The sequence below is a fragment of the Calliphora vicina genome, chromosome 2, assembly GCF_958450345.1.
Source record: "Calliphora vicina chromosome 2, idCalVici1.1, whole genome shotgun sequence".
In the NCBI taxonomy this organism is placed as follows: Eukaryota; Metazoa; Arthropoda; class Insecta; order Diptera; family Calliphoridae; genus Calliphora; species Calliphora vicina.
The window spans coordinates 140,058,332-140,168,713 of NC_088781.1; the positions used below are offsets into that span (position 1 = coordinate 140,058,332).

At 30.3% G+C, this 110,382-nt stretch overlaps 4 protein-coding genes across 7 annotated transcripts; 2 read left to right on the plus strand and 2 right to left on the minus strand.

Annotated features, from left to right (window-relative positions):
* Positions 1-7,034: 7,034 nt before the first annotated feature.
* Shawl (Shaw-like) lies at positions 7,035-30,238 on the minus strand. Its single transcript, XM_065500561.1, has 11 exons — positions 29,790-30,238; positions 14,590-14,739; positions 14,305-14,437; positions 14,054-14,233; positions 12,586-13,050; positions 12,225-12,521; positions 11,943-12,152; positions 8,674-8,875; positions 8,185-8,349; positions 7,797-7,901; positions 7,035-7,726 (listed from the first exon to the last, which is right to left on the minus strand). Exons 1-11 carry the CDS (start codon positions 29,831-29,833, stop codon positions 7,068-7,070), a joined length of 2,610 nt encoding a protein of 869 aa, XP_065356633.1. The 5' UTR covers positions 29,834-30,238; the 3' UTR covers positions 7,035-7,067.
* An 8,905-nt stretch (positions 30,239-39,143) lies between these two features.
* Mtpalpha (monolysocardiolipin acyltransferase Mtpalpha) lies at positions 39,144-43,371 on the plus strand. Its single transcript, XM_065502236.1, has 4 exons — positions 39,144-39,339; positions 39,690-40,393; positions 40,465-41,375; positions 42,478-43,371. The coding sequence occupies exons 1-4, from the start codon at positions 39,264-39,266 to the stop codon at positions 43,121-43,123; spliced, it is 2,337 nt and encodes a 778-aa protein (XP_065358308.1). The 5' UTR covers positions 39,144-39,263; the 3' UTR covers positions 43,124-43,371.
* Positions 43,372-44,533: 1,162 nt separating this feature from the next.
* brwl (brickwall) lies at positions 44,534-52,784 on the minus strand. Of its 3 annotated transcripts, none has more exons than XM_065502241.1 (4): positions 52,207-52,784; positions 46,059-46,360; positions 45,812-45,953; positions 44,534-45,747 (listed from the first exon to the last, which is right to left on the minus strand). In XM_065502241.1, the coding sequence occupies exons 2-4, from the start codon at positions 46,317-46,319 to the stop codon at positions 44,912-44,914; spliced, it is 1,239 nt and encodes a 412-aa protein (XP_065358313.1). In that variant the 5' UTR covers positions 46,320-46,360; positions 52,207-52,784; the 3' UTR covers positions 44,534-44,911. The 3 variants fall into 3 exon arrangements, with proteins under 3 accessions (XP_065358313.1, XP_065358312.1, XP_065358311.1); XM_065502240.1 differs by having other exon boundaries at positions 46,026-46,360; positions 52,207-52,779; XM_065502239.1 differs by having other exon boundaries at positions 45,812-46,360; positions 52,207-52,782.
* A 9,162-nt stretch (positions 52,785-61,946) lies between these two features.
* On the plus strand, positions 61,947-101,104 carry jp (junctophilin). Of its 2 annotated transcripts, XM_065502242.1 has the most exons (8): positions 61,947-62,075; positions 79,886-81,171; positions 84,487-84,701; positions 91,635-91,903; positions 91,962-92,098; positions 92,165-94,064; positions 96,646-96,846; positions 99,467-101,104. In XM_065502242.1, exons 2-8 carry the CDS (start codon positions 80,903-80,905, stop codon positions 99,551-99,553), a joined length of 3,078 nt encoding a protein of 1,025 aa, XP_065358314.1. In that variant the 5' UTR covers positions 61,947-62,075; positions 79,886-80,902; the 3' UTR covers positions 99,554-101,104. The 2 variants fall into 2 exon arrangements, with proteins under 2 accessions (XP_065358314.1, XP_065358315.1); XM_065502243.1 differs by lacking the exons at positions 61,947-62,075; positions 79,886-81,171; positions 84,487-84,701; ... (1 more) ...; positions 91,962-92,098; positions 92,165-94,064 and adding an exon at positions 94,510-95,424.
* Positions 101,105-110,382: the final 9,278 nt, after the last annotated feature.

Genomic DNA, 110,382 nt, shown 5'->3' on the forward strand with positions numbered 1-110,382 from the left:
TACCACTTTAAATATGAACTTTATTAACGTGTTTGGTTTTCATGCAAACTCCAATTTCTCATGACAATGACTGACAATTAACTCAAAGCTACCAGATGTTTTTAAGTGATAGTTAATTGCTAATTTTCCGTTAAAACAAATAAATTATGGGCGTTTTTATATTGAAGTAATTAATAAGCTTTGGAAAAACTGTTTGAATTAATTTTTTTATTAAAAATTTCAACTCGAGTAAAAAATTCATATTATCAAGTATCGAAATAAGTGGAAATAAATCTCTTTCATCTAAACTAAATTGTATAGGAGGACTTAAGAAACTGAAAATTTAGTATAATTTTAGAGTAATTGAATAAAATGCTACTGAATATTTAAATATTTTTTAAAAAATAAGATGTGTCTTTTTTATTATTTAATAAAAAATTTTAAATTTTAAAAATTCAAGTAAGTAGCTCTCTTCGGCTGTTCACTAATTTATACTTTAAAATAAAAATTTCAAATATTTTCAAAAGTTTTTTCAATTTTTTTTTTATTTTTTAAGTTTTTAGAAAAACAATGTTTTGGCAAATTTATTGCAAAATTTTGTTTTTAATTTAATTTTTTAAAAAAATTTATTTTTTAAATTTATAGAAAAAAATTTTGGGGTTAAAAAATATTTTTCCCGATTTTGACCCATTGCTAATCCGACTTATTTAATAAAAAATTTTAAAAATTCAAGTAAATAGCTCTCTTCGGCTGTTCACTAATTTATACTTAAAAATAAAGGCCCTACTATGAAAAAATGTTAAAGTTAATTTTTGTTAAAGTCGACTTTATTTTAAAACAGAAATTTTGTTTTTATTTGAAAAAAGCTTCAAAACTTTTTCCAACATATACATACGTTCAAATAATTGAAAATATTTTTCAATGAACTTAAATAAAAACAAGTAAGAAAGTATGGTCGGTCAAGCTCGACCATATAATACCCTACACCAAGTAAATGAGTAAAAATATTTTTCTTCTAAAATATCAATAATTTATATTCGTGAGTGATTTTCGGAAGTGGGCGTTATATGGGATCGGACCAATTATGGACCGATCACCATAAAATTAGGTCGTGTGATTTATGTCTATATGAAAGTTATTTATGTTGAATTTTGTGTATATACCAACATTTTTAAGTGATTTAAGCACGTTAAAGTGATTTTCGGAAGCGGTTCTATATGGGAGCTATGACTTATTATGGACCGATCGTAACAAAATTTGGTGACATGAATTTTGTATATATAAAACTTATTTGGAGCGAAACTTGTGTAGATACATATATAAATTAAACATTTATGACCGATAAAGTCCAATTTCGAGAGGACATTTGTATGGGGGCTAGGTGAAATAATGGACCGATTTCAGCCAATTTCAATAGGCTTCGTCCTTGGGCCGAAAAAAAAATTATATGTACCAAATTTTATCGAAATATCTTCAAAATTGCGACCTGTACTCTGCGCACAAGGATTACATGGACAGCCAGCCAACCAGCCAGACGGACGGACATCGTTTAATCGACTCAGAAAGTGATTCTAAGTCGATCGGTATACTTTAAGGTGGGTGTTAGACCAATATTTTTGGGCGTTACACACATCTGCACAAACGCATTATACCCTCCCCACTATGGTGGTGTAGGGTATAAAAATAAATTAAAAAAAACAAATGTACATAAAAGTTCAAAACAAAAAGCTTTTTTTTAAATAAAAAAACAACATTATACAATGAACAATTATATTTCAAATTTGTTTTATGGTACGAAATTTAAAATAATAGTCAACTTTATGGATTTAAAATCGACTTTAAGGCTTTTGTAGTTAGGCTGAAATATTTCAAATATTTTCAAAAGTTTTTTAAATTTTTTAGAAAAAAAAATGTTTTGGCAAATTTATTTCACATTTTTTTTTTATTTATTTTTTAAATTTATAGAAAAAATGTTTTGGTAAAAAATATTTTTCTCGATTTTGACCCATTGCTGGTCCGTCTTACCTTTGCTACGACTTATTATATATGTATGTCGTAGCAAAGGTCTTTGAAATATCTATCATTAGATATCCATCCTATTGTCTATATTAACAACTTAGTAATCTAGATAAAAAAAAAAAAAAAAATCGAGGTTGTCCTGTTTTTTTCCTTATATATTTTCTCGAAATTAAGCGGATATATTGATGTATGAATCCTGTTTGAATTTTTTTTGGGTGCTACGGAATCAATAACGATCCAGAATTCCTTGACTTTATGGAGTCGGAAATGGAAAAATATAGAAATTACAAACGGAATGACAAATATATTATTATCACTCTTGGTATAGTCCTGGTTCGGTAGATATTTAAAATCAAGAAACTCAGCCCACAACAGGATGAGCAATTATTCACAAAAAAAATCACGAACAAATTTTAATAAATATAGATTAGTTTGAGTATTTATTGGACTAAAATTAAAATATTTCCATTAGTTTTAATGAATTTCAAAAAGGTTTATGTTTAGCATTCATACTTACTTATCTCCTTTCCACAAAATAATTTAAAAAAAAAAATCATACAAAAAATTTCAAATATTTTTTTCATTTTTCTTAACGTTTAAAAAGCTTTTCATTCTATTCACACAACATGTTTTATAATATAAATAAATTTAATAAAAAATATTTTGAAAATAACATCAAATACACATCTGCTTCTTCATACATAAAAATTACTTCCAGATGTTGGCTGATCTGGTTATAACTTTTTTCTAAACCTTTTGGAATTTAAAATGAATTCGTGCAAAAACTAATTCAAATTACTCAAACATTAGGTGTCCAAATAAATAAGAAAATTTGTAAATTAGTTTATTTTGTTTCTTTTAAATATAATGGACTTTATATGGATAACTGAAACCATAAATAATTTATTTATTTTAACATCTAAAATATCTAAAGAATGACCTGATTTTCTTTTTCGTCAGCATTTTGTGTAATGTTAGATGAAATGCAAAACCTTTTAAAATGAAATTTTAAATTTGGAAAAAATTATAAAATTAAGAAAATGTTACACTTTTCGCCTTTTTAGCAACATTTTGCTCTTAACACTTTTACATTTTTATTAGAAAATAACCTAAAAAACTCAAATAAAGGGCAAAAAAAGGGTCTACATTTTAAAATTATTTAAAAACAACTTAAATATGTCCTTTATCCCTCATCTCACCCTACAAAAAAACATAAGTTGTTTAACCTTATGTGTCGTTTTCCACACATACGGGTTTTCTATGTATTTTACACAAGTAACATTAAATTTTTTAATGTTTATTTATTTTTCTATGTTTGTATCTGTTCGTTATCAAATTAGTTTATCTTCAACACATTTTACACAAACATTTCAGTTATGAGAACCCATACATAATAACCTTTTTGGCAGAAAAACATCACATCTAGTGCAAAATGCGTAGAAATTACATATGTATGTGTGGAAAACCACACAAGAGGTTGATTAATGCATTTTCTTTGCTAAATTGATGCAGCAGGAAATGTCAAGAAATTTCATAAATATCGCTTAACAAAGTTTTTTTTTCAAACTTTATAAAAGAGATAAATTTTGTGTGGTTTTCCACACAAGGTTATGATGAGAATTTAAGTATTGTTAACAACAAAAAATGCTGGTGCTAGTTCAAACTACACTGTAATTACATATGTGTGGAAAACCACACAAAAGGGTAAGCAACGTAACTTTTTAAATATCTCGAAATCAAAATAATAAATTATTGCGTTTTCTGTGCTAAATTGATGCGGCAGGAAAAGTCGAGAAATTTCATGAACATTCATTAACAAAGTTTTAAAAAAATGTATAAAATAGATTGATATTGTGTGGTTTTCCACACAAGGGTAAGATGAGGTTTAAGGTACAGTTAACACCAAAAAAGGCTGTTTATAGTGCAAAATGTATATAAATCACATATGTGTGGAAAACCACACAAGAGGTTAAACAGAGTAACTTTTAAAATATCTCGATATCAAAAATTATTTTTGAATAAGTTAATGCGTTTTCTGTACTAAATTGATGCGACAGGAAAGTCAAGAAATTTCATAAACATCGCTCAACATTTTTTTTAAAAACCTATAAGAAATATTAATGCAGCAGGAAATGTCAAGAATTTTCATAAATATCGCTTAAAAAAGTTTTTTTTCAAAATTTATAAAAGAGATAAATTTTGTGTGGTTTTCCACACAAGGGTAAGATGTTAACAACAAAAAATGCTGGTCCTAGTTGAAAATACACAGTAATTACATATGTGTGGAAAACCACACAAAAGGGTAAGCAACGTAACTTCTTAAATATCTCGAAATCAAAATAATAAATTATTGCGTTTTCTGTGCTAAATTGATGAACATTCATTAACAAAGTTTTAAAAAAAATTATGAAAAAGATTGATATATATTGTGTGGTTTTCCACACAAGGGTAAGATGAGGTTTAAGGTACAGTTAACACAAAAAAAGGCTGTTTATGGTGCAAAATGTATATAAATCACATATGTGTGGAAAACCACACAAGAGGTTAAGCAGAGTAACTTTTTAAATATCTCAATATCAAAAATTATTTTTGAATAAGTTAATGCGTTTTCTGTACTAAATTGATGCGGCAGGAAAAGTCAAGAAATTTCATGAACATCGCTCAACATTTTTTTTTTAAAACCTATAAAAAATATTAATGCAGCAGGAAATGTCAAGAAATTTCATAAATATCGCTTAACAAAGTTTTTTTTTCAAAATTTATAAAAGAGATAAATTTTGTGTGGTTTTCCACACAAGGGTAAGATGAGAATTTAAGTATTGTTAACAACAAAAAATGCTGGTCCTAGTTCGAAATACACTGTAATTACATATGTGTGGAAAACCACACAAAAGGGTAAGCAACGTAACTTTTTAAATATCTCGAAATCAAAATAATAAATTATTGCGTTTTCTGTGCTAAATTGATGCGTCAGGAAAAGTCGAGAAATTTCATGAACATTCATTAACAAAGTTTTAAAAAAATGTATGAAAAAGATTGATATTTATTGTGTGGTTTTCCACACAAGGGTAAGATAAGGTTTAAGGTACAGTTAACACCAAAAAAGGCTGTTTATGGTGCAAAATGTATATAAATCACATATGTGTGGAAAACCACACAAGAGGTTAAGCAGAGTAACTTTTTAAATATCTCGATATCAAAAATTATTTTTGAATAAGTTAATGCGTTTTCTGTACTAAATTGATGCGGCAGGAAAGTCAAGAAATTTCATGAACATCACTTAAAGAGGTTTTTTTTTAAATGTATAAAAAGATTAATTTTGTGTGGTTTTCCACACAAGGGTAAGATGAGGATTAAATTATAGTTAACGACAAAAAAATGCTGTTTCTAGTGCAAACTACATAGAAATTACATATGTGTGGAAAACCACACAAGAGAGTAAGCCACATAACTTTTTAAATATCTCGAAATCAAAAAATGTTTTTAAGTTCATGCGTTTTCTGTGCTAAATTGATTTATAAAAGAGATCAATTTTGTGTGGTTTTCCACACAAGGGTAAGATGAGAATTTAAGTATTGTTAACAACAAAAAATGCTGCTCTTAGTTCAAAATACACAGTAATTACATATGTGTGGAAAACCACACAAAACCACACCACGTAACTTCTTAAATATCTCGAAATCAAAATAATAAATTATTGCGTTTTCTGTGCTAAATTGATGCGGCAGAAAAAGTCAAGAAATTTCATGAACAACGCTTAAAAAGGTTTTTTTAAATGTATAAAAAGATTAATTTTGTGTGGTTTTCCACACAAGGGTAAGATGAGGATTAAATTATAGTAAACGACAAAAAAATTCTGTTTCTAGTGCAAAATGTATATAAATGACATATGTGTGGAAAACCACACAAGAGGTTAAGCAGCGTAGCTTTTTAAATATCTCGATATCGAAAATTATTTTTGAATAATTTAATTCGTTTTTTGTACTAAATTGATACGGCAGGAAAAGTCAAGAAATGTCATAAATATTGCTTAACAGTTTTTATTTAAAACCTATAAGAAGTATTAATTTTGTGTGGTTTTCCACACAAGGGTAAGATGAGGATTAAATTATAGTTAACGACAAAAAAATGCTGTTTCTAGCAAACTACATAGAAATTACATATGTGTGGAAAACCGCACAAGAGAGTAAGCCACATAACTTTTTAAATATCTCGAAATCAAAAAATGTTTTTAAGTTAATGCGTTTTCTGTGCTAAATTGATTTTTTTTAAATGTACAACAAAGATTAATTTTGTGTAGTTTTTCACACAAGCATGAGATGAGGGTTAAAGTTTAGTTAACAAAAAAAAACAGTTTCTAGTGCAAACTACATAGAAATTACATATGTGTGGAAAACCACACTAGAGAGTAAGGAAGGTAACTTTTTAAATATCTCGTAATCAAAAAATGCTTTTGAATAAGTTAATGCGTTTTTTGTACTAAATTGATGAGGCAGGAAAAGTCAAGAAATTTCACGAACATCGTTCAACATTTTTTTAAATATATAACAAATATTAATTTTGTGTGGTTTTCCACACAAGGGTAAGATGAGGATTAAAGTATAGTTAAAAACAAATATTGGTGTTCCTAGTTCAAAATACATAGAAATTACATATGTGTGGAAAACCACACAAGTGGTAAGCAACGTAACTTTTTAAAATATTTTTGATTTCGATATATTTTTTGTGCTAAATTGAAAGAAATTTCATGAACATGAACTTTTTTTTTAAATATATGTATAAAAAAATATTAATTTTTTGTGGTTTTCCACACAAGTTTGATATGAGAGTTAAAGTATAGTTAACTGATTTTGCATTTCAACCTACAATTTTGTTTATTTTTCTGTGTACACGAGTGTGTGAATGTTTATGTAAGTTCGAGTTGTTTTGTAGTTTTGTTTTTATTGTAAATATTTTAACATTTTATTTTGGTTTTTCTCTTAGTTTTTACTTAAAATTGTACTAATTTTAAAAATGTTCTAACTTTTTTTTTGGATTTATTTTATTTTTTAGTTTTTAACCATAATTAATTAATCTTCCCCAATTAAGTCCATTGAAAATGTAAATAAACTGTCTTCATTGCCATGGGCATTGTTCAGTTGATCTTCATGTAGAGCCGGTGTCGAGGCATTTGTTATAAATGCCAAATTATTTTCACTGTCCGTGTCATGATGGCTGGTTTCTTGATATGCATCGCACTCCTCACACTGATCACTGCCATCATCCAGCAGTGTTACCTTGGGCTGCAGACTCTGCAAATGATGATGTTGCTGTTGCAGCTGCTGCTGTTGTTGTTGATGATGGTAGTGATGCTGCTCCTGCTGCTGTAATTGGTCTATGTTAAGGGGCGGGTGATGTGTAGGCAGTGTTTGTGCTGGTGCAGCTGTAAATGAATTCTCTTTGCTAGAACATTTTGTTTCGTCAGTCAAATTTTCAGCATTAAGATTATTATAGTATTTGGCCTTGATTTCAGCTTCAGTTAGCATGTTATTTTCTGAGTTTGGCATTTGGGCATTTATAACACTTAGAGTAGGTGGCACATTTAGCATGGATCTGATATTAGAGCGATGACGCAGGCCATGATGCAATTGATGTAAATGCTGCTGCTGTTCGTAATTCTCCTTGTCATTGAGCGCAAGTTGGTTATCGAATTTAACCTGATCCATGGCATTAACTGAATCCTTTTGTTCTAAAATAGAAACCAAATAAATAGAAAATTACTTGTCAAATTTCAGTTGCTTAGTAAAGAAAATAATTACCTAAATTAGCCAATAGTTTGGGCTGCAATGGCATTAGAAAATCATTGCCGGTGGTGGCTGCTCGAGGCTGTAAACTTTGTACCGGGGGCACGCTTAAAAAGTCGGCTTTATAGAAAATATAATAAATAAAATTAATGTTAAATAAATATACAACTTAATTTAAATGGCTTAATTCTTATTCTTAGAAAATTTCGTTTCATTTTGCTACTTATAGTTTTAAATCAAAGCTTTTTAACTAATGGGATTATGGGTGAATTTTTGAACTAAGGACTACATTTTGGAAATCAAAGGAAACTTAAAAAGGGCTACGCAAAAATAAGAACATCCAATATTTAAGTAAAGTACACAGTTAGTTTTCTGTTTTCATTTATAGTTGGCAACTACTTACAGCTGATGACCGCAGGGCCCGTTCTCAAATTCAGAGGCGATGTCTGTATAGATGTTTCGGAAGGTCTAGTGATATTCCAACCTATGCCGGTCAGGGGTACTTGTGGTCGTTCTATAATACTAACACCATTAACATTTACACCATTCATGCTGTCTGTTTGTGTTTCTAACCATTGAAAATCCATGAAACAGAAAACACAATTAAATAAACAACGAAACGACAAACACATCTTTTGGCAAAAATCAAAAAATATACACGTTTTTTGTTTTTAAACAAAAATATAAAAAAATCAAACTTAAAAAAAAAGCTGTACAGCCTGCAACTACTAAATATATGTATAGATTTCATAATAATAATGAACATGAAAATGCATGAACTGGATGTACACAAGTATGTACGTGATGATGAACATTTACATACATACATATTTGCATCATTAATTATGTATTATCAACAACTAGTTGCAAAAAGTTATTATTTAAAATTTACCAATTTTTGCGGTGGCAAAGGGTTCCTTAAATAGCGGTGTATGATGTGAATGGGGCATGCCACCGGTCACCGAACCCTGGGTAAGAGAAGCATGTTTGAAGGCATGCGTTCTGCCCCGCGGATGAGGACCTGGTTCTCGTTTGCGTCGCGGCTGCTCTACGGGTAAAACTCGTCGTCGTTGTTTTGGCAGTTTTGAACGAGCCTGAAAGAAATAGAAAGAGATATAGTTAGTTTTATAGCAGCGAAATGCAATGAGCTCTCAAATGAGCTCTCTTGATTTTGTTTTTACATGTACGCAAGCACACACATTGTATAAAAACAGTCAGTCTCGCATGAGCATTGATAGAAGCAGGTTGTGTTACGCTTTTATGCATGTTTATTTCATTATTTCAGCTATTTGTTTTTGTTTTTGCCAGAGAATAATTCTCAACTCATACAACTACAATATCAAAAACTGTAGTGGTGTGAGTTTGCATTTCGCTGTTTTATAGTGATGTTTTTTTAAAATGCCAAAATGAATCATCTGTCTTTTGCTATTAAGGATTCTTTATACAATGTTTACTAATAACTACGATTTAAGATTAGAAATTTTAAGAAACTCGAATGTTTTTGAAAACAGATGAAACTATATGAAATATTATAGAACAGCGCATATTTTGTATTACTCAGTTCATAAAACACGGATTTTGAGTTATGACGTTGTTGCAGCAAATAGGCAATATGTTTACAAAAATTATCTCAAATACCTTTTTTGCTGTTTTTTATGTTTTTGTACATAAAATTCGTTGTTGTATTTTCAATTTAAAATGAAAATAGAAATTATTCGGTTAATCGAATAATTTTAAATTAACCGATTATTAACCGAATAAATCTAAACCTCGATTAATTATTTGCTCGATTAACCGATTAAACCAAAAACCCGATTAATTGAATACCCTAGTAGGTATAACCACATTAACATTAAAGCTGCTAAAAGCTCTAGAAATAGAACATTCTAGTTTTGTCCGTTAGAAAATAAAACTACTAGAAGATGGCACTGTGTATATAAATAGTAAGAGCGAGTTAGAGAGTAAGCCAGTTTATCATAGGCGCTGTTAGAGTTTACATCAAATTTATTACCAGTGTATTCTTGTATTAAAAAAGAGAGAGGCTATTTAAAATTGTGTAAATTTAAATAAATAAAGAGTTATTATAATTTTTAAACTACTGATCGCTTTTATTTGCAATTAAAAGACTACGGTTTATTTACGGGAAATCAACCATCGTTTTTAAAAGGTAAAAACGTTAATATATGTAGGTAGGAATAATTTTGTTCATAAGTTTTTTGGGACATTGGATAAAGTAATATAAATTTAAAAGGACTAAGGCTGTCGTCTGTTAGTTTAAATCAATCTTTCGAAGGTCCCATACAACTTATGTTTCATTTATATATCAGATAGACGTTAAAAATCCACACTATTTAATATCATAAGAATCATCCATAAATTATTGGAATAAAAACAAAATAATGCAATTGGTTTAGTTAAAAACAAACCAACTTCACCTTGTATATTCGCTGCCCTTCGAAAAAATAGACCCGGCTCGGTTGCTATTTAAAATTGGCCCACAAATGGCTGAGATATTTTTTATTTATATCTGGATTATTAAGTCATTAATATAGATAATATGGATATCTAATGATAGACTTTTAAAAAGACCTTGACAACGGCGTATACAAGTTCAGAGTAAATCGGACCTACAATGGGTCAAAATCGAGAAAAATATTTTTTAATCCGAATGTTGAAAATGTTTTTTTGTCATAAAATATTTTTCACTAATATAAAAAATTATACTGTTTAAAATTAAAAAAATATTTTGGCCATCAAATTTTTTCATTAATAAATTAGAAAAAAAATGTTTCACCCAAAAATATTTAAAATTTTTATGTTAAAGAATAATTTGGAGAATAAAATTTTCTGTTTTCGAGTTATATAGGCCTGTCACACATTTCGTTCGGAATGGTTTCAATTCCGTAGTTATTATTCCGATCGAGTTTGTTTCAGCTTTTTATACCCGTCACCTTCGTTAGAAGGGTACATATAAGTTTGTCATCCCGTTTGTAATTTCCTCAATATAATTTTCCGACCCTTTAAAGTATATATATTCTGGATCCTTATAGATAGCGTAGTCGATTAAGCCATGTCCGTATGTCTGTCTGTCTGTTGAAATCAACTTTCCTAAGCCCCCAAATAACTTACATACACGATTCATACATCAATATCTCTGGAATTCTCGGCTCTGATGCTATTTAAAACAGAGAAAATCGGTCCAAAAATCCGTGAGATATAAGGAAAAAACCTCAATTTTTGACCTATATCTGGATTACTAAGTCATTAATATAGACAATATGGATATCTAATGATAGATATTTCAAATACCATATTAAGTTGGACCTACAATGGGTCAAAATCGGAAAAATATTTTTGAAACCGAATTTTTTTTCACCAAATTTTTTTTTCGCTAAATATTAAAACAAAATTTTCGTTTTACTTTTTCTAAATAAACAAAATGTGGAATTAATTATACTTTCGATCAGAATGGAATTCTGTGCCAGGGGGGGATAATATGTTTTTCCAACTTCAATATACAGGCCTGTCACACATTTTATTTATTTTTAAAACTGAATTTTTGTTTATATAAATTTCTGTTAAATTTTAACTTGAAAATTAATTTATTCGAGTACTCAGCAATTATTGATGGAATTTTTATTCATTCGAATAAAAAAAATAATAAGGGTCTGAAAACAATAAAAAAAAATCACATTTATTTGTTGTTTTCAATATAAAATAAGAAAGAAAATGTTCGTTCGCATTTAGTGAGCCAAGCCCTAAGTATTCCTCGAATATTCGAACAATTTTTATTCGAATTCGAACATTTAAATTCTTTTCCAAATGGAAACCTTTCCTTAAAAAAAATCATAATTTTTGCATTCTCCTACAAAAGTTTAACTTAAATCACCCTGTATACAGTTTTGCAATTATCTACAACTTATGACATTTTAACCCAAATTAAATTAAATTTGTAATTAAAAAAAATAATGCTTCATATAACTTATTGTAACATGCATGTGACAAATGGCGCCACTAACTTAATAAACATGTCTACATTTGTACCAACTCTACTCTACACATGAGAATAATTGCAACATTTTCCCCAAGATAAATCGATTATTTTTTTTTTGTTATATTTAGTTTTCTCTCTACTTCATTCATTGTTCTTGTTTTGCTCACCTGGGTGTGTGAGTAGAACATGGAAAAGTTGCTAACAATTACAGGAACCGGAAGTGCTATTGTTAAGACGCCAGCCAATGCACACAAGGCTCCGACAAACATGCCAGGATATGTTTTAGGTGCCACATCGCCATAGCCCACAGTGGTCATTGTTACAATGGCCCACCAGAGACCCAATGGTATGCTTTTGAATTGATTTTCCGGGTTATCCTAAACAAATGAAACACAAACAAAATAAATAACATTTTTCAGATATTAAAGTTGAATTTTTTAAACAAGTACCTGCAGTTTTTCAGCATAATAGGCCAAACTGGCAAAGAAAACTATGCCCAGCACTAGGAAAAACACCAGCAGTGTAAGTTCTTTTGCAGAAGCCTTAAAGGTATGGATCAATATGCGCAGACCAGGCGAATGTCGGGTCAATTTAAATAAACGCATTATCCGTACAATGGAAAATGCCTCCCATAGTCCCGTATATTCACCCATCCTTTGCATAACGTCTGTATAAAAACTTAGGGTGGCCACAAAATCAATGATATTCACCGGCGACTTGACAAATTGCCACAAATTGGGGGAAACCTAAAAAAATATTATATTATATTATAAAAAATTATAATCCAAGGATTTTACCGATTATACTCACTATAAAGCGTACGATGACCTCAAAGAAAAACCACACATTACACACCAGCTCTACATAAAAGAAGGCCTCATGCGGCTGGCCAAATGACTGATGCCAACCATGAGCATGACGGGCATCTTCCGACTGCCGTCTGGTACGTTCATTTCGCCGCGATTTCTCCAAACTGAAAGTGGCTATGGGCGTGGCCAAAGCTGAACTATAATTACCACCCAGGGGACTGGTGTAATTGATGACCTTAAACAGGGGCTGTAGTAAAGGTACGTCACTACTACTGCCATTGAACTCAGGACTCGAGGACGCATTTAAAGTGGGCGGCATGTTTTGATGTTGAGGTATGATTGGTAAATTTGTTAATGTTGGCTGACTATTGGTGGGTGTAAAGTCTACACGAAAACCCGGATGGGTTTTTAGGCAGAAAGATATCACAGAAACGAATATGAAAAACACGGACATGCTGGCAACGATCTGTTTATAAAAAAGAACAAAATAAACAAATTTTGAAATTTAAAGGAGAAGCTGATCCACTCTTTGTAAAACGATAGTTTTACAAAAAAAAACGGGGTAATAAATCTGTGTATTCTAAGCCATTTAACCATTTTTGTGCCCAAAACTATAAGGAAACACTGAACAAGATGAAAATCGGTATACGGGGCTTTTCAAGGTTTCTGATTTCGAATCTGAGGTAGAATTTTTCAAATTCAAAATGGCAGATTCAATATGGCGGCGTAAAATTTAAAATGTCTTCTGATTTGCATGAAAATCGGTAGATGGGAGTATTCAAGATTGCTAATTTCGAATCTGGGGTAAAATTTTTCAAATTCAAAATGGCGGATCCAATTTTTTTTTTTTTTTGGCGGCTTAAATTTTAAAATTTCTTCTGATTTACATGAAAATTGGTATACAGGTGTATTCAAGATTGCTAATTTCGAATCTGGGGTAAAATTTTTCAAATTCAAAATGGTGGATTCAATATGGCGGCGTAAATTTTAAAATGTCTTCTGATTTGCATGAAAATCGGTAGACGGGAGTATTCAAGATTGCTTATTTCGAATCTGAGGTAAAATTTTTCAAATTCAAAATGGCGGCGTAAATTTTAAAATGTCTTCTGATTTACATGAAAATCGGTAGACGGGAGTATTCAAGATTTCTAATTTCGAATCTGGGGTAAAATTTTTCAAATTCAAAATGGTGGATCCAATATGGCGGCGTAAATTTTAAAATATCTTCTGATTTGCATGAAAATCGGTAGACGGGAGTATTCAAGATTGCTAATTTCGAATCTGGGGTAAAATTTAATTTATAAAATATAGAGCGTAAAAATACACACAATTCATTCAGTTTCTTGATGTTGTTGTGGATATTTTATTTTTTACCCAAAAGAGCACACAAATTAAATGCCTCTTTTTGCCTACCAATGGTCTAAAAGATACAGATTTATTACCACCTCACTGTGCTTCAGTAAATTTACCTTAGCTCCCGTTGAACTTGAGGGCTCATCAAATAGAGCCCATATTTTTGGTTTTAAACGCTGCCAACAATTTAATTGTCCCTTATTTATGGAATCTTCAAAACCAAATAATCTCGCCACTTGCTCCTCGGAAGGTTTTTCATTATCAATATCTAATTTATCCAAAATTGCTAAGGTATTCTGAAATCAGTATTAAAATTCAAACATTAAAACATACAATTTATTATTTTTATGGTTTTATTTAAACAAACCTGCGTATCTCTGTGTATACTATAGGTGGACCAACAACATGGCTCCACTTGATTCGAATCTAAACCCCAAAATTCTAATTCTTCTTCGAATAGCGGACCACAAACATCGGTAGGATAGTGAAGCTTACCAGTTCTAAAAAAAAATGATTTTAATTAATAATAAAAATATATATTTTTAATCATCTCAATGTCTGGTTTACGTTTAATGTAACCATGTGAAAATTTTAAAATATCGTTACAATTAAAAATAACCAGACATTGAGAAAATGGGACTTTAAGAAATACCTATAATAGTTTAGAATTTGTGTAAAAACTCCAGGATGTCGATCAAAGAAATATTCATTGAGCACTGGATCGTAGTTGGCTAAGGCCTCAGTTAAACGTGACAATCTTGTGGCGGGTATTTTCTTAAGTGTAGCTTTATATGTTTCATATCTGTAAAGAAATTTAATAAAAAAAATATAAACATTATTTTTCAGTGTTTTTGTTTGAAAATTATTGTTTATTTTAAAAATTTAATGTCTAGTCACATCACAACCATTATAATTTACCTAAAATTTTAAGATATTAACACATCTATCTATCATCTATTTTACTGTTTGTTTTTAAATCTTTCCCCAACATTCCCAAATGTCAAGCCCTCAATTCTTTCCATGCCATTTATTTAGCCAAAAAGTTTACTTTAAAAAGCCATAAAATCGAGACAATATACAATTTACTTTATTTTCTATTTATGTATGTATGTATGAATGTATGTATTTATTTTCATGTTTATGAAAGTTGTTTATTTTACAATTTGTTGTTTGATTTATAATAAATATTTTTTCTAAAAAAAAAAATCGGAAATTTTAGTTTTATGGACAAAAAAATTGTTTAGTATGTGGGCATATAAACACATCCAGATGTATCCAAAAAAATGTACTCATATATTGAAACATTTAAAAATATGGACACTGAAACACATTTGTTATATTGTTGTACAATGTGGGGTAAAATTGAGACGTTATAAATCTTGACCGACCATGGATTTGTCTCATGTGGACAACTTTTATGTTCAATTCAAAAAGACCGTGATTTTAAGAAAATTATGAACATCGATACGTTTTCTCACACAGAAGAGCATGAACAAATTTGTGCATGTACATTGTACAATGGATAATCTACAATCAGTGTTAAAGACATTTAACATAAAAATGTCATGACATTTTAGAGCTGGGCTTCGTAAGGTACGTAAAATACGAACTTTTCTCTGACTCGCAAACCTAACACTATCTTCTCATATAGTGAGAAACCATTCAGAGAATTGACTTAAGAGTCTCTGGTGACTGTTTAGCCTTTGATCTTTGAACATATTCACAGATTTCTCATGTATTTGGTCATGTCTATAGAAAAAATCGAAAATTTTGAACTCAAATGTTTTATTTCAAAAATCAAGATTTTTTCTAAAAATTAAATTTTTACTATAAAAATTCAAAATTTTTTGTAAAAATATTAGAAATTCAAAATACAGTTTTTTTTATTAAAATGTTTGATTTTCACTAAAAATCCAGATTTTCACTAGAAATTATAATTTTTGAAAAAATCTTAATTTTTAGTTATAAGTGAGATTTTCACTACAAACCCCGATTTTCACTATAAATACAGTTTTTTATTACAATTCCTGATTTCACTAAAAATCCAGATTTTACTAAAAATCCCATTTTTACAAAATATTCAATTTCTATTGAAAATATACATGACTTCAAAATGCGCGATTTTTCAAATTTTAAGCTTTTATTTTTAAACATTTGCAGAATATAAATTTACTCAAAATATTGGCCATTGTATTGCCATTGACCTTTTCCGAGCTAAAATACTTCAAAATAAAAATTTTGAATATTTTTAGGTAAAGAAACATTTTTTTTTTTTTAAAAATTGTTTCAATTTTTAAAATTTTTTTTTTAAATTTAAAAAAAAAAATTAATATTTAGCGAAAAAACCACTTTTGGTGAAAAAAAATTCGGGTTAAAAAATTTAGGAAAAAAAATTTCGAATTGTTTTTTCAAAATTTTATTTTAAAATTTTTCAATTTTTTTTTTTTAATTTTAAAATTTTTTTTTATTTTTTTTTAATATTTAGCGAAAAAAACAACTTTGGTGAAAAAATATTTTTTCCGATCTTGACCCATTGTAGGTCCAACTTACTATATATGTCGTTACAAAGGTCTTTGAAATATTTATCGTTAGATATCCATATTGTCTATATTAATGACTTAATAATCCAGATATAGGACAGAACCGAAAGAATTCCGGAGATATTGATGTATGATTCATGTACATATGTAAGTTATTTGGGGGCTTTGGAAAGTTGATTTCAACAGACAGACAGACGGACATGGCTTAATCGACTCCGCTATCTATAAGGATCCAGAATATATATACATTATAGGGTCGGAAAATAATATTGTGGAAATTACAAACGGAATGACAACCTTCTCACGAAGGTGAAGGGTATAATTACATTTGCCTGTCTTAGGAATTTCGTTATTAAATAAAGGCAAAAAGTTATCAACCCATTACACCCATACAATTTCTTTCGATCTAAATGGGTTCCAAATTTTATTGCGATATCACAAGGAAAAGGAAAAGGAGATAATTTTCTAGCATCTGGATAATTTGTAACGAGCGTCACGTAACGTGCGTCACAAAATGTTCTCGGCTTTTTATGAAAACGGCAAATGTTTTTTCATGCAAATAAGTTATGTTAGAATTCTCTTTCATTGCTTTATTATGCCAAATTCGCTAAAATTACATACGAATAAATACTTCAACTTTTAATGTTACTTCCACTTTTTGTAACGTGCGTCACAAAATTTTGCTATCAATTATTTCGCAAGAAATGGCAATTAAAAGGAAATGTCTTATGCCATTTGGAATTGCACTTAAATCTCACTATAGCGTATAGTATACGTTGGAAGTATCTTATTTGAAAAACCAAAAAATTTTCATATTTAAATATGAAAACGTGTACGAATGAAACGCAGGATTTGCCCATAGGCTAATGCTATTCTGAAAATTTATCGGAGAAATCTGTTTTTATGTTAATTTTCAAGTTTTCAATATTACTAAATATTTGTGCAACATGCTTTTATATCTATTTATCTACCCCTCAGGAGACTCACAAACTTTGGTTTTTTTAAATGTTTACAGTTGGCTACCGAATCGAAACGGTTACGAAGGGTAAAATTCATTTATGAAAAACGGTATTTGAGTTTATTTCGGTAACGGTATTCTAAAGATGACGAAAATAATGACCTGAATAACTTCGGCATTTCTCACTAAACTAAATTATGAAAAACAATATTTTGTATTTTCATTATTTAAAATTATTTACAGAATAACGGCAACGGTATTTTCTATTGTTTCTATAACGGTATTTTACCGGCAATGGTAATTGTAGGTATTTAAAACCCTATTATTCTTAAAATCAATTTTAACCTAATAAAGTTGTTTGCTTTAAAAAAAACAGTTTTGATACACACTGTACGTGTTTCCATTTAATGTTTCACATACTTATAATAAACACAAAAATTATATTATTTTTATTTTCTCTTTTGCACTTTACTTTGAAAGAAATTACACAAGTTTATAGATAAAATTAAATCATATAATGATATTTCTTTGCTTTTAAAACATTTGATTCATAATATGCAATGCAATGCATACGAGTACTTAAGTGTTTTGCAAAAAGAGAATTCTCGTTTCTTGGAAAAGCGGCAAGAAGAATTTTATAGGTTTTAATTAACACAAGTAGTCATCATTTAGAAATTAAGGAAAAGCAAACAATTTATATTTGAATTATTTCTGCTTAAAGATTACAAAACGTTTGATATTTCATTTCCTGCAAACAAAAATTAGAGCATTAAAAGCAAACAAATCTATAAATACTTCAAACATTTATTAATTACAACATATCAAGCCCTGACAATGAAAATATCTTAACCAACAATATATTAGATTTTTTTTTTAATGCAAATTTCAGAGATCTACCAAGTACTGTTACCATTTGATAGCAAAAACTATTTTAGAAAGCTTAGTCTGCAAATTTTGTTAATATACACTTAAGATATTTTTGCAGTTATGGCTCCCTATATATATACAAAATAAAATTTCCTTGTTTCAAACTTTTTCTATTTCATATTCTCTTTAAAAAGTCATTTATAACGCCTATGTTACCAAACAAGTTAAACGAAAGTTAAGCTGTCTTAAACTTCTTGCTGTAATTAAAGCTTAACTATGCTATTGTTTGACAAAGTTTAATTTAACATTGAAAAACTGCCTTTCAATTTTAATTTGCAGTTCTTTTTCTGCCTGTTTAATTACTTCTGAAAACAAACATGCTGAATTTGTAAGTTTCAAATAAAGTTTTATTTAAAACACCAAAAAAACTTTATTTGATTTTTGTATAATTTTTTGTGTACTTCTTTATTGCCCTGTATTTTTGTATTTGTATCTATTATCTCAGCTACATATGTAGACTCTATGAAAAACAACGAATGCATGCATATCACACATTTCACAAGCAAAAATAAATTTTATTTTTAAAAATATCCAAAAACTAAAAAAAAAATTGGCGTAAAAAGCAAAAATAAATTTACAATTTCCTCTTAATAAAATCTGATTTCCATATGTAAGTCATAGAGGCTATAAATCGATTTTATAATTAAAATTTCTGCAGTCGCATTTGAATGTCACGCCTGGCCTAACTATTTAATACCCCTTCCTTAATAAATAGAAAAAAAATATTTTAAAAGAAACTAAAGAAAAGTACACTCATAATAAATAATAAATAATGCAAATCATGTTTGTTGCCATGAGAAGAACAACGTGAAGCAGGAAAAACATTTCATTATTTTCTCCTACTAATTTGACGATTAACAAAAAAAAAATGAAGGAAAAAGAAACAATTTTGAAAAATTGTTAAACTGTGATTCTGTTAAGAGTTGTTTTCTAATGTTGTCAAAGACCAAACACACTCGTTCAAAAACTCATGCATATTAATGTATTTAATACACACACATACACACACACACTATCAGCCCACTTACTTACACATATGCAAACATACACACACTTACAACATGTTGTTAAATTCATACCCCCAGTACTCACTCTCATACATAAGTATCCAAAGGTTATACAATGGCGTATGGCTTCTGCCTTAGACCAAAAACACAGGGGGAGCTCTACCCCAGTTAAAGATTTAATGTGTATTTTATGCTCCCCTAGCTTGAATTCTTTTAGATACTTCAAAAAGCCAGCAACAATAAAAACCCGCTATATTTCGCCAAGTAATTGAAGTAAGAGCAAAAGTAGGAGTATTTAATCTTTGTTACACCCTGTTAATTAAGCCTATGGGATGTACTTGCTGTAGATGCTGCATATCTGTACATTATATATTTATAATATATAGTTATACTTCGTTTCCTGCGTTTATAAAATGTTTAAAAGCATTTATACTTAAATTCATCTCAAAAATACATAATCATTTATGTATGTATACACACACACCTACTTTACTGTGTGCACACACTTATCAACAGCTTTTTGTTCATTTCCATGTCATTCATTTTATGTTTCTTTATTGTTCCTAAAGTCTTTATGCATGGCGATGTCTACGTTTGTACATGTTAATATTCATACAATTGTTTTCGCAGAAAAGAGGACTAATTTATCAGTAACTCATCGTAGTCGTATCCATAGTGTAGTCCAAAGCCTAGTCATAGTCTAGTCATAGTCTAGTCATAGTCTAGTCATAGTCTAGTCATAGTCTAGTCATAGTCTAGTCATAGTCTAGTCATAGTCTAGTCATAGTCTAGTCTAGTCATAGTCTAGTCATAGTCTAGTCATAGTCTAGTCATAGTCTAGTCATAGTCTAGTCATAGTCTAGTCATAGTCTAGTCATAGTCTAGTCATAGTCTAGTCATAGTCTAGTCATAGTCTAGTCATAGTCTAGTCATAGTCTAGTCATAGTCTAGTCATAGTCTAGTCATAGTCTAGTCATAGTCTAGTCATAGTCTAGTCATAGTCTAGTCATAGTCTAGTCATAGTCTAGTCATAGTCTAGTCATAGTCTAGTCATAGTCTAGTCATAGTCTAGTCATAGTCTAGTCATAGTCTAGTCATAGTCTAGTCATAGTCTAGTCATAGTCTAGTCATAGTCTAGTCATAGTCTAGTCATAGTCTAGTCATAGTCTAGTCATAGTCTAGTCATAGTCTAGTCATAGTCTAGTCATAGTCTAGTCATAGTCTAGTCATAGTCTAGTCATAGTCTAGTCATAGTCTAGTCATAGTCTAGTCATAGTCTAGTCATAGTCTAGTCATAGTCTAGTCATAGTCTAGTCATAGTCTAGTCATAGTCTAGTCATAGTCTAGTCATAGTCTAGTCATAGTCTAGTCATAGTCTAGTCATAGTCTAGTCATAGTCTAGTCATAGTCTAGTCATAGTCTAGTCATAGTCTAGTCATAGTCTAGTCATAGTCTAGTCATAGTCTAGTCATAGTCTAGTCATAGTCTAGTCATAGTCTAGTCATAGTCTAGTCATAGTCTAGTCATAGTCTAGTCATAGTCTAGTCATAGTCTAGTCATAGTCTAGTCATAGTCTAGTCATAGTCTAGTCATAGTCTAGTCATAGTCTAGTCATAGTCTAGTCATAGTCTAGTCATAGTCTAGTCATAGTCTAGTCATAGTCTAGTCATAGTCTAGTCATAGTCTAGTCATAGTCTAGTCATAGTCTAGTCATAGTCTAGTCATAGTCTAGTCATAGTCTAGTCATAGTCTAGTCATAGTCTAGTCATAGTCTAGTCATAGTCTAGTCATAGTCTAGTCATAGTCTAGTCATAGTCTAGTCATAGTCTAGTCATAGTCTAGTCATAGTCTAGTCATAGTCTAGTCATAGTCTAGTCATAGTCTAGTCATAGTCTAGTCATAGTCTAGTCATAGTCTAGTCATAGTCTAGTCATAGTCTAGTCATAGTCTAGTCATAGTCTAGTCATAGTCTAGTCATAGTCTAGTCATAGTCTAGTCATAGTCTAGTCATAGTCTAGTCATAGTCTAGTCATAGTCTAGTCATAGTCTAGTCATAGTCTAGTCATAGTCTAGTCATAGTCTAGTCATAGTCTAGTCATAGTCTAGTCATAGTCTAGTCATAGTCTAGTCATAGTCTAGTCATAGTCTAGTCATAGTCTAGTCATAGTCTAGTCATAGTCTAGTCATAGTCTAGTCATAGTCTAGTCATAGTCTAGTCATAGTCTAGTCATAGTCTAGTCATAGTCTAGTCATAGTCTAGTCATAGTCTAGTCATAGTCTAGTCATAGTCTAGTCATAGTCTAGTCATAGTCTAGTCATAGTCTAGTCATAGTCTAGTCATAGTCTAGTCATAGTCTAGTCATAGTCTAGTCATAGTCTAGTCATAGTCTAGTCATAGTCTAGTCATAGTCTAGTCATAGTCTAGTCATAGTCTAGTCATAGTCTAGTCATAGTCTAGTCATAGTCTAGTCATAGTCTAGTCATAGTCTAGTCATAGTCTAGTCATAGTCTAGTCATAGTCTAGTCATAGTCTAGTCATAGTCTAGTCATAGTCTAGTCATAGTCTAGTCATAGTCTAGTCATAGTCTAGTCATAGTCTAGTCATAGTCTAGTCATAGTCTAGTCATAGTCTAGTCATAGTCTAGTCATAGTCTAGTCATAGTCTAGTCATAGTCTAGTCATAGTCTAGTCATAGTCTAGTCATAGTCTAGTCATAGTCTAGTCATAGTCTAGTCATAGTCTAGTCATAGTCTAGTCATAGTCTAGTCATAGTCTAGTCATAGTCTAGTCATAGTCTAGTCATAGTCTAGTCATAGTCTAGTCATAGTCTAGTCATAGTCTAGTCATAGTCTAGTCATAGTCTAGTCATAGTCTAGTCATAGTCTAGTCATAGTCTAGTCATAGTCTAGTCATAGTCTAGTCATAGTCTAGTCATAGTCTAGTCATAGTCTAGTCATAGTCTAGTCATAGTCTAGTCATAGTCTAGTCATAGTCTAGTCATAGTCTAGTCATAGTCTAGTCATAGTCTAGTCATAGTCTAGTCATAGTCTAGTCATAGTCTAGTCATAGTCTAGTCATAGTCTAGTCATAGTCTAGTCATAGTCTAGTCATAGTCTAGTCATAGTCTAGTCATAGTCTAGTCATAGTCTAGTCATAGTCTAGTCATAGTCTAGTCATAGTCTAGTCATAGTCTAGTCATAGTCTAGTCATAGTCTAGTCATAGTCTAGTCATAGTCTAGTCATAGTCTAGTCATAGTCTAGTCATAGTCTAGTCATAGTCTAGTCATAGTCTAGTCATAGTCTAGTCATAGTCTAGTCATAGTCTAGTCATAGTCTAGTCATAGTCTAGTCATAGTCTAGTCATAGTCTAGTCATAGTCTAGTCATAGTCTAGTCATAGTCTAGTCATAGTCTAGTCATAGTCTAGTCATAGTCTAGTCATAGTCTAGTCATAGTCTAGTCATAGTCTAGTCATAGTCTAGTCATAGTCTAGTCATAGTCTAGTCATAGTCTAGTCATAGTCTAGTCATAGTCTAGTCATAGTCTAGTCATAGTCTAGTCATAGTCTAGTCATAGTCTAGTCATAGTCTAGTCATAGTCTAGTCATAGTCTAGTCATAGTCTAGTCATAGTCTAGTCATAGTCTAGTCATAGTCTAGTCATAGTCTAGTCATAGTCTAGTCATAGTCTAGTCATAGTCTAGTCATAGTCTAGTCATAGTCTAGTCATAGTCTAGTCATAGTCTAGTCATAGTCTAGTCATAGTCTAGTCATAGTCTAGTCATAGTCTAGTCATAGTCTAGTCATAGTCTAGTCATAGTCTAGTCATAGTCTAGTCATAGTCTAGTCATAGTCTAGTCATAGTCTAGTCATAGTCTAGTCATAGTCTAGTCATAGTCTAGTCATAGTCTAGTCATAGTCTAGTCATAGTCTAGTCATAGTCTAGTCATAGTCTAGTCATAGTCTAGTCATAGTCTAGTCATAGTCTAGTCATAGTCTAGTCATAGTCTAGTCATAGTCTAGTCATAGTCTAGTCATAGTCTAGTCATAGTCTAGTCATAGTCTAGTCATAGTCTAGTCATAGTCTAGTCATAGTCTAGTCATAGTCTAGTCATAGTCTAGTCATAGTCTAGTCATAGTCTAGTCATAGTCTAGTCATAGTCTAGTCATAGTCTAGTCATAGTCTAGTCATAGTCTAGTCATAGTCTAGTCATAGTCTAGTCATAGTCTAGTCATAGTCTGGTCATAGTCTAGTCATAGTCTAGTCATAGTCTAGTCATAGTCTAGTCATAGTCTGGTCATAGTCTAGTCATAGTCTAGTCATAGTCTAGTCATAGTCTAGTCATAGTCTAGTCATAGTCTAGTCATAGTCTAGTCATAGTCTAGTCATAGTCTAGTCATAGTCTAGTCATAGTCTAGTCATAGTCTAGTCATAGTCTAGTCATAGTCTAGTCATAGTCTAGTCATAGTCTAGTCATAGTCTAGTCATAGTCTAGTCATAGTCTAGTCATAGTCTAGTCATAGTCTAGTGATAGTCTAGTCATTTAGAATTACTTAACATTCAATGAATTCTCAATGTACCCATGTAAATGTATATAAACATATCGCGATGTGAACGAGAGTATAAAATGATGTTTTGAATATTCATACGTACGGCACTCAGGGTACGTGTAGTGTAGTAAGTCAGCTTAAAGTGAGTGAAATGCAAACTTTTTAATAATTTCCAAGTGTATGTTTATTTGCAGTAGCATGATAGTATGAGAGTTTGTGTAAGAGTATATTAGTGTGCATTGTATTTGCAAGTACATTTGTATTGTATTTTTTTGGTCTAGTTTTATTTCGTATAAGCCTGCCTGCCTAAACGAAAGAAAGCATCAGCAAGAGCAACAACTACTTGCACTACAAAAGTAAAAACACTTGAATAAATCCTTTATTTTGTACAAGTAAGTCCTAAAGCTACAAAAGGAGCAGACACAGTTGGGTTTTCTTAGTTTGCTACAGGCTATTAACTCAGAGTCAATATTTGCCTAGAGTTTTCATAGTTGTTGTGTTGTGTCTTGTCTTATTTTTTTTTTGCGTCAACTATTTGTTCTTTTTTTTATTATTTTATGAATGATGATGATGATGAATATTTTATGGGTTTGTGTGAATTTTATTTCAGTTACAGACATCACATCATAATCGTCAGCAGCCTAGAATGTAAAGATGAACTGTGAAGATGACAGTTTTTGAGGTTTGGTTACCGCAAAATATGAAAAAAACAAACAAGAATTAACTGATTGTTTTTTATTAAAAGGGAAAAAGAAATGAAATAAAATAAAATGGGGTATTTAAGTTTTATTTTCATGTCATAGTTTTTTTTTATTAGCTGTGGTAGATAGATAATATGTATGTAAGCAGAAGTTGTACGACTTGAAGAATTTGTTTTCTTGTTTTTAATTAAAGTTCATTTAACTTGCTGTGTAAACTGGTAAATGTACCGCTAAACAAGGGATATTAGCTGGAACTATATTAGGAATGCCTCAACTTTGACCCGGATGGGGTCAATTTCGGCTTACTTTTTAAATTTGTCATATCTGCACAGAATTTTTTGAAAACTTAGCTCCTTCTCTATCTTTATTCAGATTTCGGCTAAATGCGACCTCAACTCTATTTATATTCCTCGTATCAATTCCGATTTGATTATGAACTAAAAAGTCAAATATTTCCTTTTAAAAACATCATATCGAATAGTGGATATATTGTTTCACTTTCTAACATTATCAACTTTATTATTTTCTCTTAAATGAGGTTAACAGTTATTTAACCATCTAATTATCCATGACATTTTGATTAATTTAAAAAAAACATACATACATATGAGTTAAATGTGCAATCTAGCGAATATCCTTGAAAGCCAATTGAATCACATAAAAAAGCAAATAAAACTAGTTGACATTAGCATTATTTGCTTGGTAAACATTTTATGTTAATAATAAATTAAAATAAAATGATATTAAGTTTAAATAAATACAACAAGGCCGCTTGCCACAATTTATTAAAGTCGGCAATAGACTTTTTAGTTACTTATTAAATCGTTCTTTTAAGAAATTCTGTTCTACAAGGTTTTACTTAAATAGAAACATTCTGGAAATTATGTTTAGATACAAGAAACCCTTTAACGATTTAAAATCAACAGTGTGTCATAAAATCTTAGACATTGACGAATGCAAAATACGAGTAAATGTTAAAATTTAAATTATTCTAAATGCATAAATGCTATTACATTTACTTTTAAATATTGCAAATCAGTTCATCTGTAAAACTGTTTAAACATTGACTTGACACATTTCAACAAAGTACAACGGCATATTCTATAGAAAAGTGGTTTAAATAAATGTCAATAATTGTCGACCTTGTTTTATTTTATTAAGTTTTTGTGTTAAATTTCTATTTAGGAACTAATAAAAACAGTGACAGCTTGATAGTTTGAATAATTGACACATCAGCAAATGACAAACAATTTGAATGGAAACATGTTTGAACAAAAACTTTTTAGGAGAATATGTTACAGAAAAAAAATTATTTTAAAGGTTACTTAGTCAGTTCTTCATGTGGGAGTTACTTTGATCTTGGTTACTAGTTATTATTTTAGTGATATTTAAGTTATCTTTCAAGATCGCTGGTACAATTTCCTCCATAAGTGATATAATTTGCTTAATATGGCGTTTTTCATTCAAAGAAACTACTCAAATGGTTTTAAAAACTTCATGTTGTCACAAGACATAAGAGAAAAAACAAGAGTGCTATATTTATATGATTGCGGTAACCATAATATGTTAAAGTTACGATTCATATAATTGTTGCAATCATATATATGATTGTAGTAAATAAGGATATGTTTTTGACAACCATTTTTATTTTGTTCTCGGCTTAAGGTTATCATATTGGCTGTATCCCTAAAAGTGCGTAATTTTTTTTTCAAATTTTTAACTTTTATTATACCCTACACCACCATAGTAGGGAGGGTATAATGCGTTTGTGCAGATGTTTGTAACTCCCAAAAATGTTGGTCTAACACCCAACTTAAAGTATACCGATCGACTTATAATCACTTTCTGAGTCGATTAAACGATGTCCGTCCGTCCGTCCGTCCGTCTGGCTGGATGTTCATGTAAACCTTGTCCGCAGAGTACAGGTCGCAATTTTGAAGATATTTCGATCAAATTTGGTACATTTTATTTGTTCGGCCCAAGGACCAAACCTATTGAAACTGGATGAAATCGGTTCATTATTTCACCTAGCCCCCATGCAAATTTCCTTCCGAAATTGGACTTTATCGGTCATAAATGTTTAATTCATACACGTATCTCCACAAATTCCGCTCCAAATAAGTTTTATATATACAAAATTCATGTCACCAAATTTTGTTACGATCGGTCCATAATTAGTCATAGCTCCCATATAGACCCGCTTCCGAAAATCACTTTAACGTGCATAAATCGCTTAAAAATGTTGGTATACACACAAAATTCAACATAGTTAACTTTAATATAGACATAAATCACACGACATAATTTCATGGTGATCGGTCCATAACTGATCATAGCTCCCATATAAGGCCCACTTCCGAAAATCACTCAAAAATATAAATTATTGAAATTTCAAAAGAAACTCCTTTTTGCTCATTTACTTGGTGTAGGGTATTAGATGGTCGGGCTTGACTGACCATACTTTCTTACTTGTTTTATTTGGCATCGACTTATTCCCAACTTTCTGGCTACATATGGATTCCGAGACAAAAGAACTACTCATTTTTTTAGGCCAAGCACGAATCAAGCCAATTTCGGATACTCTGTTCCAAAAAGAAGCGTATCCCAGACAGAGCCTTCTGCTACAATCGAAACAAATAGTAGTCGGACTGGGCAGGTGAGGCAAAACTTAACCACTTCATTCTAAATACTTTTTAACAGGTATTGCAACATGTGGCCTAACGTTACGGATTCATGTCTGTCGGCATATTTGGCTTCAATCGAATCAGTTGCGATCGGTACTGGTTCCGTGTGATGGTCTGGTCAGATTTCAGCAGCTCATAATAGATAGGACCCTTTTGCTCCCACCAAATAGAGAGCATTACCTTAGCGCCATGGATATTTGGCTTTGGTGTCGATTCGGCTGGTTGGCGATCATTTTCCAACGCAAAAATTATAGCGTTCAAGCATCATGTCGGACATACAAAATCGTCTTTCAAGGTCTCACGGCTTCAATTCGTATGATACCCAATTTCCCTGCTTTCGGATGAATCCAGGTGTTCACAAACGTTTTAGAATTGCTGCTTGAGTAGCTCCCAATGATTTTGCAATCTCTTGTTGAGCCTGAGCGATCTTTGTCTTCCGTGTCATCATCACCACTTCTGAACTGTGCTGTGCTTCAGCGTCACTTTTTTTAAATTAAAAAAGTAAAGCAAAACTTCCCGCATATGACGCTTTGTTGGCACAAATTCGACATTTTCGAAGCAAAAAAACTTGATTGTTTACACTATAATGTTCAATAACTAAGTGAATAAATGAAAGACATGTACCCTTCAAAATGACATATAAGTTATTAAAAACAAAAACTACATTCAAAAGATACGCCAGCTATTGTAAAAATTTTACTAACAGTTTTCTACCAAATCAAAAAAACTTATCATTAATATTAAATAAAATTCACATCGATTTTTTAAAATTTATTTACAAATTGAAATAAACATATTTATTGGAATTGGTCTGCTATTGAATTGTTAACCAGCCACTCAAAACACAAACTGGTTAGCAGATTTTGTAATAATAGTAAAATTTTCGGTACCAAAAACTTCTACTAAAATTAATTTTTTAAAAATTTGTTTCTCTTTTATTTATTAAATTTAAAAAATGTGTTTTATTCAAAGAAAAAAAATATAAAAATAAAAAATGATGCGAATTTTTCATTTCTAATACGACTGCCAAAGAATAAACTTTTTACTAAAGAACTTTAAAAAACATTGACTTAAATTTTTAATGATTTAAATTTTATTTATATCCGAGATGGTCAACTTTGACAGCTTAGAATTCACCCTGTGTTGCAATAAAATAATCACAATTTAGATTTTCTGATTACTTAGATCGTCATGTATAATTTTTACTTACAATTTTTTCAAGTTTATTTTTTAGTTTCAAAAGGTTATTAATTAATTATTAACTTTTTTAAGAAATTACCATTTTTTAAGTTCCTGTTTATAGGGTACGTATACTTAATATTAACTTTTATCCTGCAAATAAATATTATTCATACGTATTGTGGTTCTAATACAATTTGTATTATTTTCCATTAAAGAATTTAAAGAGGGATGAAAACAGAAAAAATTAAGTTATTATTCCTAATTTGTATTTATAGCACATCGCAACATCGAAGAAAAACCCTACTTATTATACAAAATTCATACCCATACATTATTAGATGATCCCTAAAGACTCATAAAATTCATTTCATTTCGTTATGTGTATTTTTTTTATTTATTTATTTTGTTATTATTGTATTTATTTGAATTTAACATCATATTGGAAATTAAACAAGTACAAGGAGAGGAAGGAGTCTGTTATTCATACTAAAATACTTATGTACATGGTATTGTAATAACAATTTCGCTTGGTATTTAATGTTATCAACAAAATTTAATAAATCATAAACTAAAGTACGTCTATAAACTATAAACAAGATTGTTTAAAAACAAACACATATGTACATGACTATACATATATGTATATGGGTGTATACTGTGAGTTTGGATATAGAAGTTTGTAAACATTAAGTTAAACTCAACAGGCGTATTATTTACATCTTAAATACATACTAACATACATACATATATGGTAGACATATGTACATTAGGGTGTCTTTTATTTCGAAATTTTTGGAATTTCGAAGCGCTCAATTAAACTCCGTCGCAAAAAAAAAAATGGATGTACCGATTGAAATATTTACACTTTTGACAAAATTTGTTCCGAGATATGTATGTTTTTACAATTTTATTTACTAATTGAAATGAAATCTTATATACCCTTCACCAAAACAAAATTTACAATTTTTTTTTTATTAGTGAAAAAATGTGAAGGCGTTAAAATTTGTAAAAATTTCTTTTTTGATTATTGTTAATTTTAAAAAAAAAAAAAAGGTTTTTTGAAAATTTTAGATTTGAGTAATAATTATATTTAAACATCTTAATTTTAATATTTTTCAACCGATATTTTTAACCGATTTTCTTCAAATTTTCAGCATTTGATAGAGAGACTTAAAAATTAAGAAAAACACAATATAAGGGCCCACCCTAATATAGATACGAATATGAATATTTGTTGTATAAGTATAAAAGGCGTGTGTGTTTTTGATTATAAGTGTTTGCTTGGGTATTTGTTTGTTTACTCACCTTATACCACCAACATTTAGTATTATACGATTTTCGCCATCCATTTTGCTGCTGCTTTAGTTGTTGTATAGGTATTTGTTGTTGTTAGCTGTTTCTGTTTGTGCTGCTGCTGCTGTGGTTCTTGTTGCTGCTGATGATGTTGATGTACAAACGGAATTCTACAATATATCATTCCCATAGAAGACCAAGAAAGCTTTAAGCCTTCAAGAGTTTATTTGGCAGGATAAATAATATTCTTCTTTCTTTTTTTCTTTTGGATTTTGTTCTTTTTTTGTAATTTTATTTTATCTTTCGTTTTCGGTGTGTGTTTTTAGTGTTTTTACTACTAGAACTGTTTGGATATTAGGCTGCTAATAATGATGATATGGTTATATTCTCATATACATATACACAGTTTGGTTTGTTATCTATGGTTGTGTAAAAAAAATATGTTCAGATGTCTAGTGATGTGCTAACATAAACACATGTATGGCCTTGTGTGTTCACAAATTAAGAATCTTATGTATAAATTAAGGTTTTACAGACATGTGTATATATATAATTATATGTATACACACACATCAATCTACATGCATATATATGTATGTATCTACAAAATATAAGGATTTTTCTTCTCTTTTTTTACTCTTTTTAACCATCATATTTATTATTTATTCAATAGTATTTGTCAACATTATTTAAAGCCAAGTTTAGTTGCCTTGCTAAATGATTTAATTGCACTTAAGTTTCCCGCAATGAATGACATTAATTAGTTAAACATTCAAACGTACACATCCATTGATAATGTAATAAATAATACCAACAATAACACCAGCATTCTATCTCTTATATAAATTTACACACAAAGATACAAATGCTTGTAGTGTTGGTAACCAACCATAATAGATGATAGCAATTTTATATTCTATCTTCTTAATAAGCTCGTAGACGAAGCAAATAAATACAACAACAACAAAAACACCAAGGAAAAAACACGTTTTTAATAATGGAAGGACTTTTAATTTGTTACTCTTACTACTCGTTAGCACTCTTACATACACACACACACCAACAACACACACACTATTAGCATCATTCTCTTTACGAAAATGCTTTTAGTCAAGTCAAAATATATAAACACTCAAAATACCAAAGAAAAAGAAAACAAAAACACAAAATACAAGAAACAACGACAACAAAATAATTTCGTTATTCACTTATTCTTCAACAACTAAGTAATTTACAGTGGAGTCGATCGGAAAAAATGGCAATAAATAAGAATATCGAGGACCTATATTCAAAAACCCAACTTTTCAGGAAAGCCAATCTGTTTGTTCATGTATTACTTAAGTTATTAAAATTCATTATTCCACAATATTTATTTAAAGCAACTACTGAATCTCACATATAATTGGAAATTATTCCAAACAAATATTTGAAAATTAATTATTTGAAAAGATAGAAAGGTTTTGCATTCAGAAAATTTAATTGTGTAAGATAGAGAAATAACTAAAATGTAAATAAAAAACCAAAATAAAACATGCTTGATGAGAGCTGTTTTTCTCGTGAAAATCAAAGATAGAGGGTAGAGTTGTCAAACCGGTTTTCGAATTATTCCAATTTTCCGGTTTTTTTAGACCGGTTTTTACAAAAGAACAGTTTTCGAGTTATTCGACAAACCGGTTTTTTTGTCTCGAATTATTTGACAAAATCATATATTTTTATAAAATTTATTTTAAGATTTTATGCGATTACTTTTAACAATTTTAATACAACAAGTAAGAGAGCTATATTCTTATATACCCTTCACCAAATTATACTTAAAACTATTATTTTTTTTTTAAATATTTTTATTTAAACAAAATTATTTTTTTTTTAAATTGTTTTTAAAATTTTTTTTTTCCAAATTGTTTTTTAATTTTTTTTAAAAAAAGTTTTTTTCAATTTTTTTTTTAATTTTTAAAAACAAATTTTGGGAAAAATAATTTATTACAAAAAAATTCAAAAAAATATTTTTCCCGATTTTGACCCATTGTAGCTCCATCTTACTATAGCCTTATATACATCGTTGCAATGGACTTTGAAATATCTATCATTAGATATCCATATTGTCTATATTAATAACTTAGTAATCCAGATATACATAGATCAAAAATAAAAACAAATTTTTCCTTTGTGGGCCGATTTTGTCGATTTTAAATAGCAACCGAGCCGGAAGATTTCCCGATATATTGATGTATGAATCATGTATGTAAGTTATTTGGGGGCAACGGAAAGTTGAATTTAACATACAGATAGACAGACGGACATGGCTATATCGACTTGGCTATCTATAACGATCCACAATATATGTACTTTGTGGGGTCGCAAATGAAAAATCTAGAAATTACAAACGGAATGACAAACTTATTATACCCTTGCCACTCATGGCGAAGGGTATAAAAATAATTTAATACACCTCAATTCTTAAATTGACAAAAAGGCTAAAAACCGATTATTCGAACCGATTTTTGATAGAAAAAACCGAAAACCGTTATTTAAAAATTACGCTTTTTCGAATTACATATGAATATTTGATAACTCTAATAGAGGGTTTTGAATATAGACCCTCCATATACATACATACTAAACTATTGCTACAATTGCAAAATTATATACGAATGAATCGTACAGAAGAATATAAGATTTCAGAAAATGAAATTACTGACCCCCCTGTTAGAACACAATGTCGACTATCTCTGGTTTGCAAAACTTTGTACAACTCGTAACATGTACAAATATTGATTTGGTTATAAAGCAAATTGGGAAATGGAGAAAATCCTGTTTATTGGTGGTCTTAACATTCCTCGAAGACACGGTACCCAGCCCTTTAATTGTAATGCATAATGCGGAATTGAATTTCCCTAAGCTACATTCAAAAAATATTTAAGTTTAAAAATTTGTTTTTCATCTTATAATTTTATAATTTATTTCACTTTGGTAAGAGTTTTCCAATTTTTTGTTCTAAAAATATCCTCTTATTTATAATAAATTCCAAACTATCACTTAACCTGTTTTTTTGCAATATACCAATTTGTCTAGTTGTGAAAAATAATCAAAGTCAAAATTTTTAAATTAAATAGCGGTCAGAAAAATCCAACAAATTATTATTTTTTTAATCACGTAGCTTTTAAAATATGTCAGATATTATATTTTCTACATCATTAATTTACAACTCTTATCTCGGTCAAAATGGACAGCGAAAAAATGGTACGTGAAAAAATAATTAAAACTTTTCAAAAAAATAAAATATGGACTTTCAAAAAAAAATAGCAAAAGATCAGCAAGTTCATCGTCACACTGTTTCCAAAGCCATTAAACTGTATAAGGAAGACTTGAACATTGAAAGAAAACCTAGATCAGGAATTAAAAAGGTCTAACGGATATTCTATCAGAAAAGCAGCTCGCAAAGGCTAATAATGGGTTCAAGTCGTATAAAGTTTAGCAAGTTCCAGATTTTAATGTGATCTTAAAACAGAATCATGCCACTATGGCAAAAGGCCCTTGAGTGATATTCAAACAATAATGTCAATTTTGTACTACGGGAAATTCACCCAACTGTCCAGAAATACGGCCGGTGGAAAGGTATTGGGCTCTTGTAAAAAAATAATTAAAGAACACAGGAAAGGTATGTCAGGACATGTCCGATAAAATCTTTAATGGGAGGATTTTCGGTAATATTTGAATGTGTAATCATTAAACTTTAATGAATTTGTACAATGTTTGAATAAATTTACGTATTACGGAGAATTCTTATATTGAACGGTTTAAGTATAAGAAAAAAATTTGGAACTTATATCTCGGCCATGTATGGGCCGATTTTCTCGATTTTAAATATAAACCTAGGTTGGACTATGTATATCGATATATTGATGTATCAATCATGTATGAAAGATAATTGGGGGCTTCGGAAAGTTGATTTCAACAGACAGGTGGGCTATCTATAACGATCCAGAATATACAGGGCGGCTGAAAGCCGGTACCAAAAGTATTGGATTTTTTTTTTGTAATTTCATCATTAGATTTAATAAAAATGGTGCAACTGCACACATAGCTCAGCCGTTTAATGCCGAATTACGCAGAACAGGATCATTTCGAGCTACTCAACCTTTCTTGATCGTTATAATTAGCAGACTCGATATATGTCTGTCCGTCTGTATGGGGAAATCAACTTTCTGTAGCCCCCAAAAAAACTTGCCTACATCAATTAATATCCGCTATAGACCCGACTGCTATTTAAAATCGAGAAAATCAGGAAAACTTAAATTTTTAGCCTATTTTTTATCTATATTTGGATTACTACATTATTAATATAGACAATATGGATATCTAATGATAGATATTTCGAAGACCTTTGCATCGACCTTCAGACTTTCAATGGGTAAAAATCGGGAAAAATATTTTTTATCCGAATTTTTTTTTAACTATTTTTTGTCATAAAATTCACTAATAAATTTAAATAATTTTTTTTTTCACTAAAAAATTTTAACATTTAAAGTATAATTTGGTAACGGGTATATATGATTCGGCACAGTCGAATATACATATGTAGCTTTCTTACTTGTTTTAATCCGACTTCAGCATTATAATATACTAATATTCTAAGATAAAGTCCAAATATATTTTTCTTGGTTTTAAACAAATTTAAATCGTGAATAATTTTTTCGAAATTTTAAGAATATAAATAAAAAATATCCAAAGGAATCCATTTATAAGAATTCATGATATAAGAGAAGTAAGTGAATTGATAAGAACATAATAATACCAAATTATTTCCTTGTTGTTGTCCTAGTTTATTCCTTTAAGTTTTATTAGATAATATACTCCTATCATTTTTCATTCCTTTTAGTTAAACGTTTGTTTTTTAGTTTATAAATATTTAACTGTTTTTCACTGTTCGGAATATGTCAGAGGATGTCATGCATTTTTTTTTCGTAAAGAAAGAAGTCAATAGTGACTCTGACATGTCCAATATCCAACTGTGATGAATTTTGATTCTTCATTGAAATCAATTCATTTGGAAAAGTTGAAAATTTTAAACTATTTTTATATATTTTTATTATTATTTTTTTTAAATCAACCACTGTTTAATGACATTTACTCGTCGTACTTACACAATTATGTGCTAGTATATGTCACCAGATATGCCAGTGTGTGTATTGTGTTAATGTAAATAAATATACGAGAGTTGTTAAAAAAAATGTGCATAATTTATTTTGAGATCTGAACAAAAATTTAAAAACAAAAGCAATATAAACATTTAGCTCCGTATATGAAAATATTCGAATTTGTACGCCAAATAACTTGTATTTCAAAATAAATTTATTTTGAATCGAATTTAAAACAAAAAATATACATTTTTCAAAATTTTATTAAAAACAATTTTTTTCTTAACAAGTATGAGAGCTATATTCGGCTGTGCCGAATCTTATATAACCTTCACCAAATTATACTTCAAAATAAACAAAATTATTTTTTTTTTATTTTTTGGAAAAAAAAAATTTTCGAATTGTTTTTCTTAAATTTAAAAAAAAAATTATATTTTAAAATTTTTTTCTTTTGTTTTTCAATTTTATTTTTTAATTTTTTAGCAACCGAACCGAAAGAATTCCGGAGATATTGATGTATGAATCGTGTATGCAAGTTATTTGGGGGCTTCGGCAAGTTGATTTCAACAGACAGACAGGCGGACATGGCTTAATCGACTCCGCTATCTATAATAATCCGGAATATTTATACTTTATGGGGTCGGAAAATTATATTAAGGAAATTACAAACTTATATAAAAATGCTATTAGTGAAAAAAAAAATTGATGATTTTATTAAAAAATATTTTTCCCGATTTAGACCCATTGTATCTACGAACTACAATGGCGTTATATACGTCGTTGGAAAGGTCTTTGAAAACATTCACGCTTCCGCACGTCTAACCTAATTCCTGGCAGGATCGCCATGAAAAGTTATTTGATTGTGAAAATCGGTTATTTTAATGTTGTTAATATTTATTTTATTCAAACTATCTTAACCTATAGATAAACAGTTAAGAGAGTGCAAAGTATACCTGTTGACAGTGTGAATACCAGACAATGGGTAATCAAGTTTCATCGTGAGTAGCATTGGTCAGCAACAGTCTGGCCATGAAAATAGATTATATTGTCTGGCACTGTGTGAAACAGATATGTATACTTCACAGCTATATCGACTCCACTATCTATAACTATTCATAATGGGGCTTTATAGGGCCTACCACTGAATGGTGCAAGGTAAAATAACGTGAATTATATTTAAAAAAAAGATAATGAATTTTATCCTTCATTCATTATTTATCACACAGACTTATTAAACAACCCTAGTACACAGTTTTACAAACAAATGAACAAACAATATATTACACGAACATACAACAGGGATTTTATTCTCATTTCCGGGAAATTAGTATTCACTCGTACATACATGTGTATATTATGTATTGTCTTTAAAAGTGTATGTATGTTGCTTGTGTGTTTTTATGTTATTTTTTTTTTTTTGTTTTACTTTAATGTAAACATGTTTGTTTATTTAAGTTTGACTGTGGTTGAGTGTTTATCATCTCTCTCTCCGTGAGAGTGTGTAGTACATGTGTGTTGTGCAAAATGTGTGTACAGGATAACTGTTAATTGGTTAGCAACATGTTAATAAAATCTCTGGATAATAAAAACAAAGCAAAAACACAACAACAACAACCACAACAAAATTGTCACTATCAACAAATCCAAAATTGTTTATTATAATCGTAGTACACAGATGTTTGCTGGTTTTTTTGTTTGTTTGGTATGCGTAGACGTTACAACAAAAAAAGGATTAACACTACCACCAACTTATTTATGTATTCTACTTATTAATGCAAAAATGTGTATTAGTATGTAGATTATTTTTGATTAAATCAAACATTTTCAGACTTAAATAACACTTTGTTGTTTTGTGGTGGATAAAAAGAAGTACATTTATGGATGCGTGCTGCTTACTTTTTTTGTATTAAATCACATTCACTTTCCGGATATTGTGTAGCGTACACAGACACAATTTTATACATTTAACGTATTCATTCTCCAAGTATGTATACATACACATACATACATTCTTCTTCATGTGGATTTTTGCTGTGCAGCAAGCAGCAAATAGCAAAAAACGGCCAAATGAAGTGAAAATTGAAAATAACATTAAACACACATTAAAAATATGTTAGAGACATTAAATTTGTTCGATGGTTTGTTTGGTCTTTATTGGTATGAATTAATAATTATATATAATCACTTCTTTATCTTTTAATTTTAATAATTTTTCTTTCATTTATCTATCTCATTTTGTATATTTTCTTTTAATTTTTTGTTAAATAAAAATTGTTGGTATTTTTTTTTTCTTTTTCTGGTATGTTAGAAGAATTTTTCTTCTTTTCTACTTTAAATAACAGTAATTTTCTTTCCGTTTCTTGTACAAAAAAAAGGTTTTTTCGAGTTAAGCACCATCCAGAGACTAACTAACTGAATACAAAAAGCCAACAGCAGCAGCAAGTGTACCCAGCATCACTTGACGGATAAAAAGAAAGCTTTTTGGTAGCAATGTAGCCAGATGACTAACAAACATGCTACTTTGAAGAGCTTTTGGAATGAGTGTATGATGATGGATTTAAAAAATTTTACAAAAAGGAAAAAATTCCCAAATTCATTTTTTTTAAGTTCACATACACGAACCTGGTTGAAATAGGGCAAGGTCGTCATCACAGTGGGAGATGGTCCTGGTTTCTATACAACTACAACTATTTTGGCCACCATGTTGTCGGAAGTTATTCGGTATGATAAATTTTATATAGTATTTTTCCCAGAAAAGGAAGATGGTGAAAAAGTACTTTTTTCCTCAAAATGTACCAAGTAGTTTTTCGTCGAAAAGTACTTTTTTCAAAAGGGACTTTGTTTTTAAAGAATTTTTTCACCAAAAAGTACTTTTTCATTAAAAGGTACTCATCGAATGTACGTTTCCACTAAAATGTATTTTTTAACCAAAAGCTAATTTTTCAAGGCTCTTTTCTCAAAAGTACCAAAAGCTTTTTTTTACCAAAAAGTACTTTTTTACCACAAAAAATTTTTTTTTTGAAAAGTACATAGTACTTTTCCTTTTTTCAGTACTTTTTCACAAAAATATACCAAATTATTTTTTTCACCATTCTTTTTTTTAGAAAAAATTTTAGAAAAACGAAAAATTCCCAAATTCTTTTTTTTAAAGTTCGCATACACGAACCCAGTTTTCTAAGAAACAGCGTCCGTCGTACGCTGCGGCGGCAGAAAAAAAGAAAAAGAAGAAGAAAGAAAAAACAAACAAAAAACGGCAGAAACCAGGACGGGAAAATAAATCCCCGCTTGAAATTTTATTCTTTTTCCTTGGTGGATAATAAAATTCGTGGTGAATAAAAATCGCGGTGAATAAAATTCGTGGCAAAATAAAAGTCGTGGTGAATAAAATTCGTGGTTAATAAAAATCGTGGTGAATAAAAATCGTGGTGAATAAAATTCATGGTGAATAAAGATCGTGGTGAAATAATTTATGTTGAATAAAAATCGTGGTGAATAAAATTCGTGGCGAATAAAAATCGTTGTGAATAAAATTTGTGGTGAATAAAATTCGTAGAAAATAAAAATCGTGGTGAATAAAATTCGTGGCGAATAAAAATTGTGGTGAATAAAATTGGTGGTGAATAAAATTCGTGTTGAATAAAATTCGTGGCAAATAAAATTCGTGGTGAATAAAATTCGTGACGAATAAAATTAGTGGTGAATAAAATTCATGTTGAATAAAATTCATGTTGAATAAAATTCATGTTGAAAAAATTCGTATTGAATGGAAATCGTGCTGAATAAAATTTTTGGTGAAGAAAATTCATGGTGAATAAAATTCGCGGTCAATTTTTAGAAATTCACTACAAATACCGTTATGTCAAATTTTTCAAGGTCATTGCAATGTGTCAGCCTAAAAGTATGCAGCAGTTTTTTTTAGTTTTTTATTTCGTAGGGGTTGTTAATCACATTTTTTTCCACTGTATCATTTTTTATATCTGGTAATACCCCTTAACCAACATTAGCGACCTCTAGTGTTAAAAAATGCCGGTATTTGGTTTTGACGACGTAAATAATCACAATTTCGTGACTTTGTAGTCTGTTAACGATTGTCTTTTGCAATTATTTAACAGAGTGTGTTGCAGGCAACAAGTTATTTTTTCTACTGTAGTTTTTCTAGTGCAGTGAATTTTTTAGTTTGAACAGTTTTTTCTTATTTAATTAAACTATTTTAAAGTTTATAATTTCTTATATTAGTTCCCTATATATTTTTTAAACGAATTAAAGTAAATCTATTGGAGAAATCTCCAAAATTTTCTTTGTCCTAAATATTTTTTTTTATTTGGTGAAAACGATTTAGCAGAAAAAAATGTCGGCTTCACGTATTTTCAGTGTCGTTGGCCAACTATCGAGGAGGCAATTAATGCAAAATAAGTGCAATCGTGGTAAGTGGAACGTTAAATAATTTAGATTCTCAATTTTATTTATTAAAAATAAAGATATTGTGCAAATTTTATAAAGATTTGCTGATTGTGTTTGTTGTTTTTAGTGTATTTATTATACACCAACCAACCAACCAGACCGGACTTTGAACTTTGTACTGTAATTTTATTCAGTGTTCGTCAGTGTCTGTGTTGTTGTTGTGTTCGATGTTGTTTTGTTATAAACGATAGATTAACTGTTTTATTAATAATTTTTGTTATTTTTTAATTAATTCTTTTTAAAATTTATTATTTTTCTCAGAAAATTTTGTTATAAAATTGATTTTTCCTAAAATTTCTATTGTTTTTCTTAGTTATTGCCCAAAATGTAAGACTGATGTCTGCCGCTACAGCTGGCCAGAAAAATATACGCACCAAAGTGGTAGATGGTGTATTGGTGGTCACTTTGGATTGTCCCGGTGTCAAGGTCAATTCATTGGGTGAAGCTGTTAGCCAGGAATTTGAACAAGTGCTTAAGGAATTGGAAACCAATGGCCAAGTCAATTCGGCGGTATTGATTTCAGCCAAACCTGGTTGCTTTGTGGCCGGCGCTGATATCGGCATGTTGGAGAAGTGCGAAACAGCAGCTGAGGCTACTCGTGTCTCCAAGGATGCTCAATATATGTTTGAGCGCATGGAACGTAGCCGCAAACCTATTGTGGCCGCCATTAATGGTGTTTGTTTGGGTGGTGGCTTGGAGTTGGCTTTAGCCTGCCACTATCGTATTGCCACCAAGGACAAAAAGACTAAATTGGGTTTGCCCGAAGTAATGTTGGGTCTTTTGCCCGGTGGTGGTGGTACCGTACGTCTGCCCAAGTTGACTGGTCTTCCCACAGCACTCGACATGGAATTGACTGGTAAGCAATTGCCTGCCGATCGTGCCAAACGTGCCGGTATTGTTGATCTATTAGTGAATCCTTTGGGCCCTGGTCTAGGTCCAGCTGACCAAATAACCATAGAGTATTTGGAAAAAGTAGCTGTTCAAGTAGCCAACGATATTGTCAGCGGTAAGATAAAGGTGAGTTAATTAAAACAATCTAACATTTTCTAAAACTAAATATACTTTATTCTTGTTTTGTAATAAAAAAGGTCAACCGCGAAAAGTCTGGTTTGGTAAACAAACTCACTGCTATGGCCATGGACACTGATTTTGTTAAAAACAAAATTTTCGACACCGCCCGCAAACAAGTCTTGAAGATGACCAATGGTCTTTATCCCGCTCCTTTGAAAATCCTTGATGTTATACGCACTGGTGTCGATAAGGGACCCGTAGCTGGCTATTCTGCTGAAAGTGAAGGCTTTGGCTACTTGTCTGCCACTCCCGAGTCCAAGGGTTTGATTGCTTTGTTCCGCGGCCAAACCGAATGCAAGAAAAATCGTTTTGGCAAGCCCCAACGTGAAGTGAAAACCGTGGGTGTTTTGGGTGCTGGACTTATGGGTGCCGGCATTGTACAAGTCACCGTAGACAAGGGTGTTAAGACTGTCATGAAAGATGCCACCGATGCTGGTTTGTCACGCGGCATTGGCCAAGTACAAAAGGGTCTTGAAACGGCCGTCAAGCGTAAACGTATTTCTGCCTTAGATCGTGATCAAGTTCTTTCGAATTTGGTTCCCACTCTGGACTATAACGAATTCAAAAATGCCGATATGGTTATTGAAGCTGTATTCGAGGACATTAAGATCAAGCACCGTGTCATCCAAGAACTCGAAGCTGTTGTGCCCCCACACTGTATTATTGCCACCAACACTAGTGCCATACCCATTACAAAAATTGCTGCCGGTAGCTCTCGTCCCGAGAATGTTGTAGGCATGCATTACTTCTCGCCTGTAGATAAGATGCAATTGCTCGAAATCATTACTCATCCCGGTACCTCGAAAGACACTATTGCCTCGGCTGTAGCCATGGGCTTGAAACAAGGCAAGGTTGTCATCACCGTGGGAGATGGTCCTGGTTTCTATACCACTCGTATTTTGGCCACCATGTTGTCGGAAGCTATTCGGTAAGTAATTGTAGAGAAATTTTATAGGGTATTGAGAAATGAAAGATGGTAAAAAAATATATTTTTTTTTTAAAGTACTATTTTCCTCAAAAAGTACCAAAAACTTATTTTTCACTTAAAATTTTTTTTTTTTCAAAATATAATTTTTCGCCTAAAGTACCATTATCAAACTTATTTTTTCATTAAAAGTTTTTTTTTTCACCGAAAAGTGCTTTTTCAGTAAAAGCATTTTTTTTTTTTACCAAAAAGTACTTTTTCATTACTCATAGAGGTTTTTTTTTATAAAATGTGTACTTTTTTAAGACTTTTTTCTTTCATCAAAAAGTACTTTTTTCCTCGAAATGTATTTTTTTTATCAAAATGTACTTTTTCACCAAAATTTACCAAAGTTTTTACTTTTTTTTCTCAAAAAGTAGTTTTTCACCAAAAAGTATTTATTTTTATCAAAATGTACTTTTTCACCAAAATTTACCAAAGTTTTTGCTTTTTCATCAAAAAGTACTTTTTTTCTCAAAAAGTAGTTTTTCACAAAAATGTATTTTTTTTTTTTATCAAAATGTACTTTTTCACCAAAATTTACCAAAGTTTTTACTTTTTCATCAAAAAGTATTTTTTTAACAAAGTAACTTTTTCATTAAAAGGCACTTTTTTCTCAAAAGTATTTTTTCACCAAAAAGTACGTTTTTTACTCAAAAAGTATTATTTATCGCTATTACCAAAATGTACTTTTTCAAGTACTCAAAAAGTACTTTTTTTAAAAAAGGCACTTTTTAATCAAAAACTACTATTTATCGCTATTACATTTTGGTTAATGTTATATGAAATAAAATAAATAAAAAAGACAAGTGGTACTTTTTTACCAAAAGTACTTCAAGCCAGAAATATTTCAAAAAAATTTTAACCAAAAAGTTCTTTTTCCTTTAAAAAGGACTTCTTTTCTGAAAAAAAACTTACTTTTGTCTGCAAAAAAGACTTTTATCACCAGAAAAAAAAAGGTTTCACCAAAAGTACTTTAATCATCTAATTTTTTACTATTAATCAACTTTTTGTTTTTCTCCAAAAATATGTATGTTTAATTTGTTTTAAATATTTTTTCTTCCAGTTTACTACAAGAAGGCGTAGATCCCAAAGAACTTGATGGCTTATCCAAGAAATTCGGTTTCCCAGTTGGTGCAGCCACCTTGGCCGATGAGGTTGGCATTGATGTAGGCTCTCACATTGCTGTTGATTTGTCCAAGTCCTTTGGTGAACGTTTCAGCGGCGGTAACTTGGCTGTCATGCAAGATATGGTTATGGCTGGTTTCTTGGGCCGCAAATCCGGCAAAGGTATCTTTATGTACGACAGCCAATCCAAGGGCAGCCGTCCCGTTAATATGGAGGCTGTGGAAATTCTTAAACAAAAGTATGCTTTGGTTTCCAAGGGAGCCAACACACCCGAAGACATGACCCTGCGTATGGTATCACGTTTCGTCAATGAGGCTGTTTTGTGTTTGGAAGAGAAGATTTTGCACAATCCCTTGGAAGGTGATGTAGGTGCTGTATTCGGTCTTGGTTTCCCTCCATTCTCCGGTGGTCCCTTCCGTTGGGTTGATCACTTTACCGCCGCCAAATTGGTTGACAAAATGTACTCGTACGCTGACCTTTATGGAGCTCCCTTCAAACCTGCCCAAACCCTAGTCGATATGGCCAAAGACACCTCGAAGAAATTCTATCCTAAAAATACTGGTGCCTCCAGTTCTAAATTGTAAACTAAATTGTTGTAAACTCCTAGTGCTAAGTTAAAACAAAGTCGCCGAAGTGTGTAACCACTCACTCAACCTTAAAAGTAATTTATATACATACTACATAGATTTTTTTTATTTTATTTTGTAAACGAAAGAAATTCGACAGTTCAACTGCATTTAAAAAGTCCTTACTTCATGTTCTATTGCAAATAGACTAGACTTCTTTAAGTAAATCATGCAAATATATTCAAAATTTTATTTTTAAACAGTAATTTTTAACGGAATTGTTTTCTTTATAGTTAAATTTGATAAAAGTTTAAATTGGAAATTCAATTTATGGATGTCTGTATGTCAGGAGAAGTCAGGTTTTTGAAGACTCCAGAAAAACTAAAGGTTCAAAGTTACATAGATCTGTGAGAAATGCTTTCTAGGTTATAAAGGTATGTATGCTCTGTATTCCACATTGAATTCCATGAACTTCTTACACAAATTGTTAGATTTAAGCTTAATCGCCCCAATAATGTTTACAATCGAAAGTAGCTCGAGTAAAATTATGTAGATTCAATTTACAGAACACCAAAATATGTAAATTCGATTAAATATCGAAAAATTACTCTATTACAACAAGACTGAATGAATAAAAACAATTTCTAAAAACATAATTTGTCCAACAAGCTAAATTCTCCTAAAAAGAATTGACTTTTTTAATCGAAGTTTCGAAATAATTGTTTTTTAATTCCATTTTCGAAATCAAAATAAATTTTATGTCTTAACCATTCCGTTTATGAATTCATTATGAATTAATTCATAGACTTCATTCCATTGTACTTCAAATGTATTGAATTCATTCCTTTTAGAAGTAATTCCTTATTGAATCATTACAAATTTCTTGAATTCAAATCCATTACAAAATAGCTTTAAAAATGTATTGAATGATTAAATTTTTCTTCAATTCAAATCTATCAACATTTTTTTCAATTAAATTTGTAAATGATTAAAAGCAAAACAAAACTGAATGAAGAAATATTTGAATTCAATTTGTATTAGATTCGAAAGAACAAAATTTTAATCATCCAAATGTTGAATGAATTCTATATAAATAAAATCCTTTGAATGAAGCTAAAGAATTGGATGTTGGGTATGGATTTATGGAATGAATGGCTGACATGTTTTTAATTCCGAATTAAGATTTTAGTCAGCGAATGAATCTTAAATTGAATAAATCAATTTGAAGCTCGGGTTTTAATATACAAAACAATGCCAGATTAAATTCGGAATTGGGGAATTTACAAATAAAATGGAATATGAAAAAGCTAAAATATAATAACTACGGAATTGATAACTAATTGAAACTATCCTGTGTTTTGTCCGATTTAAAACCCCTCCCTCCACAGTCAGACAGACCACTTAACAAAACAAATGTTCTTCCACAACTATTTTTAAAACATTTTACATAATTTTATTTACATTATTTTGACTAAATTATTAAAAAAAAAATATAATAATAATAAAGAAAAACAACATTTTGAATACAACTACATACACTATTCTTGAGCAACATGTAAGAGATGATGATGCAGAGCCGATTCACAATATTTTTTATATGTACTATATAAATAATTAAAAACTTTGTTTGTATTTTAAGGATTTTGTATCGTCATAACAGTTAAACAGTTAAAATGGAAAGAATTACATTTACATATGTAGTTTCAAGAAAAAAAAAAGATGAACACAGCTCTGCTATATATATAATAAATTTTTTCTAAATACCCATATTAATTCTAGTTTAAAAAAAAAGAAATATATAAAAATTTACTTGTGCCAATCTCTAGAGGAAGTTCGTCGGGTTTTCGGTGTGTTTAAGTGTTGACTAGTTGCGTTAGCATTTGTACTTGTTTCGAGTGGAAACCGCTCGACCACATCATCGATTAATTCTAGAATTCCTATTTTTAGTTTGCGTTTTTGCTGCGGCGTCAGACCGGCAATGTCCGGTAATATGCTGCGGAAAAACTCCATGTCGGCTTGTTCGCCGACATACATATGCAGTTGTCCCGTGGTGGTTGCTTCGCTGGCATGGCACTCAGTTTTAATGCGTTTCGGTTCGTGACCAAAGTCATGTGAATCTCGGCGCATATTGGAGTTTTGGTAGGAGATGTCTTGAACACCGTCGGATGTTCTTAATTCGGATAGTTGTACATCGGGTATAAAGTTTTGCATGGTATTTGCACTGGCCGTATCGCTTAGAGCAGGCGATGATCTGTTTTGTTTTTGTACATGCAAACTGGCCGTTATGGCGGGATCGAAAGCATCGATGGTCTCCTCGTCTTCATTGTCCGACAGCGAATGTTTCATCTCCAATTGCTGGTGATTTTGGGACAGCTTAAAATGAGGCTGTATCAACAATTGCAATGAAGCTGGATTCGAATTTGTTTGTTGATTAAGTTGTTGCTGCTGTGAATATTGGTATAGAGTGGCTAAACTATTGTTGCCGTCCAAAGAATTTCGGGTAGATTTAAGGAAGGGCAACAAGAACGCCATGTGTTCGGTCAGGTAATAGGGTTTGTGTTGGGGATCTGAGCCACTCTGCTGCTTAATGTAGCGCGACAGGCAGGCTCTTAAATTGCGCCAGCGTTCCTTGCAATGTATGACTAAGATTAAATAAATTTTTATGTAGCTTAACATTAAAATGTCTATAATCATTTTGCTACTTACCACTCTCTTTTGTTTCGATGGATATTTGCAACCAGGCCTTTTCCTGGTTATCACGATTCCGATATTCTGGCACCTTTTTGTCATACAAACACTTGTGATTCCGCACCAGATTCACAAAGCGTATGTTAAAGTCTTCATCGGTCTGCATAGTGCGAGAAAAATTTTGTGAGTTGGATAGAGTGGACAGAGAGTTGAAAATGGGAGTTATAGTTACAGCTCGTTGTGTTGTTGTTGGTATGGTGCTTACTGTTGTAGTACTCGATGTGGGGGTTACAGCCACAGCAGCTAAAGCAGCAGCCACATCCACCGTGCAATTCGTTGCTAAAGCTGCTGCTGGTTCCATGTTATTATTGTTATTGCTGGTACTTCTTGTTCCTCCGTTGGTTATCGGTGTTGCGGTGATGGCGGTGGTTGTAATATTATTATTTGGTGTACTATTGGAATTATTATTTATATTAGGATCCTGTTTAATATTGGTATCTGTAGGAACCGATGTTGTTGTTGTCATTGTTGGTCAAAACGTAACGTTTGCTGCGGTGGAAGTTTACACTGAAAGTGGGGAGGGGTGGAGAGAAAATAAAATTATTTAAATTATTGTTTACAGAGCAATAAGAACAAGTATTTAGTTAAAACTTTGGTTTTTCATGAATTTGAATTTAAAAATAAGTCAGTTCTCAGTTATAAAAACAATTGGTTCTGTGCACCGGAATTATCCGAGTTCACCAAAATTTATTCCCCAGGAAAGAACATTTGGTGGCTATAGTGGAACTTTTAACAACAGCAACGATTATTACACATTTTTGTAAGTTCAACAATTCGTCACATATTTTGTTTCGTTTTTTAACAGTATTTTTATTAAATCTGAAGTTTTTGTTTTTTTTTTCAAAATATTGAAATTCTTCTTGAAATAGGTATTTATCGTTATAAAATATAATAAGGGTTCGTCCCTTAAAAATCTCATCCCCCAACCTAAACGATAGAAATTGGGCGCGCTTTTTGTGAACTTACACTTTGTTTTTTTTGTTTTTTACTTTTTGGTTTTTCTTTATTTTTGTATGTTTTTATCAACTAATCGGTGCTACCGTAGTGCCACCAATATAAAAAAGCACAAAATTAAAGATTTTTTTATTTTCTTTCAAATAAAGTAGTTTTAATAGTAATCTATCTGTCAATATACCTTTTTTAAAAATCTTATTTGTTTTAATTTTTCTAAAAACAAAAATAATTTTAACGATAACACTGCAACTAACCAACCAACTCGTATTTATGCGATACATGCATGTAAATAAATCCATCCGTACGTAGATACACTTGTCATTTACTCTCGAAAGCTTAAAGCTTTTCTCTCAGTCGTTTTGACAGGGTTACCAAGCAATTTGTTTGTAGTTTAAACTTATTGTTAATCTGGAGTTCCAGATTACAGAATTTAAATTAAAAAAAACAAACTGCTAAATAATTACTTTGACAATTCTTTGCTTTTAGAATTTACTGAAGAAAGTGGAACTATTTTACGATTCTTATTATAATCCTTTGCAGTGTAAAATATATTCAAAACTAATCTCCTCGAATAAATTCTATCCTAAAAATATCACTGAAAAAAAATTTGAGTGAAAACTTTTTTTAAATTTTAACCCTTTAATGCTTATTGTTGCCAATTGTCTACATTCCAGTTCCACTTAATTTTGGAGTACGAAAAGTTTCAGCTAACGAAATTCTAAATCAAACTTAAGCTAAATGAATATAATAAATAAAAATCAATTAAGTATTTGATACTTTATAGAAAAATAAAAGTAAAAATCATGCATTTAAGGGTTAAAATATGTTTAAGAAAACAAAATTAAAAAAAAATTAGATTTTCATTTCTAATTTTTTTAAAAAATTAGATTTTTAGTGAAAATTATTCAAAAATTTTAAAATAAAAAAAAATTTATAAGTAAAAAAAATTTTTTTGCTGAAAAAAAATCTGCTTAAAACATATTGATTTTGACCCATTGTATTTCCAACTTATTATGGCGTTATGTACGTCGGTTTTCTCGATTTTAAATAGCAACCGGTTTATAGCGGATATTTTGATGTATGAATCGTTATTTGTTATTTGGGGGGCTACGGAAAGTTGATTTTAACATACAGACGGCAATCGCTATATCGACTCCGCTATCTATAACGATCCAGAATATATATACTTTGTGTGGTCGCAAATGAAAAATATAGAAATTACAAACGGAATGACAAACTTATATATACCCTTGCCACTCATGGTGAATGGTATAAAAATTGAGGTAGTCGTGGTTTTTTGTTTATATCTCTGCTATTTGTGCGGATATACATATTTGGATTAACATAGTGCAAAGTGGAATGGATAACTCTTCCAAAAAATAAGACTTGACGAGGTCATTGAAATTGGTATTTTTTGTGAGATGTTTTCATCAAATCCCTTTCCGCCCGTCACTCGGGGCTAAATTCGGAGAATAGGGCGGAAGAGTGGGCATTTTTCGTAACCTAATTCATGAATTTTTGCCATAGAAACTGAAACTGTGCCCTTTTGTGCACCCGATTGTGAGCAAGCCATCTTGATCCTTTAAAATTGAAAACTGAGTGATGTGGGATGCCTATGGCACTTTTAATCTCCGATCGACCAATTTTTTTAATTGTTTCTGGAGTATAGACCTTAACTGGGTATCCAAAAGGTTCTGCATCTTCCGTGTTTGTACGGCCAAAACGAAATTCAGTAAAGAACTTTTTTACCATTGAAATTGATGGTTCATATTGTTTATCATAGTATTTGAGTGATGGTTTTTTTCTGCAAAAAAATAATTCACGTTTTTCCCATTTCTCCTCAAGTCACGAGATAGTCTGCTATATATGGCTGTCAAGCAGAAACTAAATGAGGTAGCACCTTAAAATTTAACAGGAGTCAACTGACAGATGCCTATTGTCAGGTATTGGAAAGAAAAAATAGATACAAATAATGACAGTTGACAACCAATAATTTGACATAAAATGCTGATAATATATAAATTTATTCTAATTCATTTTATTAATTGTGGAGCAGTATAATTTTTTATTAAATAAATCATCGTTTTCCAAAATATACTTTCAATGAAATAAATCATTGAATATAGATTCTATTACTCGAGGTGTATATTTTTAACTATTGTAAAGATATTTCGTAAATGTTTGTATTTAAAACTTATTTTGATGTTTTTACTGGGTGGATAACAACCTTTAATGGAGTTTCCTACATGTAGTTGTTCGTGGGAGACTAAGGTTTAATGCCATGTAAAATTTGTTTGCAAATAATTGCAAACTCACGACTTAATGCTACTTTTGCAAAAGGTAAATTCATTTGTCATTTCTATCAAATTATAAAGAAGGAGTTTTAGAGAGTAAGCATTAATTTTTTTCGAAAGTCCCCCTAATGGGCGGCCCAATACAAAAAGTGGGTGTGGACCGCCCATTTTTGAAATGAAATGAAATTAAATGATATTAACCGGTATCTGGACTGTAAGTTTCATTATCTACTTTCTATAAAGCCTAGACTAACTGAAGTTCTTTTATGAGCTTTTCTACGTTTTGGAGGAAATTATCTTAATTTTAATAAAACTATCTTTTATGAAAGAAGTAATCGTAAGATAACTACGGCCTTAGTAAAGTTTCGTTTAAACGATATACAGAAAGACATCTGTAAGATAACTGGGGCTTTCGTAAAGTAGATTTTAACCGATATTTAGACAGATATACATCGTTATACCGTATACCAATTAAATGTAAAAAGTAACCACGATTTCATGCCTATATTAATTTATAATATGGTAGGAATAACTTTGTAATTATAGACACTAAGAGCTAGTTTTTTGAATAAAAATAATCTACATTCTTTATTTAAAACTAGCTTAAACTAATTTGTTTTTTCTTTATCACTTATTATACCCTTCACCTTCGTGAGAAGGGTATACATATATAAATTTGTCATTCCGTTTGTAATTTCTACATTTTTCATTTCCGACCCTATAAAGTAAATATATTCTGGATCCTTATAGATAGCGGAGTCGTTTAAGCCATGTCCGTCCGTCTGTCTGTCTGTTGAAATCAATTTTCTGAAGACCCCAGATATCTTCGGGATCCAAATCTTCAATAATTCTGTCAGACATACTTTCGAGAAGTTTGCTATTTAAAATCAGCAAAATCGGTCCAAAAAATGGCTGAGATATGAGGAAAAACCCAGGACAACCTCGATTTTTTACCTATATCTGGATTACTAGTCATTAATATAGACAATATGGATATCTAATGATAGATATTTCAAAGACCTTTGCAGCGACGTATATAAGACCATATTAAGTTGGACCTACAATGGGTCAAAATCGGAAAAAATATTTTTTAACCCGAATTTTTTTTTTCTCCAAAAGTTTTTTTTCGCTAAATATTAAAAAAAAAATTAAAAAACTTTAAAAAAATAATATTTTTTCCAAAAAATTAAAAAACTGCAAAAAAAAATAAATTTTGTTTACCTAAAAATATTTAAAATTTTTATTTTGAAGTATAATTTGGTGAAGGATATATAAGATTCGGCACAGCCGAATATAGCTCTCTTGCTTGTTGTTTATTTATTATAATTTAGGTTTAACTGAGCACCATAGCCCAGTTAAACCTAAGTTAGAACTACCAAAACACAAACAGCTGCTAAAATAAACAATTCAGCACACCAATTTTAAAATAAATTTAATTTGGATGGTCGATCTTTTTTGATTTACTTTATTAACACCATTAAAATATTTAATACTTTAATTTTACTTTTTCGGTTTATAAAATGTTAAGCATTTTCATATATAAGCATTGTCAGATTTGACAGAAAAGTATGGAAATTATAACAAAATTGACAGTTCGTAAAGATTAACAGCGTGTTAATCTATGTTTAACTAACAAGTAAAAAATAGCTCTAGGAGCCTTGATAGTGCTGGTTCAAGTTTACTTACGCAAGTTTTGCGTTCGTAGATGAGAAAGAAGAGGAGATTCTCTCTTCTATAACCTCAAGACTTGCTTAAGTGAACTTGACTTGTGTGAACTAGCACTCACTGCTACCTGTGGTCCTTCCTATTAACAGCTATACTTTGTGCTAAATTCTTTCTATTATCTTAGGCTTGATGATTACTTTGGTAACTCTTTTCCAAAGATTTAATAGTGTTGTTTTGAAAATAATTCACACTCTCTTCCACTTGCTGGCTGTCTGTCCGTTCGTCCGTTCGTCCGTCCGTCACCACTAAATATTCTAATACGAAAATACAGAGTATGTCAGAGCTTTTCTCGTTTACAGAAGAAGAAGAAGTGTTGACGAAAAGCTCTTCCTCAAAAACAAAACAACAAAACAACAGTCGTAGTTTTTTTGGCTCGTCAGACAACTCAACTCACAAATGACAAACAATTCGAATGTTGTATTGTATTGTTGTTTTTATTTTAAATTATTTTTTTTTTTAATTTTATTATTTGTTTTTGTATTTTATTTAGCAGTAGGTATAAAGGCGCGAACGGTGAAGAATGATCTGACATTGTGGGGTTTTGAGATGGGGAGGTGGTGCGAGGGATTGCTGGTGGGGAAATGTTGTGGTATTATATGCTGTTTCTGTTTCTGATGGTTTAGGTTTCGTACGTTGTTTTGTTGGTTGGCGGGTTGGTTGGTTGGTTCGTTCGTTCGTTGGTTGTGTGACTGTTATATAGAGTCTTTAGAATTATATAGTATTTTGTATGTAAGTTGTTGTTGTTTTTGTTTCTCTGTTTTTAGTTCTGTTTATCTCTACGTTGTTTTTTTTTATTTTTTGCTTTTTGTTGGTTTTGTTTTGTTCTCAGATGCTCCTCACACTGTGTGCTGTGTTTTTTGTATTTGTTACTGATGTTGTTGTTGTTGTTATACGAACTATTAACATATAATAATATAAAAACAATAACAACAGCAATAATAATGAGCGATACCAAACAAGAACAACAATAACAAAGTACAAATATCTGTATCTGTTGTCAGAATAGTCACCAATATTGTTATTGTAATTATTACTGTTTGCTTCTATTGTTTTTGTTGTTGCTGCTGCTGTTGTATTATGTGCTTATGCTGAATATACTATTTTTTTATTGTTGTTGTTGTTGCTGTTGGTTTTGTTATTTGTTTAATATTTTAGTTATCTATACTTTTGTAAAAAACATATCAGAAGTAGGAAAAAAATAAATATTTCGTTACTTTTTTTATCATTTCATTAAAGAACTTTTATAAAATGTTTTTTTGAATCTTTAATTCGTTTCGATTTAAATAATTTTTGTTTTTTTCTCAATAGGTACATGTGATTAAAAAACTATACCAAAGTTTTTAGTGTTTTTCAATTCCCCCAAAAAAAATGTGTGTTTACCTTTTGGTTAGATTTTTCTTAATCTTTCTTTGGATTTTTTTTTATACTTTCTACGTTACATTTGAAAATTGAGGTGTTTTTTAAATATTTTAAACTTTTTCGGTTTTTTTTTTGTGGGTTTTTTGTTACAACTTTACATCAAATATCATATTTTTTTAACAGTTCATTATTTGTCGTTTGGTATTTCCTCGTTTTTTCACTTTAGTTTAGTTTTATGTAGTTATTTTTCGAAAATTTATTTCATTTAACACAAAAAAATCTTTGTTTATTTAACACAATTATTTGTAAGTTTGTATGTATGTATTTGACTGAATGGTTGGTTGTTTGTTTGTTGTATCTATGTATGTGAGTTAGTTTGTGTGTGTGTGTATATTGTAGAAATAAATGTTCCTCAAAAATTGTTGGCTACAACAGCAGAATTGTACGTTTAGTTTCAGTTCTCGCTACAAAACAAATGTTTTCCGTATCAGGCAACCTAAGCAACTAAACAAAACATACAAAGCACAGAACACAAACAGCACAGCACAGCACCTCCTCATTGTACGTAACAACAATAATACACTCTCGTTTATACAACTGTACGTACATATGTATGTTTGTACGTACATTTTGTACAAAACATCCAAACACACATGTGAACTCACATACGAGCACACTACACTCACCAATCCTCTCAGCTACTTTTTTTCTTCTTCAAATAACGTGTGTTTGTCCGCATGTAAGTATGTCGTCTATATATTGTGTGTATTGTTGTTTTTTTTATCACACATTCATATACGACACGAGCAACTTTCAGCGAACAATTTGCCTTATCGGTAAAACTGAAAAACAAAAACCAAGAAAAAAAAGTAACGAAAACAATAACAACACACACTCAGCTCGCATAAAACAAACAACACAACTTTTCCTCCCCACCACCACCTCCAACAAAAACAACAACCATTGGCTGCTGCCTGTCAGGCAGGCACAATGTGTTTGTTTGTTATCAGTGAAGCAACACTGTTTTCAAAAAAGCTTTTTTCTTCTTTTCTTTACCGTTGCTCTCTCTTTTAAGTTGATGTACCTTAACTTTAGTTAAACGAGGAGTATGAAAGTTTAACATTGCACTATGTTATTTGTTTACAAAATTTATTATGTATGTTAAAAGCTTAGTTAAATGGCTGGAAAGCTTTTTCTAGTTAAGTTTTGTGTACAGCTGTACAAGTTGAATGTAAATAAGGCTTTTGCTATTGAAACTAAAGTTTTTATAGATGTCGCTTTATTTCCGGTTGATGGAACAGTGGCACAAAAGTGGGTTAATATTAAAATAATATTTATAAAATGGTGACATACATGGTGTACTACTGCCCTTTTGATTATTTTAGATTTTATTTCACATCCGTAATCAGCAATAATATTTATTATTGTTATGATATAACATCAATTAACTAGAAAAATTTGAATTTACATTCACTATTGCTGCCGCACATTGTTTTAGAAACATTTTGTTTTGTAATTACCCAGCAGTTCTAGGAGACAGTACCGAGCTAGTTACTTCAATAGCCACGTGACTAGTCATTTTAACACGGACATGTCCTAAGCAGGGGGTCAATTGTCTCTTTTTGATTTCAATGGGACTGTCTAATAGCTGGTATAGCGTCAGTTACCTTACTAGTTTTTTAATTGGTTACTTGATCAGCTACTTGACTAGTTATTTTAGCACGTGCATGTCCTAAGCAGGGGGTCAATTGACCCTTTTGATTACAATGTGACTATCTGATAGCTGATCGAAGGTAGTCAACGCTTCTGGTGGATAAAATAAAGTGCAGTACAAAAAAGTTTGAAGTGACTTCACCATAGGTTACTAAGAGTCACTAAAGTGACTATTGACTTCATGCTATGTTACATGGGATATCAGTATACTTAAGCAAAAATAAACTGTATGAGAATTATATCAACAAAATTTGTAATATTACTCACAAAACGTTTAAAGTGACTACACTCCAGATTACTTAGAGACACTTAAGTGTCAATTGTCTTCACGCTAGATTACTTGGTATGTATAAAATAAAACCAGGTCAGTTTACTTTTGCAAGATTGTTCATATTTGCGAATGGCAACTAACTCCTATCTACCAAAATGTTTCCCACACAAACAGCTAGGGAAATCCCCGAATTATTATGCAGTTGAATTAGAATTTAGCCACTACCCTGTTGATTCTGTGTAGATAGAAAAATCCGTTAAAAAGTATAAATTTTGACAATAATCAAGAAAAAATATATTTCCATAGATTATGGTATTTTGAAAACTCTTCCTGAGAGTTTTCAATTATTTTCTTTTAATTTTTATTTTGTTTAACTAAACAAATATTATATTTATAGATTTTAATGAGCCAATTAAATTAATTAATTAAATTAAATTTAGCTTAAAAACCAAAGTTAACCCTCCAACCGGCCAATTCTATTTCAAGGTAAAATAATATTGTTATTGTTTGAAAAAAAAAGAAATACGTTGGAATAAAAACAAACAAAAGACAAGTGCACGTTCTTGTTAATCACAATAAGTAAATTGTTTCTCTCTTTACACATATTTACCGTTATAACGGGAAAAATAACTAAATAATTCAGCATTACATACATTTAACATACCCGCCTAAAGGCAGCCTTGCCCCATCAATTTCAATAGTAAAAAAGTGTTTTACTGAATTTCGTTCTGGCCATCCAAACACGGAAGATGACGAACGTTCTGGTCGCCAAGTTAAGGTCTCCATACCCGAAACAATTACGTTGGCCGATCGCAGATTGAAAGCGCGAGTGCTTGTGGAAGCCATAGGCATCTCGCATTCCACAATGGTTTCAATTTTGAATGATCACTTGGGTATGAGAAAGCTTTTCGTAAGATGGCTGTCACGTTTGCTCATAATCGGGTGCACACACGTGAAGTTTCCATGGCAAAAATCCATGACTTAGGCTACCAATTACTCCTTCATCCGCCCTATGCTCTCTCACACTGGCTAACTGGACCACGGTCTGCTCTAGACTTGGAGTACAAAGACAACCATAAAACGATATGGCTATTCGGCAGTCAGATATGGAGAACAGCCACCTCATCAAACGTTGAAAAATTCCAAAGAAAGCTAGTTGAGGCAATGGTAACATCCATAGAGATCTTAATATCCCCATAATACACGAGGAGAACAAACACTCCAGTTTAACCTACCTCTCAGAACTAATGGATCAACTAAATTCCCTTATTGTCATTTGAGGATCATAGACAACTGAGACGAATGAAAACATTGGATCTGGCTAGTTAACAAGTTTATCAAGTCCTTATATTGGATATAGCAGCGATTTTGACACGTAAAACAAAGATCACCCAGGTCAGCCTAAAAAGTTTAAAGACCACGAATTGGAGGCATTACTCCATGAAGATTGTTCAAAACATTTGCGAGCAGCAGGATTCATCCAAAAATAGGGTAATTGGGTACCATACGAATTGAGGCTCAGAGACCTTGAAAGACGATTTTGTATGACTGAAGTTATAAAAAAAATCATTTTTACACCGAATCAATACTTACTATAACAAATGGATCCATTACAATAACCCGAAGCTTAAGAGATCGTATGTGAAGCCCGGACAACCAGCCGAATCGACTCCAAAACCAAATATCCATGACGCTAAGGTAATTCTCTTTATTTGGTGGTAGCAAAAGGGTCATATATATTATGAGCTGCTGAAATCTGGCCAAAAAATCATAGGAAACCTGTACCGAACACAACTGAAGGGAGCATTGGCCGAAACTGTAATATTCCATCGTGACAAAACATGGCCACATGTTGCATTACCTATTAAAAACTATTTAGAATGAAGAGGTTGGAAAGTTCTGCCTCACCCGCTTTATAGTCCAGAACTAGCCCCGTCCGACTACTATTTGTTTCGATCGAAACAGAACTCTTTCTCTGGTATACGCTTCACTATGGAACAGAGATATTGGCTTGATGCGTTCTTGGCCTCAAAAGATGAACAGTTCGTTTGGCTCGGAATCCATATGGTGTCACAAATATGGGAAAAGGTCATAGCTAACAGGTTCCGCATTAAATCAAAAACCCAATAAAAAGACAGGCCAGTAACCGATTGCTTTTAAACAAACCTTACTACGGCCACTCTCCAAAGAAACTTATTTCTAAAATGCAGTAGTAAATAAAGGTTTAAACTGACTACATTTTAGATTACTTGGAGACACTAAAGTGACAATTGACTTTACGATAGACTACTTGTATGTATATTGTATAAAGTAAGCACTACAAAGAGCATATTAATCGACTACTTGTAAAACTGCTGGGTTGTTACTGTGAATGATTAACATTCATATTGGTGAGTGTTGAAAAAGCCACAAAAGCTCTCTTACACTTGCACACACTCACACACACACTCATAAACGCACATGAAAGCACTCGGTTACTTATGTTTGCATGTATTTATATAAATATTTGTAAACTTTTACAATACAACTGCATATCACAACACAACAAAACAGAACACGAAAAAATATAGTGTCCTATATTTTGGTAATCTAACACACAAAAAAGGACTCGTGACAAGCAACAAACCAACAACAATAACAACAACAACGAAAACAAAAACAAACAAAAAAACAGATTCAAAAAACCAATTCAGTTCAGTTGTTGTGTAGAGCGTAATGAAGACAGACGACGGTGGTGCATTAAAGGAAAATGAAACAACATTTGAGTGTGTGTAGTATAAAACGGCCAAAAGTTAAATTTAAATAAAATATTAAAGCACAAAACAGGGTAAAAAGCCCACTGCTAACAATTAAAACAAGAAATTACGGAAACTTAAATAAGAATTTAAACAATAAATCAGCTGTAACAGTGTTAAAAACAAAGGATTGAGTTACAGAATTATATTTCTTTTTTTTTGGTAAAAAATCGATGATTGCATTGTATAGATACAGTAAGAAATCCCAAGAAAATAACTACAAAAAAAAAACAATTCTATGTAGCTACCTGTAGATATACAAAAGCATAAAAACATGTAAATACACACACACTTACATACAATATACATACATACATATTATATTTTATGTATGTGAGTTTGTTCTTAAAAGAAATTGAAGGCAAATAGTCCCTGTTATAAATGAATGAAGGAACGAACGAGCGACACGTTTTTCAAAGTCAATTAAATAAGAGATATGTATTTAATAAGCCACAACGAAAGTTAATGTTTCTGGTTCCTTTTTTTCTTTCATTTCGCTTTTCCTTCTTCCTTCATCCACTTATTTGTCTTCTTCCATCATCATTACCACACAGTTTTATGTCCAACGACTAGAAAATGTTTTTTTTTTATTAATCATTAATCATTGGTTATGATTATCGGGCCTGCTGAAGAGCTTATTATTTTCCTGGTGACTTGTTTCTTCTTAAAACATGTTTTAGTTGTTTAATTCCAAAAAGAAAAAAAACTAAATTTCTTACATTGTTTGTAAATTTTAATCATTCACATGAATTAGTTAGAATCATAGAGAATAGACATAGAGCGGAAACTCTCCTGTCAAAGACCTAACTCAGTTGTCAAAAACCTAAATGGTGAGAATGTATTAGTAGAAAAAACTATGTGAAAACAAAAACAACACTCGTATGTGTGATTACTTTGAGTAATTTTTTTGTTTGAGTTTTTTTCTAGTTTCCACTCTATATTTCTCTATGGTTAGAAGCATGATAAATTTTTGGCCAACATTTTAGCATAACTCAATAATAAAATGTTTGCAACACTGGTTTCAGTCGTAAATTTATAAATATTGCGTAGCTAAAGCCATAGATAAATGCACATAGATCGGAAACTCTACTCTCAAAGACCTAACTCAGTTGCCAAAAACCTAAGTGGTGAGAATGAATTAGTAAAACAAACAATGTATGTGGAAACAAAAACAACACTGTGATTATTTTGAGTAATTTTTTTTGTTTGAGTTTCCGCTCTATGTGTATTTCTCTATGGCTGAAGCCTGCTGCGTAATATTTTAATGTTTTTTTTCATACAAAGTTAGTTTTTTTATTTCTTTTTTATATTTAACTTCCATACATCACACTACTACCCGTCCGTTTTGTAAATGGTAATAAATATACATAGTAGTTTTCAACGACACACTACTAGTCTGTGGGCTAATTCTCGCATTCGTAATCGAAATAAATACCTTCTTAGCTCTCGAGTAAAAACTGGCTCCTTATCGAATGCCATCAATATAAATTTCTATACATTTTATTCGATATTGAATAAATGAAAAAACTCCCCAGTTCGAATAAGTAGGTATTCGCTTACTGATATCTTTTAAACTTGAAATATTATGTTTTCCACTCTTGAAAAAAAAAATATTTAGTTCTGAACACTGAATTCTCATACCCAGAACATTAAGATCTTGTGATTCCTTAAAATCAGCATCAACCTTAAAAACAACATTGAAAAATATTAAAGTTTATTCGCTTATTGTTCTCAAATTTACAACGCAGAAAGTATCGAGTAGTTACTTTTTATACCCTACACCACCATAGTGGGGAGGGTATTATGCGTTTGTGCAGATGTTTGTAACGCCCAAAAATATTAGTCTAACACCCACCTTAAAGTATACCGATCGACTTAGAATCACTTTCTGAGTCGATTAAGCGATGTCCGTCCGTCCGTCCGTCCGTCTGGTTGGCTGGCTGGCTGGCTGGCTGGCTGTCCATGTAAACCTTGTGCGCAGAGTACAGGTCGCAATTTTGAAGATATTTTGCTCAAATTTGATACATATAATTTTTTCGGCTCAAGGACCAAGCCTATTGAAACTGGCTGAAATCGGTCCATTATTTCACCTAGCCCCCATACAAATGTCCTCCCGAAATTGGACTTTATCGGTCATAAATGTTTAATTTATATATATATCTCCACAAATTCCGGTACAAATAAGTTTTATATACACAAAATTCCTGTCACCAAATTTTGTTACGATCGGTCCATAATTAGTCATAGCTCCCATATAGACCCGCTTCCGAAAATCACTTTAATGTCCATAAATCGCTTAAAAATGTTGGTAAACACACAAAATTCAACATAGTTAACTTTAATATACACATAAATCACACGACCTAATTTCATGGTGATCGCTCCATAATTGGTCATAGCCCCCATATAAGGTTCACTTCCGAAAATCACTCAAAAATATAAATTATTGAAATTTTAAAAGAAATTTTTTTTTTGCTATTTTACTTAGTGTAGGGTATTATATGATCGGGCTTGACCGACCATACTTTCTTACTTGTTTATACTGGGTTCTGGGAAAAATAGATAGTATTAAGTGCTGAATACATTCACTGTTTTAATATGGAAGAATCATCTAATCACTACCTCATGGCGATATTTGATTGGAAAGAATTTAATTTTAATGCACTTTAAACTCTGTGATATTCGAGAGCTCACATTTCTTATATTATATGAAACATCGTCAAATATATCGACCCCTAGAGATCATTGAAATTTACTCTATTCGGTTCTTGTTATAATTTTTTGCTTCATTTATACAAATCTGCTGAGAGTAGGTTGCATATCCAAAGTCAAACTAAATTTCACCTACAAGAATCCTCAACGGCTTCTCTTAACAAAAACTTAAAGAAAAAAACAATGAATTTTGTGATATCAAAATTATGACTACGAAATGTATCTCGTAAGTTATAAAGAATCAAGTAACAAATTACAAGCCAATGTAGTAGTTTAAGCAGGGGTTCTACAGACGATAAAGTTATTCGATTAAATTGTTAGAAATCCTACATAATCGAAGAACTTCGTTCGATTATGAGTGTCCTTGGTAATCACGAGTTTGTATATGATGGATTTCATATCAAGTGAACCAACTTTTAAAATCGATGTCTTCCGATCGGGATGAAATTTGCACCAAGGTTATACCTATTGGACTAATAAATATAATAATAAAATAAATAAAATATTGCACTAATAAATTTAAAAAAAAAAATATTATTTTGTTTAACTAAAAAATATTTAAAATTTGTATTTTAAAGTATAATTTGGTGAAGGGTATATAAGATTCGGCACAGCCGAATAAAGCTCTAATTTATATAAAATAAATATTTTTTTTTATTATTAAATTATATGTTTTTGTTGAGAAAAATCGCATGATTCCGGAATTTATATAATCCCAAATCCCGGGATTTATTGATTTACATTATTTTTATTTTTTCAATATTGATCAAAATATGTAGTAAAATTTTGCATATATCTGAAATTTGACCTCGATGCGCGTCCAGAAATCGTTGCCCGATTTGGCTCAAATTTTTGGCACTTAACATTTAGGCCTAGTGTTACAAAAAAAATAAAGTTGCACTTATCGCGTCTGTTTTTTGAAAAAAGTTGCAGTTATAAAGACTCTAATGTTAAAAAATAGGCTGTTGCGCTAATCGGTCAGTTGCAATAATAGGTAGTTGCACAAATCGAGCCCGTACTGTATTTAATAAAAATGTTTGTAGAATTGTTTTTGAAAAATGTTCTTAATGAAAAATATAAATTTTGAAATTTTTTTTTAACGACATTTTTTTTTTAAATTTCTAGATATTGTTTTTCAACAAAAATCACTTTCAACTAAATTTTTTTGGAAATATTTAAAAGAAAATTCAGGTTAATTTCTAAAAAAAATCTTAATTTTTTTCTGAAAAATACAAAATACTGAACAATACAATTGGGGGATTCAAACGGTTTGCTAATATGGTGTATTGTCATAATGTCGTAAAATATTATTTTAGTTTAAACAAATTTTTGTTGTGTTTCAAACAAAAATGTTCAAAATTAATACGACTTTTTGAACTATGTTTATTGTTTTGTCATAAAATAACACTTTTTTTTAAATTTACGACATTATGACAATACGACCAAATAGCATACCGTTTGAATCCCCCAAATATTTTTTACTTGAAAATGGAGGAAAAAAATAAATTTCTCTAAACTGATACATATTTTTAGAACAAAATAGATATCAAATATACAAAGCAGGACAAATATAATAAGAAATAATTCCATTATCCATATTCCAAATTTTATTTATTGTATTAATTTATTCAAAAACTTTCAATTAACAATATTTAAAAAAAGCTATTAAATTTTGTAAAATTCCAACTTTTTGAGCAGTGCCAATATATTTCAACCAAAAACAAATTGCCGATAATAATGAATTTTTAATTTAGGCCAAAGAAGGGTATTTCAACAATCGCCTCAAACATTTAAAGCACTCTCAACTAATTTAGACCAGAAAAACAGAGAATACAAACACCTGAAAGGTGAACTAAATGCCCACCTCAAGCATTCAAACCAAAAAAAAAAAACAAAACGAAATAATTGAGAAAATGCAAAACAAACAAAACAAAAAAAAAAATAGGTAATGAAAACAATTTCAAGAAAGACCAACACGAACAAATATTAAAAGAAAACAATAACAAAAACTACAAAAAAATAAATCAAAAGCTTTTTTTAAACAAACAGATGGGATGTATAATGAAAAGCTCTTTTTGGACAGAGAGCCAGCAATGCTTCATTTATGAATTTCAGAATTCTGAATTCAATGTCTTTTGTTTTTGTTTTATTATTACGCTCTCTTATGAATTGCAAGCTAGCAAAAGGAAGGAAGTTAGACAGTCAGTGTAAAACGAACCACTTTTTCGAAATCAACTCGCGCGATATTTTATAATTATTAAACAACAATCTATAAAGAATTAAGAAATAAATATTTATTTATTATTAATAACAAGTATAACTGAATAACTGAAATAGTGGATTATTATAAAAGTGTAAAAAAGGAGAATAAGAAAATCTTAAGAAAATTTAACAAAAAGGTGCTTTAAAAAGTTTTTTAATTATTTTACACTTAAATGAAATTGTTTACAAAAGCAAAAAGAAAGTGTAAAGGCTTAATTAAAATGATTTAATAGATAGATATGTATTAAAATGATTACAATGACTTATTAAACAAACTATATGTAATAATAAAAAGGATAATAAAGGACTTTTTTTGAATATTTATTTTGAACATAAATAGTGCAGTGTATATAAAAGTAAATTCAAATTTTGATTATATTTATTCAAGTACTTGTATGTAAAATGATGTATGTATATATAGCTACATTTGTATATACAGATAGGTATATAAATGTGTTCTATAATATTATACATATTTATAGCAACACAATGGTGGGAAATTTTACTTTTTTTACATTGTTTATTTAAATAATTTCAAAACCAAACCAAACCAAAAGAAAATAAAACAAAACAATTTGTAGTATAACACTTGTGTCACTGTCTTATTCCGCTGCTGAGTGAATCATAAATTTCCTGCGAAAAATGCCCAAAATATTTTTAAATAAGAATGTACAATGGCGAGCAATCATTTTATTTTCTTTTTTTTGATGACATTATGACGAAATGTGAATGTTTTTGGTCTATTTATTAAAATGCTACTAAGTAGATAGATAATTAAATGAATATGTACGATTATATTTTGAAAATTTTGAAATGAGCAATGTTTACATTCAAATGACACTTTTACTCGTGCTTAAAGTGTCAAATAGCTACTAAAATGTTCTCAAAATCATAATTAATTTCCTTACAATTAAGATACTTTTGAAAATGAAACTTTATTTACATTTTAACCCAATTTTGCAACTTTATGAACTTAACATTCGAACCCTCCTCACTCAAACCTTTAATGAAATTATACATAGTTTAATTTGTATGTGTCTACACAGCGGGAAAAATATGCTGGAAAGAGGCCTTCTTAAAGGCCTTATTTTGCATGCCGCTTTGCAAAATCATTTCAATTTTATACGGCGTATCATTGGAAGCCACACGCAGAGAAAAAATATAGTTGGACATGGTTACTGTAACCATTTCAATATTGTTACAAGTTTTTTAACTATATTATAGTCACAGTAACCATTTACATGATTGTGGTAACCATAATATGGTTAACTTACGATTCACATGATTGTCTCAACCATATATATGGTTACAGTAAACATATACATATATGTTTGTGACAACCATTTATATGATGAAGGACTTATCATATTATGGTGCTCTCGGCTTAAGGCTTATCATCTGAGAACAACATATTATGATAAAATTATTCATCATAAATATGGTTGCCACAAACATATATTTGTTTACTGTAACCATATATATGGTTGATACAATCATGTGAATCGTAAATTAACCATATTATGGTTACCACAATCATGTAAATGGTTACTGTGACTATAATATTGTTAAAAATCTTGTAACACTATATAAATGGTGACAGTAACCATGCCCAATTATATTTTTTCTCTGCGTGCAAGGCCTTACATACTCGCTTCTGTCACAGCGCTGATATAAGATCAAATTAAGAAGGCATATTAGAAGGTCTTCCGTTTAAGGCCTGTAAGGAGACCTGCCGCGTAATGCCTCATATAAGAACTTATATAGAAAGTCCTAAAAATTAATTAGGGAAATTACTCTTCATAAGGAACTTTAAAGAATCGCTTGAATTAAGATAGCTATATTCGGCTGTGTCAGATCTTATATACCCTTCAACAAATTATTCTTTAAAACCAAGATTTTTAATATTTTAAGGTAAAGAATTTTTTCATTTCCAAATCTTTTACAAACATTTTTCTTTTTCTTTAATTTGAAAAAATATTTTTTTTTATTTATTTTTGAATTTTTTTAAAAATTTTTTTTTTAATTTGTTAGTGGAAAAATTTAATGGTAAAAATTTTTTTTTGGTGAAAAAAAATTCGGGTTAGTAAATAATTTTCTCTATTTTGACCCATTTCCGACCGGCGTTATATACGTCGTTGCAAAGGTCTTTTAAATATCTATCATTAGATATCCGATATTGACTATATTAATGATTTAGTAATACAGAGATATTTCAAAATAGGCCCTGGTTATTTCCTTATATCTCAGCCGTTTCTCGGCCGATTTTTTTCGATTTTAAATAGAAACCGATCCGGGTCTATATCGGAAATATTGATGTATGAGTCGTGTATGTAAGTTATTTGGAGGCTACGGAGAGTTGATTTCAGCATACAGACGGTCAGACGGACATGGCTTTATAGACTCCGCTATATATAACGATCCGGAAGGTGAAGTGTTAAAAACTGCCACTAGCGAACTACACAACAGAGCTGTACATGAATCATTCTTTTTTGATTTTAATTCATTATGAATTAGATAAATTTTTAATTAATTCATTGAATTGAAAAAATGAATTGAATGAAATTTGAATCAATTCAAACGAATTAGGCAGAAATGAGTTGCAATTCATTTACAATTCATTTGAATTGAATTGATTTTAAATTAATTCAATTGAATTTGAAAAAAGAATTAGCAATTCAAATGAATGAATCAAAAATGAGTTGCAATCAATCAAATTTTTTTCTAATATTTTGTATCTTTTCCTGGTTTCATGTAACGTTTTATATTGGATGTATCACCTAAAAATGCGGTATCTTTTGAACACAGTTTTTGTTTTTAATAACTTATGTGTCATTTTGAATCTGTCATTTATTCTCTGTTAGTTATTGAACATTATAGAATAAACAATAACGTTTTTTTGCTTCGAAAATGTCAAATTTTGTGCCAACAAAGAGTCACATTCGAGATGTTTTGCTTTACTTCTTTAATTTGAAAAAAAGTGGAGCTGAAGCTCAACGATTGCTTACCAAAGCTTATGATGAATGTGTTCCATCGGTATTAAAGTGCGAGAGATGGTTTGTTCGGTTCAGAAGTGGTGATTTTGATAAAGATGAATTGGAGACATTACTCCATGAAGATTGTTGTCAAACTCAATAAGAGCTTGCAAAATGATTGGAAGCTATTTCAAAACGTTGGCGCAGCAGCAATTTCAAAACGTTGGCGATCAGCAGGATTAATCCAAATGCAGGGAAATTGGATACCATACGAATTGAAGCCGAGAGACCTTGAAAGAGGATTTTGCATGTCCGAAATTGGGTGCCCCGATAGACCAGTCAATAGTGTAATGAACTATTAATCTGAGAGTTACAGGTTCGATTCCCGCCAGAGACTCTGGGAGTATCTGCAGGCAAACAAAACTCTTCGCAGTTTGTGATTGTTTTAAAAAAAAATCATTTTTGCATCGAATCATTACAATGATAAATGAATCCATTACAATAACCCGGAGCATAAGAGATCGTATATGAAGCCCAGCCAACCAACCGAATCGACACCAAAGCCAAATATCCATGGCGCTAAGGTAATTCTCTTTATTTGGTGAGAGCAAAAGGGTCTTATCTATTATGAGCAGCTGAAATATGAAGCGAACATTAACCGAAAAACGTTCAAATTTGGAAGTTTCGCCTCACCCGCCTTATAGTCCAGACCTTGCCCTGTCCAGCTACTATTTCTTTCGATCATTGTAGAACGCTCTCTCAGGGAGTCTCTTCACTTCATAACAGAGTATTTGAAATATCAATGACGCTAAGTTAATACTCTGTATTTGGTGACACCAAATATTGTTATAATGCAGTATAAACTGTTGAAATCTGACCAGACCATCACAGGGAACCTGTACCGAACGCAACTGATTCGTTTGAAGCGAGCATTGGATGAAAAACGAACGGAATATGCGGTCAGAAAGGAGGTCGAAATATTCCATAATGACAACGGTCGGCCACATGTTGCAATACCTGTTAAATAGTATTTAGAATGAAGTTGTTGGTAAAATTCGCCTAACTCGCTTTATAATCCAGACCTTACCCCGTCCGACTAATATTTGTTTCGATCGTTGCAGAACGCTCTCTCTAGGATACGCTTCACTTCATAACAGAGTATTCGAAATTGGTTTGATTCGTTCTTGGATTCTAAAGATAAGCAGTTCTTTTAGAGCGGAATCCATATGTTGCCAGAAAGAAGGGAGAGATCATAGCTAACAATGGCCAATACTGTAAATAAATTTATATTAAACAAATGTTTCAAAATAAAAGCTATAAATTCGAAAAAATCCCGCATTTTTAAGTTATACAGCCAATAATAAAGAGAGCAAAATAAATTTTTTTTATCGACAGACAACAAGTAGGAATAATTTCATAACCAATCATGTTTCAATTTTAAATAAAGGCATAGAGAAACATAGAGAAACATAGAGCGGAAACTAGAAAAAAAAACTCAAACAAAAAAATTACTCAAAATAATCACACATACGAGTGTTGTTTTTGTTTTCACATAGTTTTTTATACTAATACATTCTCACCACTTAGGTTTCTGATAACTGAGTTAAGTCTTTGGCAGCAGAGTTTCCGCTCTATGTCTATTCTCTATTAATAAAGGTTAGTTAGACTTTATTTTGTAATATAAAACTTTTCTGGAACATCTTAAGCGACAAGGCAGAATAGAATGAGTATATTTTAGAATGTATAAACATTTCTTTTAAAAGGCCTGCAAAATGAAAACCCAGCATTTTTTCCCGCTGGGTAAGGAGCAACTACATACACACTTTCATATATTAGTGATTCATAATTAAGTGTTAAATTTCTTTAGCAAAAAAAAAAAGGAAGAAATAAAAAAACATTCGAGTTTAAAACTAAACTATGATGCAATATTCTATATGGCTAATCCTTAAAGTTAAAACCAAAATATATAAACAAATGTAGGTCAAAAGACACTCCACACAACTCTCGCTCTCTCTCTACCATCTTCCTTTCAACTATTTTTTGAATACAAACATAAGTTACACCAGTACCCAGTTATGGTAGTTATGATTATAAACACTTTTCCTTTATTTTATTTCATTTAAAAAAGAAACATTCTATAAAACATGAATTAAAATGGGTTTTTTTCCTGACCAAGCATGTCTGTCTGTTCTATAGTTTTACCTTTCCCCAACATTAAGGGTGTGGTTTTCTCATCGATAATTTAACTAAATAATTAATCATTTATTGTTTGCAATTAGTTAAAAAAAAAAAAAACGAAAAAAGTTGTACGTAAATAAACATCATCATACAGCAATTTATATAAACATAATTCGATCAATTTATTTATTTCCATTCAATAATAATTTCCACACACACATATTGTGTTTGAAAAAAAAAAAAAAAAGTCTATCAAAATCTCAAACTTTTGTTAGCATGTTTGTTTAATAAATATTATAAACAATAGATGTGTGTATGTATATTTTTATAAAAAAGTTTTCCTATAATTCTAGAATTCCTTCGAATTCTTGTACTTTATAATCAAATTTTATAGATGATAAATCAAATAAAGGGCTTACAGCTAAAATGTATTAAGCTACAGGGATTTTAAAAATGATTTTAAGTGTTATATTTACTAGTTTATACCATGACTATTTCTACCTAAAGTATTTTAATTAATTTATAGTCTTCTTGACTGAGTGATTAAATGACAGATTATTCATTATTGCCCAGCCAAAACGACAGAAGGGGGTTTGACGGTAAAAATAACATATTTTTACCTTCACAACTGATTACGACTTTTTGAATCTAAACTTTATGGGTTTTAAAGGTTCGATCACATTAGTGATACTAATGATAATTAAATGTTGGATTTTGTTTTTAAAATGCACTAAGGATGAAGGAATATTATAAAAATATACAGCTGCGGTCAAAATAATAGCACCACGACATTCATATTGTTATATTAAAATATTACGTAAAAACTGTTAAATTAATTTTTGTTGTTTTTGTATTAATTTATGCTTAATTCAATAAACTTTCAAACATTAAAAATAATTTTGAAAAGTATAAGCAAATTTTAAAGAAAAACAACATAATATATAACTACCTACGAAATTCATCAGTCAAAAAAATAGCACCAAGATAGAAATCGATTAAAATAAACAAAAATTAACCAGGACAAAATTTAATTTATTAACAATTATTATGGTTTGTAACGTTCTTAACACGTTATTATTAAAAGTAAAATATTGCTGCCTTTTGTTTCGTATTTTTTGGCAAAAAAAGAGACCGACCACCATAAAGATTCTAAAATTTTTAAAATTTTGTATCGAACTTGTAAGCCAAATATATTTTTTCATTCTCCAAAATAAATTCTTAAATATTTTTGGTTTCCTTTTACCCTTTTTGTGACTTTTGGCCATCTAGTTTTAATAAAATTATGTTTGGAGATATCGCATCCTGTGCCACGACATTGACCCAAATTTATATCAATTTATCATTCCATAGATCATTCCTAGGGTCATAATTTCTTTGATTTATATCTGAGTATGATTTTATCAAGCATTTGATCATATAATATTGAATTATTTATTCCACATATTCAATATATTCTTCGAATGTTATAGTAGAAAAACCACGATCAAATTATAATTTTAAAATCTGTGTGTTTTTAAGAAAAGATGAATATATTATCTTAAATTTTAGTTGAAATTAGATTCGGAGGACATTCTATAGAAGTCGGATATCAAACAATATAATTTGTTTAATTATTTGACCAAGAAGTTTTTTGGTACTTGAATGTTGAAAAATGGTAATGTGACTTTGGAAATTTTACCTTTAATAGAGGGTGTTATATTGTTATTGATAAAACTCTACTAGGATTTAAATAATTTAAATTTTGTTCTTGTAATGGTCAGCGAATAACTCCAACACTAGTCGCCACTTTTGACCACCGTGCAGAACATAAATGCCTGATTTTCGAAACGGTGAGCCAAGAGTGTTATGTTTAAAAGCGATAAGCGGTTTCGCTTATGTTCAGAAATCATGATTTTTGAAACTAGAGCTCACATACACCACTTTTTTTGTTACTAAAAAATTTTGAAAAGAAAAATTAATTTTTTTGTTTTAAATTTTATTCAATTCGATATAAATTAATTCAAATTATAATATTATGGCGATTTTTTAAATCGAAAACATAAATATTCTATATTTTTTCGACAATTTCTTACGATGGTGCTATTATTTTGACTGCACAAAATCTGGGTATTTTTCAAAAATACCATATAATTGACTGAAAGGTTAATTTTTCTTAAAGAAAACTTTACTCATAGAGGAAATAGAGATTAATTAACGATATACTATAAATATTTAATTGAAAAATAAAAATATTTTCCATGTTGATTGCTTTAAGGTTCTGTGGTGCTATTAGTTTGACCGGCACTGCATATATTTTTATACTACGAATAAGTTATTTAGCATTTTTTATAGTAGTTGATGCTGTTGTATTTGAAATAATATTGCAATTTTAAACCATAATTTCAATTGACAATATTTGTTATTTTTGAATTCACATCATCGTACTGATAAGCGTTATCATCACATAACATCTAAAGTCGAGTCATTTCCCAATACAATTTCTAACAAAAGATATACGCACAAAGTTCTATGCCGAGCTTTGAATTAATTCATGTTCACTGAAACTTAATTCAGAATAAAAAATTTTAACAATTCATTCCATAAAACAATTCCCAAAAAAAAAAACAAATTCTTTAGCTTTATCCAAAGTTTTTATTTGAATAGAATTCATTCGTCGTTGATTCATGAATTTCTAATAGAATTTATTCATAATAGTATTAACTCAACCTTTGATTGATTAAATTTGTGTCAATTCACATCTAATCAAAATTAAATGACAATATTTTTATACCCTTCCGTTTGTAATTTCTACATTTTTCATTTGCGACCCCACAAAGTATATATATTCTGGATCGTTATAGATAGCGGAGTAGATGTAGCCATGACCGTCTGTAAAAATATTTAAAATTTTTTTATTTTCAAGTATAATTTGGTTGAGATTCGGCACAGCCGAATATACATAGCAATAACTATAACTTGAAGTTACGAAATAACCAGTGTCGTTAAAAATGGGGCCTATAAAAAGGATTAAGAATGAATTCTTAAAGGAATAAATTCAATACATTTGAACTACTAAGGAATTAAGCCTATGCATTAATTTGTAATGAATGCATTAATGCTTAAAAAGGTTAAAATAAATGCGGATTTTTTCTTAATTTTAGCTTTTATTTTGAAACATTTGTACAATATAAATTTATTCAAAATAAATAACATTTACAATCTTTCCCACCCAAAAGAACTGCTCATCTTTTGAGGCCAAGAACGAATCAAGCCAATTTCGGATGCACTGTTCTGAAGTGAAGTGTATCCCCGATAGAGCGTTCTGCATCGATTGAAACACACGTTGAACACATTCACCATAAGCTTTGGTGAGCAATCGGTATGCTTCAGTCGCAATTTTTCAAATTAAGAAATAAAGCAAAACTTCCCACATATGATGCTTTCTTTGTTGGAACAAAATTCGAAATTTTCGAAGCAAAAAAAACTTTGTTGTTTACGCTATAATGTTCAATGACTAAGTGAGAATAAATGACAGATATGTAGCCTTCAAAATGGCATCTAAATTATTAAAAACAAAAACCGCGTTCAAAAGATACACCATCTATTGCAAATCCCGCATTTTTAAGTCATACATCCAATATTTCTTTCGAACTTTTGAAAACGATTCTTCCGTCTGCCTATCAAATTTACAGCTGTATCGGTAGCGGTACCTTGACGTTAAGGTTAATATTGTTGTGACTGATCCATAAACGAACACTGATTCGTTATGACAGTGGAATTTTTATTTTAATGTTTTTGGATGCATTTTTTTAACAATTTCCGGAATTTCTTTTAATAATTGTTTACTTTTGAAATTTGTTTTGTTGTAATTTAAACAACATTTGCCCTGAACACATGCGCTCCCAACACACTCACACACACACTCAGAAACACATTTTCCAGATGTATTGATTGATGTTTACATGTGGAGGTCACTTGCCAGTCGATTGTTCAAATGGACCGACTGTCGGTCGGTCGGTATGTAGAACGCCCTAATATAAAAAATAAATTTCGAAAATTAACTTAAAATCTGAGAGATCTTAAGTTAATATCGAAAATACATATATAAAAACAACAACAACAACAAAAAGGAAAAACTATCAGCTGTTTGGCAAGAGTGAACTCGTAAACATATTGATCATTTGTAAAAAGAGAGGAACTCTGACGGACAAATCAATTTTGTGGCGTTCATTTGTAGCACACGGATGCACATACACAACACGTACATGGGGATCAATCTTAATGTATTGTATACAAAAAGAAAATTGTATTCCTGTGTGTGGTGTGTGTACTAGCGCTCAAGAGATATATTTGTGAGTGATCTTCGAAAGAAAATTTCTTTTCTTTTCGAATTTCAAATTGAACGTGTATCGTGCAGTCACTATTTGTTGTTTTCGGTGGGTAAGTTGAACGGTTTAGTTCGTCAAATAACTAGGTTTTTTTTTCGTACTGATCACGATCGGTGGGGTGGTTGTGGTAGTCGCTCGATCGCTAGCTCGCTCGGAGTTTATCATATACTTAATACAATAATATTAATAATAATAAAAATATTATTATTATTTTGTTGGTTTTGTTGTTAATTCATTTATTATTAATTTTCTTTTTTTGAAATTCTCATTTCGTTTAACAGCGTAAGGCGTGCGGTACGCAATTTAGTGGCACGGCACGGTTTGTTCGCTTGTTCGTTAGTTTTTTTTTTGTTCGTTCGTTCGTTACGTTACGTTTTTGTTCATTTCGATTCATTTTTGGTATAAGCTGCCTATTACTTTTGTGGCCATCAGTCATAAAATCTTAGCCCACATTGTTCGTCCCAGCTAGTGTGCCAGTCTACTGTTTGGAAATACATCTTCTAATGAAAATTTAAGGCATGTCTGTCGTCTACAACTACTACTCTTAAGCTCTAGCTCTGCCTAAAAAAAAAAAACTAAAAAAAATTTAAATAAATATCGATAAAATGCAACAAAAAATTCCATCCAAGTGTTTGAAAAATGTGTAGTGAAATGAATATCGAAAAAAAAATGACATACATTTTTATATAGTAGAAACATTTTGTAAAAATGTTCTTTCTTTAAATTAAATTGCATTTAAAATTTGAGTTAATACTTGATTTCTGTGAACCTAAAAATAATTTTCTTTTTCTAATTTTTTTTCTATCTTTTATTCTTGTTGTATATTATGTTGAAAATATCTAAAAATATAACGCGTGTGCTTGAATTGAATGAAAAAGAAAAAAATAAAATAGTGAATTCTAAATTGAAGAAAAAAAATACTGATCAACAATAAATAATTAACAGAAAATAAAAAAAAATAAACTAAAAGTGTTTAAAAAACTTAAGAATTTTCAAGAATCTAATCTAATGAAAGGGATTTACAGAAATTTAAAAAAAAGAATAAACCAAATAATCGATTAATTTTCCCAAAAAATGCTGCTGACGAAAATATATATGCATATACATACATATATTTATATTTTTTTTTTGCTTTTAAAAATCCCTGTTTATCTGTGACATAATTTACTTTCAAATTTTTCGAACATTAGCAAAAGAAAATTTTTACTTTTAAACACAGACCCCCAAAAACGTATCTGTATGTATCTGTTATTAGATTTGTAGCTGCTGATCATTATAGTAGTGTGGTTGTTGCTGCTCTTTCAGCTCTCGTACATATTTGAAACAATTCGAAATTTTAAAATGTTCGAAAATTTCAGTCACTGATATACAACTGATGCTGTTATCGCCAATTCGCTTTTCTTTAGGTTTTCTCATGGTTTGCTATTTTATTTTATTTTGTTTTTTTTTCTTAATTTTATTTAAATTTTCTTTTTATATTGTTTGTACAATACATTCATTCGATTCGATTACGAATAATTTGAAAATATTTTTATGTCGTTTACACAAAATTTTTATTTTCAATTTTTTTTTTTTTTTTGTTCTTTCGTTTTTGCATTTGCTAGGTTGGTTGTTTGCTACAAGTAGTATGCTGCTATATATAAAATGAATTTCTATTTATTTCAATTTCATGTTTAGGTATTTCATGTTTTAGTACTTTTACAAAATCAAAAACTAAAAGAAAAAAGTGTTGCAAAAATTCGAAACAAAAAAAAACACACTCACACAAATGAATTCATCATTTCCTCGGCTACTTGTTAGTTCGACACAATCAAATCAACTAAAATAATAATAAATATTTATCATTTGCTATATACTAAACATGCCATAGTGCTTACGAATACATTCATTCATTCATCAGTTCAAAAAAGATTTTAATAGAATTATTGAACCTACCAGGCAGCGAAGGGCATAAGCTGGTTTTATCATAATGTTGGTAACACAATATAAAAAAAATGTATTACTATTTAAACAATATATGTACATACATTCCTTTATATACATAGGCTTTTAAATAATATAAATTATCTGTGGAATATACATATGTAGGTTCTAGTCATTTTATTTTCTATACAAAGTAATATTGATCAAAAGTTTTCATGTCAATTTGTTGAACTTAATTTTTGATAAAAAAATTTTGAGTGTAAAATTTTTAGAACTAAACTTTGAGTGCCAAATTTCTACTACTTAATGCTTTTACAAAAATTTTAATGCCAAATTTTTAGAAAAAATTTTGAGTACCAAATTTTTAGTACAAATTTTTTGCACTAAATTTTTAGTACAAATTTCTTGCAATAAATTTTTAGTACAAAACGTTAAGTTCTAAATTCTAGTATGTACAAATTTTAAGTAGTTAATTTTTAGTACTAAATTTTTAGTACAAATTTAAGTACCAAATTTTTAGTATTAAATTTTTACTACAGATTTTGATACTAAATTTTGAGTACAAATTTTTAGTACAAATTTTTTGTACCAAATTTTTAGTACAAAACGTTAGTTCTAAAATTTAAGTATGTACTAAATTTCTAGTACAAATTTTTAGTACTAAATTTTGAGTATTAAATTTCTAGTACTAAATTTTAAGTACAGATTTTTATACTTAATTTTATGTTTTAAATTTTTATACTAAATTTTATGTATTAAATTTTGAGTAAAAATTTTTAGTACTATTTTTTAGTACTAAATTTTTAGCACAAAATTTTAGTACTAATTTTTTAGTACTAAATTTTTAGTACTAAATTTTTAGTAAAAATTTTTTGTACTAAATTTTTAGTACAACGTAGAACGTTAAGTTCTAAAATTTAAGTACTAAATTCTAGTATGTACAAATTTTTAGTACTAAATTTTAGTACCAAATTTTTAGTATTAAATTTTTACTACAGATTTTGATACTAATTTTTTAGCACTAAATTTTAAGTATTAAATTTTGAGTACAAATTTTGAGTAAAAATTTTTAGTACGAATTTTAGTACAAATTTTTTGTACTAAATTTTTAGTACAAAACGTTTAGTTCTAAAATTTAAGTATGTACTAAATTTCTAATACAAATTTTTAGTACTAAATTTTGAGTATTAAATTTCTAGTACATACAAAATTTTTAGTACAGATTTTTATACTAAATTTTAAGTATGTACTAAATTTTTAGTACTAAAAACTTAGTACAAAATTCTTAGTACTAAATTTTGAGTACTAATTTAGTACTAAAATTTTAGTACTAAATTTTGAGTGCCAAATTTCTGCTACTTAATTCTTTTTAAACATTTTAATGCGAAATTTTTAGTACTAAATTTTTAGAAAAAATATTTTGAAATTGAAGTACAATTTGTGGTACTAAATTATTAATGTTAAGTACCAAATAAAACTAGAAAATAATTTTAATCTAAAAACAGAGTTTAAATAATTTACCAAATTTCGAAAAAATATTAATGATTAAGAACGGATTTCAATATTAAATATTTCAGAAAAAGGTAGTTGATTTTTGAAATTTAGTGCTAAACTAAATAACATAGATTCACAGATGGTCTATTTATACCCTACACCACCATAGTAGGGAGTGTATATTGGGTTAGTGCTGATGTTTGCAACGTCCAAAAATAGTCTAACACCTTAAAGTATACCGATCGAATCAGCATAACTTTCTGAGTCCATCCATCCGTCCGTCTGGCTGGTACAAGTCACGATTTTGTAGATACTTCGATGAAATTTGGTACATACATTTGTTTTATCCCAAGGACGAAGCCTATTGAAACTGGCTGAAATTGGTCCATTATTTCACCAAATAATGGAAATTGGACTTTATCGGTCATAACTGTTTAATTTATATAGGTAACTACACAAATTTCGCTCCAAACAAGTTTTATATATACGGAAATCATGTCACGTAATTTAATGATGAGCGGTACATAACATGGCGATCATAGCTCCCATATAAAGCTGAAAATCATTTACGAAAATAAATTATTGAAATTAAAATAAAAATGTCTTTGCGCCATTAACGGATTTATTCAACTTGTTCAAATCGAATCTTGATGAAACTTAAATAAAAATTTCCTTAGATCTAAATACGATGTTAATGTCGAAATTAACAGAAATTGACATATGTATTAATAAATTTGGTGGCGAAATAAATATTTGGGGTCAGATTGAGTTAAAAAAAACAAGTAAGAGAGATATAGTCGGCTGTGTCGAATTGAATAATACTTTAAAATAAGAATTAAAAATATTTTTAAGAAAAAATTCAAATTTAAAATTTTTTTTTTTTATTAAAAAAATAAATTTTAATTTGTTAGTGAAATTGTTGACTCATTCTAGTTCCGACTAATGGCTTTTTATACGTAGCTACAAAAGTCTTTTAACCCCTTTATGCCCAAGCATACCCAAGGCACTCATCACAAAAATGCCAATAAATGCAAATATAACTGATTTTGAATTTCATGAACTCATGTAACAGTTCCTAAAAATCGCACTTAAATTATTTCAAAAAGCTTTCAAAGTTTTTGAAATGAAATTGCATTTATTGGCATTTTGCGATGAGTGCATTGAGGCATGCTTAAGCATTGAAGGGTTAAATATCGAATAAATGTACAGAAATTTATAACGATGTCATTCGATAACGAGTTAGTTTTTACACGAAATCGATCAAGCATTCGAAATTTATTTCATGATTATTTGACAGGAGTAGCAAAAACTTCTTTAAAATACATACAGCAGAATAATTTCTAATTTCTCTCTCTAGAAAATAATTTCTTTAATATTATTTATTTTACCAAAGTGATTAAAAAGACAATAATAAAAAAATAACCTCAACTAAAAAATGAATTTAATAAAATTGGCAATTTGGTTTTGTGCATTATTTTCATTATTCTATTTGATGTTTATACTGTTCTACTATCACTATCAACAATATCTCAAGTAAAATATCACAATTTGAAATTACCACGAATTGAATTGAATTGAAATGTACATATTTTGGATTATAATCGACAAAAAAGAAACAAAATGAAATAATTATTGAGCAGTAAACTGAAGTATCGGTATGTGAAATATGCGTGTGTATTAAATGTGTAAATATGCTCTTAAGATGATTTACAATAGTTGTGTCATTATTTGTTTGCATGTCTGTTGTCTTGTTATTAGACAGATTGTTTGCCTAGCACAATAATTTGCTTTGCCAAATGTAGCAGACCCAAACAACCAACCAGTCAGTCTGTCTGTCTGTCAGCCACCCAACCAAACGACCAACCGATCATCCATTCATACAACCAACCAACCAACCACCCACTCACCTACACTCACTCACTCATAACGTTGCCATCAAGCTTTTCATTTCATAAAAATACGCTTTTATTAGAACAATAACACAAAATAACAATAAGAGAAGAAAAAAAACTATTTCCTCCCTCAAAACACAACACCAACAAAAAAGGAAAATATTCACAGAGTATTAAATAGAAGCGAAACTTAAAGCAAAACCTGCTAGTCTAAAGTCAAAAATCTAATTCGTAATAATGTTTTTGAGTTAATTATTTACTTTTGCTAGCACTTCTAACACTGTTCTATGGCCAATGATGTTTTCTTCTCATTATTATGTTGTTTATATGTATTTTATAGATACATAGATAAAGAATATATTTTGATAGTTATTAAATAAAATACAAAATAATCTTAATAGAAAAATACTTATATAAAGCAACATTGATGAGTGTTAGTATATCAAATTATAGTCGTATTATACTTAATGGTTTGACCATGAAATTCATTATTCAACGACCCTTCTTATGTTTTTTTTGTCGAAATGTTTAGTGTTTCTTCAAAAATTTATATGTATAATTAATGGTTGGATTAATTATGCTAAGAATTAATTTTTAAACAAATTTTTGGTTATAAATTTGGTTTTGTATTTGGTTTAAACAACTAATAGGCACTCTTAGCCACCGGGGGCCGAACAAGATCGGTTATTAACCTATAATAATACTAATATCAATGAAGTTAATAAAAAAATTAGCAAAAAATAAAGAAAAATCACTATCAATAGAGCTGCTATATTATTATTATATATAAGGGGGATTTCACGTCAAGTGAACCAACTTTTAAAATCGATGTCTTCCGATCGGGAAGACCTATTGGATAGTAATTCATACACAATTTTTCAACAAGATCGGTCAAGAACTCTCGGAGTTAGAGGGGGTCAAAATTTGACATTTTGGCCAAACATGTGATTTTTTTCATCCATGTAACTTATTACCTATTGTTCTTAGCAAAATGTCTCCCAAATAGTTTAGATAGCTCTTTTTCAATCTTTCGAAAAAAATATTTAAAAAAAAAATAAAAAAATTTAATAATTTTTTTACGAAATCAAAAACTTTTTTGACTTTTTTTTCAAAATGGACCCTTTTTTTCTTAAAATAAAGCTTAGATATTTTCCTTGAGAATCTATTTGGTCGCTTAGTGGGATTTGAGTTCGATATCTATCAAAAATAATTTTTTATAACTCCAAACATGCAATTTTTGATTTTTTTGGCAAAATCAAAAACTTTGTTGACTTTTTTTTCAAAATGGACCCTTTTTAATTTTTTTTTTAGCTCAAACAAAAGCTTAGATATTTTCCTTTAAGACCCTTTTGGTTACTAAGTGGGATGCGAGTGGGATATCTATCAAAATAAATATTTTGTAACTCAAGGCAAACAATTTTTGACATTTTTTTTGCAAAATTTAAAATTTTTGCGCTCAAAAGAAAGCTTAGGTCCATTCCTTTATGATATTTTTGGTCGCTTAGTGGGATTCGAGACTCAAGACATACAATTTTTGAAAAAAAGTCAAAAAAGTTTTTGATTTCGGAAAAAAATTATTAAAAATTTTTTATTTTTTTTGCAGGCCAATGAAAAATATTCCCATAAAACTTGAAAATAAATTTTTAATTAGGCTTAAGTTAATTTTTATTATAATTTATTTGTAATAATTCAAAGAATATCACTGAATACTAAAATTTTAGACAATTAGCAAATTGGAATGCATTTTCTACCCTGCCAAGGGCATTCCAATTTGCAAATTGTCTAAAATTTTAGTATTCAGTGATATTCTTTGAATTATTACAAATAAATTATAATAAAAATTAACTTAAGCCTAATTAAAAATTTACTTTCAAGTTTTATATATAAAAAAGTTCGAATAATTACCAAAAATCTATAAATATTCCCATAAAACTCTTCCTATCCTACCAATTACAGTTTAGAGCTTGTAAATTTTGTTCACATTTATTGATACCTACACAGTCGAATGATTCGGTTGCACACATAGAATTTTTCAGTTCTAACAACAGAAAGTCAGTTGATAAAGAAGAATTTCAGTTGAGGCAACCAAACTTTAGTTACCCCTTCCAAAATATTGTAGCCACAACTGTAAAATTCGGTCACTAAGATAGAACCATTCGATTGGCAACAAATTCGGTTGCTATCACGAATCTGTTTTCTCTGTGTAGTAGGTATTATCTACAATATTTATGAAAAACATATTAGGGCGTAGTATTCATAGTACAAAATAAATCACTTGACTTCTTTCTGCACTAAACACGGGTTTCTCGTATTTACTTCACCATAATAGGGGTGGCAGCATTTAATTTTTTTGTTGCATTAAATGATGCATTTACCTTTACAAAACAGTAATCGCCCAATAACTCAAATTTAGATTTTTTTTTTTGTTGCTTGACTGGTTTTTGAAATAAACGATTCAATTATCCTCGTTATCGAAGGTTTAAATAAATATTTTTCAACAAAATTTTAAAATAAATTAAAGAATGAATTCGAAAGATAATGAAAATAAATCATTTCTTACATTAACACACAAATATGTTTTAAAATCCCACAACTTTGTCCATTTTATTACTTTGGTTCAACAATAGTCAGCTGGAGAAAGGGGTATGGGTATAAAATGACCTAGTTTTGTCTTAACTTAAGGAGTGTCATAAGTTTGTGAATACAACTGAAACATTTGGGGTATGTAGGACTTAGATTTAAGCAAATAAATGACAAATTCAGTTGGGATCCAATTAATAAGAGGTCTATAAGACACGTTAGTGTAATTGATGGCAGTTTTAACAAAAAATCTATTTATCTATTTTATTACTTTGTTTAAGAATTTGGAAAAAACTTAGTATTGCATTCTCAAGTCCCAAAAAATTTATTTATATGTCTGTTACGATTAAAAATATAACATATTTAATTAATTCCAACTTTTTAAACCTCCCAGAAGTTTTTTTGAACTTGTGCATTTTTACATATTTTTATAATGACGAACTATTACCTACCCCCTCCCCTTATTACTGCAAATCTCATGAATGATAGCTAATCGTAAAAATCAAAATTCTTTCTTTTTTTGTTTTATTTTGAATTCTAGTCAAAAATTTTCTTTGATGATAAATTAACAATGATTGCCGCTAGTAGCAGTTTATATTTGTAAATCTACGATAATTTTGTTTAAATGGAAGCAAAGGTTTAAGCAAAATTTTAAGTATGCCGTACAAATTCATTTTTGTAAAAATAAATTGTTCGCGTTTTAGTGAAAAATCCTTCAAACATAAATAAATAAATATTTTAACGAATAAAAAAAATAAATAAATAACTTAAATAAGCAACAACAACAAAGAAATTATAATAAATTTACTTAAAAATAAATAATTAATTAATAAATACCTAATTAAACAAAACAAAAAATTAAAACACAACAAATTAAGTTATAAGAAGATAACAACAACAACAAAAACAAGTGATTAAAACCAAAATCTAAAACAAAATTTTAAAAATATTAAACAAAGAAATTTTAAGTAAAACTTACTAAATGAATGCAAACGAAAAACGAATGACTAGAAATTATAAAGAGAACAAAAATATTAGACGAAATCAAACTCACTCATACCGCCATCAAAAAACAGCCGAAAAATACCGTACACAACAAACACATCGTCATACACCACTACAACTCACACACATACAAACCACATAGATAAATAAACAAACATAAATAGAAGAGAGAAAAGCAAAAGAAGGAAAACGAAATCAAATCAAATCCATTGATTCTCAAATGCCCGATACCAGTATTGGTCGACGACACAACAAACTACAAATCAAACAATTGTGCAAATCAATGAAAAATTGTCGAAAACACAAAAGGCTAAAGTCAACAACAATAATAAAACACATTAGCTTCAATTGTGAACGATTAACAACGACTAAATCGACTAACAATTACAACAACATTTGCCAAAAACATTAGCTTAAAGCTTCAACAGGATTAAGCAAGTCGAACAGCAACAGCAAGAAACCCATAATTATAAACGAATTTTTGATACAACCCGATTAACAACTCTATTTTAACTATAAAACGGATCCAGCATTTATCCAAATTGGATAAGTCATGCAGCAGGCCGAACAGCAACACAATGGTATGATAAGCTTAGGTGACGCAGCCGGTGGCCCAGCAAGTTCCCATGGAGCGGGCGCGGGCAAGAGGGCACAAGTTAGTGGCGGACGATTTGATTTTGAAGATGGCGGCACATATTGTGGTGGTTGGGATGAGGGTAAAGCGCATGGTCATGGTGTGTGCACCGGACCAAAACATCAGGGAGCTTTTGCTGGAGCCTGGAATTATGGCTTTGAAGTATCGGGAGCGTATATATGGCCAAGGTGAGTTACATATTTATATCAAATACATATTTAGTTATTAAATATTTTAGGTAAATTTAGGTTAGGTTTACTATTATCCTTTCAAATTAGAAACATTCATATGTATTATGATTTTGATTTTTCAAATATGTAGTACCAAAATATTGTACCTTTGAATCTATTGTAACATAGTTATCTAAAAACTTTGTTCAACAAGGATTCTAAAATTAACCAATTTTCATTTTGAGCAGATGATTGGAAACGTATTGCTAATACTTGCGGAGAATTCGTGTCAATTATTAATATAAAATGTTGTCCCCTTTAATATAAAATGTTTGATCCACAACTGATCTCTAACCCCATAACTGACTGATTTTACTCTGTAGATGATCTTGTAATTATTTATCAGAATTTAAATAATTACAAGATTACATAGTGAGGAGGGTATAATGCGTTTCTGCAGATGTTTGTAACGCCCAAAAATATTAGTCTAACACCCACCTTAAAGTATACCGATCGACTTAGAATCACTTTCTGAGTCGATTAAACGATGTCCGTCCGTCTGGTCGGCTGGCTGTCAATGTAAACCTTGTGCGCAGAGTACAGGTCGCAATTTTGAATATATTTCGATCAAATTTGGTACATATTATTTTTTCGGCCCAAGAACCAAGCCTATTGAAACTGGCTGAAATCGGTCCATTATTTCACCTAGCCCCTATACAAATTTCCAGTTGTTTTTTTCATTTTTTGGAAAAAAAAATTTTTCGATTGTTATTTAAAATTTTTTTTTTTTAAATTTTAAAAATTTATTTTATGAAAAAAAAATTCGGGTTAAAATTTTCCGATTTTGACCCATGTCTGACAGAATTATTTAAGATTTGGATCCCGAAGATATCTGGGGTCTTCAGAATCTTCGGGATTGAAATCAAATTGATTTCAAAAGACAGACGGACATGGCTTAATCGACTCCGCTATCTATAAGGATCCAGAATATATATACTTTATAGGGTCGCAAATGAAAAATGTAGAAATTACAAACGGAATGACAAACTTATATATACCCTTCTCACGAAGGTGAAGGGTGTAATAATTGCTATATATTAACCAAAGCTCAAAACATATGTTGTAGTCCTCATTTCATGAAGTTTCATTAGAAACAAATCTTTATTTTGTAATTACAATTAAATAAAGATCAATGTCGAAATATTTATTACATTTTGCAGCAAATTTTGTGACATCTTCTTTCACCTCAAAGATTGCTATAAGAAATTAAAGTAGAGCCGTTAACAAATAATTTAATTTACTTAATTTTTATGGGCTCTTAAATTTGGTCTATATTTAATCACTCATCCTTTTATTCAGAATAATTCCATTGTTCCAATTATTAGTTTATATGAATCTAAAACCATTGTTTGTATAATATAATTTCCTCCTACGAATTGGTCCTTATAGAAAAAAAATACTTTAGAGTAAACTTTTTCAAAACTCTTCTGAATAGTTTCAATCATTTTAATAACGTCAATTTAGGGCATTTGACTTTAGGACTTGCCATTGCAAGAACTTCAAGAATTTGTTAGAGAAAACTATCAATTAATAGTGTCAAACGAAACATCCCAACTTCTTCTTTCTAAATACTTTTTAAAATTTATTGCAAAATGTGGCCAAAAATTGTCATGATGGAATATTACAGTTTAATGTCTGACCGCATATTCTGGGCATTTTTCGGCCAATGTTCGCTTCAGTTGCATTCGTTTCAGGTTCCCTGTAATGCAACCTTTTGCTCCAACTTTAGCGCTATTGATATTTGGCTTTGGTGTCGATTCGGCTGGTTTGCCGGGCTTCACATACGATCCATTTTTCATCGCAAGTAATGATTCGGTGCAAACTGATTTTCTTTTATAGCGTCCAAGCATCATTTCGGACATGCAAACTCGTCTTTAAAATTATATCGGCTTCAATTCGTATGGTACCCAATTGCCCTGCAATTAAATGAATCCTGCTGCTCGCAAACATTTTGTATTTGCTGCTTGGGTAGCTCCCAATGATATTGCAAGCTCTTGTTGAGTTTTACAACAATCTCCAATTCCTGGTCTTCAAACTTTTTTTGGCTGGACTGTGAGATCTTTATCTTCTGTGTCAAAATCACCACTTCTGAACAGAACAAACCATTTCTCGTACGTTGGAACCGATGGAACACATTCACTATAAGCTTTGCTGAGCAGTCGGTGTGCTTCAGCTGCACTTTTTATACCCTTCACCTTCGTCAGAAGTTTGTCATTCCGTTAGTAATTTCCACAATATAATTTTCCGACCCTATAATGTATATATATTCAGGATCCTTATAGATAGCGGAGTCGATTAAGCCATGTCCGTTTGTCTGTCCGTCTGTCTGTCTGTTGAAATCAACTTTCCGAAGCCCCCAAATAACTTACATACACGATTCATACATCAATATTCTTCCGGCTCAGTTGCTATTTAAAATCGAGAAAATCGGTCCACAAATGGCTGAGATATAAGGAAAAAACCAGGACAACCTCGATTTTTGACCTATTTTTTACCCATATCTGGATTACTAAATCATTAATATAGACAATATGGATATCTAATGATAGACCTTTGCAACGACGTATATAAGACCATAGTTGGACCTACAATGGGTCAAAATCGGAAAAAAATTTTAACCCGAATTTTTTTTTTCTAAATATTAAAAAAATTGAAAAAATAAAATTAAAAAAAAAATTAAATTTAAACAATTTGAAAAAGAAATTTTAACAAAAAATGTAAAAAAAACAATTTTTTACCTAAAAATATTTCAAATTTTTATTTTGAAGTATAATTTGGTGAAGGGTATATAAGATTCGGCACAGCCGAATATAGCTCTCTTACTTGTTTTAAATTAAAGAAGTAAAGTAAAACTTCAGGCATATGACGCTTTGTTGGTACACAAGACTTTTTCGAAGCAAAAAAAACTTTGTTGTTTACACTATAATGTTCAATAACTAAGTGAGAATAAATGACAGATATGTACCCTTCAAAATTACATATACATAAGTTATTAAATACAAAAAACGCATTCAAAAGATACGCCATCTATTGTAAATCCCACAACCAATGAGTACTTAAATGAAGCCAGATTTGACACAGTCAAATAGGGAAACCCTTTGGATTATTTTTAATACTATTATCAATTTTATGTACTGGAAATATCCACGTCCAGTACAAAATATTTCATATTTTTCGTCCTCTTAAAATTTGCAAATACTTTCATTCACTTTAGTTTTTAAATTCCACAAATTCACCAAATTTCATTAAAATGTTTATTCTTCTTATTTGCAGTGGTTCCCACTACGAGGGTCAGTGGCAAAATGGACGACGCCATGGCCTGGGAGTAGAACAAATAGGCCGACAAGTGTATCGTGGTGAATGGTCGAAGGATGGACACAAAGGACGTTATGGTGTGCGTGAGAGTACAGTATCAACGGCACGTTACGAAGGCACCTGGAATTTGGGCTATCAGGATGGTTATGGTTGTGAAACATACGCTGATGGAGGTAAGAATAACTGATACAGAGACTGAGACTATGTTGTTTGGCTATAAATAACTAAGTGTGCACGCATTCATGAGTGACTTGTAAGTGGTATGAATGAAGAAATGAATGAACGAATGTGCAGCGCATAACAATGGCCGAAGAACACACTTGGGGTGGGTGCATTTGTTGCAGTCCTTTTTATTGTTGCATGTAAAACAAACAAAAAAAAAACAGCATAAAAGAAATCTTAACACAAAAGTGTGTACTTACGTATTTACACATTCATACATAACTCAATACATACCTTATGTATGTATGAATATATTGAATTGTATGTACAATACATACATACATACATATGTATGTATGTTAGCAAAATTTTAAACATACTTTTTTGGTTTTTTGTACGTACGAATATTTATGTTTATTGTGTGTGCATGAGATCATTTTTTTTTTCTTTTGGGTTTTTTTTTTCTTGGCTCCCATTCAAAACATCAAAACGACATTGTTGTTTGTAGTGGGGGTTTAAAAGAGCGTGTATGCATGTATGTACATTAGGGTAGTCCCAACAAAAAAATCCCAACTGAAATAAAAGATTAACTCATTCTTAAGTATTTTGTGAGCCGGGAATATTTTTTTAGAAATTTCTGGGAGTCCCGCTATAATTTCTGCACTTGTGAATTGTTCCCAGTCGAATGATTCGATTATATCCGTAGATTTTTATGATACTAGCAATAGAAAATCGGTTGACATAGAATAATTACAATTAAAATAATCAAATTTCTATCACCCCAAACAAATTTTTTAGCATAAACAGAAAAATATTGTAATTTTGATCGAATCAGTTATTACAAACAAAACTATTTTCTCTGTGTGAAAAAACAGAAGAAATTTTATTTAAAACAGAAAAATTTACTTTTCAATTGCAAAGGAAATATATGTAAAATTGTTATCATGTGAAAGGTATATCAATTCTGCATCTGAAATAATCATGTTTTATAATTGTTTGCAAAAATGTTTAATATGTTATTAACAGAGACCGAAAATAACGGGTCCACTTTCATTTCAATGGTAAATTCACAGCTTTAAACATTTAAATTGTTTAATCGTTTTATGTGTTATGTCACTGAGAGTGATTTATACGAGAACATTTTAGTTTAGTGGTTGAGAGAAACAGAAATGAAAAAACACAAGCAATCGAGATGAGTTTCTTCTCATTTTTTTTCGTAAAGGATTTACTTGAGAACTTGAAAAATAAATGGCAAAAATTCATTTGATGACACATCAACACTTTTAAATTTCACAAAAAAATCAACAATATTGTAAAAGAAATTATAAATTTAGCAAAAAATCGAAAAATGGAAAAATCTAAAATAAAAAACTTTTTAAAAAAAAATCATAAATTTTTCAAAATCAAAAAATCATAAATTTTTCAAAATCAAAAAACTTAAAATTTTTCAAAGAATCAAAAATTTTTGAAATCATAAACTTATTTAAAAAATCATAAAACTTTTAAAAAAATTAAATTCACCAATTTAAAAAGAATTACAAAACGATTTAATTGATTTGACTTTACTTTTTCAAAATATCAAATTTTACAAAAAATCAAAAATTTTACAACAAAAATGATTAATAAATTTTTTTTAATTTTTTTTTTTTTTAAATTCACCTATTGAAAATTTTTTTCGCAATTCTTACATTTTTTCATTCCATCTCAGCACTGCATTACTTCATATTCGTCATATTATTTCTATAATTTGGTAAAAATTTATAAGAATATATTGTTTTGTGTAAATAAAAGAGAAAGACTGGTAAGAGATTAACCACAATTAAATTGTTTATTTCAAAAACCAGTCAAGCAACAAAAAATCCAAAATTGAGTTATTAAGCGATTATTGTTTTGTAAAGGTAAATGCATCATTTAATGCAAAAAAAAATAAATAATGCCTCCCTATTATGGTGAAGTTAAGCCGAGAAATCGATGTTTAGTGCAGAATGAAGTCAAGTTACAAATCTTGACTAGTTTCTGCTTATGTAATAATATGCCAATAAATGCCTACTATCTCGATATTTTCTACGTTTTTTTTTTTCACCAACATTTTTTTCCACCAATTTTATTTTTCACCAAAATTTTTTTTTCATTTTTTTTTCATTTTTTTAACCAAACATTTTTTTTCACAAATATTATTTGGTACAGCCGAATATAGCACTTGTTATCCTTTAAATCAACTCACCAAATATTGATCCATGGACATACATTTTGTGAAATGGTCTCCTCAAACAAACTAAACCTTCATTTAAGTTGGGAACATCTACACCTTATTTTTTCGTCCACACAAACGGGGCCATCCTAATATACATGTATGTGATAAAGTGTATTTAAATATGTGTGTGTATATGTGTATATATTTTATTTGTTATTTGGTTCATTTTCATCTATAGTTTTTAATTTAAAAATTATATTATAAATATTTATTTGAAAAAATACATACCAAAAAAGTGAATTGTTCAAACTGACGTCATATTTTCTGGCTGCCACTAATTCATGTTGAATTTTAATTGCGATATCGTGTTTACTTACTTACAGCAACTGCAAAAACAACAAGAAAATAGACCAAAAAACAGAATACCAAACAAATTCAATAGATTTTGTTAATTATTTTATTCGTTTTAGTAGATATCTACAAACATTTAATTAACTACTACTACTGTGCGTATACGTAATATTTATTTATTTATTTCACAATCATACGTACAGTGGTAAAACGACAATGCGTTTTATGGCCATTATTACAACTTGCCGTTATAGTTAAAGGTAACTTTAAGCAATAGAAAAAAATACCTTTTAAAGATAACTTTAACTATAACGGCAAGTTGTAATAATGGCCCTTAATGGCTTTATTTTATATTTATTTCTTAAATTTGTCCTACTACTTTCAAATATCTGTTTTAGTTCAGTTGTTATTAATCACAAAATAAAATGTTTTGTAGGCAAAACAACGATATACTAAGTACATATCGTTATAATTTTTGTTAGTTTCAAAAAACAATAAAAACCTTGATCAAAATTTTGTTTATATTCATATTTTATTTAATAAATATAAAACAAAAATTTTGAAATTAGTTCAAAAATAAAAATGTTTAATTAATTTCTAGCATACACAAGATTTTTGTATTAAAAATACACTTAAAAATGCAAGACTTTATCAAATTTTTAACTTTTATTTTGAAATATTTGTAAAATGTAAATTTATTACAAGTATTGCCATAGTGAACTATGACATTTCCCCCCATCTTTCTGTCAAATGGATATTTGACTTTGGTGTCGTTTCGGCTGGTTGGCCGATCCGATCTTTTATGCTTCGGCTTATCGTAATGGAATAATTTTTCATCGCAAATAATGATAAAAATAAAAAAATGATTTTATTTTAGCTTCAATTCAGACATGCAAAATCGTCTTCCAAGGTCTTTCTATTTTAAATCCAAAATCAGGGAAATTGGGTTCAATTTCCCTGCTGGGTTGAAGTCGTATAAAGTTCCAGATCGTAATGCGGTAAAGAACTTAGAAACAAAAGAATGAGCGACAAATTATACTTCAAAATAAAAATTTTAAATATTTTTAAGTAAAAATTTTTTTGAATTTTTTTTTAAATTTATAATATTTTTTTTTGTAATATTTAGCGAAAAAAACTTCTGGTGAAAAAATTTTTTTTCCAAAGTAGTTTTTTTCATTTTTTGTATTTTTTTTTTTTTAAATTTATATATCTTTTAATATTTAGCGAAAAAAAACTTTTGCTGAAAAAAATTATTCGGATTAAAAAATGTTTTTTCCGATTTTGACCCATTGTAGGTCCAACTTACATATATACGTCGTTGCAAAGGTCTTTGCAATAATATTGTTTATAACATAGTAATCCAGATATATGTAGGTCAAAAGTAGAGATTGTCCTGATCCTTATATCTCAGCCTTTTGTTGACCGATTTTCTCGATTTTAAGTAGCAACCGAGCCGGAAGAATTTCGGAGATATTGATTTATGAATCGTATATGTAGGTTATTTGGGGGCTTCGGAAAGTTGATTTCAACAGACAGACAGACAGACAGACAGACAGACAGACAGACAGACAGACAGACAGACAGACAGACAGACAGACAGACAGACAGACAGACAGACAGACAGACAGACAGACAGACAGACAGACAGACAGACAGACAGACAGACAGACAGACAGACAGACAGACAGACAGACAGACAGACAGACAGACAGACAGACAGACAGACAGACAGACAGACAGACAGACAGACAGACGGACTTGGCTTAATCGATTCCGCTATCTATATGGATCCAAAATATATGTATATACTTTAAAGGGTCGGAAAATTATATTGTGGAAATTACAAACCCTTCTCACGAAGGTGAAGAATAAATATTCGAATAAATTTAAGTATTTTTGAGTATTTTTAAGTTTTATTTAATTTAATACAAGTATAAGTTTTTTTCTGCTCACTCTTTACCCTTACTTCTTACTCATAAGAAATGCATGTAAAAAATATATTTAATAAAATCAGTTTTATATACATACATTCCTATATATGTACATATGTATGTATGTATGTATGTATGTATGTATGTACTTACTATATCTTAACACATTAACGCTTTAAAGAAATTAAAAAAGCTTTATTATCTTTTGGTCCCTTAAAAGCTTTGCTCCTAAGGGACTGTTAATGTAATACTTAATTGAAAATAATGTTATACAACCAAACCCTTTCCAAGTGGGGCTAAATGTAAAGAAAAAGACTCAGGAAAATGTAGTAACGTTTATTGTCATTTAATGCAAATATTGAAAAATATACAACAATGTTTTATTTTGTTTTGTTTTGCTTATTCTTCTTAATGCTGCTCTTTTGTGCTCAAGGACACATTAAATGTACAACTTGTTATTTTTTTTGCACTGTATGTAGTCATATCTTGGACTACAATGCATTCATTGCCTTTAAACGTTTGTATGAACGGATATGCAGAAATGTACTTACACTAATAAAACTGAATGACAGTTACTTTCTATTTTATTTTATTTACATGACGGATATTTATGTTGTGTTGTTTCAAAACAACTAAAATTTATACATACATACTAGTAGTTTAAGATTCAGCTAAGATGAATTTAATTTCAGCTACACTACACAGCAAATATCAAACTAGATTATTGTGTCTAAAATATTGTTACCAAATTGCACTATCAATTTTAATTTAGCGATATTAACACGGGTTTCCACATCCAACAGCTTTTGTATACATTTCCAGAAGTAGATACTTGGCAGCACAGTGCTGCCAACATTAACTGCCGAAGCTGGTAACATAAACATTGAGGCTGCCGAAGGCTCTAGAAATGGAAACTTCTACTTTTGTCCCATAGATCATTCATTTTCTATAAGTACGTGTATTAAAATAGTTACTATTTAAATTGTTGTATAAATTTAAATAAAGAGTTGTTACAAATTTTAAACTACTGATCGCATTTATTTGCAATTAAAAGAATACCGTTTTTAAAAGGTAAAAACGTAACAATATCATAATATTTAAAGAAACAACCTCAAAACCGAAAATAACTGAAACGAATCAAAACCGCAGTTTTGAATTTTGTCGGTTTTTTTGAATGTTTCCATTCTGAATTTAATATATGTATGTTTTTAATCCAGCAATGGCTCATATTTAAGGAAAATCTTTGGAAAATAGAAGATACTATTTTTCAAATATTCTTTGTTCATTGATGATTTTCTAAGCTATATCCTATTTTGATGAGAATCGGCTGTGCCGAATCTGATATACCCTTCACCAAATTATACTTCAAAATAAAAATTTTAAATATTGTTAGGTAAACAAAATTTATTTTCTTTTCCAAAGTTATTTTTTTCATTTTTTTGTAAAAAAAAAAATTTCAAATTGTTTTTTTTTTAGTTTTTTTTTAATATTTAGCGAAAAAAAACTTAGGGTGAAAAAAATGCGGATTAAAACATATTTTTTCCGATTTTGACCTATTGTAGGTCCAACTTACTATGGTTGAGAAGGTCCTTGAAATATCTATCATTTGATATCCATATTGTCTATATTAATGACTTAGTAATCCAGATATAGGTCAAAAATCGAGGTTGTCCTAGTTTTTCCTTATATCTCAGCCATTTGTTCGATTTTAAATAGCAACCGGGACGGAAGAATTCCGGAGATAATGATGTATGAATCGTGTATGTAAGTTATTGGGGGGCTTCGGAAAGTTGATTTCAACAGACAGACAGACAGACAGACATGGCTTAATCGACTACGCTATCTATAAGGATCCAGAATATATATACATATATCATCGGAAAATTATTTTATGGAAATTACGAACGCAATGACAAACTTATATATACCCTTCTCACGAAGGTGAAGGATATAAAAACTTTATAATCTACGATTCAATAATATGAGATCAGAAAGTATAAAATCTGACTAACAGTTCTAACGTTATTAACAGTTTTACTTCAGCTATTTTGCACGCATCTACAATATTAAAAAATATGAACTTTGAACCTAAATAAAAGCCAAACTAAAGCGAACAAGTTTCAATTTTGTATGACCATGAAAAGACGACCATGAATCGAATTCAGAAGAGTGAAGGTTAAAAAATTCAGTTCTCTTTAACGACATTTCTCGTTTCGTCCCTAAGATAATCTGTTTTTGGTAAACATTGAAGAACATAATAACAATATTAACAATTTATTAAAGTATTGTAGGGTTCTATTAATTAATATTCATAAGATTAAACTTTGCTAGAATTGTAATATGTTGCCAAGCATAGAGTGAGTGTGTGAATGACTGTTGTTTGAATACGTTTTATGATGCACTAATGTAAATTTATATTATTACATTCTGTTTATTATCTACTTTATTTGTATGTCATCACTGAACAGGTAAATACCAGGGCCAGTGGCAAGAAGGAAAACGACATGGCTACGGCATACGCACTTCTGCACCATTTGGCCTGGCCTCCCATCACAAACGCAAAGACGTGCACGCCTCATTAAGTTCGCTGCGTAGTAATGAAAATGCCGCAAATGCGGTAAAAACTGCCACTCGAACGGAGGAAGTAAGAGGTGGATTTGTGCTTACGGCTAAATCTGATAAGTTGCCGGCGCGACGAAACAGTTTGTCCGAGAAAACGAAAAAAGGCTTTTTATCGGTAAGGGAAACTTAACTCTTCAAGTTTTGAAAAAAGTAAATAATTGTTATCTTTACAGGGTTTAAAAATGCGAAAGCAGCGTAGTACTGGTGATCTGGAGAAACGGGGAACTTTAGCCTCGGGTAGTATACGTTCAACAATGTCTACTGCCTCCTGGCTTAGTACAGGCTCAGAACAGTCCAACTTAACAGCAAAGTAAATACATTCATAATCACTTTATGTAAAGATTTCAAATAAATTACAAGTGTCTTTTCGTTTTAGATCTATGCACACAGATTCCAATGCCAGCTTTACTATGGAAGACGAACAACTGGATCCCAGTGTGGTGGAAACTTATATGGGTGAATGGAAGAAGGACAAACGCTGTGGCTTTGGTGTGGCCGAACGCAGTGATGGCCTTAAATACGAGGGTGAGTGGTATAACAACAAGAAACATGGCTATGGTGTGACCACGTTCCGTGATGGTTCGTTTGAGGAGGGCAAATACAAAAACAACATACTTATTACCAGTCAAAAGAAAAAGCATTTGTTTATTGCCCGTTCACGCAAGTTCCGAGAACGCATCTCTGCTTCGGTGACGTCGGCTCAGCGCGCTCTCAAAATGGCTATGCAACGTTCAGATATCGCCATCTCGCGTACCGGAACTGCCAATACCAAGGCCCAAAGTGCTGATATTGCGGCCGATCAGGCACGCGTCGACTGTGAGTTTGCGGTGCAAATGGCCCGGGAATTTGCTCCCGATTTTAAGCCAACTGTGCTGGAACGTTTTGAAAAGTTAAGGTTTCGCGAACGACACAAGGGACCAGCAGTGGGTGCCACACAATATGCCAGTAGTAATGCGGCTGCAGAATCATATGCTGGCACTGCGGTCGCCCAACGACCCTCGGGTATGCAAAAGAACCGAGATGGCTCTCAGCCTCAACAGGAGGCCGAGTTTCCAGTACCCAGCTCTATGTATTCCCAACAGTTGCCAGTTTCTCCACAAACTGATTTGTCTGCCATGGTAAATCAACCACAAATGAGTGCCATAAATACAATCAATCAGATGTACCATCAGCAGCAGCAACAACAACAACAGCAGCAGCAAAATAATCCACAAATGAATCCCGCATATCAATACCAGCCGCAGCAACCGCCAGGGCCCAGTTATGCGCACAGTAACTTAAGTGGCACTGGCAGTGGAAGTCCGCAAATGTCGCAATTGCAAAAGGATAATAACATTTTTAAAAATGCTGAAGCCGTGCACACGGCCAGCAATTTGCCGCAACAACAGCAGCAGCAGCTGCAGCAACAGCAGCAATTGCAAATGCAACAACAGCAGCAGCAGCAACAACAACAAGCATATCAGCAACAACTGATGCAGCAAAGACAGCAACAACAATTGTTACAACAACAACGACAACAACAGCAATTGCAGCAGCAACAACTGCAACAACAACAGCTCCAGCAGCAGCAACAACAACAACAGCAGCAGCAGCAATCAAACATGGACTCTCCCATGTATGGCAGCAATCAAGTTCGTCGACCCTCTCAAATCCAATACCAGCAACAACAACAAATGTTGCAACAAGAACAAATGGATAGCATGAATCGTTCCAATAAACCACCCATGATGGGTCAAATAGGTCAGCAATCCTCAATCGATCATTTCGATCACTACAAACGACCACCCAGTCGGGACTCATCCATCGATCGCTACGCCCGAGCAGCCAGTCGCCTGAGCGGTGGCTTTGGATCACGTCAAGCTTCAGTGGATCGTGGGGCCAGCAGTGCCGGAACAACGGCTAATGACAGCGGCATGCCAGAGCAAAGACAACGTGCTGGCTCAGTATTTCGCGGATCAACACCAGCTCCATCGGCCGGTAATACGCCCACCACCGGCAACGGTTCAGTTCCTACGGGATCGGGTCGTATGTCACGCGCGGCAACGCCCAGCTTAAGCACTAACTCTCCTACCGGCACCACCACAACAACAGAAGCCATGTTTTCGAAACCCAATCAACCGTTTGAAGATATACTCCTGCGTCAGCGTACTCTGGGCCAGGATATCATTCCCTCGCCCTTGCAGCCAAAACGCACAGAAAGTCTGTATATGCCCGTAAAGCCGGCGACACCAATGGCAGCAGCTGCCGGAGGTGGTGGAGGCAATAAAAAATTAAAGGTAGGTCATTTCTTTCTATATTCTTAGGCTTTTATTATCAAGGGTTTATTCATAAAGTAAAAACACATTATTACGTAGCACATAGCAAAGAGCACAAGATTTTGAAAAATATCGAGAAAATTTTAAAATTTTAAAGGGAGATTAAAATGAGAGAACAAGGTAGGCTAAAAATAGCTCTAATGAATGCTACAGCAAAAGAAATGAACCCGTTCACAAGTGTTTGTAGCTTTTCAATTTCGAAAACTACATGCTCACCAACACATGCTCACTTACTCAACTAAACAGAGAGCATGATGGCTACAATTCGAAATACTAGAGAGAGACACTCTTTCGAAATTAAGTGTCACAACAACGACAACGACCACTCTCTATAATTAAGGATTTCCCCAAACCATTAGCAATTGTCACATAGAACGCTGGCTGACACTGACGGTGTCCACAAAAATATTCAGTTTGTAAACACTCGCGCTTTATAAAGCACAACGCTAGCCGATCCGGTCAAATTCAAAATTTTGCACCCATTTCGCACGCAGCAGTCAATAACGAAATTAGCTTCTTTCTTTGTGTTTGGAAATTTTGAAAGTGTATAAACGTTTTTTAAACATTTTATTAAGTTTGGCTAAAAAGAAATATTCAAATCATCAACATTATCACGTCGTCGTGTCCGTTCGTTTGTTCGTCGTCATAATCGTCATCAGCGTAGCAATGTGTTGAGTGGGGCTGTTTATTTTTGTGTGTTTTGTGCGCTTCTTAAATAAATAACAACAAATCTGAACAAAAAAGATAAAACATTGTTCGGAACCTATTTTTAAGATATTTCTTATATTTTTATACCTACATATACATACTACATTTGCGAATAGACAACGGCAAGAATTTAAATAATTTGTTTTTAAAACAAAACACTTGACCAATAAATATACATATGTATGTCGCTACATATTCATATACATTTTTAAATAAATAATACTTGGAAATAATTGGTTATTTTTTCAAATCAAACAAAGAAAACAAAAAACTAAATTTATTTTAAATAAAATTTAAATAAGACGGATAGAAATTAAACATTTCATGGACTGAATTGGAAAATTTAAGCAAAACATTGTAATTGTATCAAAAAAAAAGAAAAAACTACAAGTTCCTTGAGTGAAAGTTATGCAATTTTTGTTAATATTATAATAATTATTTGCAACAAAAAAACGCACAGTTTTAGACACACTTTGAAATTTGTTGAAATAAGCAGCATCTATATACAATAATGGAGTGGTATCCAGATGAAGATGAAGAAGACTTGATGTTTTCACCAGCTCTGTTGGCACGACGAGCTTCGGAAAGTTGGATTGTGGAGCCACCAACAGAGGTTGTTTTCTTTTATTATTATATTTACGTATATATTCTAGGTTTAATCAAAAAGTATTGAGAATTTCATATTTCTCAGAAGTATTAGTCATCAATATTAATTATATACATAATGTTATCTTTGACCTTTAATATATTTTGAGTGATTCACCTGAAGAGTTCAATATAAAGAGTGATTTATTTATCACAATTAGATGATAACTAAAGAATATAATTATGGAAAACTATCAAATAGTCTTTTGATTTGATAATTTTCCATAATTATGTTCTTCATTTATCATCTAATTGGGATATATAAATCACTCTTTATATTGAACTCTTCAAAATCCTCAAAATAGGGTACTCGTTGTCAGAGTAGCCTACAATTTGAAAACATTAGTTGTTGTAACAGCTAAATCTAAACAATTTTATAATCTGGGAGTTCTACATCTATATACAGGTCAAGAAATTAAGCTACTTATAATAAATCCAAGTAGAGTTGGCTTTAGACCTTGCCTTGCCTGGGCATAAATTTGGGACCTCATAATATATGCAAGACCAATAGGTATTAAGCCTGATACTATTGTTTTCAGCGACAGGTCTTCTCCGTGTGTGCTATATGCGGTGGGTGATCTCCAAGTATGACTGGAATACACCGAGTTACTCGGCCAAGAGCTGTCAAACCCAGCACAGTACAACATTAGTTCCTGCTCATAACGGTGGCGCTTAATTTTTCTCAAATTTTCTTTATAACCACCAACAATAAAATTATTATAACCTCCATTAACTTAACATCTGGTTGTATCTTAACTTATGGTTATACCATCTGTTCAAATTTTGTATGAAACTCTCATTATAACTTTGGATAATGGGGATAAGTGGATCATACAAATCGAATTAAACAAATATAAAATCAAGCGTCGTATTTCTACATAAACTTTCAGGAATATCAGAAAAATACAGTTTAAAATAACAAAAAGCAAAGTTTAGAATGAAATCGTTAAAGCAAAAATCCCAGGTCTCCTATATATCGGGAGCGTATATTCCAAAAGCTCTATAGGTAGAGGTATCTGTACTTTAAATAAACTTTATTGAAAATAAGTCCTTAATATTATATGATATTTTTAAATATTTCTCATATATTTAATATTGGAAGTCCATTTGTAAATTAAATTCTTATTACGATTCACAATCTATATTTTGTAACATAATTAATCATTTAATTTATTTGTATTCTTTACAGAGCGTTCCTATTAATGTTACGCTACAGCGTAAGAAATCTTTGCCCGATTTCCAAGAACTGCCACGTGCCACAGAGGCTATGAGCCGCGAGGAGGTATCTGCTTTGGGCTCAGCTAGACGTGAGGCGGTACGACGACAAATTGAAATGAATGAAAAGCTCAAAGCGAATCCATTGCTATATCTCGTCAGTCCACAAGTTAAAGTAAGTATTATTTTCAAATTAATGAAGCTTGCTTAACATTAATCTAAATTAACAGCTGAGTTGAATGTTTGAGGATCGAAAAACCATATAATTTATCTGATAAGCCTTCTATGTAAGGTAGAAACCTACTCATGCCCGCTAATGAATATAAACACTGGTTTAATGCATATCAATACTTCAACTCTGCTGAGAATTCAGAAATTATAAAGTCAGCTTAAGGGGTATTCATAAATGTTGGCCATTTATCCATATGTTCCTGAGATCTAAAATAACCACGGGACAATATTAAACCAGAGTCTTTACCGTAAGCGCATAATATGATAATTTTCAATGATTGATAGGTCAGACCGATCATCAGAGACTGTATATCACATGAATACCAACGCAATACAGAGATCAGATAAGATTCCTTGCCAATAATGATTGTAGGATAGCCAGGCCCGACTGTCAGACTGATCATCGGACACTACGATACAGACGTATAAGCAAAGCTCTTCTTCTCGAAAATAAGATAAGATGTGTTAACAAGAATTGTTGTTGGATCTCCACTGCTGACTGTCAGACTGATCATCGATGATTGACGATCCCATGAAGATCATTCGCTTGCACGTCCATGTGAAACATAGGAATAAGTGGTGTTTATAGCTCTTCTTCTTGAAGATGAGATATAATTGGTTTCCAAGAATGATTGTAGGATATCCAGGCCTGATTTCTATACTGATCATGAAGATCAATCCTTTCTTCATCAACACAGTGACATAAGAATTAATCAATGTTCTTCTTTTCGGATGTCATCATTTAGGTCAGATGGATTACCAATGAATGGTTGTAGAATAGCCAGGTTTGACTGTCAGACTGATCGTTGATGCCATGAAGATCATTTCTTCCTCCACAGTTATGATTTCTAAATTTACACGACAGTAGCATTCCAAAGAACCCATAAGATATTGTCCACCTTGACAGTACCCTGCTTTTATTCTAGAGGATCAAAAAAATCCAATGACTCAAAAAGCCTTCGACTAATAGAATAGAGTTTTAGGACTGTATACCATTGTATACCAGCCAGTCCGCGACTTTCCTGTATTTGTTCATGATTCTCTTCTGTTCGATACCAACATTTTTGTTCAATTGATTTTCGAACCGATCTTCAAAACATTTTATGACATTTTTATAAAAACCTGTTTCTGGTGACTTTTTTTATATAGACAGCTTCGACTCCTGAAATGAAATAATATTGATGAAGGTGAAAAATCTGAATTTACACCATTGAAAAAATCAAATTAATATTGTGAAAATAGATGAAATTCAGAATAGCAAATTAATATTGAGAAAAAACCAATTGAAATTGAGAAATCGCTATTAATATTAGGTTAGATCAGCCACTCTTCAAGCAGCTCCATTGGATCCATTCAAAAACTGCTTCCATTGTGATACACAAGAAGTTAACATCCGGTCTCTTATTCGAATCAGATTTTCTTACAAAGGAATGTGGAAAAAATAACCTTTTTCTTGGCCAAATGCGGTAATTTTGTTCAAATCATCATTAATAATAAGTTGGCCATTGATTTGTTTACCTTTTTGAAAGTAGTCAAAAGGTCACCATGACTTTATTTGCTAACAAAACCACCTTGGCTTTCTTTGGCGCCGATTCACCATAGGAAACCCACTGTTTTGACTTCTGTTTGGTCTCTTGTGTGTTGCGGTGGATCTACGTTTCATACGTGGTTACTATATGGTGCAAAAACTCGTCCATATCGCGGTTGAAAAACGCCAAACATTCCTGCGAAGTTGTCACACTATTGCGTTTGCGGATAGCTTTCTAATACCCAAGTGATCATTCAAAATTTAAACCACTAAGCCATATGAGATGCCTATGGCTTCCATAATATCGTGAATTTTTCAATTGTTTCTGGTATAGAGATCCCAACTGGGCGTCCAGAACGTTCGGCATCTTCCGTGCTTGTATGGCAACAACGAAATTCAGCAAACCTCATTTTTACCATTGAAATTGATGGTTCAGATTTGTCGTAGTATTTATCAAACGTATCTTTTGTTTGTGATAGTTTTTTTTGATATTCACTTTTTTCAATTTTCTCCTCGCTATCAATGGCTGTCAAACACAAACTATATGAAGCGGCTTGTTCAAATTTTGACAGGAGTCAACTGATAGATGCATGTTGACAGGAGCACTATTGCCCTTTCAGTAAAAAATCGAATTTAAAATAAGCATTTTATCAATATAAATTTGGATTTCTGAATTTAAATTTCTTTTCTCAATAAGATTCATTTAAAAAAATGGAAAGTTACACTCTGATTTTTTTACACTTTTACACAACAAAAACTTGAACAAAATTCCAAAAAAAATACAACTTTTTTTTGATTTTTTTCTTGTTTTTGGTTTTTAAAGGTGTAAAAAAATCAGAGTGTAATTTTCCATTTTTTTGAAATTAATACCCTCAATATAAATTTGGATTTTCTCAATTTCATGTTGAAATGGTGTAGTATATTAGACATATGTATATTCAAAATTTGCTGGCATTTATGAATACCTCTATTATAAAAATTGTGTTTTAAATTATTTTTTTGAATTGAATTTCTAATTGAATGACTTTCTTTCCAGGATTGGTTCTCACGACAACAGTTGGTGCTCTTGGTGCTTTTTGTAAACATTATATTGGCCATATTATTTTTCAAAATGCTGACATAGCGTAAATTTTTTCACCCACAACTACATGAGACAGACGCATATACATACATATAAATATTTTATTTATTTTTATCTATAAATTACATTTTACATTGTTTTCAATTTAGATACTTACATAATATGTATAATTTGTAATAGATTAAACTCCATGTTGTTGCACACACACTACAATACAATACAATACAATACAACTCTGGCCAGGAAGTGGGCGTGTGTTTTTGTGGGCGTGTGTGTGTGTTAACATGAAGACATTTTGGTATCAGGAGTCCATTAACATCCCATTGTCGATATTACTTAATATTTGTATATCTACCATACATTTAACAATTAATTTTTAAATGAACTTGTGTCGAATTTAAACAAAACAAAAAAAAAACAATTTAAATTTTTACAAAAAGAAACCATTTGTAGGCAAAACAATTGTGTTTCTTTTTTACATAATACCACACATATTTACATATAATAATAAATAAATCTTTAATTCTTTTTAGCATTTGCAGTGAAATTGTATAAAATATTTTATTATAATTCAAGGAAAATTTACTCACTCTACTGCAGAATTGTAAAAAATGCAAAAAAATAAAAAAAAAAAAAATTTGTGCAAAAAAATAAATAAAACTAAAATACAATTTTACAATATATTAGAACAAATATATATCTTATATAATAATAATATGTACTCTATGTATATTGTATATATAACTACATATTTATTTATTTAATTTATTATTTTTAATTTTTAATTTGAAGAAGAGGAAACCCAAAACAAAATCTCCTATAAACCAAAAAAACACATTTAGAATTTTATTTTCTTGATTTCTATTTTATATTTTTAAAGGAATTTTTTTAAAATTGACAAATTTTTAGAAGATGATTCGTTTACTTGCTATTTTTTACTATTTTTACTACATATTAGTAGTAAAAATTCTTACAAAATAGCAAACAAACGAACAGTCTTAATAGTTATAATGTCAATAGCATTTCAATTTGGAAATGCTTTAAAAACAAAAACAAATAAAAAATATATATTTAATAATACATATTTAATAATAGTACATAATTACTAGACAACCTAAAAAAAAAAGAAGAAAATAATACTTAAAACAATTATAAAAGAAAATTAATGAAAAGAAAAACAAACTAAACGAATTTTATACACTTTTTAAAAGCTCTCAATCAACTATATATAATTAGATCAAAATTTAATTAAATTATAATATAATTATATAAAATGAAAAGAAAACAAAACAAAAACAAATAAATTTTACACTATTCTTTAGATATAACAAAAGTATATAGTATACTGAACAAAATAGCTCCCTTTCCAGTAACGGATCCAGCTTAAAAATTCGTTTAAAAAGGAAAAATGTTTTTTAAATTTCATATATTATGTTTGTATTTTTTTTTTATAAGGGTCTATATCTTTTTCGTACTGGATCCGCTTCTGCTGGCCAATCCCTTATACGACTGATTCTTATTATTCGTATTTGAAATGTTAAACTTGATTTTTTTTGGAAATAAATTCTAGATTATTTATCTTTTATACAAAAATCTCTTTGAATTTTTTTTGTTTTAAATTTGAAATAAATTAAATAAAATTTCAAAATCTTTTTAAACTGTAAAGAGAAATAGTCATTACGCTTATTGATCTAAACTAATTGGAATGCTTTGAAGTGTCCACTTTTTGGATTATTCAAAAGTCAAAGGCGCAATTTACATTAAGACTTTTCAGACGTCTGTTTTTTTCGAATTCCCTTTTGAGAATCTTCCAAAAAATCATGAACATTTACACGGGATTTTATGAAATGAAATTATGTTTGTCTTGTTTTTGATATTTAATTGTTGATTCTCTTTAGTTGTTTATTCGTAATATTTTTTTTAAACGAAAACATCTTATTTGACAATTTTTTAAACTGTTTTTTAAAAGTAAATTCAAAATGTGTGATGAAATAATTGAAGAAATGTTTGATTTAACTTTAAAAAAAATATAAATGATATTTTCACTTCAATAAACGAAAAATTATAAAACATAATAAGAAGAATACGAATGAGTGTAAAGAGGAATGTCAAAAAGAAACATAAAAAACCGAAATCATGTTTATTTTCTTACCCCGCGCACCCCCAATCATCGACAAACATGAAAACAGACGTCTGGGCAAACATGAAAAAAAATCATCGTGTGAATTGCGTGAAGGAGCATAGATGTTAACTAGATAGCCAAACTTTATGCATGACAATTAGAGTTTTTCACGGCAATTCCGCAATATTTTCAATCCCGGAAAATTGTGCGAGAATTCCCGGGAATTATTTTCTTAGTTTTATTTGATGTTTTTTGAACTTGAATTTCCCAAAAAGAAGCTTAAAACTCCAAAACAAATGCAGAAGATTCATACAACAAAAAAGATTTTATCCAAATATACCAATAAAACATGTTCATCATTCAAATTATTCCAAAAAACTTATGAATGTTCAGGGCTGTCACAGAATTATATTCCGATCGAAAGTGGAATTATTTTAGTATTTAGCTTTTTCACAAAGAGTGGAACGAACATTTTTGGAATAAAATTGAATTTTGTTTATACAGGCCTGTCACACATTTTGTTCGGAATAGTTTCAATTCCGTAGTTTTTATTCCGATCGATTTCGTTTTAGGTTCTTCAGATTCCGTGGAATTTATTAAATCCAAAAATATTTAATAAAGGGTTTTTTATATTAAAACAAAAGGGAAGCTTTTGGTACAGACATTGATTACAAATTTTAGAAAAACAAATAATTACAAAGTAATATCAATTCCACTTTGAAAACTGAAAGTAGTTTCATTCCGAAATAAATTTTCGTTTTACTTTTTCTAAAGAAGCATAATACTTAATTAATTCCACTATCGATCGGAATGGAATTCTGTGACAGGCCTGATATTATTGGGTTTTCTTCAAGTTTTAATTAACATCATTACTAAATTTTCAGTTTAATAAGCAAAATATTGCCAATTCAAAATTATGTATAAAAAATAAAATATTTATTTATTGTGAATTAATTGGAGTCTAACGAAGGTAGAACAAAATCTAAATGGTGACAGGTTTGAATATAACCAAAACTAGAAATCGAGTCAGTTTATTTCTTTATATTAAATTTTTATTGGATTTTTTTATTTGTATCCAATTACATTTTAAAACCTTAAAATTGAATAATTTGTTCTATGCGTGAATTCCCGGGATACCGGGAAATTTCAAAATTAAGCCCGATTTCCGGGGAAATGAAAAGGTGCGGGAAAAGAAAAACTCTAATGACAATGTATTTTGTTATTGTTTCACATTTAGATATAAAAGGTGAGCATTTCTGGCAGTTCTAGGAGACTGGTGATTTTACCTATCATTTTGGGTGACATCTAGTTACATAACTAGCTACGTGACTAGTTATTTTAACACGTGCATGTCCTAAGCAGGCGGTCAATAGACATTTTTGGATTACAATAGATTCACATACCGGTTACATAGATTCAGTTACCTTACTAGCTACCTAACTGGTTACTAGATCAGCTACGTAACTAGTTAATAGTAACATGTACGGGTGCTAATGACCTCAAATATTCAGTTAAGTCAGTTAAAATCACATCTTATAGACAGTCTAATAACCGATTGCTTTTAGACAACTCTAGATTACTTCTGGTAGGTAAAATAACCACTTTCTAAAGAGCATTACAAAATAAACGTTTAAAATGACTACACTATAGGTTACTTAGAGACACTAAAGCGACAATTGACTTCACGCTGGTTACAAAAACAAAATAAACTGTATAAGACTTATATCCACACAATTTATTTAAAACCAGTTTGTACGAATTACTCACAAAACGTTTAAAGTGACTACACTCTAGATTACTTAGATACACTACACGCTAGATTACCTGGGATGTATAAAGATACCAATTTACTTCTCTCTTCAAGAGCACATACCTGTCAAATGACCCAAAATATATCAATTGGAGTTAGCCAAGTGGTCAGATATTCGTGACAATTACTGTCTATAAGGGATACATTGCCCACTGGCTTAACTGCTGGTTTTGTTAGATTTTTTCCATTGACATTTCTCTCTCCTTTCTTTCTATATGTATATTTATTCTATATTAAAGGCACAGATTATTACAGATATGAAACAAATGACAGTTGTCAAAAAAGTTTTCAATGGTTGTGATTTGCAGAGCGAGAGAAAAAATATAATTTCAATAGGAAACTAGTGTGAAATATATTTGTCCCTCTTTTCAAACCACAACCATTTTGACATTTTCTTTTGTTATTTTTCTACTGAAACCAGCTGATTCATATCTGTATAATTTGTGATTAAAGGTTTCAAGTTGACATTGATAAAAATACAAATTGAAACAAATATTTAAAAAAATTTTGAAAAAAAGAAACAAATTGAATTTTAAAAATCAAATTAATATTGAAAACAAATTGAAATTAAGATCATAGATCTGAAACTCTGCTGTCAAAGACCTAACTCAGTTGTCAAAAACCTAAGTGGCGTTTATTGTGTAATAAATAAAAATTGGACATCAAATTTGAGAATCATAGCTGTAGACAATTTTAAATTAGAAAGAAAAATTTGATTGTTTTGATGTTTGATTTAAATATCTATCATTATATATCCATATTGTATATATTAATGACTTAGTAATCCCGATACAGATAAGAGAAACTAGGTACAAAATCTAAGTAGTCGTAGTTTTTTGCTTATATCTCAGCCACTCGATTTTAGATGCAACCGAACCGGGTATGAATCATGAATGTAAGTTTTTTGGGGGCTACGGAAAGTTGATTTCAGCATACAGACGGTACAGAATATATATAATTTATGGGGTCGTAAATGAAAAATATAGAAATTACAAACGGAATGACAAATTTATATATCCACTCTTGGCTGTAAATTTTTTCCGTAGTCGTTTTTGTTTAATTTATCATTTCTTTGAATGCGGGAAATGCATTGGAATTAGGTCATGTTATGATTCTACATTAGGTTTATTTTACAGAATTAAACTTTCAAATTAAAAGTATTTAAGAAATAGAACTGATGATTTATTTATTTCTTAATTTTTTTATTACACTATAAATTCAAAACAATTCGTTAAATGTAACTAAGATAATAGTTTATTCAAACACACAAAAATGTCTTTAAATTTAAAACTCTACTTCACTAACCATTTTATTGAGATAATTTTGAAAATAAATCGAGTTAGATGTGGATTCTCTCATAACACTTTGCATATCGAATTTATTAATTAAAATTTGAGCTTTAATCACACATTCTATAAATGTACTCCCAAGGATCTGATTCATTGGTTTCATTTAAAGTTTTTTATTTGAATATAGAATTCATTGTTTATTGAACTAATTCTTAAAGGAATTTAATGATTTAATTGTTTATTCATTCAAATAAATATAAATTGAAATGGGATATTTTTCATAGTTTAAATTTATAATTAAATATTTAAACATTTTCTAAAGTTAATCTATATACATATATAAATATGAAATGGTCCATGTATGTAATGGCATCACGTGAGAACGGCTATAGCGATTTGGCTGATTTTTTTATATTAGATTTGAGATGCTTTGTAAAGAAAAAAATTAAAACAATCGGAAATTTAAATTTTTAATACATTGCCTTCTTTTTACTTCTCACTTTTCTTAATAAGAGAATTATTTTGGAGAAACTTGAAGAACTTCATTAATAATAGCTACCGGGCGAAGCCGGGTCTAGTTTGTAATAGATCTATATTGAACAATAATTTAAGGATCCAATATATTTTATTAAGGCATTTTGTAAAAGATTTGAATGTTTCAATAAGGATTAATTCAATAATTCTCAAAGGAATGAATTCAAAAACCAAAACCATTAGTATGAAATTTTAAATTAAACTTGTGCTGAGATTTAAACCCCCATCTGTCTCAGGCATTTCTTCCACTATACTATATATTTAATACAAAAAATTATTTAATAATTATTATATTTAGTTAATTTTTGTTTAATTCTTTTTTTTTTGAATTATGGTTTTATTAAAAATTTCATTTAAAGCCAAAACAAAAATCATATTTATACTCATATTTATTTATGTATATCCTGCAGGTTTTCTAAGTTTATATTTATTTTTTTATTTAAACAAAAAAAATAACCAAATAATATGTATGTGTTTTATTGTTTATTGTTTTGTTCTTTATTTTTATTATTATAATAACTAAATATAAATAAATTAGAAACTTAATAAACTACCAAAACTCTCTCATATGAAAAAGTAAAGGGTTTTTTAAAATTCTTATATTTTTTTCTTTTTTGACACACAGCAATTTTTCTTGAAGCAAGTCTTTTCTTTTTTTTTAAATGGCTGGTTTTTATGTCAAAACCTAATATGAGAATGAAAATAACAAAAGGGAATTGAAGTATTTTTTGGGTAAAAGCAAGTACTTCCTACTTTCCCCTCATTCTTATAAACATAGACTTGCTTCAAGAAAAATTGCTGAGTGTAAAAGCAGACTTTCTAAAGTTGTGGCATGTTTGGGCTAATATTTAGGGAAAATATTTAGTTGATGTAACAAGATTTTGTAAGAGTAACAAATTTTATTTATATTTTTTTTTCTTCCTTTAATATTATCAGAAAATGTTCAATAAATGGTTAACACCCATATGTTTCAACATACGTTCTCATGGTTGTGTTAACCATTTTCTGAGCATTTCTCTGACAATCTGACAACACAATTGACATTTGATAATTTCCTTAAATATTTGCCCAATTTGTCTGCAACTTTTATATTAAATTGAAAATGTTTATTGGGGGGTTTTTGAAACCTCTACACAACAAGTGCAATTATGCTTAAGAATGGGGTTCGAAAATAGAAATTGGATAAAAATCAAATCAAATTTTTTATACGTATCAATTATTAAAGAAAAAAGCAAATTAAAGTTTTTTACAAATTACTCCTATTCATGATTCAAGATCTAAGAAAAGGAATAAAAATTTCATAAATTAATTATTCATATAACATAAATACACCTAGAAATACAAGATATTTTTCAGCAGACCAAAATAAAATAAATGCTTACTTTAACTACAATATAAAATCTCCAAATAAAAGAAAAAAAAACTAAATTGGAAATTTGAAAATAATCTTTGAAATAAAGATTAATTAAATATAAAAAAAGAAGCTAAATAATAAAAATATTAACTAAATAATAAAAGTTTAGTAAACATAATTTAATTTAAACAAATTAAGAAAATATATAAACAGAAAAAAAAAACTTTAAAATAAAAATATTTTCTGAAAACATTTATAAGCAGTCTTTTGCATTCAAAATGGGATAATTGCAATTCATTATTTTTGATTACTGGGAGAGATTTCATCACTTTAACAAATATTAGTTAGGTTAGTTTTGTAATTTTATATGTATGTATGTTCTTTAAGAAATTTGAAATTTGACTGTATCAACATAATTGCAGCATTTTATATAATTACAAAGTAAATGTTTTTTTCTTTTGCCAGTGGAACAAAAATCTTTAAATAAATGAAAATATGTATGTAGTTTTTTATAGTTTTAGAATCACTGCCTGTTTAATCAACAGGAATTTATAGTTTGAAAACCACTGGCTGTTTAAAATTGTCATGCGTTACAGTTTTAGAATCATTGGTTGGTATTTTTAAAATAACGGATACTCAATAGTTTGCTTGAATAAAACTTAATTACTTAGCACTACGAAAAATAGTTTTAAGTTATAGCATTTTTAACAATTAAGAAACACGGACGGAAAATTCTGTTTAAAATTCGTTATAAAAAGCATTGATAGACACGTAGATCGGAAACTTTCCTGCCAAAGACCTAATTCAGTTGTGAAAAATCTAAGTGGTGAGAATGTATCCGTGACCTGTTGTTGTTGTAGCAGCTTCAACAATTTTACAATATTTAATCTGGGGGTTCTGCAAGATCAAGTCCAAGGAATTGTGCTACTTCTGCTGGGTGGGTCCATAAATCTACTGGACGTAGTGAAGTAGGGCTGGCTGAACAGTTAAAATGTGGAGGGTATCATGGGGACCGTGACCACATGCTGGGCATAAGTTTAGGACGGCACGGTCTATGCGGGACCAGAAGACATGTTGCTCCATCCTGAACTTAGTTGTGCCAGAACGACTCTTGTTTTAGGCGGTGGAAATTTTTCGGCTCTGCTATCGGTGGTGGGCGACCTCCAAGTACGACATTCATAAGGTACCCTGCTACCGCGGAATTGATGGCGTCTCTATGAATGTCGTTCAAAGCTGTCAAATACGAGCTGCGATCAAATGGATCCTGTATGCTCTCCTCGTATTTTCTAAAGTCCTGTCTGACATGCCTCGGGGGAGACTCGAACTGTGTGATGTCGAAGTTTGGATGACTCCTCCGGTGACATCCCAGAAGGAACTGTTGCGTCAGGATGACGTTATGTTCCCTGACCGGTAGAACCTTAGTTTCCTCGTGAATGTGGCGTTCGGAGGTAATTTGGAGGCAGCCTGTGATGGCCCTTAAGGCTGCATTTTTACAGTGACCCGGTTCGGTTACTATTTAAAATCGAGAAAATCGACCTACAAATGGCTGAGATATAAGGAAAAAACTAGGACAACATAAATTTTTTATCTATATCTGGATTAATAAGTCATTAATATAGACAATACGGACATATAATAATAAATATTTCAAAGAGACAGGCGTATATAAGGTAAATCGAACCTACAATAAGTAAAAATCGGGAAAAATATTCGATTTTATTTTTCACAAAAAAAAATGTTTTTGTCGTAGTATTTTTTCACTAACAAAGTTAAAAAAATGTTATCCATAAAATTTTTTTCACTAATAAATTTAAAAAGAATTAAACAAATTTTTGAAAAAAAATATGAAGGATGATGAATCGTATGTACTGGCAGACTTTTAAAATCTTTCGGGTCAAGATTTTTATGTGGCTCATGAACGTGGTAATGTTCAAGAATAATACCGGACAAAAAAACAAAAAACAAATAAGAGAGCTATATTCGGCAGTGCCGAATCTTATATACCCTACATCAAATTATACTTAAAATATACATATATATATATTTTATATTTTTTTAAATATTATCATTTAAACAAAATTTATTTTTTTTCCAAATTGTTTTTTAATTTATTTTAAAAAAGTTTTTTAAAATTTTTTTTTAAATTTTTAAATTTTTTTTTTTTTTTTGGAAAACGAATTTATGAAAAAGAAAATTTTTTTATGAATAAAAATTGGGGTTAAAAAATATTTTTCCCGATTTTGACCCATTGTAGGTCCAACTTACTATAGCCTGATATACATATGTATATCGTAATATCTATCATTAGATATCCATATTGTCTATATTAATGACTTAGTAATCCAGATATAGATCAAAAATAGGGCAAAAATCGATGTTGTCCCGGTTTTTTCCTTATATCTCAGCCATTTATCGGCCGATTTTGTCATTTTAAATAGCAACCGAGCCGGAATAACTCATGTGTGTAAGTTATTTGGGGGCTACGGAAAGTTGATTTCAACATGGCAACTTCGCTATCTATAACTATCCAGAATATATATACTTTGTGGGGTCGCAAATGAAAAATGTAGTTATTACAAACGGAATGACAAACTTATATATACCCTTGCCACTTATGGCGAAGGGTATACAAATCCCCAAGAGGTTTCTTGTGTGGCAAGCCATTTGCAGTTATGGCAAAAGAAGCCAATCATTTGCGACATCAGGCCCGATAAACACAGAAATATCATTCCCACGACAGCCGGTTCTACGCAACGGAATGACCCGAGTTCACTCGGCCAAGGGCTGTCAACTCAGCAAACACTGCTGCTACAACAACAACAACAACAACACAGAAATATATATTACGGAGTGTCTACAAAAACGGCTTTTACCTTTCTTAAAACCTTCCTATTTCTGGCCCAATTTGGCAACATGCCACTATGAAAAAAAGCCTTTGAGTGGTATTCAAAGAATAATGGCAATTTTGTACCACGGGAGGCAAATTCAACCAACTGTCCAGAACTTTAGCCAGTGGATAAGTATTGGGCTTTTGTAAAAAGAGAATTAAAGAAAACAGGAAATGTATCCCAGAACTTTAATCTTAAAACTTAAATCTTTAATGGGAGGATTTTTATAAATACCAAGTAATATGCCAATATTTTAATGTTTAATGAACTTGTACAATATTTGAATAAATTTAAGTATTTTTATGAATTTTTATATTGAACGGTTTTAAGTTTTATTTAACTTAATACAAGTATACATTTTTTTCAGCTCACTCTTACAAATTTCAAATAAAGTTGTTTGATGTTTGAGAACCATAGGAAATTTAAATTGAATTAATAAAATAACAGTTTGAGAGCAACTAAAAAATATTTGGCAACCTAGTGTTTTTGTTTTTGTAATATTTAAGGTGGCTGTTTGGATTCCATAATTTATTCCTATGATGGACACAAAATAACATTCACAACCAAGTGATATTTTGAACTGGCATTTTAGTCATTATTTTTAATAAAGAAGAAATAAAATAAAATGCAAATTGTTTTATCTTTTAATCACAGTATTTAATACATGTTCTTATTATTAAAAAAAATTTTATACATTTTTCAAATTTATGGATATTTTCTAGATTAATACAACATTAAATTACAAACTTAAATTAACAATAAGATCCTCATTGCTTTCACATTCATTTATTCATGACATCGATAACATGGATTTATTTGTAATCTTATTTTGCAATCGGCCAGAAAACATTTATTCGAACTTCTTAACGTTTCC

Bases quoted from the DNA above. Each gene is read 5' to 3' on its own strand.
- Mtpalpha (XM_065502236.1), top strand. From the start codon at position 39,264: ATGTCGGCTTCACGTATTTTCAGTGTCGTTGGCCAACTATCGAGGAGG. The intron at 40,394-40,464 runs GTGAGTTAATTA...GTAATAAAAAAG, and splicing joins TTGTCAGCGGTAAGATAAAG to GTCAACCGCGAAAAGTCTGG. The intron at 41,376-42,477 runs GTAAGTAATTGT...TTTTTCTTCCAG, and splicing joins ATGTTGTCGGAAGCTATTCG to TTTACTACAAGAAGGCGTAG.
- jp (XM_065502242.1), top strand. From the start codon at position 80,903: ATGCAGCAGGCCGAACAGCAACACAATGGTATGATAAGCTTAGGTGAC. The intron at 91,904-91,961 runs GTAAGGGAAACT...TTATCTTTACAG, and splicing joins CGAAAAAAGGCTTTTTATCG to GGTTTAAAAATGCGAAAGCA. The intron at 92,099-92,164 runs GTAAATACATTC...TTTTCGTTTTAG, and splicing joins CAGTCCAACTTAACAGCAAA to ATCTATGCACACAGATTCCA.
- brwl (XM_065502239.1), bottom strand. From the start codon at position 46,319: ATGACAACAACAACATCGGTTCCTACAGATACCAATATTAAACAGGAT. The intron at 45,748-45,811 runs GTAAGTAGCAAA...ATTTAATCTTAG, and splicing joins CATCGAAACAAAAGAGAGTG to TCATACATTGCAAGGAACGC.
- Shawl (XM_065500561.1), bottom strand. From the start codon at position 29,833: ATGGATGGCGAAAATCGTATAATACTAAATGTTGGTGGTATAAG. The intron at 13,051-14,053 runs GTAAATTTACTG...TTTTATAAACAG, and splicing joins CAAGTTCAACGGGAGCTAAG to ATCGTTGCCAGCATGTCCGT. The intron at 8,876-11,942 runs GTGAGCAAAACA...TATTTCTTTCAG, and splicing joins TGTTCTACTCACACACCCAG to GCTCGTTCAAAACTGCCAAA.